Genomic DNA, 144,179 nt, shown 5'->3' with positions numbered 1-144,179 from the left:
ACCAGTTAAGGACGAATATTACAAAATCACTGTTTGGGAATTATGACGGCCTGCTAGGTCTCGTAGGTTCACAAACTGACACAGCCGTTCATACCCCGAATAATAAAAACCAATTAAGGCCACAAAAAATTAAAATAGGAAAATAGGAATTAATTAAAACAGGACTCCATAATAACATACAAACAACCATAAAACAAGTTTTCATTCCAAACCAATAAGATAGGGAATCAAAATAAATAAGGAATTCATGAATAAAAAAAAAAAGAAAACGAAAAAAAAAAAAAAAAAAAAAAAAAAAAAAAAATACTCCTAACCGTCTCCTTGTCTCTTAAACAACATCTGGCTGAACTTTTAAATCAAGCTTCCACAGCTATTTCTACTAACATACTCAGCCAAATCCAGGCAATGTTGGCAGACGACACTGAAGAATTTGAAACTTCCACGCTGGCAGCGGCCCTGGAAGTATCATCATCCAGCGGCGATGAAGCTGATGAACCTGCACCACCTAAACAGAGTGGAAAAAAGGAAGGCTCTGTCTACCGGAATATCGGACTGGGAAAGGCAATTGATGATATCAAAAAAGCGGGCCACTTCGTCAATGCCACAAGACCGGGTGTCCCAATGTGACCTCATCGCTGCCGACCAATCGTGGCGGGAGTCACATACTGCTTGGTTTGACACCTGGGGCATTTCAATCCAACTAAGAAACACGAGTGTGTGGTGTGACTATTCCCACTCATGTCTATTAGCCTTTCAGTCAGGTTGTTAAGGACTAGTTAGTCCTACACCTGAGTGGCTAAATTAAAAAGTACTCTTTGAGTACATAAAAGCCTGGGGGATGAGGCTCCTTTTCCTTCCCCCAGGAGTAATTAAAAATCACGCAGTGCGTGAATAAAAAAGTGGTACATGTTCAAAAGAACGAAAACCACTATAATCCAACTAACTAACTAACTAACACAAACACATACCCTCACATTTTTAAAAAAGAGTTAGTGTTTATATTCACACTACTCTACTTACACACATTGGCAAATGGATCGTTATTTCTTTTCTAGAGTATTGGGGTAGCCCTGAAAAGGGCTGTTTTTTTGTTTTTTGTTTGCTATGGCAATCTTTTTTTAGTTTCTAAGAATGCGATGTCCTCTGAGGATAGACTTTCTGGCGATAGGTCTGCTTCTTCGGAAAGAGAAGAAGAACTCTTTGGTGTCGATACGACAATCGACAAAGCCTCTGTCAGCTTCAGGTTGCTGCTGCTCTTGTTGTTGTTGCTGCTGTTGCTGCTGCTGCTGTCTCTGAAGTCTGTACTTCTCTGTCCATTCTTCTTTCTCCCTGTTCACTTCTTCTCTGAAGAGCTCTTCTATCAGGTCTTCAGTGACTTTTAACATTCTCACATTCTCGATTTCTTCTGGCTTCGGTATCAGACTGTGTCTGACCCTATGCAAATTCACGTAGGCTTCGTTGAGCTTAGCTAGTTTGGAGCACATCTTCGTAGGAGGATGAGTCGACAATGGATGGTTAGACTGGAAACAAGCCCCGGTTCTTAAAGTCAAAGCGCGGACGTGAAGGAAAACATCCCCACGCGGATTTTGAGTCGCAACGTTCAGTGAGTGTCATGAGAGGGATAGTAAGAAATGAAAGAGCATGAATCCAACATTCTTATAGCTAAACAAACCACAAAGGCATTTTTTTCAAAACACAACATTGTTTATTCAAAAATCACTTAACACTAACCAACAACAACTCTAACATATTTTAAACAATAATCCAACATGATAACATCAAACATTTTTTTCAAATACCAAACATTTTTTTCTCAATTGACAGTCTACTTTAAACAGGGCTGACAACGTTGTGAATGAAATTGTGATTTCCACTGTTGGAAATCATTAGGCCATTGATGGACACTACGTTTCCTAGCTTGAGACAAAAGATAAGCATAATGGTCACAAAACCATCGATCTACTTTCACATCGTTTCTAGAAGAAGAACGAGGATCAAAATGAGTCACTAAATGTTCTAAGGAATAACCTAGGCTGCGATGATGCAGAAAATACACACAGTACTGTCCACACACCAAGGAATCTGTGCCTTGTAATTTCACATTATTGAATCGGGTGGTCTGAGCATTTCTTCTCATAAAGTCAATGATATCGTCTTCCAAAGGAGGCAATCCGTACGAATCGAAATATTCCACACATCCTTCTTGAGGAAAGTAAACGACTACCCAGTGGGTTCCTGGGAGATGACTGTCGTCCGTGTTGATCACGTAAGCTAGATGGTCTTGAGGTTTGCGATGAGGGAGTTCATCTTTAGCACAGACAACAGGATTCCAAGAAGACGTATACGTACTGTTGTTCAAAAGGTAATAAAGTTCCCAGGTATCCATTTGTGTTGTTTTTTCTTCTTCACAGGTAATAATACGTTGTCAATTCGATCCTGACTTTTTGCTTGAAAATGTCTGACAAATAACCGTTTCTTCGTTTCGTCTCCTCACTCTGATTCAGGAGAGCTTCGATACGATGGATCTCTTGAGTGGTTAATGGTGGACAAGAATGTTCACGCAAGTCTTTATACCACTGGTGTAACACGTCTTCGTCCGAGATGAGACTCCAAGCCTCGTCCAGATACTCGTCCAATTTTTCTTCTTGACTCAACATCAGGCATTTATCGTGTTGAATTTGACTGGGATGAGCGTTTTGACATCCATAACAATTTTTCTTGATCAATTCTGTCATTTTTTCGACCAAGTGTTTGGCAAAACAGGAGACTAAATGGGCTTCTTGTTCTGGCCATCTTGACTTCATCATGATCACTTCTTCTTTTTCCATGGTCTCCTCACATTCCATCTCCAAAGTTTCTCCACTAGGTAAAGAGGGAGAACAGTCTTCCATGGCTTTTAGTAATCTAGAATGAATTCTCTCAAACTGTTGATTTCTATGTTATTATCGAATTCTGCATACAGGATGACGTTCAACGTTGGATTAGCATCAGTGGGTTTTTGGATTGCAAACTGAATTTCCACACGAATCTGGCCGGATTTTATAGGGTGGAAATGTCCCTCGTCGCTGCCTTGGTCTGGAGTGAAATCGAAAGCCCACAAAGCATAGCCTCCGTCATAATCGTCGTACGTAATACCGTGACTGGTGTTGGTTCCTAACTGGCCCGTGGCTTCGTACAAGGACAAGTACGATCTCAAGTAATTCTTCTTCTCAAAGTCGGGTTCGAAAGGTCTGGTACACAAGGTCTTGCCATCGCGACTGACTTCGATTTTCTTCACTTTGAAGTGTTCAGAGTTGAAAGGATTTTCAGCGAAGGCTCCGTTGAAGGCTGAATTCTTGACGATACCAAGGATTAAACGTTTGGGTAACTGTCCTTGGAACAGATGATCTTCGATCATGGAATGCTGTCCAGCAGGAATAGTGAACGTTTTCACTTCTACGCGTCGTGTGGGATACTTGGCGGTCGTTTTGCTCAAAGTGTTACTGATGTCGTTTCCCACTTTAGGTAACACTTCCACACGGCGTACGTAGAGTCTGGCCTCCTCGATTTTGGTTTTAGGATTGCCACCACTAGTAGCATCATCATTAGCCATTAAATGGAAAGCGGCACTGCTGCGATTCAGTCTCAGGCGGACATTGACTCCGTTCAGCAAATATTTCTCTTGCAACCACATGTCCAAATGCAAACGATCCATCAGTTCTAAACTTTTGTCGGGTCCTTTGATTTTGTTTCTTCGTTCTACAAATCCCTCATTGGTGGTTGTTTTTAATTTGGGGTCAGCTTCAAGACCTGTTTTATCGAATTCGTTCGCTTCGTCAGGTTCCCACAGCACGCAAGCATTGAGATGAGTGTTCTTGGCATCTATTCCGTACGTCAAGAGATTTTCCAGGTAGGCACGGTAAGGGTAAGTATCCATGCTGCTACTGACCAGTTTGTTATTCAAGTACAAGTCCAATCCTCTAAACAAGGTATGCATGAAATTGTTGACGGGAGCTACTGCATCATCATCGCCTATAGGACCTCCAGTCTTATCTAGAACTTTGACTTTCAGGTACAAGTAACTGCTATTCAGATCGATGTAATCTTCGGGCTGTCCCTTGATTTCAAACTCGATGGGAGCGGAATCGGTCAATGAGGAGACGGGATGAAATTCCACCCACTGGGATTCTTGCATGGTCATCATAGTGGGGGGCATGGTAAACAGATCCAGTTCCGTCTTGGAACAGGCGCAAGACTCTCGGTGCATCATTTTTTTTTGTTGCTGTGTCTCAATAATCGAAAACGTCTAAGTCTCGAACGGTTCTTCTTCTTTTCTTGATCTTTCTCGCTTGAAGTCTGGTGAAAGGGTGTCTTCTTCGTCGTCGTCTCTTTCTGCCTTGTCCTTGCTGAATGCTTGACTCGGTAGCGTGCAGGGCATTTATAGGTGTGTCTCGTCGGCCCAAAAGGTCTTTACCTGTTTGCAGCAAGACATTTTTGCCAGCCCTCATGAAGGCTTCTTTAGGGTTTTGTTTGTCGATGATGACATTTTGGAGAAATTCTTTGCCTTGCGTCAGTGCCGCATCTTTCAAAGCGTGCAATCCGCGTGTCACCATCGGTTTCAACACCGGGGCCACCGAACGAAAGGCCTATTTTAACATATCTCCTAAACCGTGTCCTCGCTGTCGAGCAACACCTCGGTACACTGGATACATTACTTACGAGTCGTGAGAAAACCGTTCTCGAAAATGGAGTTTCACCGTGACTTTTCCTTTGGTGAATGGAATATTTTGTCCCAGATCTCCTTTTATAACAATGTTGACCGTGTCCAAATACGACTTGCTGACGGGTAAATAATGAGGATGGACAAATTCGCGGTGGACGTGGTAAGTGTTCCCACCTTCCTCGTCAGTGGCCGTGGCAGAATTTACTTTGAAAGGAATGACACGCAGTAATGTTACGGAGGTGTGTCCCACCACGTTGTACTCCACCACATCGGAGTACACGAAGATCAAGTTCAGTCCTTGGTTCAGTTCTACCGGGTAACGAAAATACCTTGCAAAATGCATGTCGTTCTCAATGTCTGCCATTTTAATTTTTTTGGTGTCCCTATCCGTGACCATTTTGAGGTCTCCACCCAAAATGTCATACAATTCAGGGCAAAATTTAATACGTATACTTCTTTCCTCACTTTGAAATTTGATGAGTAGACGGTGAGACAGTTTGTGGTACTCGATGGTGACACGTTTACCTTCTTTGGTCAGAACTTTGTCAAAGGTTGCATAGAATTTGTCAGCGATGGCTTCCACCAGATGTTGACCACTAAAATAATGGCCTGGGTTAATTTTAAAGCGATAAACGAAAAGAGGAGGAGAAGAAGAGTCACTGCTGCGGGGTAATAGGTCCTTTGCAAGATGTGAGTTATGTTGAGGACTGCCCGTCATCTTTTGCTGCAGTGCTGGGTCCAGAATTTCGACGTCAAAATTGTTTTGAGTATCAGTGATGTTTTTGATTTGTGTTGGGTGAATCATTTCTACTAAAGCCACTTCCCAATGGGCTTCGTGATCTAATGGGATGGCCTGAGGTAATTTGGCCGTGTAACAGCACAACGTGTTGTTGGGAAACACCTCCATGGAACTGTCACTGGGTAAGGTTAAGTAAAATTGGTTTTGGTGACTCATAATTCCAGAGTTCTGTGGCTGTCCGAGGGTTACAGGACGTCAGAGGCGTGTCTCCGCCCAAAATGGGGTTCGGGTTGTTATTGGACTGGTGACTGGCACTGGCACTGGACACAAGATTCCCGTGGTTCCCGTTCGAGGAGAATTTCAGGGAGGGATTGGGAAGTAGGTAACCGATGCAACTGCTCAATAAAATGGTCCACAATTGTTTGTCTCCTTGTTGCAAACTCAAATTGGCAATGGCTGCCCCGATGACACAATACACCACGAAGATTTGGCAGAAAAAGACAATTTGCGTTTTAGGCACACGTTCTCCTCACCACACACACAAGGGTTGCTTTTGTAAATCTTGCACAGAAAAACTAGGTGAAGGAGGAGTGGTCGACGTAGCTGCGTCTGTGTGAAAGGGCATGATGGTCACTTCTTTTTATAGTCAATGACTTGCGAAGCGTCGATCCAAGAATCAAAACTGGGTGGATATCCTTTCCAACGTACTTTGACTTCTTTGACACGTCGTTTGCCCACTTTACGGGTTCTGCGTTCGAGAATGCTTTCGATGTCGTACACGTCGTCTTCTTTTTTGGTGACACGTTGTAACTCGGGCAAATAAAACGTTCCTTTGAGCACTTCTCCGTTCATGTCTTCCAATTTATAGACGGGAGGATGACGGCCATGCACTCGTCCAGTGACACGAAACAATTCGGTCGTCCAGTTAGGTAAGTAACCTTTGTCGAAAGTGCGTTTGGTTTTACCAATGCGCACCCAATCTCCTACGGTCAACTCTCCACTTTTCTTGGGGACAGCCCTCGTCGGGGACGTACCAAACAGGCGCACAAACACCAACACTTCGTTCTCGGGAGTCACGTCTTGCGGGGCACGTCCTATGCTTCGATAGTAAGATTGGTTGTTCGCTTGCACCAGGTGCGGTAAGATGTCGATGTACTTCAGAGTGTGGTGATGTGTAAAATATTTCCACATGCGTTCTTTCAAAGTGCGTTGAAAACGTTCCACGATGCTGGCTTTGGTTTCGGAATTCTCGGTGGTAAAAAAATGAATGTCACGTTTCTTTAATTCTTTTTGGAAAGCTTGGTTCAGAAATTCGGTGCCTTTGTCCGTTTGCCATCGAAGAGGGTGACGACCGCTTTGTTGCAACACTCGTTGCAAGTCTCGCACTAACTCGCTGCTGGATTTGGAAGTCAAGGGCACGACCCAGGCAAATTTGGAAAAGACGTCGATGACACAAAACAAATATTTGTAGCCACGATTGTAGCTGGCCAAATGAGAGACATCGGCTAAATCGGCTTGCCATTGATGATCGATGCCTTCCACTCGGGTGCGACTTCTGGCAAACTTGCGTCGAATGGGTTTGTGTAAAGTGTAGGCAGCTTGTTCTTGTAACCATCGTTGCACTTGAGGTAAACGGAGACTTTTCAGTCGAGTTTTGGCAGCACGATACAATTTTTGAACTCCTGCGTAACCTGCAGGATGCGAGGGATCGTAGTAAATGCTGGCTAAGACTTTTTCCATTTTTTATTTTTTTTGTGTTGGTTGGTGTGTTAATAAGGCACCCACTCTTGGAAGAGGCTACTCTTTTTCTCTTGGGGTATTTTCTTGGATTGCAATGCTTTGCGTGTGCGACCGGGAATAGGTGTTGAAGAGGAGGATGTCTGAGCGGGGGATATCGGTTTTTGTTTCACTTCTGTCTTCACTTCTGTCTTCACTTTCTTTTTCTCTTGTGATGAAGAAGGGGTGGCCATCATCTTTTTAATCCATCCAATTCTGGAGGTAGGTGGTGTTGTTAACTTGCGTACTTTTTCTGGTGGAGTTTGAAACCCTTCTTCTTCTTCTTCTTTTCCTTTTTCTGTCTTGGTCACTGGTAGTGGTGGGACTGGTACTGGTACTGGTGATGGTGCTGGACTTTTCATCAAGGTCTTAAAATCTTTCAGAGTGTCTAGAGCTGTTTCGTCTAAAGCTTTCTGGTGAAAGAGTTGCAGTCGTTGCAAGAGTTGACCGTACTTTTGCGATTTTTCTGTTTCGGACAAATCTTGGCGATACATCAAGGACTGCAATTTGTGTTGTAACTGGGACATCTCGCTCAAATTGGGATTGGGAGGTAAATGCGGGGTGTGTTGTTCTTGCCACCGATGGTATTCCATCCATCGTTTGTAAGGCACTAAAGCTAGTTTTCGTCCTTCCATGGGGTTGTCAGGGGTCGATTCTGAGATCTTGTGACTTCCGAGGACCTTTTATCTTGCTCCCACCAGTCCTCCCAACATGGTTCCCAAGACTCCTTTCAGTATGGGGCCTAACAAGAGAGGCAAAATGCCTCCACGTTGGACTAACATCTTCTTCTTTTGACGAATGGGAATTTTCTTTCGAACCATTTGGCGAAGAACATGACGATGTTTGCTTAAGCATTGTTTCTGGTGTTTGGACAAAGGGATCGTGCCTTTCAAAACTTTCAAACAACATTCGCACACGGTATTGATGACCTCTTTGGAGGCTGATTGAATGAGTTTTTTTCGTAGAGGTGAAGAAGCTTTGGACAGGACAGATAACATGTCCCCATGTTTGACTAAACGTGGTGGTAGTCCTTTTCTTTTCTTTCCTTGGGGATTTCTGGAGGGTGACATCTTTGAGTCTTCAGGAGCACCAAAAAACACTGATACCCCGGACTTGGTCACACACCTTTTTTATACTGGAACGCGTCGCCATTGATTGTCTTTACGTCGTATCAGTTTGAGGACAGGCATGACACATCGTGCGCAACGGACTAAATCGAGCCAGTTCTTGCTTGGACAAATCCAGTAAACTTTGTAACATGCCCGATCTTTCATGGACTTTGATTTTGGGAGAAGGTACTTTGTGAGCAGCAGCCACTGCCGCTAAATTAGAGGGTCCTGCCACTGGGGAAGTTCTTTTTGGGGTCATCAACAGAGATGTTCTTGGTGTAATCAACGTCTCCAAGTACTCTTCAGTTCTTGGTGTCATTAATGGAGAAGTGGATGAACGTGAGGCTGCCGGTGACCGTGTCACTGCCGTGGCAGGTCGTGGTTTGCGAGTGTAAAGTTGCGTCCTGGCCGCAGTGCCTCTCTTGCGACTAGTTTTCTTCTGTGGTCTTTTCTTTTTCTTGGGGCTTCTTTTCTTTTTCCGGGGTGGTGTCTGGTCAGAGGAGGGTCCCGCCACTGGAGAAGTTCTTCTCTTTGGGGACCTGGTCTTTTTCTTTTTCTTCTTGGGGCTTCGTTGGATTTTTTTCTTGGGGATAACTTTGGGGGCATTAGGATCCCATCTTAAGAGTGAGCGAATGATGACCCCTCCTAGAGTACCGCTCCCTCCAGGTTTCAAAATGATTTGTTTTTTGGTTTGAGTGTCGATGCGGGGATCGGCCAGTTGGACCAAAGCGACTTTGTTTCGATCGAAAAAGCGTTTGGTTTGATGAGGAATCTGAATGATTCCTTGGAGTATTTGACGTGCCGTCACCGTGAACCATCGTAAGACTTCTTTGAGACTAGCTTCTAAAACACGAGCTCGTGTTTGTGGATTTTTTTCTCGACTGATGCCATACAAGGCACGAATCAATTTGACGGGAAGATGCGACTGAAGGGACGTCATGTTCACACTGTGTGTGAGACAGACAAAAATTGTCTGAGGTTTTTATAGATTTTTTATGGGGAGTGAAATGAAGTCGAGGACGGAGACGTGTACAGGACAGGACCTGCGTCTTGGCCCCAGTGGTGAAACAAGTGGGTACGAAATCGCAAATCCTCGGGGGTCGTAGGTTTCAAATCGAGTAAATAGGCGTGTGGCGTTTGAGTGGCATCGTCGTACGCCTGAGTCAGCCAAGGCGTTCCTAACTGTTTGGCTAAGACTTGCACTTGCGATTTATCTCGAGGGCTTTTAAACAAGACCACGTAATGCGCATTGAGACTGATGGTGCGATGGGCTTTACTTTGTTGAAACAAATTTTGGGTGATGTAAACGACACTGGCATTACGGTGATGCCCTTTGCGCGTAAACCACAGTTTAATTTCTTCTTCGTCTTCTCCTAACATGTCGTCGAAAATGACCAAATGGGTTTGACGGGAGTCAGAGACGATGCCGTCGTCTTCTTTAGGAATGCCTTCCACAAACACGATGGAATCGCCTTGACTTTCTCGCAAGAGGCTGTACGCCGATTGCCACTCTTTGTAACACCACACGATCCGCTGAGGTGGCCGATCGATCAAATGATGTTTATGTTCGATCAAACGTTTGACGAATTCGGTTTTGCCTGAACCGCTAGGTCCAGCAATGAGCATGTTAAAGGGATGGCGAAGATACAAAGCCTCCCAACTGGCACGATCTAAGTGTTCGTCGATGACTTTGACAGTAGAGGAAGAGGGAGCAGAGACAGCAGAGGTAGCCATTGTGTGAGAAATGTCACTTGTGACACGAAAACAAACAAGACAAGAGTTTATATACTTTTTCAGAACACGTTTATTGAATGTTTTTTTTTCAAACATGAATACGAAAGACAAAAATACATAAAAGCCAAAGGCTTAAGTACAAGGATAAAAGGCACATGATAACCATTAACGTGGAATAAACACAAGTGTCTGTACAACAACATGTTTTGGGTAATGTTCTAACCAGTTCTATAGTAGGGGGTAAGGTCACACAAGTGTCCTCCCGAAAGGGTCTTTCAGGCCTGTCCACGACAGTCCTGTCCTGGGTGACGGGTTCTTCTGGCACCGTCACTAACACAGGTTGAAAAGTAACTTTTTTCCTTGAACAACTCTCGTGCATGCTGGGCCACTTCTTGGGTCCAAGCCTCAAAATCCCATTCTTTCCAGGCACGGACATCTGTCCAATGGGGTTGTAAGTCACAAGCTACACACACATCGTCATACATGTCTTGGGTAGCTAAAAGTTGACGAATCTTTTTTTCCCGTAGATGTCGAGAAGTATCCAGATGAAACCGCAAGGCTTTGAGCAAAAGGAGTTTTTCGTGACCATTTAAGGCCATTGAGGTGGTAAGTACTGATCGTAAAGAGTCCACAAAGAATCGGCTGGTAAACGAAATCCCAGAAAACAAGTCACTAAGACACACACCACTTGTCGTCCCAAATTGAATGGATACAGTTCTTGTAATAATCGATGGTAATGATCCACGGTTTGAATATGGTCATTGAGTTCCTTCCACGGAATCTATTCAATCACTTGTGACATAATCCGTGGCATGGCAGCCTAATTTTATAGTCTCTTTGTTTCGGAAGCAGTACAGCTCTCGGTAAATCCTTTCTCTCAACTCCTCAGGCAAGCCCAAAATGTTCTCTTGTAAAGTATCCATAAGTATATACACTGTTTTTGGAATCGTTGGGTGGTGGCCAATAGCCTCGTTTAACTTTGTGCCTAATGTAATATCCACTCATAATCAGTCTTCTTGTACTTTGGAACAAAGCATAATTTAAAAACGGATGAATCACTTTGCGTTTGCGTTTCACTTGTATTTTGATCAGTTCTCGGTAAATGCGTTCTCTCAACTCCACAGGCAAAGCACGAATGTTCTCTAGCAAAGTATCCATGAATAGGTCATACTAAATCCTCTTTGGTCTGACACAACAAATGTACTCTTTGCATAGACATAGTTTTACTTCAGTGTCGAATTTAAATCGTTTAGTCACTAATCTACACATTACAATTCGTTCAGAAGTTTCCTCTTTCACCAAGTTGACATTGTGTTCAAGATGTTGGTAATTCGTTAACTCTTCCTCTGGAATTCGATGCAGTAAGTTTACAATGATGTAGTAGATAGAATCGTCCATAACAAACCAATCCTTTTTAAAACCAGGGGATAGTTGATCAATGTCTGTCCAATGGAACACATTCAATTGAATCAGTCCTTGTATAGCCTTCAGGTACCAGTGGTTCAAACACCGGTGACGTAACGGATGCAATTGGTCTTTACGTTTCACTTGTATTTTGACCAGCTCTCGGTAAATGCGTTCTCTCAACTCCGCAGGCACGAATGTTCTCTTGTAAAGTATCCATGAACAGATTATGGTAAGTTACTTCAATGTCTCGGTCCCACTAAGGGTAAGTAATGACAATTCGGTGACCATCGAGCATGTTCTACGTAGGCCGAATCTTGCGGTTCCCAGTGGTGAAGTGACACACCGCAACTGAAACACTTGACTTTATCTCCTTCGCCCAAGTAGAAAAATCCGGCTCTGGCTAATTCTTCGGGGGTCGGTCCTCCCAGATACTTAGGCCATTTTCCTTTGAACGATTGAAGACGATTTTCAAAGTCGCAGTATTCCGACAAACGCACAGGAAACGAATATTCGTCTTTCACAGGTTCGTTTCGATGAGGGTTGAGTGACATGGGCAGGAGTTTGCTCAGGGCTGGATGACATCCGTAGGGGGGTAGACGTGAAGGTGAACATTCCCCTTTAAACCCAGTAAAATGTCCAAGAGGACGAGCGGCATCACTTTCGCATCCCTCAGGTTTGACACGCACAGCATCCCTTTCCATGATAAGGGTAGTGACACTAAAGTTCCCATGATGCTTTACGGCATCGCTCAGGTCACAACGTACAGCATCGTACCCATCGCAAGGCTCACAATCGCATTCCACTTCCGTTGCCTCACACTTGAATTGTGCCTTTCTAAACAACTTGTTCTGTGTTTCTCTGAAAGTATTCATCTTGTTCGCTCGGTCTTGGTAGTCACAATGAACTATCGATCTTGACCCCTTTTTATACTAGTCGCAGTGCAGTCTCCAGCTTGTACATCTTTCCTTTTTTATGTTTTTTATGTCTTGTTTTGGAAGGTACCGTCTCTAAGGTACCGTCAACATTGTACCGTAGTGTGATGGGCGGAAAGGCCATAGAAAGGTAAGGGCAGTGCGGAGACCATCGAGTATTTCCAGAATAGCTGAATCTTTATAGATACATAGATCCATTCGTAACTTCAGTCCACAAGCGAAACACTGTACCTCGTATCCCAATCCTGACTCAGGTACCAAATAGACAAATCCTGTTCTAGCTAAAACATGCGAAGAAGGTAATCCTTCCCTATCCGTAGGCCATTGCTGAAACGTGTCCAATCGACGGGCACAATCACAATAGTCAGGTAAGAAGAATGGAAAATGGTAGGGTTTGAACTTGGAGTTCTCATCGGGTTTCTCACTCGATTCTTGCTGTGGCGAAGTCATCTTTCTGGTGAGTGACTATCTTCTTACAACCAATGTTTTATACCAACGTGTCCATACGGTAAGGTGAAATGATTGGGAAGTCGAACTCGCTTCTGGTACACGATTTGATAGACTTTTTCCAAGGGCCGACTGACGATGTGGTGAGTGGGTAAACGTACAATCTTGTTCGGTTGATAGGTGGTCACTTTAAAGTTTCCATCCTCTCCCGATTGCAAGGCTTCTTTCAATACCCCAAAGTTGACCACTCGACTGGTACGATAATTCAGAGTCAGTCCTTTCACTTTGCACGTCGTGTGCACTTCTCCTTGTTTGTCCCGGTATTGGTAGCCATAATTTTTGGGACCGCCACTGACGAAACTTAGAATCTTGTAGTCGGGATGCTCGTCTGTCCAGGCTCCTAAACGGTCTCCTTCGATGTTAGGGTGCTGTTCACTCGGGTGATGGATGTAAATGCAACTGTCCGTGTCAAAGTACAGGACACGTTCCCCTAACAGTTCTAAAGCTTCGTACAATTTTAAGCGAGCATGAGCTGTCACGTAAGCCGCAATGATGACATTTCCAAAAGGGTCGTCTTGTACAAAGTCCAGATCTTCTTCGTAATTGACCAAGATCAAATTCTCTCGAACGACGTCCACGTGTTTCATGTATTTGGTTTTGTCGTGAATCATCTGGAAGAAGCGGAAAGGTTCTGTTAAATATTCCGTCTTGGGTAAACACGGTCGTTGTGCCATTTTACCCCACAAGCAATTTAACATCACTTTGGCAAACGATCGCCTGCCTTCGTTTTTCTCGATGTGGTCTAAAAGTGATGCCTTCTTGTTCATAGTATTTCTCTTTGAATTGTATTTGATGTTCGGGAGTGTGACACCAGGACGGATAGCCGCTGGCTTCTTGTTTCAGTTTCAAAAAGGCATCCACGTAGTCGGCGAAAATGCCCTTTTGACTGGGGTCACCCTTGTGGTATTGTTGTGTCTTGGGAAAGTGGCAAATTTCGTACACTTCTAACAGTTGGTATCCCATGTCCAGAGCTTTGAACAATTCTACGCAGACCCAGGTTCCCGTCAAGGCACGTTCTTCCTGGCTGTGATGGCAAGGCTGGTCTTGGTTGCAGGTTTCGGCACAAGTACGGCACAAGGGAAACATCAGTTTGCCTTGACAATGGTGATGTAAGACGGGATGGTATAGGTTCGTGGGAGGCAAAACTTTGCACTTGATCAAGCCTTCGTATTGTCGAATGTTTTTCAGGTCGATGTGTTCCTTTAACAATTGCGGGTGCCCTACAGGAAAGCGACAATATTTGCACACGTAGGGATACAGCGAACACACGTCCAAGTACTTGATTTCTTCTCCTTTCTCTTCGTCGGCTTGGTACAGCAAACAGGTGGCATTGGTCCTTCCTCCGTACAAACTATCCCTCGGGTTCAGCGGGTCCATGAACTGTTAACTTTCCACGAGGCGTTTAAACTCGGGATCGGTTTTCATACGGTGATCGTACTCGTGTTCCCACATTTCCACCACTTGGTATCCTTCCTGTTCCAACTTTAGGCGCCGCTGACATGTGTCCTGGTACAGGTCTTCCATGGTTCGTTGTAAAAACTGATTTTTAGTGCTACGGTCAGGGTAACAGACGGGACATCCGTGAAATAAGCAACCGTTAAACTCGTACACGATCTTGGGGTTTTCTAAGTCCCAGCCATCGACCGAATACGTTCCGATGGTCTTTTCACCCCCTCCGTTGCGGGCATGCTGAATCCACTTGTCTTCCTTGTCGCACAAGTAATGTAACCAACGTAGGGCTTTGACCGAGTATTGACGTTTGACATAGTGGGTCGTTTGAGGGCTGATGACAGCCACGGTGTTTTCAGGCATGAATCGTTGTCGATACACTAAGGAACACGCTTTGGCAATGGTGCAAGCTTCTTTCAAAGGATCGACCCCTCCGTGTTCCATGAACAGTTCTCGAAATTTTCCACAGCAACGCCGTAAAATGTCCACGTCGGAACGACAATACTTTAGCATTTCTTCCTGAAAGTCGAAAGGGTCGGAGGCGTGAGCCTGGTACCAAGCGTAGAAAGCTTCTCGTTGTTCGGTACGCATGTTGTCGGGGTCGTAATAGTGAGCCTCAGGTAAATGGGGTAGAGCGGCGTGTTGAATGGCTTCTGTATTGAAAAAGTGTGGAAAGTACCCTTTAGCCATATCTGTCATTCCAAACGTTTTAGGCATTCGACTCAAAGGCATGGCCAAATAGCTCATCGGATCTTTAAACTGTACTTGTCCCACTTGCATGAAAATGATTTTGGCTCCGTTCAAAGTCACTTTAGGACGCTCGGTGCCTTGTTCCGTATAGTATCTCAAAAGAAACTGTCCATCGTATCCGGAGAAATTGTGAGCCATCACCGTGGCATGACGATGACAATCTTCGTAACGTTCGATGTCCTCTTGGCTCCACGTCTTGTCGATGGGGTCTAAGACCCATTGGGCAAAATCGGCTAACGTGTTCGGTCCCCGAAAGATTTTTTCACGTCCTCCGGGAATCTTGCTGCAGTGAGGGCAATGACTGAAGATAGGTTCTTGAATGCACTTCTCGCACGCTCGATGAGCCACGCAGAAATTAGGAATGTGAATGCCAGTCTCTTGCATGCATTCGAAATCGAAAAAGATGAAATTGCCTTTCTTCTTGTGACCGTCCTCTTTCTCTGGTGGGGGATGGTATTTTTGCACGTAGCATTGGTGTTCCAAGTCCACGATGTGGTGACAAATGTGACATTTTTTCTTTCCTCGACATACGTGTGCCTTGGCATTATTTATAAGTATGCCTTGTCCACAGGTAGGGCACAATCTCAGCAGTTGACAATCACATTTCTTCTGTGAACCTTGCGTCTTCAAATGTTGTTGGTAACAGGTAGGGCTGGCAAACGTGCGCAGACAAGTTAAACAAGGCACTGGTCTTTCGCTCAGACAGGGTGGAGAGGCCAAACATCCTGGGCATTTCATTCCACAATGTTTGTGTTGCTCTCGATTGTTATAACCATAATCACATTTCTCACAATAATAAATATATCCCAGGAATCCGGTGATAGTGGTAATGGTATCGAAATGGTCATCGTGATAATAAACATGAATGTATTTTCCGTCCTTAAAATCTTGGCCTCGAAACAACAGAGGCCCTCGCACTTCTTGAGGGTGCACTTTCAAGGTGTAGCGTGGAGCTAGGACATCTTGCAATTTTTGCATTTCAGGAATGCCACAGGGTGTGTCTTTGGACAGACCAGCTTGTTGCAACAGGAGTTCTGCTTCGTTTCGTTGTTTGGCTCGGTCCGATTGTCGAATAGTTTTCCAGGCTCTTTTCCATTCTACAGTGTCGTTTTTGTTGGCATAGGTTCGTCCCACCACGATGGCTCGAGCTAAACACATCTGGTCTTGAGGGTTGTTAATTCGGACGAGACTCTTTTAGGTGCTGCGAAGGTCGTCCACCAATAAGACCTTTTTGCGTCTAGTCCCTTGAGGAGGAGAGACGTGGGTCATGTCCAGTGTGGCTTTTCCATCGGTGATGTCAAACTGGTCATTAGATTGTTGTACGTGTTGAATCTTGTCCATGACTTTGGAAGCGGTCAATTCTGCAGGGGTGCTAAACTCGATCCAAACAGGGGATTTCAAACCGTCGTGTTGTATGGAAAGTCTCAAGCGATCGTCTTCTTTGGGTTGACATTGTCGCTTGAGTGCAGTGAGCAAAGAATCCCACACCCCAGTGATAAACACTTCTGCTTTCTCTAACGGCACTTCAGCCTTGAAATCTTTAAACTTCACTGTGTATTTGTAAGCCGTGGTTCTAAATTTTCTAGAGGAGCGCTTTTCCGTCTCTCGAATGGAATAGTATTTTTCAAGGTTGACTAGGAGTGGTGAACTTGGTTTAGAGGGTTCGGATTCTGGTTCACTCATGTCCTCTTCAAAATCACTGGCATGAATTTGTGCCAAGACTTCAGCTCTGGTACGAGGCGATAGATCACGTTTCTGCCTCTTACTTTCTTCTTCTTCTTTGTTCTCGAATGAATAGGATCGTTTCATCTTGAGTGCAAAACGTCAAATGACTCAAGTTTAAACACCATAGACTAATTTATAGTCATGGCAGACCAGCGTATATAAAAAGGGTGTGTGTCTTGTCCTTTCACTATTCATTTCACTCTCAAGCCGAGCACAAAGATGGAAGAGACTAACCAAATCGAACGTTTCGTCAGAGCTTTGCGAGAGGTTATTAGAAAATTCTCTTCAGACCAGCCCACGGACTGCTCTCCTTCCTTTCGAGATAAAAGTCAAGATACTTGCTATATCTGTCAGAAGAAAGGGCATTGGTCTTCAGAGTGTCCAGACCGTCAAAAAAAAAAAAAAAAAACAGGGGCTAAAAAGGACAAAAGTAAAGATACCTGTTATTATTGTAAAGAAAAAGGACATTGGTCTCCAGATTGCCCAAAAAAGAAACAAGAGGAATCAGAAAAAAAGAGGAATTCTTCAGAAGAAGAGAGGGATTCTTCAGAGGAAGAGAGGGATTCTTCAGAGGAAGAGAGGGATTCTTCAGAGGAAGAAGAGGAAGAAAGAAGACAATTCTATTTAAAGGAGGCAAAGAAACAGGAGAAGAAAAGAAGAAGGGAAGAAAATGAGGAGAAAGAAGAGGAAAAGACGGTGAAGAAATTCAAAAAACAGAGAGACTAAACAAGGAGAAAGAAGAAGTCAATGAACTTTTAATTAAAGTGTTCTGTTGTGAATTGTGAATTGGATTGTAAAAATGGAGAAAAGAATAAATTAATGATACAAGGTAAGTGTCTTTGAGTTTTGATTTGAAAATAAGAAGCTACACTCACGCACTCATACAATGACACGTACTATAAGGGTAAAATGGGTGGGGTTTTTTTTGAGTTGTTGGCAAATTGAAATTGTATTTCTTTTCGAGAAATGTGGGTGGCTCTGAAAAGGGCCTTTTTATTTTGGTGTAGGGGTGAGTTTAAGCAATCAACTTTAACTGCCTTAAGCCTTTCCCACGGCCAAGGCCTACTTCTGGACTGCGTAATGTTGATGATGATGATGATGATTGGGTTGAAATCACTAAGGGTGGTACGGTAGGCTTAGTCACAGGGTTGACGTGTTTAGCTCGGGAAGGTCGTATTCTCTTCGGTCGTAATAAAGAAGTCTGATACATTTGTTTCAGACTTCTTAACTCCGCTAAAATGTCCAACAGTACCGTGACCGTTTGATTTTCACCCTCTTGTTTCTTTGCTGCTACTTCTTGCTGTTGTTGCTGTTGTTTTTTTCTTACCTCCTCTTCTTGCTGCTGTTGCTGTAGGAGAAAAGCTTGTTCTGCTGCTTCCTTTTGTCGTTGTATAAATTTCTCCAATTCTTCTTTCTGTCTCTGTCTAAAATTCTCCACTTGCGGTAATGAAGAAGGTAACGAAGGTTCCGGAACAAATTCTTGCGAGGAGAGAAAATCCACAAAATCCCAATTCACCTCTTCTGAAAGTAAGTCCGGGTTCCCTTGGGCAGTCTCCCCTGCTGGTGCACCCCAATGGATCGTTTTCTGAGTTTCCGTCATGTTGAATCACTGTCGCATAGATTGACTGCACACAAGCGCTAACGAATCTATATAGACCACGTGACGTCACAGACTGTTCTCTTCGGATTGGATGCGAGCTGACTGAATTTTGTAACGCGTGTTTGGATTGGTGAATGAACTCAATCCGTTTCAATCCTACCTCTACCTATAAATAAGCGCAGTTCACTGCATTGATTCACCTGTTCTCGTCGCTTCAAGATGTGGATCACAGTTGAGTCATCCACCCTTGTGTCTTCCATGATGATCAGGACGGACATGCTCATGTATGTCCGATCCAAGTGGACCGTTGTCCACAGGACAAACACCAGCCTGTGGATACGTAGGATCTACGTTGAAAGACAAGGATGCCTGAAAAGAGTGCTGATTTACGGGCCGACAGTGAGACGCAGCCTAAGGACAAGAAGAAGACCAATGCGGTGCCATTTATGTTAATGAATACATTAACATAAACCCAAAGGCCCTTTTCAGGGCCACTCATAGGTCTCGAAAAGAGAATGACTTTCGATTGCCTACCCCTTTTTTTTAAAAAAGAATTAAAAAAAAAATCCCATGTTTAATTCATTCTTGTCCCTAAATAAACCCACACTTTATTCCCCCATGTTGAATTCCCCTTGAGGCTAAAACGACCCACAATTTTTCTCCATGTTAAATTTCCATTGAGGCTAAAACGACCCAGGGGTCTCTGTAATGCTAATTTCCATTGAGGCTAAAGTGACCCACTTCACTACTATTGTTGTAAAATATTTAGTAACATCTAAAATGGAGGGTTTTGTATTGTTCAATAGTGTTTACTACCATCTAAAATGACAGGGACTGAATAGGTCTAAGCATGTTGTGCTTGATCAATACTAAATGTATCACACGTCATAATGTTGTTGCAAAATTAACTAAATTTGATTTATTGTCGTTAGCAACACGTGTTTTATATAAATGAACGTTCATCTGTACGTACGAACCTTTGCATCGATACATTGATGGGTGAAGAGCATGATAATTATCGACGAATTGCTTATTTCCATCAATAAGAGATCATCCGTTGTCGGTCAATTGTTGCTTATTTAAATTTCCAGACTATAATTACTGACAAATTGCTTATTTCCATCGATCTACGATCATCAGTTATCGTTCAATTGTTGCCTATTTAAATTTCCAGACTATCGCTGAGCAACTAGCGCCGGGATATGTGGGAATGAATCTTATTCATATCTGTGTTGTGCTAGGAATGTCTGGGCGTTCGTCTTGTCTGGAACAAACTTTAATTGTTTTACGTGTACACATTTTAGTTGTCATTTTTGCCACCAGTCAGAGTCTAATAATAGCTAATGACGTAGAGAGTGAAGTCCAATCTTGTTTCTAATTTCAAATCAAATCACAGTGTAATAAACCAAATGCAAAAATGCGCCGAATGAACATTCTTTAAGGTCGTTAATACTTTTTATATGCGGGAAACTAAAGGCAGCAGATAGCTATGACAAAGGTTCTTAAACCTAATTACACCACAAATATTTGACATCCGATAAAACTAATTACCACTCGTTCACTTTACCGTACTATTACACTTGTGTGATTTGTCTTCATATTGGTATTATTTATCAGTACAAAACAAGTGGATGGTATTTCAAGCCAAGTGTAACAAAACATGCCCAAATTGCCTAATAAACAAATTTATTCCAATCTCTAATTATTCAACACGTGCTTGTGAGGATGAATATCCCTGTGCATCTTTATATTCAGAATTTTGATAGTAATTGATTAACTGAATTTGCCAGTGATGTACAAAATAACATGTAAACACATTTTAATATGACTATATTTCCGTAAAATTGATTAATGTGTTTCCAATAATAATTCCCTCAAATCAAACAAATAATCGCTAAAATCTAAACAAACTTCATATAAATATTAATTCGAATATATATGGCCCTTTCTACTTATAGCTGTAAATTTGCTTATTAAGGAAATAAGGGGTTGTAAAAGTATACATAAAAAGCATGAGCTAATACGTACAAGCCAACCTTAATATTGAAACGGAATAAAAAGTATAAGTCTATACATGAGAGTTATTGGAATGAATACTTCTTCGTGCTTTTTTTAATTGAATAAGTGTCATGAACTGAGCAGTTTCCAAGGTAAAATAATGAATAGAAATTTACCAACAAATACAATTTTAAACAAAACTGGAAAACCCTTACAAGCATGTGTTCTTCATATAATTACTCCTTAGAGATTTTATCTCTTCATGTAATTACTCCTTAGAGATTTTATCTCTTCATGTAATTACTCCTTAGAGATTTTATCTCATCACTTTTGGAACTATACCAGACTGAGTCATTAATTTAATCGGGGACCGCTCCGGTGCCCTAGCGTTTAGAGTGTCCGTCTCCGATGCGGAATGTCGCGTGTTCGAACACGGCCGAGTCATACCAAAGACTTATAAAAATGATACTAAGAGCTGCCTAGCTAGGCACTCAGCGTTAAGAGGTTAGTGGTAGGACTGGTCGGCTTGCTGCCAGGATACTATGGCTGGGTGGGACATCATGCTACATATTCATCTGGTAGCATCAATATAAATTGCGTTTGGTTTGTTCTGAATAAAATTACTCTTGAGCCATCATTTCTCCATTGTCCTGGAAAACGAACGTCTTCTAAACGCTATTTAATTATAGGCTCGACGGGCACTAAGATTTAAGCCATCTTTATCACTCTCGAAGCCCTGTTCATCTTCTGTATATATACTTCCTGTCATCACTGTTTATCGTCAATGTCCTGTTTACGGTCCTTATATACATTTCCTGTCATCACTGTCAATGCCCTGCTTGCGGTCCGTATATACATTTCCTGTCATCACTGTTAATGCCCTGTTTATCGTCAATGTCCTGCTTCCGGTCCGTATATACATTTCCTGTCATCACTGTTAATGCCCTGTTTACGGTCTGTATATACATTCCCCGGAACTACCTGTAGACATGAGGAGGTATTTTTATTCACATATTTATTGTTTGTTAAAGGTTTTGTTCCAACCTAAATTTAGATAAGCTTTCGGCTTCCAAACTTCAATATTTAAGATCAAGATTTTCCTCATGCCCGTAACAGAAAGAAGATTTTTGCAAACCTTTGAAATTACATTTATCCAAGTTTTTTAGTTTTTTTTTTATACCATAGAACTTGTTCAGTATTCATGCAATGTTTTAACTCCATTTTAGTCATGTTTCATAGGTTCATGTGCCTGACTCACCTAAAACCAGTTGGGCGTTGATGATTAACTAAAAGTATAATATTTTTCCAACTAAAAAGACTAAAGTAATGTGTGATGGCGTAATTTATTTAAAACTGACGCGTAATTTCAAATCTATCATTTTTAAAATTCATGCTCAATTCTTCCTGATTTCACTGATACTTTATGTAGACGTAATGTCCATATAACCGCATAATGACTTATATTGATTGTGTGAATAAATTACCATAATAAGAAAACCTTTTAGGCACTTTAAACGATGTACGCAAATTCAATATTATAAAACAACGCTCCCGTTTTTACAACTCACCCCACCCCACCCATTATATGTAGTTTCCTATCATAATTTCACAATTCTATAGCGATCGTTTTCTTTTGCGTTTTAACGGGAAACGTTTTACTAAATAACAATAAATTATCCATGATGCATTCTGTTGTGATTGATATTAGATTCATGGATGTCAGATACTGACTCATTATGGTGCTAAAGTATTTAATACTTTATTGTAATCTTACACCTGGTGATATGCTAATTTAAGCGTTGAATATGAATGCATTTGGGCTCTAAACAAATATTTTCTTAGGTAGATATCCTATTTTGCTTTATTTACGTGTGTTTATCCATAAATGAGGAGTATCATATTCATGCAGTCTGGTTTTAGATATTTCCGTATGGAACTAAAATCATGTAGTCTGGTTTTAGACATTTCCGTTTGGAACTAAAATCGCGTATTTTATATCAGTTCTGTTTAAGTAAATTCGTCAGAAACAACAGACAATACATGGCAAAGTATGTTTACACACTGATGGAAGAACGTTGAAGTAAATCTCAAAATGTTTTTACGACATGAGCTAAATAGGCCCAATAAGACCAAATGATTTTAAGACTTACAAACATGATTTCTCGCCGAGTGCGTTTTAGAGAACGAGACTAGTATTTATATCAGTAATTATATATTTGATTTATTGATTTAAGAATTTATTTATTCATTTTATTTTGTTTAGAAACAACAACAATGCACAGGGCAAATATTTAAAAACGGAACATACTACGGAGAAGTTATCTTAATGTAAAAAATCAAAGAACTTCCAGTCAGCTTTAGATGGTCGAAAACTGAGAGTTCAATAAATGAAAGATACGCTTGGTGTTCTTGTTTTTCTTTATTTAATGTAGATGCTTGAATTAAAAGGTTTGTCATGATTTGATGGGAGATGGAGAACGTGAGAGGAATTACTTGAGCAAATGATTGACAGGCATAAGTATACATGGTCTTAGATTTAAATGTTATTTTCAGCCAAACGTCTCGTTAAACTAAGGGGAACTGTTTATATTTTATCTTTTTTGTCATGCGCTTTTAAAAAGAAAAAGATTAAAGGGTTGCAAGTTGATTTAACATGGCAGACACAGAAAACAATTTGCATTAAACAAAAGATGACACAAAATCTATATATGAAAACACATTACGAATTAACATAATAATGTTTGCATTAGTGATATTGCAAATTTGATAACAGGTGAAAAAAAAGGTTTTGTAAAAGTGTAAGTCGTGTTTAGATTATTGTGCTTTTCGAAATTTGATCAAACCAATATGAAATATTTGGACTTCAGCTATAAATATTTATGAATTTTTATCCGGAATGTCATGTGGTTTGACATTTTCATTTATTTCTCAGCACTTCAGTTCCACGGGCAGGCCCAGCTAATGACAGCATCGCAGACACCAGTTCCAGTGCGGTAATCGGGGCTATCGATGATTCTGTTAAGACCAATGAATATATCCTCGTTTACTGTACCTTCTTGCTCAGGTTGCCCGTTCAGAGCGAAGAGACAATTTGAACAGAGCTCGTACGTGTAATCAATGTTGTTTGTGACCCTAATAAACTCGTTGCCTACGTAGACAGTTATCCAGTTGACACATGTGCCCAGGAGACCGGTAAGGATCTGACTGAAAGTGGGGCATTTATCACTGGCGTAGAGCAGGTGTTGATATCCCGAAAAATGAAACTCTGCGTCATTCGTTTGTGTTGCGGCATCACCTCCTGTCGAAAACGTAAATATGCTCTTTGTAAAGTTATGATTCTTTTAAAATCTTTTTCAAATTAATGTTTGGGCAAGTACGTGTTTTATTCATACAAGCAATTGTTGCTTTCCTTGTAACCAAAAACAATACTCGTACCAGTTCTCGTCACGTGAAGACATCAATATAACCTCAATATTATATGAAATGACAGTAAGATGGTTGAGTGTATTTTTGGGTGGGTGGGTGTAATAAAACTTGATATCTCAAAAACAATTTGTGACGCAATGTTGGAATACGAGATGAATGTTTACATAAAATATAAGTATCAAACTTCATCGATTTGTGAAAGGATTCTTCCGTCTTAAGTCTGCCTGAATGAGAAAGAACAATAATTATTACCAGCAGCAATTAAATACACTCCAATACAGCCAATAGTTTTTAAATAATCCCAAATATGATGCAACTATGACTGTGTCAATTTTAAGGGATTGAACTTTTGTGTGAATTTTTTTTTATTGTAATCGCTGGCAATGACTTACCATATCTAGTACAGAAATGCTTTTGATTTAGTATTTGCAATATAAATTACCATCTGTATATCGGAAACTAAACTGTTTTCCCATTAGTTAATGTCTAACGGCATACTTTAGTTAACGCGATGAAACACTTATGAAATTGGTGGAAAACAATTATCGGCATATTTATGATTGTGTGATTTCCTATTTTGAAATGCTTGATATACTATGAAAATTAACGGAGATTGTTTAAAGACCACTACATGGTTTCAAATGTGGTTATTAATTTAGGTCCAAGGACAAAATATCTTTAAGTCAAATATCTAGGTTGGGGAAAGCAATGAATGGAGAACTTTAAATTAATTCTTGTCATGTAAGTGTGGCGCTCATCCCATTCGATAAAAATACCAGACAAGGTTAGATCCAAACATATTTTGACCAAAAGTGCCATTGAATAAACGAGACCAACTATACAATTTGAAATATAGCTTATAGGTGAGAAATCATAGGTCTGATCTATTTCATTTTTCATCGATTGCGTTCAAAAAACTAAACCATCTACATTATTTGTTTCTATTGGGCAATGTTGTGTGAGAGAATATACATTTGTTTACAGTTACGTTTGAAGATTAGAAAAAAATTACTCGTCAAGTTTGTATAGTCCAGCCCTCGTTACATCTTTGCACTCATATATGATGAGTGTACTGTATACTCACTGAAGCCATTGTTGGTACTACTGTCTCCAACGTGGAAGGAGAATCCAGTTTTATTAGCGGACATCTTCAGGTCGATTCTCAGCAATCTGTTCCCACACTTAGGCACATTAGTACAGCCCTGGTAAACGTCTGTGTTGTTGTACTTTTGAAATGTGGCCTTCAATAGTACCTTTGAGTCGCAAGCAAGGCCGCTGATGCTATTGGTTTTTTCAAGAACGGAGACATAAGGAAGATTTCCATTTGTCACTGGTACATTGTTCTGAGTGGAAATGCTGATCTGCTGACGGACACAGCATGTGTCAGATTCCATCGAAAACGGGATTTCTGCTCAAAACAAAACACAGTGCAATAAGATATCTAAATAAATGTATCACTTGCGAAACGTTCCTATCTGATGAGAGGTGTCAATTATTCAGACAAACGTTTAAATAGTTCTATTAGGATCGGGATGGCACGAAAACTGCTTGTATTATCTTAGGTGGAAAAAATGCGTATAGTCTCGTACTTAAATATGTATGTATGTATGTATGTATGTATGTATGTATGTATGTATGTATGTATGTATGTATGTATGTATTTAATTTGGAAATTAAAGATTCTTTAAGTACTATTGAGTAATGTTTAGTAACCTATTCCAAATTAGTATCCTATTTTAAATTTAGCACGATAGATTTCTTCAAAATGTTTGTTGCATTATTCGCAACTATTGAATTTTATACTCGTTGGATATCATGAAGTTAATCGAAATTTAACAAGCTGTATTACATTTTAAAAGGCACAAATTATGCAATGAAGTTGGTAAGCACGATGGGAAAGTGTAAGTTTATATGTATTTCTTGCATTTTAAATATAAAGGCTTTATAAATGTATCTTTAGAATTTAGCATTATATATATATATATATATATATATATATATATATATATATATATATATATATATATATATATATATATATATATAAGCTCGTTGCTCGAGTCAGAACAGTTCGGTATTTTCCTTACAGCGATTCCCTACCTCGTTCCCCAAGATGTAGTCGAATGTCCACGGATATTGGTGACACCCTTGTTAGAGAGCCTAAATTCCTTCTTCTTCTTCTCTCTCTCTCTCTCTCTCTCTCTCTCTCTAACCATGGGCAAAGACATTTCTTAATTTATGAGTAATCCATTCTCATAGCAAGAGATGATAAGAAGATTATGACACTAACCATATCATAACATATGTATGTATGTATGTTGGTATGTATGTATGTATGTATGTTTGTATTTATGTATGTATGTATGTATGTATGTATGTATGTATGTATGTATGTATGTATGTATGTATGTGTGTATATGTATGTATAACATATCGATCTTGGGGCCCCGAGTGGCCGAGTGGTCTAAAGCGCTCTCCGTTACGGATCACTGCCATCTCACCTCTGTCTGCATGGGTTCGAGTCTCGGATTCGGCCAATGTGGATATGTGAGAAAGATTGCCAGTAGCTTCTCGAGGGTCGGTGGTTCTTTCCGGGGATTTCCCGGGTTCTTCCTCCACCATTAATACTGGCCGCCATGTATAGCCTATCGTGTGCTGAAAAATGGCGTTAAACCTCACAACAACAACAACATATCGATCTTTGTAGCTACTTATTGTATATATTCCTCCCGCTATCTCATGTATCGCTTACAGCGCAGCCAAGACCAAACCATAACTAGGTACTTCGTTTCTAAAAAATTCAATTAGGACTGGCAAGAAGCATTCTTGAATATACTTTGTAACGAGTGTCCTTTATAATGCGTCTATTGATGTCCACATAGTTTTGGCACATCAGTTTTCGATGACTTTCTGCATACTTTGGCAAGCATTAAGATACAAAATTCAAAGTTAGGCCTCTTCCTAAAAAAGGTTTATAATGTATTCTGTCACAAATGTCCCAGCTAAGTCTTGAAAACAAACCGAAGCATGTAGTGTTTGATATTAATAATATTTAGAAATGGCAGTCTTAGAATAAAGCCTAAACATGACAACCCTAAATCAACCATATCATTTTATAAGCAGGTTTTGTTAATGTGTGCGTGTGTGTGTGTGTGTGTGTGTTTGTCTAAAGGCATGGTTAAATATTAAAGGTTATATTGTGCCGAGACAGGTAAAGAAAAGTGTTATGTTGAAATGGACTGATCGACTGTTGAAATCGAACTCGCACCCTTCTGGTGATGAATCCAACACCTTAACCGCTGAGCAAAAATGTATTTCTTTTACAAGCAGAGTGATGATGGTAACTGTTTATTACTTTATATGGCTCAATACAAAATATTCTTAATTTATTTCTAGGAAACATTATTGGTTTCTTTGACAAGCTGCATTTGCTTGTTTGTGAAACAAAGCTTAAAAATGTTCTTAACGTCTCAAAAATGTAAACCATATTCCAGAAAAGTGGCAAACATTCGCAATGAAAATTCCATCCAAGCAGCCGTCAGTCGAATGAGATCGAAAATATTGATTATAATGATGTTTAATTTCGATAATTTAACGAAAACGGCAGACTCCGTTATCAGACAGTGAAACAATGGTACGCTGACGCCGTTTTTAAAAAGAAACTTGGGTGGCACCGTCCGGAGAAAACGTTTCAATGGTAATTCCGTTTAAACAGATTATAACAGAATCAAGTCAGAACTTGCATCTGTATGGTTTACTTTTGGTAGTCTAGTCGATCAAATTGTTGTGCAAACGGAGCTGGAGTTTAACAACAACCTGGACATTTATAAGCCCTTAAATTACAGTATAGCAGGACGCAAAGTCTTTATTTATCCACTGGAAACGACAGAATTGTAAGAGTAGTCTTCAGCGCGTACAAACATCCGAAGAGTGGAATGTCTAGCAATGATAATAACGGACTAAAGTAAGAACTATCGTCTGCAATGTCAAGATCGAATTTAATAGGCTGTCTCCTTTGTCTAACAAACAATTGTCTTAAAGTGCAATCCGAGTTAAACATGTAATGTTCACATGAATCCGTTTCGAAAACGTATTTTCTGTTGTACACCAAACGGTATTTTCACCTGTCACCTTACTGAAGTGTCGTCATCTTATATACGAAACTTTTACAACGTGTCAGCTTGGGTTGTAAAAGGTATCTTCGATATATTTTGGCTGAACAATGCAATTTTACCGCAATTATCAAATACGGGTTAAATCAGTACCATTGCGAAAAAAATTGGCTTGGATGACCTTCTTCATACAATCTGCACCTCATGATGTTTTTAAAATACTAACTGCATTTTAGAATGCTGATACAAAATAAAATGATAAACTAAAGGAAAAGAGAGACAAATATGGAGACTTACGAACTGACGTTGCGACCTTGAATGTGTACAAAGTGGAAATTAGTAGAAAACTACTGGTTCTAGAAATCGCCATCTGTATGCAATGGAGACACTCCTTGATAGGTCCAGTTATTAGTTTTAGTCAAAGTAACAAAACTTGTCGCCAAACGGCTTTATATATAGATATCCCAGTTAACCTAAGAGCAAACGATTGGACTCTTCCTGACATGACGTCATATTGTTGAAATGGTTGATATTCACAATACATACTTTCGTCATGAAAAATTCTCCATCTTTTACATATTTCTCATTGTTTTGTATCATATTACCCCAACAATAGATAACAGAGACGAAAATGGATGTTATCGTCCATTGCAACGACATACTTGGTATACGGAACAGATCAAAGATTAATGCGAAGAATTTGCAAACAATATCTTTTTCAATTCTCCAAAAAGATCTGCAAATATTTTATCATTGAAAGAATGATGAAAATGATTAAGCCAAATATTCCAACAAATGTAACTCGATCAGCAATTGATAAAATCAAAGCTCTGCATGCATAATGAAAGACTAAAACAAACGATAAATTGAGAGAAAATCTAAAAATGTACTGTTCATTATTTCAAATGAATGTTACTTATTTTCACAATAAACAGCTAGAGAGATTTTTGTCTATGTAGAAATAACTAGAAAGATCGCGGTCTATGTAGGAACAGCATACTGATCCAATGGTACATTGTTTTATTTTAAATCGCCATCTAAATGTGACGAAAACAGTTGCTGGATTGGTCCATTGTTCTCATTTCAGTTCGCGCGTTCGAACCACGGCCGAGTCATAACAAAGACTTAAAAAATGGTACTAGCATCTGCCTGGCTTGTGTTAGGCACTGGTCGATCTCATGTCAGGATAATATCACCGGGTGTGACATGATGCTACATGTCTGCGGCGTGATGCCAGTTTGACAGACATCACTAGAAAATGTCGCACTGCAGGCATCGTAGCGATATGACTAAAATTGTTAAGCCTAAATGAAAATTCAAAATCACACACAAAAACACACACGCGAGCGCGTTTTAAGTAATTTAACAGTAAAAATACCTGTCATCAAGGGGCTCTAAATGTCTTTTTTTAAGCTAATGTAAGAGGAAATGATTGGATTCTTCCTGTCATGACGCCATATAGTTGAAATGGCTGATCTTCATAATACATACTTTCGTCATGAAAAATTCTCCATCTTTTACATATTTCTCATTGTTTTGTATCAGGTTACCCCAACAATAGATGACATAGACGAAAATGGATGCTATCGTCTACTTCAACGACATACTTGATATGCGGAAGAGATCAAAAGATTAATGCGAAGAATTTGTAAACAATATCTTTTTCAATTCTCCAAAAAGATCTGCAAATATTTTATCATTGAAAGAACGATTAAGCCAAACATTCCAACAAATGTAACTCAATCAGCAATTGATAAAATCAAAGCTTTGCATACATAATGAAAGAATAATACAACCGATAAATTGAGAGAAAATCAAAAAATGTACTGTTTCAGTATTTCAAATGAATGTTACTTATTTTCACAGTAAACAGCTAGAGAGATTTTTGTCTATGTAGAAATAACTAGAAAGATCACGGTCTATGTAGAAACAGTAAGAAAGATCAGGGTTTATGTTAAAATAGCTAAAAATGTGTGTGTGCGTGTGTATGTGTGTGCGATTTGGATTTTTAAAGTAACATTACAAATGTTTCAGTTTATCGCTGCGATGTCTGCAGCGTGAGAGTTTATAGTGATATCTAGCGCTGGGGCATCATGCCGCAGACATGTAGCACGATGTCCAACCCAGTCATATTATCCTGACACCAGGTCGACCAGTACTAACACTAACCACTTAATGCTGAGCGCCAAGCGAGACCGCTGCTAGTGCAATTTTTGTCTTTGGTATGACTCGGTTATGTTTCGAACCTGCAACCTGCCGCATCCCAGACGGACGCTTTAACCATTTAGGCCACTGGAGTGGTTTGAATCTAGGCAGAAATAACTTGAAAAAAAACCACTGGGTCTATGTTGAAATAGCTAGAAACATATGGGTCTATATTTCAACAGCTAGAAACAGAAAAAAGATAAGGTCTATGTTGCAACAGCTAGAAAGATCTGGGTCTGTGTTGAAACAGCTAGTAAGATCTGGGTCTGTATAAAACTCGCAAATAACATTTGGTTGTATGTTGAAATAGCAAGAAAGATTTGGGTCTAGGTAGAAATAGCTAGAAAGAGCTGGGTCTATGTTGAAATAGCTAGAAATATCTGGTTCTATGTTGAAATATCTTAAAATATCTTTTCTATTTAGAAATAGCTATAATGAACTTGGTCTATGTCGAAATATGAAGAAAAATCTGTTTCTATGTTGACATAGCTAAAACGATCTGGTTCTATGTAGGAATAGCTAGAAAGATATGGGTCTGTGTGAAAAATTAAGCGACTTCCATAACATGTTAAAAAAGTGATCGAGTCAATGAGTATAAGTGTTAAGACAACATTATGCGTATAAGTGCTAAGACAACGGTATGAGTATAATTGTTAAGAAAATGCCATGAGTATAAGTGTTAAGACAACGCCATAAGTGTTAAGACAACGTCAGGAGTATAAGTGTTAAGACAACGCCTTGAGTATAAGTATTAAGACAATGGCATGAGTATAATTGTTAAGACGACGTCATGAGTATAAGTGTGAAGAAAACGCCACGAGTATAAGTGTTAAGAAAACGCCATGAATATAAGTGTTAAGACAACGCCACGAGTATAAGTGTTATGACAACGCCACGAGTATAAGTGTTATGACAACGCCTTGAGTATAAGTGTTAAGACAACGCCACGAGTATAAGTGTTAAGACAGCGCCACGAGTATAAGTGTTAAGACAACGCCACGAGTATAAGTGTTAAGACAACACCACGAGTATAAGTGTAAAGAAAATGCTATGAGTATAAGCGTTAAGACATCCCATGAATATAAGTGTTAAGACAACGCCTTGAGTATAAGTGTTAAGGAGACGCCATGAGTACAAGTGTTAAGACAACGCCTTGAGTATAAGTGTTAAGACAACGCCACGAGTATAAGTGTTAAGACAACGCCTTGAGTATAAGTGTTAAAAAAACGCCGTGAGTATAAGTGTTAAGACAACGCCTTGAGTATAAGTGTTAAGAAGACGCCATGAGTACAAGTGTTAAGACAACGCCTTGAGTATAAGTGTTAAGACAACGCCACGAGTATAAGTGTTAAGACAACGCCTTGAGTATAAGTGTCAAAAAAACGCCATGAGTATAAGTGTTAAGACAACGCCATGAGTATAAGTGTTAAGACAACGCCTTGAGTATAAGTGTTAAGACAACGCCTTGAGTATAAGTGTTACGACGACGCCATGAGTATAAGTGTTAAGACAACGCCTTGAGTATAAGTGTTAAGACAACGCCTTGAGTATAAGTGTTACGACAACGCCATGAGTATAAGTGTTAAGACAACGCCTTGAGTATAAGTGTTAAGACAACGCCATGAGTATAAGTGTTAAGACAACGCCTTGAGTATAAGTGTTAAGAAAACGCCATGAATATAAGTGTCAAGACAACGCCACGAGTATAAGTGTTAAGACAACGCCACGAGTATAAGTGTAAAGAAAATGCCATGAGTATAAGCGTTAAGACATCTCATGAATATAAGTGTTAAGACAACGCCTTGAGTATAAGTGTTAAGAAAACGCCATGAGTATAAGTGTTAAGACAACGCCTTGAGTATAAGTGTTAAGACAACGCCTTGAGTATAAGTGTTAAGAAAACGCCATGAATATAAGTGTGAAGACAACGCCATAAGTGTTAAGACAACGTCAGGAGTATAAGTGTTAAGACAACGCCTTGAGTATAAGTGTTAAGACAATGGCATGAGTATAATTGTTAAGACAACGTCATGAGTATAAGTGTGAAGAAAACGCCATGAGTATAAGTGTTAAGAAAACGCCATGAATATAAGTGTTAAGACAACGCCACGAGTATAAGTGTTAAGACAACGCCACGAGTATAAGTGTTAAGACAACACCACGAGTATAAGTGTAAAGAAAATGCCATGAGTATAAGCGTTAAGACATCCCATGAATATAAGTGTTAAGACAACGCCTTGAGTATAAGTGTTAAGAAGACGCCATGAGTACAAGTGTTAAGACAACGCCTTGACTATAAGTGTTAAGACAACGCCACGAGTATAAGTGTTAAGACAACGCCTTGAGTATAACTGTTAAGACAACGCCTTGAGTATAAGTGTTAAGACAACGCCACGAGTATAAGTGTTAAGACAACGCCATGAGTATAAGTGTTAAGACAACGCCTTGAGTATAAGTGTTAAGACAACGTCTTGAGTATAAGTGTTAAGAAAACGCCATGAATGTAAGTGTTAAGACAACGCCACGAGTATAAGTGTTAAGACAACGCCACGAGTATAAGTGTAAAGAACATGCCATGAGTATAAGCGTTAAGACATCCCATGAATATAAGTGTTAAGACAACGCCTTGAGTATAAGTGTTAAGAAAACGCCATGAGTACAAGTGTTAAGACAACGCCATGAGTATAAGTGTTAAGAAAACGCCATGAATATAAGTGTTAAGACAACGCCTTGAGTATAAGTGTTAAAAAAACGCCATGAGTATAAGTGTTAAGACAACGCCATGAGTATAAGTGTTAAAAAAACGCCATGAGTATAAGTGTTAAGACAACGCCTTGAGTATAAGTGTTAAGACAACGCCATGAGTAATAGTATTAAGACAACGCCATGAGCATAAGTATTAAGCCAACGCCTTGAGTATAAGTGTTAAGACAACGCCATGAGTATAAGTGTTAAGACAATGCCATGAGTATAAGTGTTAAGACAGCGATATGAGTATAAGTGTGAAAACAACGCCTTGAGTATAAGTGTTAAGACAACTCCATGAGTATAAGTGTGAAGACAACGCCTTGAGTATAAGTGTTAAGACAACTTCATGAGTATAAGTGATAAGACAACGCCTTGAGTGTAAGTGTTAAGATAACGCCATGAGTATAAGTGTTAGGACAACGCCATCTAAGCAATAATGTGATATAGAAACATCAACATACATATCGGTTTTTATTTTTGTTATTTTATCTAATAAAGTTATACTTTCTATTTTATCAGGTTTTTTATATTAAAAAATTTTAACGATCCCTCCTGCCTCGTGTTTCATTTTAGCTCAGTTTCCCGTATATCCGAGTAAACGTATAAATGAAAAAGAGATGCTACTAAAGTGTCTGCCTGCACAGTGCTGGGTCAGACATGACCAGTTAAACACGTTGATGTTTTAAGATACAAAGTAACGTCAATGTTGATTGTACACATTGTTAATCCGCTAATTATACATTTAACTTAATAGTTGACTTGTATCAAATCTGGCATACGTTTCGGTAAACAATCTTAACGTAAATCATGCACTTTTTAAGTGAAAAATATCAAATGCTAAATTCTTACTGATCCATTGGCAGATTGTTTTGTTTTAAATCGCCATCTATATGTGACGAAAATAGTCGCTGGATTGGTCCACTGTTTTCATTTCAGTTGGCGGGTTTGAACCACTACCGAGTCATAAGAAAGACTTTAAAAATGGTACTAGCATCTGCCTGGCTTGTATCTCAGTAATGAGGTTTGTGTTAGGCACTGGTCGATCTCATGTCAGGATAATATGACTGGGTGTGAAATGAGGCTACATGTCAGCGGCTTGATGCCCCTTTGCTAGACATCACCATAAAATGTCTCACTGGAGGCATCGTAGCGATATGACTAGAAGTGTAAAGTCTAAATAAAATTTCAAAATCACACACATAAACACAAACGCGCGTGCTTTTTTGGTAATTTGACAGTGAAAATAACTGTCACCAAGAGGCTCTAAATATGTCTTTTTTTCAAGCTAATATAAGAGGAAATGATTGGACTCTTGCTGACATTACCTTACATGTTTAAAAGGCTGATGTTGATAATACACACTATACTCATGAACAATAACTGCAGCTTTACATTATTTCCCTTTGTTGTGCATCAGATTACACCGGAAATAGATCACCGAAACAAAAATGGCGTCCATCGCAATGATATGCTTGTTACAAGGATTCGATCAAAAGATAAACGAAGAGAATTGTAAAAAGTATGTTTGTTTCAACTTCGAAGAATAATCTGAACATATGTTATCATTTATAGAATGAATTAACGAAAAATTCCAATAAATGGAACTCGAACAACAATTGATATAATCAATACTTGTCAAGACCAATACGATCGATTGGTAGAAAATCAATCTAAGCTGTACTGTTTCAGCATAGTAAATTGATGTTACAAAGATCTGGACATATGTAGAAACAACTAGAATTATCTTGGTTTATGTATAAAATAGTTCGAAAGATCTAGGTCTATGTAGAAACAGCTGGATGGGCCCGTATCTATGTAGAAACAGTTAGAAAGATATGGGTCTTTGTAGAAACAGCCACAAAGATCTGGTCTGTCATGAAATAGAAAGAGCTGGGCCTATGCAAAATATATACTACGTCCATAACATTTAACAAAACTAGTCGACTCTATTTTGATTATTTGTATCTTCTGAAATAACATTGTGTAATATTATTGTTATTAATTATTATTATCAATATTATTATTATTATTATTTTCAATTTATGTCAGCAAATATTAAATGCTCTCAGCTTTTTCTTGCAATTATTTGGTTTTGCCTGCTATGTTTTGCCATCACATCGATTTAAATGTTGTACTTCTTCCAATTTGAGCCTTAGGGCAATGCTTATTTTGAATGATTTGTTTGAAACGCTATAAATACAAGTTAGCGCTAAGACAAAAACATCTATAATATGACATAGTTAATTGTGTTATAAAAACATCTACACATATTGTTTACTAAACTATTTTTACTGTTTCATCTTTTAAAGATATTCATTCTATTTTAAAACATTTTTTATATTAACAAAATGTTAACGATCTCTCCTGTCTCGTGTTTAATTGTAACTCAATTCCCGTACATCTGATTATATTTATAAAAGAAAAAGAGATACTGTCCTACTAACGTGTATCAGTACGTGCTGGTGTTGATAGTGCTGGTTTCAACACGAGCTGTTTACGACCATGACGTAGCAAGATGCAAAGAAACACCGTTGCTATTTACATACAATCTTCAATTCACTAATTATTAAACGCATCAGTTGAATAGTATCAAAGCTTACATAAGCTTCGGTAAACAGTCTTAATGTAATTCATGAATGATTCCTTGAGCAAATCAAACGGTAAGTACTTATTGATCTATCTGAATAATGTGTGTTCTTTATAGAAACAGGGTGGACTGCTGTGAGCTTACTTATTAATTGGAAACAATTTCCGAACAACTGCCAAAACTATGTTGCATACTTCTGATATTATGACTCCCATTACTCAGTGTCAGATTCCCAATCCTGTTATACCTGGAAAATGTGTCGTGCACAAATGTCTCCTACAAATGGAATATAATGCATGACGAATAAAGATTGATCACTGACGTTGCGAAATTGATTGTGTAAAACACGGAAGTTAGGCAACAGACGACTTGAGCTGAAATTAATCACCTGTTTGAAATGAAGACGGTCTTTGGGCCTTCTGCCAAGCCGATTAATATGCGTGTTTTTAGATGCCCCACTGTGAGAATTACGACTAAGGTTATTCAGCCTTTACTGACATTTTGTAGAGATAATTTTCCAACAATTGATTTATCACTTGCATTTATCATCTCTTTCTTTTAAATATTACCCATCCAATATAAACATGAACCCTAAAGGGAAGTAAGTCCATTTTTTCTGCCTATACCGCCCTCCTCCTAGTAGCAAAAAAAAAAAAAAAAAAAAACCAACAAGCTGGCTGAATCTCTCTTTCTGGAGCAGTTTCCTAATCTCCTGGAGTATCGAAATTGGGTAGGTGGCAACCTGATTATTCCTGGATATTTCAAATTTCACTTTCTAAGAAACCCAAACACATCAAAACTCATAGTTTCCGTTAATGTTTTCAACCTCAAACAGTCAGTTAACCAACCCACCCATAAACATGATCAAATTTTAGACTGGATTCTTTATGATAACATTCTACGGTCCTCCCTGGTATCCCATGACCTTGCATCAGATCACCTCTGCATTATATGCCATCTTGACGTATCAGTCCCTAACCTTTTCATATAATTTTCATGACACAGATTCACGCAAAGTTATATGACTCTACAGGTAACTGTGTCTGAGAAAAACATATGTAAACACAAATTACTACATAAGTGTTGACAGCAGACGACTGATGGTCATCAGACAAGAAATGCTTGGCTTTATGAACTAGTTGCTACTTCTGACAGAATTTTAACTAAGTTTAGGGCAACAACGATCTTATTATATTTAGTGTCAGATTAATTTTCAACTGTTCATTATGCAAACAAATCCGCGTCTTTTTCTCAAAAAGTTAAAATACTAGACATTTCTTGACCTTTATCTGCTACCAAAAGAAACCTCCGTATGATAAATAGAACCAAACTAATGCGCTACATCCAAGCAAACCTAACAACTTGCCTGCGTTCATTGCTCAGCAAACATGCCCCAGCTACCAAGTGCAGAGTATCAATTCAAAAGTATTCTTCATGGTATAGCTGTGTTAGGGACCAGCTTCGCACTGCTAAAAGAGACCGCCGTAAAGCTGGGAGACTTTTTTCTTTCCACCAGACTCACTATTCACAAGCAAATCTATGAAGCCGCTAAGAGGAATGTCACAGATATAGTCCATGCAGCGAAATCAGTCCACTACACTACTAAGATCATGGAAAATTCCAGCTGCAAAGAACTCTTCGAGATTACTAACAAGCTATTGTCAAGGAACAAATCTACACTTCCAACTACCTTCTCTCCAGTCAACCTTCAGGACATGTTTGCAAATTTCTTCCCTGACAAAGTACAAACCATTAGAGATAAGCTTGACACCACAATTTCAATTAACTCGTCGTCACCATACAGTTGGGATACAGAATTTGAGCGGCAACCATTATCAGCATTTGAAGCTGTCTCTATAGATTTCGAACGTACAATCCTGATGAAGAGTGCACCATAGTCAAGTAAATTTAATCCAATTTCAACATCACTGCTGCTTGAGTGCTTAGATCCGGTATTGCCTTCAATAACTGATGTTATTAATACCTCTCTCTCATCCGGGGAATTCCCATCATTTTTCAAAACTGCCATTGTAAAGCCTCTACTGAAGAAACCAACACTAGACCATAACGATTTAAGCAACTACCGCCCAGATTCTAATCTCCCATTCATATAACGAATCTTAGAAAAGGTTGTTCTATCCGAGCTTGTATCTCATATGAATTCAAACACTCTTTTTAGCAATGTACACTCTGCATATCGCCCTTGCATACAGTGCTTAAACTAATAGTTAATGACATTCTCTCTGCGTTGGATAGCGGAAAGATTACAGTCCTCACCCTCCTTGATTGGTCTGCAGCATTTGACACAACAGACCATGATATATAACTTCATCGTCTCCAGCATGTGTTTGACATTCATGATACAGCCTTATTGTGGTTCAAATCCTACTTGGTAAACAGGACACAAATTGTATCTGCAAATGGAATACACTCCAGCCCATTTGATCTATGTTGTGGTGTTCCACAACGGTCTGTTCTTGGACCTGTTCTCTTCATTCTATACACTCAGTCGCTCTCAAGTGTCATAGATCATTATCCAGTTCCTCACCAATTGTGGGCTGATGACACCCAAATATACAAACCTAGCACCCAACTGAAGTTGATGCTACCATCCAAGGTGTAGAGAGGTGCATGTCTGATGTGAAATCATGGATGACATGTAACAAGCTACAGATGAATGATGATAAAACTGAGGCCATTCTGACCACAACACAAAGACTCTCTCATTCAGAATCTGTACATCAAACAATAAATATCAGCAACGCCAACATTAAATTCACACAATCAGTATAAAACCTAGGTGTTACTCTGGACAGTATTCTCACATTGCACCAACATGTCATGAACATATGCAAGGCTGCATATCTTGAGCTGAGACGCATCAGCTCAATTCGCAAATATCTTTCAGTTGATGCCACTAAAACACCTGCGTGTTCATTAGTACTTTCAAGACTGGACCATTGTAACTCAATTCTGTCTGGTTCATCTCAATATCTGCTCCAGAAACTTCAAAAAGTTCATAACACAGCTGCTCAGATCATACTTAGAGTACCATTATTAGAGCACACCTCCCCGCTGCTCTGTACCCTACACTGGCCATCCATTCAATCCAGAATCAAACACAAAATGTTTTCTCTGTGCTACGTTTCAATTGTGGACTCTAGTCCAACATACCTATCCGACCTCACCGATGTGTACACACCAGCAAGATACTTACGCTCCTCTTCTGACAATCGTATACTCATTATTCCCACTATAAAAACAAAGTCATATGGACAACGTTCTTTTGCATACCAGGGCCCAGCAACGTGGAATGAATTGCCCACTGAACTTAGACACAAAGACACAGTGATCCATTCAAGAGTGCTCTCAAAACGCTCTTATTTCGACTGAAAGAACAAACTGAAAGAGCTAATAGTGTTTCCTACTTTGAATATTCTCAGCATGCTTTTTATGTTTTCTAATTTCATGTTGTTTGTTTTTGAAATCATATCATTATATGTTTTTTATGTTGTCTAATGTTGTAAAGCGTTTAGAGCTTCTAAAGATTAGGCGCTACACAAAGTCCTCATTATTATTATTATATACCATTGACATGCTCGATGATCTAATTTGATTAGCAGATCATAGGGGTGGGGGGCTGACTGCAAGACTATAACACAAATAAGGATTACGTCCCTTTGTAAGTTAGGCTAGAGGCCCAGAAATGAAAATAGGTTAAAATGGCCAACAATGCCAAAATGACGGATACTAATATAGCAAAACAATTTCTAATTGTGCTTCAAAGCCTAACCTACTGATGAAGTGATGAAAAGATACAATTTTTTTGTTTCAAGACGCGAAAATAGTATTACTACTTTCAGAAAAAAGATTGTGTCTAAGCGATAATGTAAAGGATTTTAATGACATTGCGCATAATATGACCTCCATAACAAAATCCATATAAATACATCCATAACAAAATCCATAATAAAATCCATATAAATAAATGCATATAAAAAATCCATATAAATAAATCCATATAAAAGGTCCATATAAAAAATCATATAAATAAATCCATATAAAAATTCCATATAAATAAATTCATATAAATAAATCCAAATAAAAAATCTATATAAATAAATCCATATAAAAGATCCATATAAATAAAACCATATAAATAAATCCATATAAAAAAGCCATATAAATAAATCCATATAAAAAATCCATATAAATAAATCCATAGAAATTAATCCATATAAAAAATACATATAAATAAATCCAAAAAAATAATTCCATATAAATAAATCTACATAGATACATTTTGAAATAGTATTGTGTATGGTTTTTCCTTTTTGATACACTGGTCTATCAGACAGTTTCATATTGTGTTTCATTATCATAAATGTTTTGTTACAACTTTTCTGTTTCCTTGGAGTTGGTTATACATTTTATTCCGATCGATAGACAAAATAACTTCCTTAAAACTGAATTAGTAACATGGTAGAATAATCTCTTTGAAACAAATATAACACTGACGCTACAATTAAAATGTTGACAAGAGAGATTAGAAAAATGAGTGCATATGAATGTATGTATGCAGGAATAACCATGGAGCAGTTATTTAAGTTGATGTTAAGGGTGAAACCTAATGCTGTGGATATTTACACACAATTTTTCTACTTTAAAAAAGAAAGAAATTAAAGGTACTTTTTCATCCAACACATGGTAATTGATTACTTATACGTCAATCAATTGTTTAGGTGAAGAGACATAGTATCACTATATACATGTTTCATCTCGATAATGCAAATGCCAACAACGTCACAATTAAGTTTAAATCCATTATTCAAGTTTATATGTGACTGATTCTATAATATCCTGAACGATAACTACAACTGGAATTGTCAGGTTACGAAATCAATGTCAAAATCTCAGTATTTATTCCGTCTCCGTAAAATGGTCAAAACTGCTTCCTTCATAAACAGATCATTTAACGTTTGAAACCTTGGATAATGATATAACGGTGGCTGTTTTTTGTTTTGTGTTTGAGGATTAATATTAGTTAATGCCAAAAACACAGTTGATATAAATGGTGAATGTTTACGTTAAAGCTCAAACACTCGACTACGAGTACCTGATAGCTTTACGATCTATAAAATTGGTTAGGAATAACTTTAGTTCCGTGAGGCTTTCAATAGTAATGTCGATGGACATTTAAATAATGTCCGATATGCTTCTAATAATATTTTTCTATCGCCAGACATGATAGCGTCAGACCTTATACACGATAAGTAAAAAAAGCCCCCACCCCCGTTTTCTTTCATTAATAAAAACAACAGTAATAGAACGCAGTGCAAATAAGCACTTTACGCTGAATCGGCTGTGGGCTACAAACTAAAAGTAAACGATAGAACTATGTATCTTCAGTACAATGACTGCCTATATTTTGCACTGAAGTGGGTTGTCGAATTTAAACAAATGTGTATCTCTGGATCACTTAAAGGTATTGTGAGAATAAAGAGGCATACAAATGTACATCGCAATCAATCTCCGATGAGATAATCTTTCCAACACAAGGCGGTTTAAATAATTTACTTCTGTTTACAGGGAATACTAAAATATCAATAGTGACCAATTCAACATGTTTAACAATTATGCTAATTGAGACTGAACTGGAAACATACGCTAAGCCGTGGAATATGACCGTGAATTCCATAGCCCCATAGAAAGCTAAGACGGTTTATGTTCCTTTAATCTATTGCTAAAATAGTATAACTGGCTTCTTTTCAGAATTTAAATATACGAATGTTATGTACACCATTAATGAAGCAAACTTACTTTTTCATGCCAATGAAACTTAGAAAAATACGCATAGATTGCAAAACTAGTATATTGGTACAAAAACTGATCACTTACAAATACAAAGAATCAATTTTCGTCTACACTGCCAAGCCAAATCGTGCTACCTGCTGAGATAAACCTTTCCTTAATCCATGCCATCAGCTCAAATGTAAACAATAGGAAACCAAAAGGCCACATTTATCTCAATATCTAGGTTGTAATTATGTTTTCATAATTTAAATAAATTTTGAAAAATAATATTGAAAGTAACCTGTAGCACAGTATTTAGGACAGGGTGAATTATAAAATTTAGGACAGGGTAAATTATAAAATGAATATTAAACTGAACAACTAACACCGTCATTAATAACGGGTTATAGTGTCTAAAACTGAGAAGGCAAAGAAGATAAAGCTAATTTCGTAACACTTTCGTTGTTATCCATAAACGATTGCATTACATTCATATGACTATCCCGGTTCCACAAACACCATTTCCCTAGCGAATGTGTATACTTTAAGCATCTCGGTTGAAATCTGCGTAGCAAGATTAGCTCCCTTTGGCCTGTCAAGCAGTGTACGAGTTTTAAGCGAAGGCATAACGTACGTAGAGCTCATGTATGTTAATAACGTAGCGTAAGAACAGAAACTCATTGCCAACACAAACAGATGACTCACTTATGATGGCTCGTTGAGAGATAAGAATCAAGGAGTAACAGATTTATCAATAGTTTTAGTCAAATTCATTTTCCAGAATAAAAATAGGTTAATATCTGAAAAGCCGCAACGTCTTGTTTTTCATCATATATAGTATCTGATTGAGTTGATGGCAAATCGCATCTGAAGTTATTGATAATAACGATATTTCCAAAAACGAAATGAGAAAAGTATGTTTCTTTGGTCAGTCGTTTGGCTGCTAAATAGGTCTGGACAAGCAGAGTGATACTAACCGCTGGAAATACTATTTTCAAATTCGGCAATTTTTTTTGCGTGGATTTATTAGTGTTTGGTTGATCATGGTTGTGTTGTTACTACCAAGTAAATGAAGTTTACTGACGTTAATATTCTTTCAAGCACATGTCATTATTATGATATGTAAAACTGATCCAGTAAAGGCTATTGTAGGTCTTATTTAGAACGTGATCCTTTCGAATGTTTGTGACCCACTATATGCTTCATTTGTTTGTGTATAAAATCTGCTTCTTCGGATGTTATTGACTCCGTGTAGGCTAGTGTTGTTCTTATATAGAATGTATTATTCTCGGATGTTTCTGACCCATTATGGGCTGGAACGTTTCTTATATAAAATGTGTTCCTCTCGGACGTTTCTGACCCATTATGGGTTGGAACGTTTCTTATATAAAATGTGTTCTTCTCGGATGTTTCTGACCCATTATGTGTTGGAACGTTTCTTATATAAACTGTGTTCCTCTCGGACGTTTCTGACCCATTATGGGCTGGAACGTTTCTTATATAAAATGTGTTCCTCTCGGATGTTTCTGACCCATTATGGGCTGGAACGTTTCTTTTATAAAATGTGTTCCTCTGGGACGTTTCTGACCCATTATGGGCTGGAGTTGTTCTTATATAAAATGTGTTCCTCTTAGATGTTTCTCACCCATTATGGGTTGGAGTGTTTCTTATATAAAATGTGTTTCTCTCGTACGTTTCTGACTCTTTATGGGCTTGCGTTTTTCTTATATAACCTGTGCTCGTCTCAGATATTTAAGACCTTGTATGGACTACTGTTGGTCTTATGTAGAATGTGTCGCTCTCAGATGTTACTTTCTCAATATGGACTAGTGTTAGTTTCATTTAGAATTTGTTCCTCTTTATTAGTTTAAGAAATGCAGTGGATAAATGCCATGTTACGAGGTGTACGTTTGGCCTCATCCGCTGCCCGACAGTATTAATAATGGTAATGTTCACTTATGCCTTGGGACCTTTATAAGGTGCTTTTGGTCTTGTTTGCAGCGAGTAATTATATAAGTTAAGAAACTTAAATCCTCATTTTAGAATAATTATTTTTCTAATGATTTGTTTTCATTACTTGCGAACATTTACTTGCTACTAAGAATGTTAAAAGAAATCATAATCCCAGTCAACGTAAATTTGTTTATATTAGTTCTTCAATACCAAATGTAAATTTTCAATACAGCAAAAACCTTGTAACGTATAAATTTTACCCTTCCAGTAACGAGATATATCAATATATCTTTGCTTGCTGACATTTGTATTACGCACGAGGGTAAATATCAATGACAAAATATTGTGTGGCTGTTCTCTTTCAATATGGACCGTGGTACTCATTTCCTTCTTGTATAAGTCTTTGTTTATCATTCATCCGGTTGCTGAGAAAAATTGAAGGATTGCTATCACAGCCAGTATTAAATAGACATTAAATAGTACGGGTATGCAAATCTGTACAGCATTGAGCTATCTGTTAGAAGAGCGTGCTTGTCAAGTTCAACTGGATTTTTTAAATATATAAATAACGTCTCGTTACATGTCACTCAAACTCGAACATGTGTGGATACCCGTGGAATGTCTAGCCGATGCTATCACTAGCAAAGGTATGAACACCACCTGATTTATATGCTCACTGACAACTTGTTTTCTTTCAGACCTAATGTTTGTCATTCATTGGACTGCCACCATATATCCTTTATAATTCAAAAACGTCGAAATTGAAATGTTTGTCAACCATTTTCATGACCATTTTAGTATGTACTACATTATTAACCCAATTCATATTGTGTAACGTATAAAAAGAAGATATTCCGATTTATATTATGCACTAACGGGAAAACCTTAATAAACGAAACGAAAGCTAATCGTGTTTATCAGGTCCTACTGCATCACATGTAAAGGATATCCGAACGCATTTCTTCTCATTATCATCCCAGAGTTTGTCGTAGGAGCAAGGAATGATGTACATGTTCCCGTGAACGCACGAAACGTACTGGCGACAGTCGGGGCAGTACTGGTATTGTCCATCTCTTACATCATCACAGGATTTCACACAACCTGTAAATTCATTTAACATGATGTAATGTTTCTCTATAAAGAAACTAGTTCATACGAATTTCGAAATGTTATTTGAACATAAGAATGCATGCGTTAAGCTATCACATATCTCCATAGTGATAGCAATGTGACAGTATTATCTGATTCTAGAGATTACTTAGATGCAATGTCAGTGCAGTGATGTTCTTAAATGCAAAAATCTGCCTATCGCATGATCATACAAAGCTTGTTAGACTATGTACTATAAACTAATTTATATAGGAATTGTTATCACTTAACATAAATGATCTTATAAGTTTACAGAATATATCCCGTGACAAAGTAACGTCATTGCAAGGTATAAATAATCACTGAAAACAACATAGCTTTCGATTTAATTTCCAATAGCGGACAATAAAAATTACCTCCGATTCATAGTGAATTGAGTTCGTAGTTTTCTATGTACAGATAACATCAGTCGTAATTCCATAGTACATTCATAGCCCACTCTCCTTTCCATTCTCACTATTTCAACTTTCTTAGACAGCCATTTGAAGTTGGAGTTGTATTTGTTTTTTTGTTTTCATACTAGACATGATCTAAATACATATTCAGTAGAAAATGAAAGTACCTTTTCGGGATTCTATGTCTGATGTAAATATTCGTGACTTTGGCTCACAGGTCGATGATACCCAGTGGCATTTCTTCAAGACATCATCCCAGACAAGGTTATCAGGGCATGGCATTATGAATTCGAATCCGAAAGCACAGGACACATACTGGTGACAATTATGGCAGTATTGATAGTCTCCATTCAGTACTCCAAAGCAGGAGTTAACGCAACCTTTGAAAGAGGATATAAGAAAATACATTGTTTTCACGTATAATGAACGTTGCTATCCGCACTGTCTGATGTGGTAAATACTTAGGAAATAACAATCTTCCATTGTGCGTGTGATTAAGGAATACAAATCTTGTTTTGCTAACCATTGAAAATGACTGCCATAGCTCGACATATACGTGAACTTTAGTATTAGCAAGTCCGATTGTTTTCTTACTACATGGGAGCAAACAGAGATATTGTAAATTTGTATTAAAGGTTTAGTCAAGGTCTAAGTGGACTTTTCAACAGCGTACTTGCTTACAAATGTGAAAAAGCATTTAATATAGCAAGACGGATATTGCTGCAAACATCTCGATACCTTTGTTCGAATTAATTAAGTTGGCAAACAGTAACATATGCAGCTTCACATTGAATTATCCTTGCACAATATAACTTGCCCAACTTTTACTGTTACTGTGTAACCTAAAAGTCCCATATACATTTTATATACATTATTAAATTAAACTAATTCTCGCAGATAATCGCGCGTTTGTAAAGTTGTTTTGTCACATTTTAATGTATGTACGTGCATTGTATTGAAATAAGAAACACGAGGGAAATAAGAAATAAAAGAATACGTATTGCTGATTTATATTAACAGTTTGGATTTTGTACACATTGCTGGTGATGCATACACGAAGGATATCCACTCAAATTTCATAGCAACGTCATAACAACGTCATAACAACGTCATTGCATACATGGTTGGATAGCCTGAGCAAGATCAACGTACATCAAGAAACGTATTTAAGTTCTCTGAAGAAGAAATAAACCGAGTAAATAAAACTTCATTTTGGGGCTACTACTTCTAGAAGAAATCGTCTCGACTTGGACTTTGCATCACATATTGTTGATGTCCACACATATTTCTTGGCTTCGTCATCCCACAAAAAGTCATTGGGGCATGGCCTAATGTACATGATCCCATAAAGCAGGTCACGTACTGATGACAATTTAGGCAATACTGATAGTACCCGTTCTTTACTCCAAAACAGGAGTCTACACAACCTAGGAATGAACATAAGACGATGCCACTTTTCCATAGGCCAAACCCATTTATTACACATCTAAAAATGTGATTTCTTTGTTTTTTACGACACCGTAACTTGTATATTTATTTTAAAATTTATATTAATTATATTAATTGCTGTATTAATGCCAATATCATATCCATGAGACGTTACGTAACAAAAGAGGCAGTTTGTGTCCATATTCCTGTCAATAACAGAGGCAATATTTTCTTTTCAGATGACAGTAATCCAGTACATGACAGGTGGCTGGTCGGCCCTAGTACATATGTGACACAGTACCTGGCAGGTAAAGCTCAAAGCCTTATTGATCAAAATAGTATATTCAATCTGCTGTAGAAGAGGTCAAGGTAGAGTACGACCCGTATCACAAGATCATCCATTAACTGCCCATTGCCCACATGATGAAGGAAATTTCACTTGACCAGTCACAGGTTGTGTGAAACGTATGCTATGCAACATTTCTAACTCAACAGGTCGGTTCGAAATTTCTGTTTTAGGTCATGTTGAAATGCACAATTTGCCTCATTTACAAACACGTTCAGGTAGTTCAAAAAAAAAAATGTGGAGGCCAAACATAAAAAGCCAGCATAATTCAATTAGCCAATTTCCCCACACGTTCCGTTTTTAGTTCGTACCATTGTAAATTTCACTTGTACTTTGCGGAATGTGTAATTTTTGCTCAAGACAAAGAGACCAATGTAGTGTATGGCAGAAACCTGAAGTATTCAAATTCAATCAATGTATAAAAATTCCTTAGAATTATGAAAGGGTATGCAATTTATGCAGCAACGGTATCTGACATGAAATACGTTCTAAAATCCTCATACACTTTTCAATTTTAATAGGATTCACTAGAAATCGAAGATTTCATTTACTCTGAGAATGTCAATAGGAAATGAGAGAGAGAGAGAGAGAGAGAGAGAGAGAGAGAGAGAGACTTACTGGGTAACGCTGCGGTCTCCGTTGTGTACAACATTGCAAGTATGAAGTTAATGATAACCGTGAAAAGCTCCATTTTCTAAACCACAACTTCTTTGGTCTCAAGTTAATAGAAGACTTACAAAAGCTTTTTCCAGCTGCTTTATATATATATAGTTTTTTTTTCTCTCTCTGTGTAAGGAACAGCCGATTAATCAGCGAGATACATATTTACATGATTTATGTATAAGTATTCATAGGAAGGGAATTTCAAAGTTGCAAAAATTTGAACAGAATTTTAATGTGTAATTGTGGGCAGCACGCAATATTTCCTTATTTGTCATCGTGTCTAATTTCCACCTTATGCCTCCGAAATGCAGTTATACAACCTATTTAAAGTCATAACTACTATTAACTTTCCTCACGAGATAAGATGGTAATTTTGATAGATATATATATTTCATTTACATTAATTTTCTGATACAAGGTTAACGATGGTTTGGTAAACTGTCACTAGCCGAATCATACCGCATTCAAAACGCTTCGTGAATGGCATGGCGTAGGCTGTGTAAATAGACATGGCAGTCTTTACCATTATTAACACGTATATTGTTTGGGACATTCTAGAGTCAATCGGAATCGAAGCAAGAGGCATAATAGTCATGCTGCCTAATTATTTTAATTAGGGATTTTCATCTGTGAAAATATAAACACAAGTCTAAATGAGAGAGAGAGAGAGAGTTTTGAGAACTCCTTTCACATTCTTTATGTGTCACTTAACTTATCCACGGTCAAAATACATCTAAACAATATAAGCGGGCATCTATTAAATATGGGACCGCTATATGGTATTATTGTAATTAATGCTTTAAGAAATGGACGAAAATTAGTTTTACGGTTGTTTTCCTCGGCAGACCTATCAGTAATGTTAAAAAGTTCTGGCACACTTCATGTATAATATCGTCCTATCCATCCGCTTATTACAGTGGATTAGAAATTAAAGGGCAGTAACGTTACAATTAATATATGCATCTAACTGCATTATTAAAATGTTCGAGAAAACAGGTTATTCGGAAATGAAGAAAAATCTTTTCAAGTCCCATTTAAACCGAGCGTCAGGTACACATCTTCGAATCTTCGTAGAGCACGAATTAAAAATTATCTAACCTGTATGATAGTATTATTTGTATTAAAATATTAATTCTGCTTACTATTATCAAGCATTCTGCTATAGGAATCCGGGGATGGCACTTTTCGTTATGTCTGGTGCATAATTAGGACTCTCTCTCTCTCTCTCTCTCTCTCTCTCTCTACGCATGCAAGTTGCGTACGAACTTCAGCTGAAGACAATCTGTTTGTATACGTGGTAAAGTTGAAAGATTTCCATGTTTGCATTGAATGCATATCATTCTGCACACAAACTGTCCCCAATGCCTCAGTGCAGTCATAAAGACATATCTGCACTCTCATGTCTGCATTGGATAATCGACATGATACTTAATGGACATAGCATGTAAATATTGCAAATTTAAAATATGTTCAAATAATAAGAATTTAGTCGCACGATTCGCAACCTACGATATACACGACTTTCTTAATGTTACCTGCCGTTGATTCTTGGCACGACTCTATTTGCAGTTCTTAGAGGAAGTTTATGAATATTTATTCTGAAATATTAACAGCTGATCTTGTTCACACGATGGAGTGTTCACCAAAGAAATTACTCGTTACGTTACATAGTCGTGTTGTCTGAGATTTGAAAATGTCAGTCTAAATTATAGGGTTGTAATGCTTTCGCTGTTTTGTTCTTCAGAGATCACGGTTTGTTGTACCCTTTTATGGCATGCCAACACTTAATATTGTGTCAACAAAACAATCGATGAGGTTTTCCCCATAAGATAACGTAATTTTGGAGATACGGCTAAGGGGAAGATGGTCCATAACAGACCTTGGGATTATCTATCATACTGAAGTATATTACATGGACGAGGAACGGGTGTTGGTATATTATCACCCGAGACTATATATATATATATATATATATATATATATATATATATATATATATATATATATATATATATATATACATATATATCTATCTATCTATCTATCTATCTATCTATATATATATATATATATATATATATATATATATATATATATATATATATAAAGAGAGAGAGAGAGAGAGACATCCTGTTGCAAACCTGGAGGCACCATAATCATTTATTTCATAATGTGTTTGAAATATGCAATTTTATATTATCTTTCCGCTTCGTTTTTTATTTTACATTTTTTGTTCACGAGTAAAAGAAGATACGCATTGTTTCATATCACCTTTCCGACACTTTGTCATATACACCATTTTATGATTCATGACTAGTTTTGATATTCGTCGCACGGACTGTATTATTTACATATATTTCTGGTCGTTAGATATCGCGTTATTTTTGAAATCTCTGATATCATATTGTTTAATAATATTTTACTTGTATGGACATTATCCTTTACATATTAAATGACGCAATGAGCAATATATATATATATATATATATATATATATATATATATATATATATATATATATATACTGACAATATATCTCAGGTTATTCTGTGAAAATGCTCTTAAACTTACGACTTTAAAAATTTTTCAAGATGATATATTATTAAGATCCATACCAATGATGTTTACAACTTTCCATCTTTTCCATCATTGTTTCTAAATCGGTTTGTCTTGTGTTTAGTTATCCGTAATAGTTGGGTTATTATCTTTTTCACTACTGCGTTTAAAGTACGAATTTCATCTTAATTTTTTGTTGTTAGTGTCATTTCTCCTGTTTATCCTTGGCATGTTGATTTATTGTGATCTTGTGGTCATCGTTAGGATTTCAATAAAGAATTGAGCATTACATGTTAGTTTCGTTTGAAGTGTGTTTTATCATCACCTTCACGATAGTACCCGTCCTCTCTATTGGCTATATATACGTTTACCAAATGAATGCATTCATTATGCTTAATTAACATGGAATTGAGTCTCGAATCCCAATAACAGCAGGAATTATAAAACGAGATAATACAATGGAATATTCAATACATTCTTGATCACGTGATTCTGAATATCCATTAGATTCACTTGATGCACACCGTTCATATCCCGTAGTAGAGTTCTTATGGATTTGTAAAATGATTCAAAAAATGAAGAAAAACAAATGAGTTATGATAAGATTTAAAATTCAGCTCTGTAAATTGTGAAAAGAATAATACCAGCTTTCGTGAATATAAACACGCAAGTAGAATTAAAAATTATATGACATCTTCAGATTAAAGTTTAAAAAAATATTTAAATTAGAATTTAATCAGGCCGCATCGATGATACCTAATAGTGAATATAATACTCTTTGAGAAAAGTTGTTAAAACAGATAGTCATAAAGACTCGTGTAACGGAATTGATCAAAAATCAAGTTTAGAAACAATATATTATCACGTACATATTATGACACTGAGCCAAACAATGAGGGTGTGATTATCGTTTCCTGTTGATATATATATATACATTCAGTCATTAAGTGGTTTTGTGAAACAGATGTTGTACGGAGAGCAAGATGACATATAAACCGGATGCTAACCATTCACATGACTTGGCAGGAAGTCGCCTCTAGCAGTATGAAAGATTAAAGCATTCCTATTCTAAATATATGCACATATAAAGATGTCTATAATATAAGAAGAATGTGTTTACTTTTTTGTGTATCAATAATTATGTAAAGAAAGGAAAGCAAATACATATTATTAATTCCTGAAATTAAATTACTACCGTTTTCACTTCTCTATCAGCCAAACCGAAAGCCAGCAAAGACCATGTAATAGTTAGTTGAAACCAAATTTATTTGAGAAACTTTGTCAAATACAATCACAAACATGTGATTTGGTAAACTGAGTAGAAAGCTTAAGCTTTTTGGCACTGTCTCCCCAGCTGTAACAAGAAAGAACATTATTACATCTTCGACCTCGATGCCAGTTCCAATGGTTTTACAGAAAATATGCATACACTTTCATACGAGGCATAACAATGAATAAGAAATATTTAACTGCGATTCAAATGGTTGAATGCTCACTCAATTATGCAAATCTCCTAGTCATCCTAATTTAATGTTGCACAGCTGCAAATCTGAGGGATTTAGATTCAATTTTTCTTTAATCAGATAGCGCGAATGAAACACGCTTTGAGATAATGTTCTGTGAATGTCTTCAGTTAAAAAAGATTCTACTGGAAGATGACATAATTAGACCTCTTAGACAAACCATTACACCCCTCGTTGCAGGATGAGGATATACTTCGCTTAATTCTTTCTTCCTCTTATAAATGAGAAAGACAAGAGCATATTATAAAACACAAGACTCTCTGACTAATAGAGTCGTAAAGGCTATGCTTAAAAGATTTAGAATATTATTAATCAGCAAACTCGATAAAATGAACACTCTTTTCAAGCATTCAAGGTCTCAGAAAGGCAAATACAGTACCCATAATAGATCAGATTCCCGTCTTGTGAGTGCTAAGATTAAAACACAATTACAACAAAACGTGATTTTGCTCGCAAAAGATTTCTGGGTTGATGTCAATAAGTATAGTGCATATATCAATGGTGTTGAAAATTATGTTTCATTATAAGGCCTAAAAATATAGATTTCATATTTATTATTTGAAAGTATATGATTACAAAATATAGTCATAAGCATAAACTCAAATAACACATTGATTGACTATAAGATGACCTGATATGAACTGACTGATAGCCTGCAAGTTTGACTTAATAGATCCATGCGAAAACAAAGAGGAAGAAAGAGCGTCCGCCTCGGATGCGGGAGGTCGTGGATTCTATCCCAGGCCGACTCATAACAAATAATTTCAAAAATGGTGCAAACAGCTTCCTCGCTTGACGCTCAGCATTAGGAGGTTAGTGTTAGGATTGGTGATCCAGGTGTCAGGATAATGTGACTAGGTGGGACATCGTGCCACATGTCTGCAGCATGATGCACCAGTGCTAGACATCACCATAAAACTGCCACACTTCAGACATCGTAGCGATATGACTGAAAAATTATTAAAGCTGCGTTAAAAATCCAAATAACACACACACACACACACACAATTATTTACGGCCAACACTTAAACCTAAATTAGAGAAAAGATAAACGTGACAGTGCACACATTCTGAGAGTTTGATAGGGTGGCAATTGAGGCTGCTTATTAATAAAACTAGTTTTTTTGTCGCCCTTCCTTTAGCTTAAATATAACTTCTTGAGGAAAATATATAATTGTGATAGAGATAATTGTAAGACAAACTGTGGCAAAACCGGGTAATATGCATTTTTATATTGAATCACAATTCTCTTGCTACATATTTTTACAAACGCCATTTTGCACCTATACTTTCCAAAAGTCATATTCAGTTAACTATGTTCTATACAATTTATTCTCTCCCCCTAAGAATAGATCCGAGCTCTACTCACATTCGTTGGTTGTATGCTAGTTGGTGCCGGCTTTCTATTATTAATCAACACACATGGTTGAAGTTAATTAGCTTTTATTGCAATATTAGTCATTCTGAATATATGCCCCAACCTTAGAGTTCTAACGGTTTCCATAATAATTGTCAACTTAGTGATTTTTATTGCCACGTTGAGGTGAGTTATGTTATGTTGCCATCTTACCTTGATAATGGAATGAAGATACATCTTTGCGACTAATTTGTTGATGACGCTTTTGTAGTGTTCTCATTCCAAAAACATGTAAAGTATTGCCATTAAAAATCTTATAGCTGCTCTTCTGCGTACTTTGGATGACTTCAAGTCTGCATACTTTGGATGACTTCTAGTCTGCGTACTGGATGACTTCTAGTCTGCGTGCTGGATGACTTCTAGTCTGCGTACTTTGGATGACTTCTAGTCTGCGTACTCAATGACTTCTAGTCTGCGTACTCAATGACTTCTAGTCTGCGTACTCAATGACTTCTAGTCTGCGTGCTGGATGACTTCTAGTCTGCGTACTTTGGATGGCCTCTAGTCTGCGTAATTTGGATGACTTCTAGTCTGCGTATTTTGGATGACTTCTAGTCTGCATACTTTGGATGACTTCTAGTCTGCATACGTTGGATGACTTCTGGTCTGCATACTTTGGATGACTTTGGATGACTTCTATTCTGCATACTTTGGATGACTTCTAGTCTGCGTACTCAATGACTTCTAGTCTGCGTACTCAATGACTTCTTGTCTGCGTGCTGGATGACTTCTAGTCTGCGTACTTTGGATGGCCTCTAGTCTGCGTAATTTGGATGACTTCTAGTCTGCGTACTTTGGATGACTTCTAGTCTGCATACTTTGGATGACTTCTAGTCTGCATACGTTGGATGACTTCTGGTCTGCATACTTTGGATGACTTCTATTCTACATACTTTGGATGACTTCTAGTCTGCGTACGTTGGACGACTTCTAATGTGCACCTAAGATTCTGCAAAGTTTTGCTTTCCTCTTGTGAGTCTGAACAAGATATCTGCACTTATTTCTCAGTGACAATGATCCTTGGGATTGGGTTGTTGTGCTATTAATGTACATACATGCAATATAATGGTGTTATAATTGGGTTTACCGTGTAATAAATGAAATGCATCTAATGAAGGAGCTTTCACGTTAACCCATACTATTTGCTACCGTTTGTCTTTACTTTCGGCTATCTTTGGCTCCATACATACATGTATTTATATAAATCCTGCTATTGACACTTTTTAGCATTTATTTATTGATGTACTGTTTACAGTATTCGGATGTCTTAAGAACAATATAGGTAATTAGGTTTAGGTTACTGAGTACACTGTATTCCCTTCTTGCAGCTTTTGTTTGCCTGACACGAGATCTAATTTTATCTAACGATTGTAGTAAATGTGATGCTATAAATCGAAATATAATATAGCCTAATATAATCTTGTCTTTGACTTGATACTAGTGATGGTATAAATCCAAATATAATACAGCCTAATATAATCTTTTCCTTGACTTGATACTACTGGTGGTATAAATCCAAATATAATACAGCCTAGTATAATCTATTCCTTGACTTGATACTAGTGGTGGTATAAATCCAAACATAATACAGCCTAATATAATCTTTTCATTGACTTGACGCCAGTGGTGGTATGAATCCAAATATAATACAGCCAAATATAATCTTTTCCTTGGCTTGATAATATTGATGGTATAAATCCAAATATAATACAGCCTAATATAATCTTTTCTTTGGCTTGATAATATTGATGGTATAAATCGAAATATAATACAGCCTAATATAATCTTATCCTTGACTTGATACTGGTGATGGTATAAATCCAAATATAATACAGCCTAATATAATCCTTTTCTTGACTTGATCCTAGTGATGGTATAGATCCAAATATAATACAGCCTAATATAATCCTTTCCTTGACTTGATACTGGTGGTGGTATAAATCCAAATATAATACAGCCTAATATAATCCTTTCCTTGACTTGATACTGGTGTATCAGCATGAATGAAAAATAATGTTGCTTTCTAATACTTTAACCATATTTATTATTGTTATTTACAGTTGAATCGTTCCTTAATTTTCCACATGCTTTGTCAATAAAAGCTATTGAAAACATTTTGAGATATTCGTTCGCTGAACCACTGTTTATATAGCGTCTAAACTCACCACTATGATATTTCGTAATAGTGGCAATAAGGGTCTTACAAAGCGTTTCATAATTTATCCTCTTCTCTTGTTCGTTTTTTTTTTTACATCAACATCGGTTGTATTCTTCAGGTATTAATCTCTTAAGCCCTACATTATGCATTAAGTAAAAAAAAATTCAAACAGTCAGGTGTGGTGTTTTTTTTATTATAGACCCCACTTCTTTTTATTTAGGAGGTTTTTAGCTTCATTAGCATTTCTTGTGTTGCTTTCGATTGAAATGTATTTCGAACGTTTATTGTTGCAGTTTGGGTAATTTCTATCGCGGCACCTGTCAATAAAGATCTTTTACGTCATCGTTTGGTTATAGTGGACGCTAAGCAATGTAACTCAGTCAAACACTGAAGTGACGAAGGTCTCATACTAACACCTTAATATTACAATTATGTATTTATTGAGTTTCTACTTAGAGTCATTATAACAGAAGACGCACGTTATGAGGAGAATATATATTTATCTGTGTGTGTGTGTTTGTGTGTGTGTGTGTTTCTAGACTGAATAAATTATAAGATGCATAATTCTTATTTCTGCCATATTTCAATGTATTTTGTATCGTTGCAGATGGTTGGCTTAGAGACTTGCCATATTTCAGTGTATTGTGCATCGTTGCAGATGGTTGGCTTAGTGACTTGCCATAACTTATAGTCTTTTGTATCGTTCCAGATATTTCGCTCATTGACTTGCGTTCAGGGAATATGCTGCTTGATGTTGGCGTTAGTGATATTTTTTTTTTTTTTTTTTTTTTTAACAGTAACTACCGTCAGGAATTATTGTTTCACTAATCCTGAGGAACAGAACGTATCCACAGTAATTGCAACGCATGCAGTGAATAGAGAGTTAAGGATGATACGACCATGACAAATATTTCTACTTTGATACAGTCCAGAGGCCGTTTGATTTTCTGGTCTATTCGTCTATGATGTGCAATTGTGGAAATGAAGTATCGTGTGAACAGAAGCAATTATTTAATGTTGTCAAATAAACGTTTGCTAAATACATACTATTCCATTCTTGCTAGTTTGTACCTTGAGGGTTTGGTAGGCGTCATCCGCGTCATTCGCAATCAGAATAATGTATACACCGACCCACGAGAAGCTACTGGCAAGCTTTCTCAGATACCCACATTGGCCGAATCCTAGACTCGAACCCACGCAGACAGAGGTGATATGGCAGTGATCTGTAACGGAGAGCGCTTTAGACCAATCGGCCACTCTGGGCCCAGGGCGATATTTGTATGGATAGATTGACAAGAGGGTTGCCTTTGGATTGTTGTATGGATGGATTGATTTGAGGATAGATGTAGGTATGGATTGATGATAGCGGGGAAGGGATAGGAGCATATATGAATTTATTAATGGATAGAATAAATTTAAAAAAAACTTTCTAAATAAATGAAGATATTAAAGAAAACTCAGTAATGACATCCTGATAAACAAAAAATTAAACTTCTCAGATAAGATTGTCTCCTGCTGCCTCCAGGCTATATGGTCACTGAGGAATGCTTTCACCTAAAATTGTCAACACTTTTAATTAATAATTATTACATGATATGTTTATTTCCCTTGATGTTTGTGCATACGTGTGTGTGCGCTGTTTTGATTGTGTGCTTTTTATATTTTGGGGAGCATTACATGTATTGTATTATATGAGATTAAACAAACAACAACAAGATAAGGTTGGATAATAACTGCCATGCATAAATTGCCCTGATTTTCAAGAAACCATTGTGTCAGTCATCTAGTCTTTGCATTTTCCATTTCACCAAGAACTGACATTTTGCATAAGCATCTGACACATTCTAAGATCTTACTCTGAGTATATTCAAATCATATTATGAAAGGAGATATATAAAACAGAAGGATATATGAACATACGGAACGTTAGAAAGAAAGGTCAGATACACAGGCACACATATAAACAGACACCCGGATAGACACAGATTAATAGATTATATACTATTTAAGAACAAAATACACACAATAACGTCTTTGTAGTTTGGCCATCTATCGCAGAACACTCGCGCACAGACACACACACACATACACACACACACACATGGATTTAAAAAAAGGTATGTATACACTGGTAAATCATGCACATAAATCCTAATATTAAAGCATACTATAGATTTGTGGCAGTTGCGAAAACTGATCTATTTAGTCTAATGGCCCACATCATTAAAATTGGGTCTGTATAGCCTTCTTGACAACGGCATAACAATAAATAACGGCATAATAATACATAACGGCATACAATAAATGATTTGAAAATCCTACTAGTCTGCGGCATAAAAATAACTTACCCGTCTATCCCACTGGCACATCGATATAAGCATCCCATCGCCCCTAAAAATACAAAAACAAAAATCTGAACTACATATCTTACTAACCCATGGCATAAAAATATTAACTGACCTGTATATCCTTCTGGTCAACGGGATAAAAAAAACTGAGCTGTCTATTCTTCTGGTTCAGGATATTAAAATGGTCTGTATTATCGTACTGGCCCAGGGCATTCAAAATGAGCTGTCTATCCTTCTCTCCCAGGGTATTAAAATGGTCCGTATTATCGTATTGGCCCAGGGCATTAAAACTGAGCTGCCTATCCTTCTGGCCAAGGGTATTAAAATGGTCTGGATATTGTACTGGCCCAGGGCATTAAGACTGAGCTGTCTGTCCTACTGGTCAGGGTATTAAAATGGTCTGGATATCGTACTGGCCCAGGGCATTAAAACTGAGCTGTCTGTCCTACTGGTCAGGGTATTAAAATGGTCTGGATATCGTACTGGCCCAGGGATTTAAAACTGAGCTGTCTGTCCTACTGGCCCTGGGTATTAAAATGGTCTGGATATCGTACCGGCCAAGGGCATTCAAACTGAGCTGTCTATCCTACTGGCTCAGGGTATTAAAATGGTCTGTGTTATCGTACTGGCCCAGGGTATTAAAACTGAGCTCTCTATTCTTCTGGCCAAGGGTATTAAAATGGTCTGGATATTGTACTGGCCAAGGGCATTCAAACTGAGCTGTCTATCCTACTGTCCCAGGGTATTAAAATGGTCTGGATATCGTACTGGCCCAGGGATTTAAAACTGAGCTGTCTATCCCACTAGCTCATAGATATAAGCATCCCATCCCTCCAAAAATGCAAAAACCAAAATCTGAACAATATATACTTCTTGCCCACGGCATAAAAAATTAATTGACCTGTATATCCTTTCTAATCAGCGGTATTAAAAAAGTGAGCTGTCTATCCTACTGGATCAGGGTATGAAAATGGTCTGTATATCGTTCTGGCCCAGGGCATTAAAACTGAGCTGTCCATCCTTCTGGTCCACGACATAAAAAACTGACTTGCATATCCCATTGGTCCACAACATAAAAATCGGGAGTGTATATCCTACTGGTCCAAGGCATAACAACCAGTGCCGAATTAAACCACGTGGAGGCCCTTAGACTCTTAGGCAGTCGAAATCTTGGTGCCCCCCTCGCAAATTATCTTCTAATACGTTTTATCAATATTATTTTGATCCGTTGTTGCGAGGCCCCTAATCCGGTACCTACTTTGCCTACGGCATAACAACTGACCTGTATATCCTACTGGACCACGGCATTAAAAACTGACCTGTATATCCTACTGGCCCACGGTATAAAACTGAGCTGTTTATAATACTGGTCCACGGCAAAAAAAACTGACCTGTATTTCCTATTGGCCCATGGCATAAAAAACTGACCTGTATTTCCTACTGGCCCACGGCATTAGAAATTGACCTGTATATCCAACTGACCCACGGCATAAAAACTGACCTGTTTATAATACTGGCCCACGGCATAAAAAAACTGACCTGTATATCCTACTGGCCCACTCCATAAAAAACTGACCTGTATATCCTACTGGCCCACGGCATAAAAACTGAGCTGTCTATACTACTGGCGCACTCCATAAAAACTGACTTGTATATCCTACTGGCCCACTGCATAAAAACTGACTTGTATGTTATATTGGCCCACGGCTTTAAAATATAACTGATCTGTAACTCCTACTGGTGAACGGGATAAAAAAAATTCAGTTGTGTATCCTTCAGGCCCTTTGCATAAACAACTGACTTGTATATCCTACTGACCCACGGCATTAAAAAACTGACCTGTATATCCTACTGGCCCACGGAATAATAAACTGACCTGTATATTCTACTGGCCCACGGAATAATAAACTGAACTGTATATCCTACTAGCCCACGGCATAAAAAAAAAAAAAAAAAAAAAAAAAAAAAAAACTGAGCCGTGTATCCAACTGGCCACGGCGCAAAAAAACTGACCTGTATTTCCTACTGGCCCACAGAATAATAAACTGATCTGTATATCCTACTGGATCAAGGGCATAACAAACTGACCTGTATATCCTACTGGCCCACTGCAAAAAAAAACCGAGCTGTGTATCCAAATGGCCCACGGCATTAAAAGACTGATCTGTATATCCTACTGGCCCACTGAAAAAGAAAAACTGAGCTGTGTATCCAAATGGCCCACGGCATTAAAAGACTGACCTGTATATCCTACTGGATCACGGCATAAAAAACTGACGGGTATATCCTACTGGCCCAAGGCATTAAAAAACTGACCTGTATATCCTAGTGGCCCACGGCATAAAACACTGAGCTGTGTATCCTAATGGCCCACGGCATAAAAAACTGACCTGTATATCCTACTGGCCCACGGCATGAAAAACTGACCTGTATATTATATTGACCCATGGCTTTAAAAGACTGACCTGTATATCCTACTGACCCACGGCATAAAAAAAACTGACCTGTATATCCTAGTGACCCACTGCACAAAAAGCTTACCTGTATATTATATTGACCCATGGCTTTAAAAGACTGACCTGTATATCCTACTGGCCCACGGCGTAAAAAACTGACCTGTTTATCCTACTGGATCACGGAATAAAAAACTGACCTGTATATCCTACTGACCTACTGCATAAAAACTGACCTGTATATTATATTGGCTCACGGCATTTACAAATAACTGAGCTGCCTGTCTCTCCTAATGGTGAAGGGAATTTAAAGAAAACTGAGCTGTCTATCCCACTGGCTCACGGCATTTAATGAAAGGTCTGTACATCCTACTGGCCTTCGGAAAATATTTGATTTATACAGTTTTATTATGGCTGTACTAATATCGTTTGCTGATCAAATGAAGTCAAGAATGAAATTATAACAATGGAAACAAGTTTGTTACTTCTAACATGTACACCTCTTTTGGCAGTTTGAAGGTTTATATATTGTGGCGAGAATATTTTATCCATAAAATATTGAGAAGACAATGTATCCAGGGTGTAAACTAATATTTACGTCTTATTATATAACGTGATGCTATTTTATAATTATCACATTTTAAATGCATTCACATTTCTAATAATATGTGACCATGCAATTTCTACAAAAGCAATACGTCGTTTAAAGGTACGTTATTATTTTAATTCTTAACTCTTCCACAGCTTTGTAATATTTTTTTCTGTAAGACATCTATAGCCTTAACTGTATTATTACGTATATCTATATTTTGAATAAAAATAATACAATTTACAACTATTTTTAAAGTTGATAATCTGTTAGTAATTTAATGCATAACTCTTCCCGAACGTTCAAATATTTTGCTGTAAGATTTCTTTCCCTTTAGCTGTATTATGACTTACAAAACGTTTTCAATAGAAATAACAGAATTAAACTTTTCGGGAAGCTTTATAAGATTTAGAAAGTACAGTGGACGAGTCCACGCCACACTCACGTACTTTCGGAAAGTAAATTTACAACTGTATTGTTGTTGTTTTCTTCTGTGTATTCATAGAATTACGTGTATTCTCTGTCTATAGAGAATCTCATCGACGGCATTGTTTTGACGTTTTGCTACAGTAAAGAAGTGTTCCGTATGTACTTTCTCAAAACAGTAAGTTGTTTCCCGATAAGAGAAAAATATTGTTCCTAGTTCAGCTAGGAAGGGACGGAGATTTTGCATTTGCTTCTTTTGGAGTGTGGTCTTATTTAAAACCATTATATTCATGACCATCGTATGTCATTTGATCATTTTTTAAAATAGTGAAATAACATTAAGTTGAAACTATGTTAATAATTTTAACGCTGATATCGTATTAGTCTTACTGTGTTGATTATCACGATGAGTGGTACCGCATTTGCATGATACAGCTTATCGATTTGTTTCAAACATATTATATTGGTGTATACTAGATTAATTAGAAACAATTATACTCTAATGATTTCTCGGTGTTGGACGTCTAACTCTCCTTCATAGATCCTAGAATATAAAGTGACTGATTCACTTATTGCAGTGAACTTATTCACCACCGTGTAATTACAGTACTGCACTGTTGTGTGTGTGTGTGTGTGTGTGTGTGTGTGTGTTGAGAGAAGGTAATGTAAACATGATCACGTGATTCTCAAGAGGGCATTTGTTTTGCACATTATTCAGGTTTCAAACCATTGATTTAGAGAAAAAATTTCAGTCTGGGCTTAAAACACTTTATGTTAATGTGTTATTTTGTTGTGTAAGTTTGGAGTCATTTTAATGTTTATTCGAATTATTTGGATTTAAAAGGATTAATTCTTTCTTCCTGGAGACTTCTACTCAACAGTCTTCAAGCAGAAAGGTATTTCAGCCTAATACAAGCCCTATTAAAACTCAAACTGGCACAACTTTCAAAAATAAAGCTTCTGATAAGCTTGATTCAAGATCCTTGTCTCTTCCTACGTCTACTTATTGAATGAGAAAAGGACACGTTATTTTTGGTTGCTACAAATGGAAAAATTGGCATCAGAATCAAGACAGACCTATTCCAAATGCTCTTATTTCTAAAAGGACAAGGTCACAGTCATGTATTGAAAGCAATACATTTGTTGGGTCTAGTAAACCCCAGTCTGATTTTATTATGGAGAATTATGAACCATTTATATCGGAGGATTCTATTACACTCTTGGGTGATTCGGCCAATCCTATTCCTATTAAAATTTTAAGTGACACAGTAGCGTCTCAGAGTCTTTTTTTATTGTCAGGTACTTTGCCTTTTTCTGAGAAGTCTTCTTCTAATGAGAGTGTTCTTATTCAAGGAGTAGAGTGCGGCTTTTTAATGTTCCTCTCCATTGTCATCAGACTTAGTCTCAGGACCCGTGACAGTCGGCAAAGTGCCTGTTTTACACACTGAGGGCATTCATTTATTACTAGGCAACGATCTAGCTGGAGACAAGGTTGTGGTTGATCCACTTGTAACTGACAAGTCTTGTTTGGATCAGCACGTAGATCCAATTAAAAAGAATTCCCTGATTTATTCCCAGCTTGTGTAGTTACCAGATACAACCATGATTATACTGTATATACAAGTTGCATAGGACTTTCTGCAAATTATTACGACTCAATGAACTTAAACTAAGTAACAGATAAGAGAGAGAAAACTACCAAGTTTTCTAAAATGCGACAATGATCTGTTTCCATAGAATAAAAATTGAACATTTAAAAAAAGAAGTTACATAATCGTGAATTAAATCTCAATTAGTCTAGAAAGTTCCATCACCAGTCCTAATGAATAAATTTCTAATTACATTACAGTAATATTCCAAAAAGGCTCCACCTCTGACTGTGTTAGGACGTCTGTAGTGGGCTGTGAAGAGGAGATGTGCCAACAGTATAATCGAAGATGTTTTTGTTTGAAATCATAATAATTCCAAATTAATGTTTCTGTCCAAGAATATCATTAAAGTGCGCTTACTATCTCCAGCGAAAAATAATTTGAATAAATAATGCCACCCAAATCAAATACTGAACACAAGATTAGGAATGATTCTGCTAAAGATGTTAAAGAAAGAATGAGCAATTTCTCAAGTAGACAAGATTATAAACCCCTCTACTTGACATAGGTCGCAATTACCATTTTCTGGAAATACTAAATGGACTTTTCCATTGTAGAACTTTCAGGATTGTGAAGAAGACAACAAATGTTACTATAATTATAATAAAGAATGTGATAAACTTCATGTAGACCAGGTTATTCTATGGGGGAATTCCAATGTCTAAGACTCCGACTAAGCTAAACATGTTTACATTAGTAATAATCTGGATACTTAATCCACAATCATAGGAAAATATTAGCTTTGGTCCACAAAACAGACGTTACTGGTCTTACATAACATGTACTTGATTTTGGACAAGGTCAAGTCCAAAATACAATTATACTAATCATAGAATCATGAGGGAATAAAACCCAAACTAACAAATAATACATATTGAAGATACATAACAAAACCATTGTATCCTTTCAGAGAGCACCTGCAAATTGTTAGTAATTACCCCACATTCATTTTTGTATACTGTCAAAAGTACTTTCGAAATACACAGAAGTAAATAACATTAAATGCACTTAGTTAGTCGGTAATCATTAAAGAATCGAAGCTTTTAAAAAAAGGTCACAAAACAAACCGAAACTGCGGTACATATGCAACTGTCCTCTATTACAAGTGCAAGCTCAGACGTTACTCTAAATATCCAAAAGAACAATGTTCTTATTTATTTCCAGCTTGTGGAAAAAAGACTTCAGTTAGAAAGAGAGCCTCGAAAATGCAAAAGCATCCTCTTCAAATCGGTAAAGCTACATATGGAGCAGGAATGAGGTCAGTGGTAGTTTTCATCAAGCTATTTATGGAGCAAGAATGAGTCCAGTGGTACCTGTCATCAAACTATTTATGGAGCAGGAATGAGGTCAGTCGTATTTTTCATCAAGCTATTTATGGAGCAAGAATGAGGTCAGTGGTACTTTTCATCAAGCTGTTTATGGAGCAAGAATGAGGCCAGTGGTACCTGTCATCAAGCTATTTATGGAGCAGGAATGAGGTCAGTGGTACTTTTCATCAAGCTATTTATGGAGCAAGAATGAAGTCGGTGGTTCTTGTCATCAAGCTACTTATGGAGCAGGAAATTACATTCAAGCAGCCTACAACACCTGCAATGACATTAAATTCTGCAATACGTCAATAGAGGCAGACTTATAAAACCAACTGACTAAATGCATAACTGAACCAACGACACAGTTTTATATACCAAACTACATTAACATAACGTATACGTTGGTCCACTCTATAATGGGAAATGCATACGAATATATTTCAGTGAATATAAATATGCATGGTGGCATGTATTGTCAGGTTCAATTCGGTAACAAAAACAAAACCAAGAAAGGTATAGTTGTACAATTTACAGAATTGCCGTCATTTCGCGAAACATAAAAAATCGTGTTTACCTCTAACCTTTAGAACCAGGTTTAAATGAAAAGAATGAGGCATCTCCGCCTAAATCGTCTCTAAAAATGGCGGAACACACCATAGCGTGAATTTGACTGATGCGGTCTTCAATGTTTTGAAATGATACATTTCTCCTCAAATGCCAATTTAAGACAGAGGAGGAATAGTTACACAGCTTCACATTACACTATTTATGAAGAGCTTTGCGTCTTATAAAAACCATATCATGCACACATTCCCTTTAAAACCAATATACACTGTACACCTTCCTTTAAAAATAATGAAAACTGTAAAAAAATTTGAAGAAAGTTTTCTTAAAATAATTGTCCATGTTCGTCTTAAATCAATCACACTTAGATATAATATAACGGCAATATTGATGAAGTTTACAGCTACATATTTTGAACATAACTAAATTAAACGCTTCTACTTCTGAAATCGTTGGCTAAAAACGTGAAGTACATATGATTTGACACAGGAATAGATTGAGAGAAACTTTGAATTAAGGCTGCTGTTGTTCAAGGTCAAGGTCATATGTCGAACAAGAGATCGCACTAAAAATGGGCATGAGTTTGCTTTTGAAAGATCGATATGCGTAGAAAGCAAGAGCAGCTTTAACATCCAAGAACTTCTCATACATTTTACCCACAAGTTTTGCTATCTAACACAATAATGAATGATGGAGTGTATTTACCATGTATATTGGTGTACGTGTGAAAATTGCAGCAGTAAAGAAATAGTCGAGAAGTGTAGAAGCTGTAAAGAGATCATGATTTTGGAAAAGACTGAGGAGGGCAGAGTGGATTGTATCATTGATCATCCAAGATTTCAGACAGTTTGCTTGGATGAATATGTCCTGGAAGCAGCATGCTGTGCCTACATTCAGCAATATGGAAATTGCAAGGAAATCCTGTCCAAGCACATGAACACTTGTAGGCAAAATATTCTTACAGTAGTTATGGTGCCACCATCAGGGTCAATTTTGTTACAGGTGATTGCTTTATACGCATGTGAAAATTATGCTTAAGATTCCATTTCATAAAATTCCTCCTTTGCTGACAAAATGTATTCGAACTATCACTTTACTTGAGTGTGGAAGTTTTACCGAAACCTTTCATTTCGATAATAGATCCTGCTAAAATTATTCGCCCATTATCTTGGAAATTCTCATGAAAAAATCTTTAATCCTCTATAATTTCATTTCTTCGACAGATTTTGTATTATGACATATTGCTGTCTGTTTATGCTCACTTTTGATTCCTTTAGCATCCTAAAACTTGTTGTAGTAAAATCTAATTTTATGTTAAAGGTCTTGACTCTGAAAGCTTGAAATAAGTAACAGAAAACCGGGTTACATGAAATAACATAACTTTATTCAAGTTTAAAAATGTTCTGTATATTCTATTTTCAGTCATAATATATACATGGCCAATAACTGTCTATCAAATGACTCTGGCTTCCTAACCACTTCCTCCAACACTGCCATCAATTCTTCAACCTAGTCTGGGAAAGAATTGTTACCCTAGTAATTCAAGAAACTGAAAATGTCATAAGCTGCCTATACTCATACTGACAATTCATGGCATTGGAAACAAGACTTAAATAGTGTTCATTTTAACATACATATAAATCACAGCTGGATGAATGAGAGAATGAATAATAATAATAATAATAATAATAATATTAATAATAATAATAATAATTCTTGCGATATATGATTTTGAATATGTGCTACAAAAAGGGCTCTGTGTTAGCTTTGTTTGATTAAAAAAGTTCAAGTTGCTTTGCTTTAGTTAGTTTCTCCTTTCTGTCTTACTTTAATATAACTTTAAACATAGAACTGTTATATTAATTTATCTACTTGTATACATGTTTTATCAAATGGCATCATTCAGTGTAGTAAAAATTGCATTATCTACATACCTTGGCTACATGTAACACATCATAATAGTGTGAGGCTCTCATATTCTCTCTGATTCATTTCTGTATTAGAACATGCCTGTCTGTAATAATGATATCCATCTCTACACTGTGGTTTTTCAGGTTTTTATGCTCTGGAAAGTCGCTCTTTCTCCATGACGTAACTACTCTCCACTTCACTGTTCTGAAGAAAAGAGAAAAAAATATGTTGAGCAAAATTAACAATACTCCTATTTCTTGAAATGTGACGTCATCTGTACATAGCTTAAATGTGTTTATCAACATTTTAAAAATGGACATATGCTTAAGTAACATTGAATAAGTAAGCTCATTTTCTTGAGTGAGTGTCATCTATGAATGCTGACAAATACACGAAAGTTTGTAATGCCTGCTCCTTCTTTTTACTTGCTGGACATTTACTTCTCAACCTATGTCGTAGGTGAAATTTTAGAAGTGTATACTGATCAAAGTGTTTTTCACACAGATGAGGATTTCTCATGAATATGTGTATCATTTAAAGCGTATCATTGCTAAATAATAACAAGTTGACAAGTGCGTGGTCTACCGAGTCAAATTCTTACATAATTATACTTAGCTTAGTTAATACAATGTTATATATTTTGTTTGCTTTTTTGTTTTTTCTTAAGTATCCTATCAGTCTGACATTGAACAGCAATACTGTATGATGGTGTATCTAGTCCTTGTAACAAGAGTATGGAAAATGTGTTTCATGCCTTTGCGGTATATATAGTAGTCACACATAAAGTCTTTTGCATGTCTGAACAATAATTGACAAATGCACCAAACCTTTTTGCTTACTTTTACAACTAAGAGTTGATCATAACGTTTGACATATTACCAATATATTGTAGTTTTTCCACAATAAAAAAATTAAATCACTTAATTATTGACTCATATGCTGATACAATGTGTGAGGCCTTAGGAATCCATATCAACTATGAAAATATACAAACCATGCAAACATATCCTTTGGGCGACATATTCAATACACGTTTTAAGTGTTGCTTTTCTCAACAATACCGACATTTATTAGCAAGCTAGAATTGAAAACATGTATCCATCTAGATAAATCTAAATTTTCGGTTTCTCGATGTATCATTCACAATTTACTTACATTAAACCTAGGCATAAAATAATGTATTGCTACACATAAGTATCTAAATAAACAAGGTAATATTTTTGTCAATTAAATATTCTCTTATGAAATAAAAAAGAAGCCCTTCTAACGGCTTTGATCAAATATATAGGATTACGTCAGGAGAGACCTTCAGAAACCTAAAACAGTAATGCCGATAAATGTAAGATGTCATACAAAACACGTCTAATGGATTATTTGGCTGAAACTATTTTTTATATGTAAGACTAGATATACAAATTTAGTACACTGTATGGTCCAGGGAAGGTAAATGTTGCGGTAACTCGCAGTTCAGGGCTTTCATCGCAATAGGGAATGTACTAAACGTTATGAAACCGGCATGATAATATTCTTTCGCATTATTTCCTATGCCTAAATACTATAAATTACTAGTCACTTCATAATATATCTTTAAATCCGAACACTTGCCGGAGCTGTGAACAAAAAAATTGCCAGAATGCAGATTAGAAAGTGACATGATCTGCTGCTAACACAAATAATTTTCTGTCGTCAGTAATGTCACGTTCCAGTTTTGCCATAGTTACACATGTCCTGTTAGAATAAACAACTGTGTGAGTCGGCTCATATAGTACTTCAGATAGAAAAATTAGCTTTTCCTTTTGTTGATAAATAGTATAGTCACGCTATATGTGTGAGTTTTGATGCTTGAGCCAGAGTAGTTTGTTACGACGGACACTTCGTAAGTAAAAATGTATGCTCTGTCCAAACAAACGGAAATATGTGCTAAGATGTATTATTTATATTTTAAACTCTTATTTTGTCTTAATTTATATGCAAAGAGATTGAAAATAGTTTAGTATTACTATCCGTTTATTTAATGTCTAGTTATGGGAGGCGGGGCATTCTAAAAAAAGATGGTGTTGTCCCGTCAGCCAATTTGATTCACTTCGTAAACTGCTATCATTCCTAATTTTATCTAAAGGTTCATCTGGTCAAAGATTTATGCACATAAAACCTAAAATGTAGAGATATGTGGATTAATTACTATACTACATATATTTATCTTTGCTTTAACCGTAAATGTCTACATGACAAATTCATTATGAAAAAAACAGCATATGAACTATTTTAAGAAATTTGATCGACTGTATCTCAAAAAGACATAAATAATGCATGCATTATATATCATAATGTCCCGGAATATCCTTACATTGCTAGTCATTTTTATGCATCCGTATGCATAATTTTGGGTGTAACAATACTGCACTGACGTAATGAACCGCGCATATCCTGTTCCGGCTTTCTGTATATTGTTGGGTTGAGAAAATTAAAATGAGACATTCCTAATATAGTCTGATCATTCATAAACATATCCGTGCAGAATGAGATAGATTAATATACTAATTTGGCACCATGACTCCTTTTTAAATATAGATGAGTCATTATTACGTAATAAAGCATGCTCACTGGCGGGGTCATCTAAACTTGAAAAGGCTGAATTTGGTCAATATGAATGTGTTTTGGTAACATTAGTTGTGTGTGTTTGTGTGTGTGTGCTACTCATTTGACGTATTTGTAAATATGAATTGTATTAGAAATGTTATTAGCTGAAAACAAGACAAAAAATGGGTTTGAATCGGGATAACGTAAGTAAAGCCTTGCTTTCTTATATATTCTTAATGACATAAATGCTACATGAAGTATTGGTACAATGATTTCTATGCTACATGAAGTATCGGTACAATGATTTCTATGCTACATGAAGTATCGGTGCAATGATTTATATGCTAAGAGAAGTATCGGTACAAAAATACAAAGAACGAATATGGTTCTGAAAAATATATATCGTATCAGGAGTTTATCTGCACAGGACATAATCAACCAATGAAAATGAATTGACACAATTGTTTCAATCAAAATCTTAACATTATTTAAAATGAAATTACCCTAATAAATGCAAAATTATTCTCAAGCATTGTAATCACCTTCATATATATATTATATTATACATATATATATATATATATATATATATATATATATATATATATATATATTCAACCAAGGTATAAGATTTTACGTTAAAACGTATAAATATCAAATTCTTAATGACAACTGATTTCTCAGGCAAAGTTATCCAAAGTCAGCTCACCTTTCTGCAGCTTGTAAATATACAGAAATATTAAACATGGAGCGAGTGTTTGCGTTTCATTCGTGGTTCTCGTGACATAAAATTAATGTAATTCGCTAGTACCGGTAGTGTGGAAAATAAATTAGTTATTGTTTCAGTGTCTTCTTTGATGAATACTATGTCTAAATTATGCATTGAAAATTTGCTAAGAATTGCAAACGTAAGTCTGGTAAAAACATATAAAATATTTGCTACCGTCTAAAATCGAGGGTTTTGAATTGTCCTAAAATGTTTACTACCATCTAAACTGGAGGGTTTTGTATTGTTCAAAAATGTTTACTACCATCTAAAATAGAGGCTTCTGTATTGTCCTAAAATGTTTACTACCATCTAAAATGGAGGGTTTGTATTATTCTAAAATATTTACTACCATCTAAAATGGAGGGTTCTGTATTGTCCTAAAATGTTTACTACCATCTAAAATGGAGGGTTTGTATTGTCCTAAAATGTTTACTACCAAATAAAATGGAGGGTTCTGCATTGTCCTAAAAGATTTACTACCATCTAAAGTGGAGGGTTCTGTATTGTCCTAAATAGTTACTACCATCTAAAGTGGACAGTTTTGTAATGTCCAAAAAATTTTGCTACCTTCTAAAATGGAGGGATTTGTATTGTCCTAAATATTTATTACCATCTAAAGTGGAGTGTTTTGTATTCTCCTAAAATATTTACTATCATCTAGATTGGAGGGTTTTGTGTTGTTCTAAAATGTTTACTACCATCTCAAATGGAGTGTTTGTATTGTCCTAAACTGTTTTCTACCATCTAAACTGGAAGGTTTTGTATTGTCCTAAAATGTTTTCTACCATCTAAATTGGAGGGTTTTGTGTTGTTCTAAAAGGTTTACTACCAGCTACAATGTACGGTTTTGTATAGTCCTAAAATGTTTACTGCCAACTAAAATGGAGGATTTTGGATTGTCCTAAAATATTTACTACCATCTAAAATGGAGGGTTTTGTATTGTCCTAAAATGTCTACTACCATCTAAAATGGAGGGTTTTGTATTGTTCTAAAATATTTAGTAACATCTTAAATGGAGGGTTTTGTATTGTTCAATGGTGTTTACTACCATCTAAAATGGAGGGTTTTGTATTGTTCAATAGTGTTTACTACCATCTAAAATGGAGGGTTTTGTATTGTTCAATGGTGTTTACTACCATCTAAAATGGAGGGTTTTGTATTGTTCAATAGTGTTTACTACCATCTAAAATGACAGGGACTGAATAGGTCTAAGCATGTTGTGCTTGAGCAATACTAAATAAATCACACGTCATAATGTTGTTGCAAAACTGACTAGATTTGATTTATTGTCGTTAGCAACACGTGTTTTATATAAATGAACGTTCATCTGTACGTACGAACCTTTGCATCGATACATTGACGGGTGAAAATCAGAATCATTATCAACGAATTGCTTATTTCAATCAATCTGCGATCATCCGTTGTCGGTCAATTGTTGCTTATTTCAATTTCCAAACTATAATTACTGACAAATTGCTAATTTCGATCGATCTACGATCATCAGTTATCGTTCAATTGTTGCCTATTTAAATTTCCAGACTATCGCTGAGCAACGAGCTCCGGGATATGTGGGAATGAATCTTATTGATATTTGTGTTGTGCTAGGAATGTCTGGGCGTTCGTCTTGTCTGGAACAAACTTTAATTGTTTTACGTGTACACATTTTAGTTGTCATTTTTGCCACCAGTCAGAGTCTAATAATTGCTAATGACGTAGATAGTGAAGTCCAATCTTGTTTCTAATTTCAAATCAAATCACTGTAATAAACCAAATGCAAAAATGCACCGAATGAACATTCTTTAAGGTCGTTAATACCTTTTATATGCGGGAAACTAAAGGCAGCAGATAGCTATGACAAAGGTTCTTAAACGTAATTACACCACAAATATTTGACATCCAAAAAAACTAATTACCACTCGTTCACTTTACAGTACTATTACACTTGTGTGATTTGTCTTCATATTGGTATTATTTATTAGTACAAAACAAATAGATGGTATTTCAAGCCAAGTGTAACAAAACATGCCCAAATTGCCTAATAAATAAATTTATTCCAATCTCTAATTATTCAACACGTGCTTCTGAGGATGGATATCCCTGTGCATCTTTATATTCAAAATTTTGATAGTAATTGATTAACTGAATTTGCCAGTGATGTACAAAATGACATGTAAACACATTTTAATATGACTACATTTCCGTAAAATTGATCAATGTGTTTCCAGTAATAATTCCCTCAAGTCAAACAAATAATCGCTAAAATCTAAACAAACTTCATATAAATATTAATTCGAATATATATGGCCCTTTCTACTTATAGCTGTAAATTTGCTTATTAAGGAAATAAGGGGTTGTAAAAGTATACATAAAAAAACATGAGTTAATACGTACAGGCCAACCTTAATATTGAAACGGAATAAAAAGTAAAAGTCTATACATGAGAGTTATTGGAATGAATACTTCTTCCTGCTTTTTTTAATTGAATAAGTGCCATGAACTGAGTAGTTTCCAAGGTAAAATAATGAATAGAAATTTACCAACAAATACAGTTTTAAACAAAACTGGAAAACCCCTACAAGTATGTGTTCTTCATGTAATTACTCCTTAGAGATTTTATCTGTTCATGTAATTACTCCTTAGAGATTTTATCTCTTCCTGTAATTACTCCTTAGAGATTTTATCTGTTCATGTAATTACTCCTTAGAGATTTTATCTCTTCATGTAATGACTCTTTAGAGATTTTATCTCTTCATGTAATTACTCCTTAGAGATTTTATCTCATCACTTTTGGAACTATACTAGACTGAGTCATTAATTTAATGGGGGATCGCTCCGGTGCCCTAGCGTTTAGAGCGTCCGTCTCCGATGCGGGATGTCGCGTGTTCGAACACGGCCGAGTCATACCAAAGACTTTTAAAAATGATACTAAGAGCTGCCTTGCTAGGCACTCAGCGTTAAGAGGTTAGTGGTAGGACTGGTCGGCCTGGTGCCAGGATACTATGGCTGGGTGGGACATCATGCTACATATTCATCTGGTATCATCAATATAAATTGCATTTGGTTTGTTCTGAATAAAATTACTCTTGAGCCATCATTTGTCCATTGTCCTGGAAAACGAACGTCTTCTAAACGCTATTTAATTATAGGCTTGACGGGCACTAAGATTTAAGCCATCTTTATCACTCTCAAAGCCCTGTTCATCTTCTGTATATATACTTCCTGTCATCACTGGTAACGCCCTGTTTATCGTCCGGATCTACATTTCCTGTCATCACTGGTAACGCCCTGTTTATCGTCAATGTCCTGCTTACGGTCCGTATATACATTTCCTGTCATCACTGTCAATGCCCTGTATACGGTCCGTATATACATTTCCTGTCATCACTGTCAATGCCCTGCTTTTGGTCCGTATATACATTTCCTGTCATCACTGTTAATGACCTGTTTACGGTCCGTATATACATTCCCAGGAACTATCTGTAGGCATGAGGAGGTATTTTTATGCACATATTTATTGTTTGTTAAAGGTTTTGTTCCAACCTAAATTTAGATAAGCTTTCGGCTTCCAAACTTCAATATTTAAGATCAAGATTTTCCTCATGCCCGTAACGGAAAGAAGACTTTTGCAAACCTTTGAAATTACATTTATCCAAGTTTCTTAGTTTTTTTTTAAACCAAATAACTTGTTCAGTATTCATTATACGGTTTAACTCCATTTTAGTCATGTTTCATAGGTTCATGTGCCTGACTCACCTAAAACCGGTTGGGCGTTGATGATTAACTAAAAGTATAATATTTTTCCAACTAAAAAGACTAAAGTAATGTGTAATGGCGTAATTTATATAAAACTGACGCGTAATTTCAAATCTATCATTTTTAAAATTCATGCTCAATTCTTCCTGATTTCACTGATACTTTATGTAGACGTAATGTCCATATAACCGCATAATGACTTATATTGATTGTGTGAATAAATTACCATAATACGAAAACCTTTTAGGCACTTTAAACGATGTACGCAAATTCAATATTATAAAACAACGCTTCCGTTTTTACAACTCACCCCACCCCACCCATTATATGTAGTTTCCTATCATAATTTCACAATTCTATAGCGATCGTTTTCTTTTGCGTTTTAACGGGAAACGTTTTACTAAATAACAATAAATTATCCAAGATGCATTCTGTTGTGATTGATATTAGATTCATGGATGTCAGATACTGGCTCATTATGGTGCTAAAGTATTTAATACTTTATTGTAATGTTACACCTGGTAATATGCTAATTTAAGCGCTGAATATGAATGCATTTTGGGCTCTAAACAAATATTTTCTCAGGTAGATATGCTATTTTGCTTTATTTATGTGTGTTTATCCATAAATGAGGAGTATCATATTCATGCAGTCTGGTTCTAGACATTTCGTATGGAACTAAAATCATGTAGTCTGGTTTTAGACATTTCCGTTTGGAATTAAAATCGCGTATTTTATATCAGTTCTGTTTAAGTAAATTCGTCAGAAACAACAGACAATACATGGCAAAGTATGTTTACACACTGATGGAAGAACGTTGAAGTAAATCTCAAAATGTTTATACGACATGAACTAAATAGGCCCATCAGAAAATAATAAGACCAAATGATTTTAAGACTTACAAACATGATTTCTCGCCGAGTGCGTTTTAGAGAACGAGACTAGTATTTATATCAGTAATTATATATTTGATTTATTAATTTAAGAATTTATTTATTCATTTTATTTTGCTTAGAAACAACAACAATGCACAGGGCAAATATTTAAAAACGGAACATACTACGGAGAAGTTATCTTAATGTAAAAAATCAAAGAACTTCCAGTCAGCTTTAGATGGTCGAAAACTGATAGTTCAATAAATGAAAGATACGCTTGGTGTTCTTGTTTTTCTTTATTTAATGTAGATGCTTGAATTAAAAGGTTTGTCATGATTTGATGGGAGATGGAGAACGTGAGAGGAATTACTTGAGCAAATGATTGACAGGCATAAGTACACATGGGTCTTAGATTTAAATGTTATTTTCAGCCAAACGTCTCATTAAACTAAGGGGAACTGTTTATATTTTATCTTTTTTTTGTCATGCGCTTTTAAAAAGAAAAAGATTAAAGGGTTGCAAGTTGATTTAATAGGGCAGACACAGAAAACAATTTGCATTAAACAAAAGATGACACAAAATCTATATATGAAAACACATTACGAATTAACATAATAATGTTTGCATTAGTGATATCGCAAATTTGAAAACAGGAGAAAAAAAAGGTTTTGTAAAAGTGCAAGTCGTGTTTAGATTATTGTGCTTTTCGAAATTTGTTCAAGCCAATATGAAATATTTGGACTTCAGCTATAAATATTTATGAATTTTTATCCGGAATGTCATGTGGTTTGACATTTTCATTTATTTCTCAGCACTTCAGTTCCACGGGCAGGCCCAGCTAATGACAGCATCGCAGACACCAGTTCCAGTGCGGTAATCGGGACTACTGATAATTCTGTTAAGGCCAATGAATATATCCTCGTTTATTCTACCTTCTTGCTCAGGTTGCCCATTCAGCGCGAAGAGACAATTTGAACAGAGCTCGTACGTGTAATCAATGTTGTTTGTGACCCTAATAAACTCGTTGCCTACGTAGACAGTTATCCAGTTGACACATGTGCCCAGGAGACCGGTAAGGATCTGACTGAAAGTGGGGCATCTATCACTGGCGTAGAGCAGGTGTTGATATCCCAAAAAATGAAACTCTGCGTCATTCGTTTGTGTTGCGGCATCACCTCCTGTCGAAAACGTAAATATGCTCTTTGTAAAGTTATGATTCTTTTAAAATCTCTTTCAAATTAATGTTTGGGCAAGTACGTGTTTTATTCATACAAGCAATTGTTGCTTTCCTTGTAAGCAAAAACAATACTCGTACTAGTTCTCGTCACGTGAAGACATCAATATGACCTCAATATTATATGAAATGACAGTAAGATGGTTGAGTGTATTTTTGGGTGGGTGGGTGTAATAAAACTTGATATCTCAAAAACAATTTGTGACGCAATGTTGGAATACGAGATGAATGTTTACATAAAATATAAGTATCAAACTTCATCGATTTGTGAAAGGATTCTTACGTCTTAAGTCTGCCTGAATGAGAAAGAACAATAATTATTATCAGCAGCAATTAAATACACTCCAATACAGCCAATAGTTTTTAAATAATCCCAAATATGATGCAACTATGACTGTGTCAATTTTAAGGGATTGAACTTTTGTGTGAATTTTTTTTTTATTGTAATCGCTGGCAATGACTTACCATATTTAGTACAGAAAGGCTGTTGATTTAGTATTTGCAATATAAATTACCATCTGTATATCGGAAACTAAACTGTTTTCCCATTAGTTAATGTGTAACGGCATACTTTAGTTAACGCGATGAAACACTTATGAAATTGGTGGAAAACAATTATCGGCATATTTATGATTGTGTGATTTCCTATTTTGAAATGCTTGATATACTATGAAAATTAACGGAGATTGTTTAAAGACCACTACATGGTTTCAAATGTGGTTATTAATTTAGGTCCAAGGACAAAATATCTTTAAGTCAAATATCTAGGTTGGGGAAAGCAATGAATGGAGAACTTTAAATTAATTCTTGTCATGTAAGTGTGGCGCTCATCCCATTCGATAAAAATACCAGACAAGGTTAGATCCAAACATATTTTGACCAAAAGTGCCATTGAATAAACGAGACCAACTATACAATTTGAAATATAGCTTATAGGTGAGAAATCATAGGTCTGATCTACTTCATTTTTCATCGATTGCGTTCAAAAAACTAAACCATCTACATTATTCGTTTCGATTGGGCAATGTTGTGTGAGAGAATATACATTTGTTTACAGTTACGTTTGAAGATTAGAAAAAAATTACTCATCAAGTTTGTATAGTCCAGCCCTCGTTACATCTTTGCACTCATATATGATGAGTGTACTGTATACTCACTGAAGCCATTGTTGGTACTACTGTCTCCAACGTGGAAGGAGAATCCAGTTTTATTAGCGGACATCTTTAGGTCGATTCTCAGCAATCTGTTCCCACACTTAGGCACATTAGTACAGCCCTGGTAAACGTCTGTGTTGTTGTACTTTTGAAATGTGGCCTTCAATAGTACCTTTGAGTCGCAAGCAAGGCCGCTGATGCTATTGGTTTTTTCAAGAACGGAGACATAAGGAAGATTTCCATTTGTCACTGGTACATTGTTCTGAGTGGAAATGCTGATCTGCTGACGGACACAGCATGTGTCAGATTCCATCGAAAACGGGATTTCTGCTCAAAACAAAACACAATGCAATAAGATATCTAAATAAATGTATCACTTGCGAAACGTACCTATCTGAAGAGAGGTGTCAATTATTCAGACAAAGGTTTAAATAGTTCTATTAGGATCGGGATGGCACGAAAACTGCTTGTATTATCTTAGGTGGAAAAAATGCGTATAGTCTCATACTTAAATATGTATGTATGTATGTATGTATGTATGTATGTATGTATGTATGTATGTATTTAATTTGGAAATTAAAGATTCTTTAAGTACTATTGAGTAATGTTTAGTAACCTATTCCAAATTAGTATCCTATTTTAAATTTAGCACGATAGATTTCTTCAAAATGTTTGTTGCGTTATTCGCAACTATTGAATTTTATACTCGTTGGATATCATGAAGTTAATCGAGATTTAACAATCTGTATTACATTTTAAAAGGCACAAATTATGCAATGAAGTTGGTAAGCACGATGGGAAAGTGTAAGTTTATATGTATTTCTTATATTTTAAATATAAAGGCTTTATAAATGTATCTTTAGAATTTAGCATTATATATATATATATATATATATATATATATATATATATATATATATATATATATATATATCAGCTCGTTGCTCGAGTCAGAACAGTTCGGTCTTTTCCTTACAGCGATTCCCTACCTTGTTCCCTAAGATGTAGTCGAATCTCCACGGATATTGGTGACACCTTTGTTAGAGAGCCTAAATTCCTTCTCTCTCTCTCTCTCTCTCTCTAACCATGGGCAAAGACATTTCTTAATTTATGAGTAATCCATTCTCATAGCAAGAGATGATAAGAAGATTATGACACTAACCATATCATAACATATGTATGTATGTTTGTATTTATGTATGTATGTATGTAAGTATGTATGTATGTATGTTGGTATGTATGTATGTATATATATATATATATGTATGTGTGTGTGTGTATGTGTGTGTGTATGTATGTATGTATGTATGTATGTATGTATGTATGTACGTATTTATGTATGTATGTATGTATGTATGTATGTATGTATGTATGTATATATATGTGTGTGTATGTATGTATATATGTATGTATGTATGTATGTATGTATGTATGTATGTATGTGTGTATGTATGTATGTATGTATGTATGTATATATATGTGTGTGTATGTATGTATATATGTATGTATGTATGTATGTATATATGTATGTATGTATGTATGTATGTATGTATGTATGTATGTATGTATGTATGTATGTATGTATGTGTGTGTGTGTGTATATGTATGTATAACATATCGATCTTGGGGCCCCGAGTGGCCGAGTGGTCTAAAGCGCTCTCCGTTACGGATCACTGCCATCTCACCTCTGTCTGCATGGGTTCGAGTCTCGGATTCGGCCAATGTGGATATGTGAGAAAGCTTGCCAGTAGCTTCTCGAGGCTCGGTGGTTCTTTCCGGGGATTTCCCGGGTTCTTCCTCCACCATTAATACTGGCCGCCATGTATAGCCTATCGTGTGTTGAAAAATGGCGTTAAACCTCACAACAACAACAACATCTCGATCTCTGTAGCTACTTATTTTATATATTCCCGCCGCTATCTCATGTTTCGCTTACAGCGCAGCCAAGACCAAAGCATAACTAGGTACTTCGGTTCTAAAAAATTCAATTAGGACTGGCAAGAAGCATTCTTGAATATACTTTGTAACGAGTGTCCTTTATAATGCGTCTATTGATGTCCACATAGTTTTGGCACATCAGTTTTCGATGACTTTCTGCATACTTTGGCAAGCATTAAGATAAAAAATTTAAAGTTAGGCCTCTTCCTAAAAAAGGTTTATAATGTATTCTGTCACAAATGTCCCAGCTAAGTCTTGAAAACAAACCGAAGCATCTAGTGTTTGATATTAATAATATTGAGAAGTGGCAGTCTTAAAATAAAGCCTATACATGACAACCCTAAGTCAACCATATCATTTTATAAGCAGGTTTTGTTAATGTGTGTGTGTGTGTGTGTGTGTGTGTGTGTGTGTGTGTGTGTGTGTTTGTCTAAAGGCATGGTTAAATATTAAAGGTTATATTGTGCCGAGACAGGTAAAGAAAAGTGTTATGTTGAAATGGACTGATCGACTGTTGAAATCGAACTCGCACCCTTCTGGTCATGAATCCAACACCTTAACCGCTGAGCAAAAATGTATTTCTTTTACAAGCAGAGTGATGATGGTAACTGTTTATTACTTTATACGGCTCAATACAAAATATTCTTAATTTATTTCTAGGAAACATTATTGGTTTCTTTGACAAGCTGCATTTGCTTGTTTGTGAAACAAAGCTTAAAAAATGTTCTTAACGTCTCAAAAATGTAAACCGTATTCCAGAAAAGTGGCAAACATTCGCAATGAAAATTCCATCCAAGCAGCCGTCAGTCGGATGAGATCGAAAATATTGATTATAATGATGTTTAATTTCGATAATTTAACGAAAACGGCAGACTCCGTTATCAGACAGTGAAACAATGGTACTCTGACGCCGTTTTTAAAAAGAAACTTGGGTGGCACCGTCCGGAGAAAACGTTTCAATGGTAATTCCGTTTAAACAGATTATAACAGAATCAAGTCAGAACTTGCATCTGTATGGTTTACTTTTGGTAGTCTAAATAAACTGAGTCGATCAAATTGTTGTGCAAACGGAGCTGGAGTTTAACAACGACCTGGACATTTATAAGCCCTTAAATTACAATATGGCAGGACGCAAAGTCTTTATTTATCCACTGGAAACGACAGAATTGTAAGAGTAGTTTTCAGCGCGTACAAACATCCCAAGATTGGAATGTCTAGCAATGATAATAACGGACTAAAGTAAGAAATATCGTCTGCAATGTCAAGATCGAATTTAATAGGCTGTCTCCTTTGTCTAAAAAACAATTGTCTTAAAGTGCAATCCGAGTTAAACATGTAATGTTCACATGAATCCGTTTCGAAAACGTATTTTCTGTTGTACACCAAACGGTATTTTCACCTGTCACCTTACTGAAGTGTCATCATCTTATATACGAAACTTTTACAACGTGTCAGCTTGGGTTGTAAAAGCTATCTTCGATATATTTTGGCAGAACAATGCAATTTTACCGCAAATATCAAACACGGGTTAAATCAGTACCATTGCGAAAAAATTGGCTTGGCTGATCTTCTTCATACAATCTGCACCTCATGATGTTTTTAAAATACTAACTGCATTTTAGAATGCTGATACAAAATAAAATGATAAACTAAAGGAAAAGAGAAACAAATATGGAGACTTACGAACTGACGTTGCGACCTTGAATGTGTACAAAGTGGAAATTAATAGAAAACTACTGGCTCTAGAAATCGCCATCTGTATGCAATGAAGACACTCGCTTGATAGGTCCAGTTACTAGTTTTAGTCAAAGTAACAAAACTTGTCGCCAAGCGGCTTTATATATAGTACTTAGATATCCAAGTTAACCTAAGAGCAAACGATTGGACTCTTCCTGACATTACGTCATATTGTTGAAATGGTTGATATTCATAATCCATACTTTCGTCATGAAAAATTCTCCATCTTTTACATATTTCTCACTGTTTTGTATCATATTACCCCAACAATAGATAACAGAGACGAAAATGGATGTTATCGTCCATTGCAACGACATACTTGGTATACGGAACAGATCAAAGATTAATGCGAAGAATTTGCAAACAATATCTTTTTCAATTCTCCAAAAAGATCTGCAAATATTTTATCATTGAAAGAATGATGAAAATGATTAAGCCAAACATTCCAACAAATGTAACTCGATCAGCAATTGATAAAATCAAAGCTCTGCATGCATAATGAAAGACTAAAACAAACGATAAATTGTGAGAAAATCTAAAAATGTACTGTTCATTATTTCAAATGAATGTTACTTATTTTCACAATAAACAGCTAGAGAGATTTTTGTCTATGTAGAAATAACTAGAAAGATCGCGGTCTATGTAGGAAGAGCATACTGATCCAATGGTACATTGTTTTATTTTAAATCGCCATCTATATGTGACGAAAACAGTCGCTGGATTGGTCCATTGTTCTCATTTCAGTTCGCGGGTTCGAACCACGGCCGAGTCATAACAAAGACCTAAAAAATAGAACTAGCATCTGCCTGGCTTGTGTTAGGCACTGGTCGATCTCATGTCAGGATAATATCACCGGGTGTGACATGATGCTACATGTCTGCGGCGTGATGCCCGTTTGACAGACATCACTAGAAAATGTCGCACTGCAGGCATCGTAGAGATATGACTAAAATTGTTAAGTCTAAATGAAAATTCAAAATCACACACAAAAACACACACGCGAGCGCGTTTTAAGTAATTTAACAGTAAAAATACCTGTCATCAAGGGGCTCTAAATGTCTTTTTTTAAGCTAATGTAAGAGCAAATGATTGGATTCTTCCTGACATGACGTCATATGGTTGAAATGGCTGATGTTCATAATACATACTTTCGTCATGAAAAATTCTCCATCTTTTACATATGTTCTCATTGTTTTGTATCAGGTTACCCCAAAAATAGATGGCATAGACGAAAATGGATGCTATCGTCTACTTCAACGACATACTTGATATGCGGAAGACATCAAAAGATTAATGCGAAGAATTTGTAAACAATATCTTTTTTCAATTCTCCAAAAAGATCTGCAAATATTTTATCATTGAAAGAACGATTAAGCCAAACATTCCAACAAATGTAACTCAATAAGCAACTGATAAAATCAAAGCTTTGCATACATAATGAAAGAATAATACAACCGATAAATTGAGAGAAAATCTAAAAATGTACTGTTTCAGTATTTCAAATGAATGTTACTTATTTTCACAATAAACAGCTAGAGAGATTTTTGTCTATGTAGAAATAACTAGAAAGATCACGGTCTATGTAGAAACAGTAAGAAAGATCAGGGTTTATGTTAAAATAGCTAAAAATGTGTGTGTGCGTGTATATGTGTGTGCGATTTGGATTTTTAAAGTAACATTACAAATGTTTCAGTTATATCGCTGCGATGTGTGCAGCGTGAGAGTTTATAGTGATGTCTAGCACTGGGGCATCATGCCGCAGACATGTAGCACGATGTCCAACCCAGTCATATTATCCCGACACCAGGTCGACCAGTACTAACACTAACCACTTAATGCTGAGCGCCAAGCGAGACCGCTGCTAGTGCCAATTTTTGTCTTTGGTATGACTCGGCTATGTTTCGAACCTGCAACCTCCCGCATCCCAGACGGACGCTTTAACCATTTAGGCCACTGGAGTGGTTTGAATCTAGGCAGAAATAACATGAAAAAAAACCCCACTGGGTCTATGTTGAAATAGCTAGAAACATATGGGTCTATATTTCAACAGCTAGAAACAGAAAAAAGATAAGGTCTATGTTGCAACAGGTAGAAAGATCTGGGTCTGTGTTGAAACAGCTAGTAAGATCTGGGTCTGTATAAAACTCGCAAATAACATTTGGCTGTATGTTGAAATAGCAAGAAAGATTTGGGTCTAGGTAGAAATAGCTAGAAAGAGCTGGGTCTATGTTGAAATAGCTAGAAATATCTGGTTCTATGTTGAAATAGCTTAAAAGATCCTTTCTATTTCGAAATAGCTATCATGAACTTGGTCTATGTTGAAATATGAAGAAAAATCTGTTTCTATGTTGACATAGCTAAAACGATCTGGTTCTATGTAGGAATAGCTAGAAAGATATGGGTCTGTGTGAAAAATTAAGCGACTTCCATAACATGTTAAAAACGTGATCGAGTCAATGAGTATAAGTGCTAAGACAACATTATGCGTATAAGTGCTAAGACAACGGTATGAGTATAATTGTTAAGAAAACGCCATGAGTATAAGTGTTAAGACAACGCCATAAGTGTAAGATACGTCAGGAGTATAAGTGTTAAGACAACGTCATGAGTATAAGCGTTAAGACAATGCCATGAGTATAATTGTTAAGACAATGTCATGAGTATAATTTTGAATAAAACGCCATGAATATAATTGTTAAGAAAACGCCATGAATATAAGTGTTAAGACAACGCCACGAGTATAAGTGTTAAGACAACGCCACGAGTATAAGTGTTAAGACAACGCCACGAGTATAAGTGTTAAGACAACGCCTTGAGTATAAGTGTAAAGAAAATGCCATGAGTATAAGTGTTAAGACATCCCATGAATATAAGTGTTAAGACAACGCCTTGAGTATAAGTGTTAAGACAACGCCTAGATTATAAGTGTTATGACAACGCCATGAGTATAAGTGTTAAGACAACGCCATGAGTATAAGTGTTGAGACAACGCCTTGAGTATAAATGTCATTACACCGCCATGAGTATAAGTTTTAAGACAACGCCATGAGTATGTGTTAAGAAGTCTCCATGAGTAAAAGTGTTAAGAAAACGCCTGAATATAGGAGCCAAGACAACGCTATCAGTATAAGTGTTAAGACAACGCCGTGAGTGTAAGTGTTTAGAGAAAGCCATGAGTATAAGTGTTAAGACAACGCAATGATTATATGTGTTAAGACAAAGCCATGAGTATAAGTTTTAAGACAAGACAACGCCATGAGAATAAGTGCTAAGAATACGCCTTGAGTATAAGTGTTATGACAACGCCATGAGTATAAGTGTTATGACACCGCCATGAGTATGAGTGTTAAGACAACGCCATGAGTATAAGTGTTATGACAACGCCATGAGTATAAGTGTTAAGACAAGGCCATGAGAATAAGTGTTAAGACAACGCCATGAGTAAGTGTTAAGAGAATACAACGCCATGAGTATAAATGTTAAGATTAGGCCTTGAGTATAAGTGTTATGACTACGCCATGAGTATAAGTGGTAAGACAACGCCATGAGTCTAAGTGTTACGAATACGCCTTGAGTATAAGTGTTATGACACCGCCATGAGTATAAGTGTTAAGAAAACGCCATGAGTATGTGTTAAGAAGACTAAATGAGTAAAAGTGTTAAGAAAACACCTGAATATATGAGCCAAGACAACGCTATGAGTATAAGTGTTAAGACAACGCCATGATTATAAGTATTAAGACAGCGCCATGAGTATAAGTGTTATGACAACGGCATGAGTTTAAGTGTTACGACAAGACAACGCCGTGAGGATAAGTGTTAAGCAAGGCCATGAGAATAAGTGTTAAGACAGCGCCATGAGTATAAGTGTTATGACAACGCCATGAGTTTAAGTGTTACGACAAGACAACGCCATGAGGATAAGTGTTAAGATTACGCCTTGAGTATAAGTGTTATGACTACGCCATGAGTATAAGTCTTAAGACAACGCCATGAGTGTAAGTGTTAAGAATACGCCTTGAGTATAAATGTTATGACGCCGCCATGAGTATAAGTGTTAAGAGAACGCCATGAGTATGTGTTAGGAAGACTCCATGAGTAAAAGTGTTAAGAAAACGCCTGAATATATGAGCCAAGACAACACTATGAGTATAAGTGTTAAGACAACGCCATGATTATAAGTATTAAGACAGCGCCATGAGTATAAGTGTTATGACAACGGCATGAGTATAAGTGTCACGACAAGACAAGGCCATAAATATAAGTGTTAAGACTACGCCTTGAGTATAAGTGTTATGACAACGCCATGAGTATAAGTGTTATGACAACGCTATGACTATAAGTGTTAAGACAACGCCATGAGTATAAGTGTTAAGACAACGCTATGAATATAAGTCTTAAGACAAGGCCATGAGTACAAGTGTTAAGACAACACCATGAGTATAAGTGTTATGACAACGCCATGAGTAAAAGTGTTAAGACAAGACAACACCATGAATATAAGTGTTAAGACAACGCCATGAGTATAAGTGTTAAGACAACGCCTTGAGCATAAGTTTTATGACACCGTCATGAGTATGTGTTAAGAAAACGCCATGAGTATGTGTTAAGAAGACTCCATGAGTAAAAGTGTTATGAAAACGCCTGAATATAGGAGCCAAGACAACGCTATCAGTATAAGTGTTAAGACGACGTCGTGAGTGTAAGTGTTTAGAAAAAGCCATGAGTATAAGTGTTAAGACAACGCAATGGTTATAAGTGTTAAGACAACGCCATGTGTATAAGTCTTAAGACAAGACAACGCCATGAGAATAAGTGCTAAGACTACGCCTTGAGTAAAAGTGTTATGACAACGCCATGAGTATAAGTGTTATGACACCGCCATGAATATAAGTGTTATGACACCGCCATGAGTATAAGTGTCAAGACAAGGCCATGGGTATAAGTGTTATGACACCGCCATGAGTATGAGTGTTAAGACAACGCCATGATTATGAGTGTTAAGACAACGCCATGAGTATAAGTGTTATGACAACGCTATGAGTATAAGTGTTAAGACAAGGCCATGAGAATAATTGTTATGACAACGCCATGAATATAAGTGTTAAGAGAATGCAATGCCATGAGTATAAGTGTTAAGATTACGCCTTGAGTATAAGTGTTGTGACCACGCCATGAGTATAAGTGTTAAGACAACGCCATGAGTCTAAGTGTTAAGAAAACGCCATGAGTATGTGTTAAGAAGACTCCATGAGTAAAAGTGTTAGGAAAACGCCTGAATATATGAGCCAAGACAACGCTATGAGTGTAAGTGTTAAGACAACGCCATGATTATAAGTATTAAGACAGCGCCATGAGTATAAGTGTTATGACAACGCCATGAGTATAAGTGTTACGACAAGACAACTCCGTGAATATAAGTGTCATGACAACGCCATGAGTATAAGTGTTATGTCATCGCCATGAGTTTAAGCGTTAAGACAAGGCAACGGAATGAGTATAAGTGTTAAGACAAGGCCATGAGAATAAGTGTTAAGACAACGCCATGAGTATAATTGTTATGACAACGCAATGAGTATAAGTGTTAAGATAATACTACGCCATGAGTATAAGTGTTAAGATTACGCCTTCAGTATAAGTGTTATGACTACGCCATGAGTATAAGTCTCAAGACAACGCCATGAGTGTAAGTGTTAAGATTACGCCTTGAGTATAAGTGTTATGACACCGCCATGAGTATAAGTGTTAAGAAAACGCCATGAGTATGTGTTAAGAAGACTCCATGAGTAAAAGTGTTAAGAAAACGCCTGAATAATTGAGCCAAGAGAACGCTGTGAGTATAAGTATTAAGACAGCGCCATGAGTATAAGTGTTAAGACTACGCCTTGAGTATAAGTGTTATGACAACGCCATGCATATAAGTGTTATGACAACTCCATGAGTATAAGTGTCAAGACAACGCCATGACTATAAGTGTTAAGACAAGACAACGCTATGAGTATAAGTCTTAAGACAAGGCCATGAGAACAAGCGTTAAGACAACACCATGAGTATAAATGTTATGACAACGCCATGAGTAAAAGTGTTAAGACAAGACAACGCCATGAGTATAAGTCTTAAGACAACGCCATGAGTATAAGTGTTAAGACTACGCCTTGAGTATAAGTTTTATGACACCGCCATGAGTATAAGCCTTAAGACAACGCCATGAGTATGTGTTAAGAAGACTACATGAGTAAAAGTGTTAAGAAAACGACTGAATATAGCAGCCAGGACAACGCTATGAGTATAAGTGTTAAGACAACGCCGTGAGTGTAAGTGTTTAGAAAAAGGCATGAGTATAAGTGTTAAGACAACGCTATGACTATAAGTGTTACGATAACGATATGAGTATAAGTGTTAGGATAACGCCTTGAGTATAAGTGTTAAGACAAAGCCGTAGATATAAGTGTTAAGAGAAAGCAATGAGTATGTGTTAAGACAACTCAACGAGTATAAGTGTTAAGAAAATGCTATGAGTTAAGTGTGATGTAAACGCTTCGAGTATAAGTGCTAAGATAAAACCATAGGTATATACGTTAAGACAACGCTTTGAGCATTGTGTTAAGATACAGCTATGAGAATAAGTGTTAAGAAAACGCCATGAGTATAAGTGTTAAGACAACGCCGTAAGTATAAATGTTAAGAAAACGCCATGATCATGTGTCAAGACAACGCCATGAGTATAAGTGTGAAGAAAACGCCATGAGTATAAATGTTAAGAAAACGCCTGAATATAAGTGTTCAGACTACGCCATCAGTATAAGCATTTAGTCAAGGCCATGAGTATAAGTGCTAAGACAACGCCATGAGTATAAATCTTATGACAACTCCATGAGTATAAGTGTTGAGACACCGCCTTGAGTATAAGTGTTAAGACAACGCAATGAGTGTGCGTTAAGACAACTCAATGAGCATAAGTGTTATGTCAACGCCTCGAGTATAAGTGTTAAGCTAACGCTATGAGTATAAGTGTGAATAAAACGCCATGAGCATGACATCGCTATGAGAATGTGTTAAGACAACTCCATGAGTATCAGTGTTAAGAAAACGCCAGGAGTATAAGTGTTAAGAAAACTCCATGAGTATAAGTGTCAAGACAAAGCAATGAGTATGTGTTAAGGCAACTCAATGAGTATGTGTTAAGGCAACTCAATGAGTAAAAGTGTTAAGAAAACGCTATGAGTATAAGTGCTATGTCAACGCTTCGGGTATAAGTGCTAAGATAAAGCCATAAGTATATATGTTAAGACAACGCCTTGAGTATAGTGTTAAGATATAGCTATGAGGATAAGTATTAAGGAAACGCCATGAGTATAAGTGTTAAGACAACGCCGTAAGTATAAACGTTAAGAAAACGCCATGAGTATGTGTTAAGATAACGCCATGAGTATAAGTGTTAAGAAAACGCTATGAGTATAAGTGCTATGTCAACGCTTCGGGTATAAGTGCTAAGATAAAGCCATAAGTATATATGTTAAGACAACGCCTTGAGTATAGTGTTAAGATACAGCTATGAGAATAAGTATTAAGGAAACGCCATGAGTATAAGTGTTAAGACAACGCCGTAAGTATAAACGTTAAGAAAACGCCATGAGTATGTGTTAAGACAACGCCATGAGTATAAGTGTTAAGAAAACGCCATGAGTATAAGTTTTAAGACAACGCCATGAGTATGTGTAAAGCCAACGCCATGAGTAAAAATGTTAAGAAAACGCCTGAATATAGGAGCCAAGACTACGCTATGAGTATAAGTGTTAAGACAACGCCGTGAGTGTAAGTGTTTAGAAAAAGCCATGAGTATAAGTGTTAAGACAACGCCATGAGTATAAGTTTTATGACAACGCCATGAGTATACGAGTTAAGACAAGACAACGCCATGAGTGTAAGTGTTAAGACTACGCCTTGAGTATAAGTGTTAAGACAAATCCATGAGAATAAGTGTTAAGACAACGCCATGAGTGTAAGTGTTAAGACAAGACAACGCCATGAGTATAAGTGTTAATACCAGGCCTTGAGTATAAGTGTTAAGACAAGACAACGCGATGAGTATGTGTTAAGTCAAGCAACGCCATGAGTATAAGTGTTAAGACTACGCCTTGAGTATAAGTGTTATGATAACGGCATGAGTATAAGTGTTAAGACAACGCCATGAGTGTAAGTGTTAAGACTACGCCTTGAGTATAAGTGTTATGACACCGCCATAGGTATAAGTGTTAAGACAACGCCATGAGTATGTGTTAAGAAGTCTCCATGAGTAAAAGTGTTAGGAAAACGCCTTAATATAGGAGCCAAGACAACGCTTTGAGTATAAGTGTTTAGACAATGCCGTGAGTGTAAGTGTTTAGAAAAAGCCATGAGTATAAGTGTTAAGACAACGCCATGATTATAAGTGTTAAGACAACGCCATGAGTATAAGTGTTATGACAAGACAATGTCATGGGTATAAGTGTTAGGACTACACCTTCAGTATAAGTGTTAAGACAACGCTATGAGTAGAAGTGTTAAGACAAGGCCATGATAATAAGTGTTATGACAACGCTATGGGTATAAGTGTTATGACAACGTCATGAGTATAAGAGTTTAGAGAAGACAACGCCATGAGTGTAAGTGTTAAGACGCCGCCATCAGTATAAGTGTTAAATATTCGCCTTGAGTATAAATGTTATGACACCGCCATGAGTATAAGTGTTAAGACAACGCCATGAGTATGTGTTAAGAAGACTCCATGTGTAAAAGTGTTAAGAAAACGCCTGAATATAGTAGCGAAGACAATGCTATGAGTATAAGTGTTAAGACAACGCCGTGAGTCTAAGTGCTTTAAAAAAGCCATGAGTATAAGTGTTATGAAAACGCCATGAGTATGTGTTAAGACAACGCCGTAAGCATAAGTGTAAAGAGAAAGCAATGAGTATGTGTTAAGACAACTCAACGAGTATAAGTGTTAAGAAAACGCTATGAGTATAATTGTTATGTCGAAGCTTCGAGTATAAGTGTTAATAAAACGCCATGAGTATAAGTGTTAAGAAAACGCCATGAGTGTAAGTGTTAAGAGAACGCCTGAATATAAATGTTCAGACTACGTCATGAGTATAAGTGTTTAGTCAAGGCCATGAGTATAAGTGTTAAGACAACGCCATGAGTATAAGTGTTAAGACAACGCCATGAGTATAAGTGTTAAGAAAACGACATGAGTGTAAGTGTTAAGAGAACGCCTGAATATAAATGTTCAGACTACGTCATGAGTATAAGTGTTTAGTCAAGGCCATGAGTATAAGTGTTAAGACAACGCCATGATTATAAATGTTAAGACAACTCCATGAGTATAAGTGTTAAGACAACGCCTTGAGTATAAGTGTTAAGACAACTCAATGAGCATAAGCGTTATGTCAACGCTTCGAGTACAAGTGCTAAGACAACACTATGAGTATAAGTGTTAAGACAACGCCATGAGTATAAGTGTTAAGACAACGCCATGAGTATAAGTGTTAAGACAACGCTTTGAGTATAGTGTTAAGATATAGCTATGAGTATAAGTGTTAAGAAAACGCCATGGGTATAATTGTTAAGACAACGTCGTAAGTATACCTGTTAAGACAAAGCCATGAGTATGTGTTAAGACAACGCCATGATTATAAGTGTTCAGAAAACGCCATGAGTATAAGTGTTAATACAACGCCGGAAGCATAAGTGTTAAGACAACGCCATGAGCATAATAGTTAGGACAACGCCGTAAGTATAGGTGTTAAGACAACCCCATGAGTATAAGTCTTATGTCAACGCCTTGAGTATAAGTGTTAAGAAAAACGCCATGAGTATCTGTTAAGAAAACGTCATGAGTATAAGTGTTAAGAAAACGCCTGAATATAAGTGTTCAGACTAGGCCATGAGTATAAATGTTAAGTTAAGTCCATGTGTATAAGTGTTAAGACAGCGCTATGAGTATACCTGTTAAGACAACTCCATGAGTATAAATGTTAAGACAACTCCATGAGTATTAGTGTTAAGACAACTCCATGAGTATAAGTGTTAAGAGAACTCCATGAGTATAAGTGTTAAGAAAACGCCATGGGTATAATTGTTAAGAAAACGTCGTAAGTATACCTGTTAAGACAAAGCCATGAGTATGTGTTAAGACAACGCCATGATTATAAGTGTTCAGAAAACGCCATGAGTATAAGTGTTAATACAACGCCGGAAGCATAAGTGTTAAGACAACGCCATGAGCATAATAGTTAGGACAACGCCGTAAGTATAGGTGTTAAGACATCCCCATGAGTATAAGTCTTATGTCAACGCCTTGAGTATAAGTGTTAAGAAAAACGCCATGAGTATCTGTTAAGAAAACGTCATGAGTATAAGTGTTAAGAAAACGCCTGAATATAAGTGTTCAGACTAGGCCATGAGTATAAATGTTAAGTTAAGTCCATGTGTATAAGTGTTAAAACAACGCTATGAGTATACCTGTTAAGACAACTCCATGAGTATTAATGTTAAGACAACTCCATGAGTATTAGTGTTAAGACAACTCCATGAGTATAAGTGTTAAGAGAACTCCATGAGTATAAGTGTTAAGACAACGCCATGAGTATAAGTGTTAAGACAACGCTATGAGTATAATTGTTAAGGAAACGCCATGAGTATATTTGTTAAGACAACGTCGTAAGTATAATTGTTAAGACAACGCCATGAGTGTAAGTGTTAATCGAACGCATGAGTATAAGTGTTAAGACAACACCATGAGTATAAGTGTTAAGACAACACCATGAGTATAAGTGTTAATCGAACGCATGAGTATAAGTGTTATGACAAGGCCATGAGTATAAGTTTTAAGACAACGCCATGTTTGTAATTTTAAGACAACGCCATTTAAGTAATAATGTGATATAGAAACATCAACAAACATATCGTGTTTTATTTTTATTATTTCATCTAATTTAAAGTTATTCTTTCTATTTTATCTTGTTTTTTATATTAAAAAAATGTTAACGATCCTTCCTGTCTCGTGTTTCATTTTATCTCCATTTCCATATATCTGAGTAAACATATAAAGGAAAAAGAAATGCTGGTAAAGCGAACAGGTATGCCTGCATAGTGCTGCGTCAAACATGACCAGCTAAACGCGTTGTTGTTTTAAGGTAGAAAGTAACGACTTCGCTGCTTGTAAATATTTTCAATCCTTTAATTATACATTTAACTCAACAGTTAATTTGTATCAAATCTTGCATACGTTTCAGTAAACAGTCTCAAGTTAAACCATGCACTTTTTAAGTAAAAAATATCAAATGTTAAATTCTTACTCATCCATTGGTATATTGTTTTGTTTTAAATAGCCATCTATATGCGACGAAAATAGTCGCTGGATTGGTCCACTGTCCTCATTTCAGTTCGCGGGTTCGAACCATGGCCGAGTCATTACAAGTCTTAAAAATGGTACTTGCATCTGCCTGGCTTGTGTCTCAGTATTGAGGTTTGTGTTAGGCACTGGTCGACCTCATGTCTGGATAATATTACTGGGTGTGACATGATACTATATGGCAGCGGCGTGATGCCCCTTTGCTAGACATCACCATAAGATGTCGCACTGCAGCCATCGTAGTGATATGACTAAAATTGTTAAGTCTAAATAAAAATTCAAAAACACACACAAAAGCACAAAGGTAATTTATTAATAAAAATATATGTCCCCAAGGAGCTCTAAATATGTCTTTTTTCAAGCTAATATAAGATAAATGATTGGACTCTTGCTGACATTACCTTACATGTTTGAAAGGCTGATGTTGATAATACACACTATACTCATGAACAATAACTGCAGCTTTAATTATTTCCCTTTGTTGTGTATCAGATTACACCGGAAATAGATCACCGAAACAAAAATGGACGTTATCGTCCATTGCAATGATATGCTTGTTACAAGGATTCGATCAAAAGATGAATGAAGAGAACTGAAAATAGTATGTTTCAACTTCGAAGAATAATCTGAACATATGTTATCATAGATGGAATTAATTAACCAAACATTCCAATAAATGCAACTCGATCGACAATTGATATAATCAATACTTGTCAAGGCTAATTTGATCGATTGGTAGAAAGAAAAGTTCGAAAGATCTAGGTCTATGTAGAAACAGCTGGGTGGGCCTGGATCTATTCTGAAACAGCAACAAAGATCTGTAATGAAATATATAAAATGAGCTGGGTCTATGCAAAAATATAGGCATCGTCCATAACATTTAACAACACTGGTCGACTATATTTTGATTATTTGTATTTTCTGAAATAATGTTGTGTGTTATTAATTATTAATCATTATTATTATTATTATTATTATTATTATTATTATTATTATTTTCAAGCTTTGTCTTGCAATTATTTTGTGTTGCCTGGTATGTTTTGCATCACATTACTTTCTACTGATCCCAATTTGAGCCTTAGAACAATGCATAATATGCATGACTCTTTTGAAACGCTATATATGGAAGTTAGCGTTAAGACAAAAACATCTATAACATTACATACTAACGTGAGTTATTAAAACATCTACACACATATTGCTTTCTCTTCTTTTCTATTTTTATTTTTTCATCTTTTAAAGATATTCATTCGATTTTAACACATTTTTTTATTAACAAAATGTCTCCTGCCTCGTATTTAATTGTAACTCAATTCTCATACATCCGATTATATTTATAAAAGAAAACGAGATACTATCCTACTAATGTGCATCATCAGTACGTTGTTGTTGTTGTTGTAGGGTTTAACGCCATTTTCAGCACAAGATAGGCTATACAGGGCGGCCAGTATAATTGGTCGAGGAAGAACCCTGGAAAACCCAGGGAAGAACCAACGACCCACGAGAAGCTACTGACAGGCTTTCTCACGTACCAACGTTAGCCGAGGCTGGACTCGAACTCACGAAGACAGAGGTGAGATGGCAGTGATCCGTAACGGCGAGCGCTTTAGACCACTCGGCCACTCGGGGCCCCTCATCAGTACGTACTGGTGTTGATAATGCTGGTTTGAACACGAGCAGTTTACGACGATGACGTAGCGAGATGCAAAGAAACGCCACTGCTATTTACTTAATCAATTCGCTAACTATTAAACTCATCAATTGAATAGTATCAAAGCTTAGATAATCTTCTGAAAACATTCTTAATGTAACTCATGAATTATTCCTTGAGCAAATCAAACGGTAAGTACTTATCGATCTATCTGAATAATGTTTGTTCTTTATAGAAACAGGGTGGACTGCTGTGAGCTTACTTATTATTTTGAAACCATTTCCGAACATCTGCCAAAATTTGTTGCATACTTATGATTTTATGTCTCCCATTAGTCAGTGTCAGGTTCCCAATCCTGTTATACCTGGAAAATGTGTCGTGCTCAAATATCTCCTACAAATGGAACATAATGCATGACCACTAAAGATTGATCACTCACGTTGCGAAATTGATTGTGTAAAACACGGAAGTTAGGCAACAGACGACTTGAGCTGAAATTAATCACCTGTTTAAAATGATGACGGTCATTGGGCCTTCTGCCAAGCCGATTAATATGCGTGTTTTTAGATGCCCCACTGTGAGAATTACGACTAAGGTTATTCAGCCTTTACTGACATTTTGTAGAGTTAATTTTCCAACAACTGATTTATTACTTGCATTTGTCATGTCTTTCTTTTAAATATTACACAACCAATATAAAAATGAACCCTAAAGGGAAGTATGTCCATTTTGTCTGCCTATATCGCCCTCCTCCTAGTAGAAAAAAAAAGCTGGCTGAATCTCTCTTTTTGGAGCAGTTTCCGAATCTCCTGGACTATAAAAATTCAATAGATGGCAACTGATTATTCTTGGAGATTGAAAAGTTCACTTTCTCGGAAACCCAAACACATCAAAACTCATACATTCCATTAATGTTTTCAACCTGAAACAGTCAGTTCACCATCCCACCCATAAACATGGTCACAGTTTAGACTGGATTCTTCATCGACCTGATGATAAAATTCTACCTCCCTGGTATCCAATGACCTTGCATCAAATCACCTCTGCATTATATGCCATCTTGACGTATCAGTCCCTAACCCGCCACCTTTATTTGCTACCAAGAGAAACCTCCGTACGATAAATAGAACCAAACTAATGCACGACATCCAAGCAAACCTAAAAATTTGCTTACCTCCTACAGCAGAACAACTCGATAACTGCTTGCGTTCATTGCTCAACAAACATGCCTCAGCAACCAAGTGCAGAGTATCAATTCAAAAGTGTTTTCCGTGGTATAGCTGTATTAGTGACCAGCTTCGCACTGCTAAAAGAGACCGCCGTAAAGCTGAAAGGCTTTGGCTTTCCACCAGACTCACTATTCATAAGCAAATCTATGAAGCCGCTAAGAAGAATGTCACAAATGTAGTCCACGCAGCGAAATCAGCCAACTACACTACTAAGATCATGGAAAGTTCCAGCTGCAAAGAGCTCTTCGAGATCACTAAGAAGCTAATGCCAAGGAACAAATATACACTTCCAACTACTTCTCTCCAGTCGACCTTCCGGACATGTTTGCAAATTTCTTCCGTGACAAAGTACAAACCATTAGAGACAAGCTTGACACCACAATTTCAATTGACTCGTCGTCACCATACAGTTGGGATACAGAATTGGAGCGGCAGCCATTTGCAGCATTTCGTAAGTAAAATTCTGATGAAGAGTTCACCAAAGTCACGTGAACTTCATCCAATTTCAATATCACTGCTGCATGAGTGCTTAAATCCAGTAATGCCTTCACTAAATGATGTTATTAATACCTCTCTCTCATCCGGGGAATTAGAAAAGATTGTTCTATTCCAGATTGTATCTCATTTGAATTCAAACAATTTTTTTAACAATGTACAATCTGCATATCGCTCTTGCCACAGTAATGAAACTACTCTTCTAAACATAGTTAATGACATTCTCTCTCCGTTGGATAGCGAACAGATTACAGTCGTCACCCTCCTTGATTTGTCTGCAGCATTTGACACAATAGACCATGATATATTACTTCACCGTCTCCAGCATGTATTTGGCATTCATGATACAGCCTTACTGTGGTTCAAGTCCTACTTGGTCAACAGGACACAAATTGTATCTGCAAATGGAATACACTCCAGCCCAGTTGATCTATGTTGTGTGTTCCACAGGGTTATGCTCTTGGACCTGTTCTCTTAATTCTATACACTCAGTCGCTCTCAAGTGTCATAGATCATCATCCAGTGTCTCACCAATTGTACGCTGATGACACCCAAATATACAAATCTAGCACCCAACTGAAATTGATGCCATCATCCAAGGTGTAGAGAGGTGCATGTCTGAGGTGAAATCATCGATGACATGTAACAAGCTGCAGATGAATGATAACAAAACTGAGGCCATTCTGATCACAACAAAAACACTTTCTCATTCACAATCTTTACCTCAAAAAATAAATATCAGCAACACCAACATTAAATTCACACAATCAGTACGAAACCTAGGTGTTACTCTGGACAGTACTCTCACATTGCACCAACATGTCATGAACATGCTAATGTTGAGCTGAGACGCATCAGCTCAGTTCGAAAATATCTTTCAGTTGATGACACTAAAACACTTGTGTGTTCATTAGTACTTTCAAGACTGGACTATTGTAACTCAGTTATGTCTGGTTCATCTCAATATCTGCTCCAGAAACTTCAAAAAGTTCATAACACAGCTGCTCGGATCATACTTAGAGTACCATTGTCAGATAACATCTCCCCGCTGCTCTGTACCCTACACTGGCTATGCATTCGAGCCAGAATCAAACACAAAATTTGTTCTCTGTGCAACGTTTCACTGTCGGACTCTAGTCCTACATACCTATCCGACCTTATCCATGTGTATACACCAGCAAGATACTTACGCTCCTCTTCTGACAATCGTATACTCATTATTCCCACTATGAAAACAAAGTCATGTAGACATCGTTCTTTTGCATACCAGGGCCCAGCAACGTGGAATGAATTGCCTACTGAACTTAGACAAAAAGACACATTGATCACATTCAAGTGGGCTCTCAAAACCTACTTATTTCGACTGTAAGAACAAACTTAAAGGCCTAATAACGTTTCCTACTTAAAATATTCTCAGCATGTATTTTATGTTTTCTAATTTCATGGTGTGTGTTTTTGTAATCATATCATTATATGTTTTGTATGTTATGGGTGTTGTCTAATTTTGTAAAACTCTTAGAGCTTCTAAAGATTAGGCGCTACACAAAGTTCTCATTATTATTATTATTATATACCACTGACATGCTCCATGATCTAATTTGATTAGCAGATCATGGGGGTGGGGGCTGACTGCAAGACTATAACACAAATAAAGATTAAGTCCCTTTGTAAGTTAGGCTATAGGCCCAGAAATGAAAGGTTAAAATGGCCAACAATGCCAAAATGACGGATACTAATATAGTAATTGTGCTTCAAAGCCTACCCTACTGATCAATAAGCTATAATATTTTTGTTTCAAGACGTGAAAAATATTATCACTACTTTCAGGAAAAAGATTGTGTCTGAGCGATAATGTAAAGGATTTTGATGACGTTGTGCATAATATGACATCTATAACAAAATCCATAACAAACTCCATATAAATAAATCATATAAATAAATCCATATAAATCCATAAAGATACATCCATATATATAAATCCTAAATCCATATAAATAAATCCACATAGAAACATTCTGAAATGGTATTGTGTATGGTGTTTCCTTTTCGATAAGCTGGTCTATCAGACAGTTTTATATTGTTTCATTATCCTAAATATTTTGTTACAACTTTTCTGTTTCTTTGGAGTTGACTATGCATTTTATTCCGATCGATAGACGAAAAACTTCCTTAACCTGAATTAGTAACATGGGAGAACGATCTCTTCGAAATAAGTATACAATGGCGATACAATTAAAATGTTGACAAGAGAGATTAGAAAAGTAAGTGCATATGAATGTATGTATGCAGGAATAACCATGGAGTTGCTATTTAAGTTGATGTTAAGGGTGAAACCTATTGTCATGGATATTTATACACAATTTTCTACGTAAAATAGGTAATTATAGGTACTTTTTCATCCAACACATGGTAATTACTTATACGTCAATCAATTGTTTAGGTGAAGAGCCATAGTATTACTATATACATGTTTCATCTCGATAATGCAAATTCCAACAACGTCACAATTAAGTTTAAATCCATTAATCAAGTTTATATGTGACTGATTCTATAATATCCTGAACGATAACTACGACTGGAATTGTCAGGTTAAGGAATCAGTGTCAAAATCTCAGTATTTATTCTGTCTCAGTAAAATGGTCAAAATTGCTTCCTTCATAAACAGGTCATTTCACGTTTGAATCCTTGGATAATGATATAACGGTGGATGTTTTTTTCTTTTTTTTCGAGGATTAGTTTTAGTTAATGCCAAAAACACAGTCGATATAAATGGTGAATGTTTACGTTAAAGCTCAAACACTCGTCTACGAGTACCTGATAGCTTTACGATCTATGAAATTGGTTAGGAATAACTTTAGTTCCGTCAGGCTTTCAATAGTAATATCGATGGACATTTAAATAATGTCCGATATGCTTCTACTAATCTTTTTCTATCGCCAGACATGATAGCGTCAGACCTTATACACGATAAGTAAAATAAGCCACCACCCCCCGTTTTCTTTCATTAATAAAAACAGCAGTAATAGAACGCAGTGCAAATAAGCACTTTACGCTGAATCGGCTGTGGGCTACAAACTAAAAGTAAACGATAAAACTATGTATCTTCAGTACAATGACTGCCTATATCTTGCACTGAAGTGTGTTGTCGAATTTAAACAAATGTGGATCTCGGGATCACTTAAAGATATTGTGAGAATAAAGAGGCATACACATGTACATCGCAATCACTCCCAGATCAGATAATCTTTCCAACACAAGTCGGTTTAAATAATTTACTTCTGTTTACAGGGAATACTAAATATCAATAGTGACCAACTCAACACGTTTAACAGTTAGGCTAATTGAGACTGAATTAGAAACATACGCTAAGCTGTGGAATTTGACTGTGAATTCCATAGCCCCAGAGAAAGATAAGAGGGTTTATTGTTAATTTAATCTATTGCTAAAATATTAAAACTGGCTTCTCTTCAGAATTTAAATATACGAATATTATGTACACCATTAATGAAGCAAACTTACTTTTTCATGCCAATGAAACTTAAAAAAATACGCATAGATTGCAAAACTAGTATATTGAAATAAAAACTGATCACTTATAAATGCAAGAATCAATTTTCGTCTACACTGCCAGGCGAAATCGTGCTACCTGCTGAGATAAACCTTTCCTCAATCCATGCCATCAGCTCAAATGTAAACAATAGGAAATCAATCGACCACATTTATCGCAATATCTAGGTTGTAATTTTGTTTTCATAATTAAATACATTTTGAAAAATAATATTGAACGTAACCTTTAGCACGGTATTTAGGACAGGGCAAATTATAAAATTTACGACAGGGTAAATTATAAAATTTAGGACAGGGTAAATTATAAAAGGAATATTAAACTGAACAACTAACAGCGTCATTAATAACGGGCTATAGTGTTTAAAGCTGGGAAGGCAAAGAAGATAAAGCTAATTTCGTAACACTTTCGTTGTTATCCATAAACGATTGCATTACATTCATACGACTATCCCGTTTTATCGTAGAATATAATGGTTCCACAGATACCATTTCCCTAGCGGATGTGTATACCTTAAGCGTCTCGGTTGAAATCTGCGTAGCAAGATTATCTCTCTTTGGCCTGTCAAGCAGTGTTTGAGTTTTAAGCGAAGGCATAACGTACGTAGAGCTCGTAATAGCATTGCATAAGAACAGAAACTCATTGCCAACACAAACAGATGACTCACTTATGATGGCTAGTTGAGAGATAAGAATCAAGGAGTAACGGATTTATCAACACTTTTAGTCAAATTCATTTTTTTACAATAATAAAGGTTAATATCTAAAAAGCCGCAACGTCTTGTTCTTCATCATATATAGTAAGTTGATGGCAAATCGCATGAGACGTTACTGATAATAACGATATTTCCAAAAAAGAAATGAGAAAAGTATGTTTCTTTGGTCAGTCGTTTCGCTGGTAAATAGGTCTGGACAAGCAGAGTGATACTAACCGCTGGAAATACTATTTGCAAATTCAGCAATTTCTTTTTGCGTGGATTTATTAGTGTTTGGTTGATCATTTTTGTGTTGTTACTATCAAGTAAATGAATTTTACTGACGTTAATATTCTTTCAAGCACATGTCATTATTATGATATGTAAAACTGATCCAGTAAAGGCTGTTGTAGATTTTATTTAGAATGTAATCCTTTCGAATGTTTGTGACCCTCTATAGGCTTCATTTATTTGTGTATAAAATCTGCTTCGTTCGGATATTATTGACTTGGTGTAGGCTAGTGTTGTTCTTATATAGAATGTATTCCTCTCGGATGTTTCTCACCCATTAGGGGCTGGAACGTTTCTTATATAAAATGTGTTCCTCTCGGACGTTTCTGACCCATTATGGGCTAGAACGTTTCTTACATAAAATATGTTCCTCTCGGACGTTTGTGACCCATTATAGGCTGGAATGTTTCTTATATAAAATGTGTTCTTCTCGGATGTTTCTGACCCATAATGGGCTGGAGTTGTTCTTATATAAAATGTGTTCCTCTTGGATGTTTCTCACCAATTATGGGCTGAAGTGTTTCCTATATAAAATGTGTTCCTCTCGTACGTTTCTGACCCTTTATGGGCTTGAGTTTTTCTTATATAAAATGTGTTTCTCTCGTACGTTTCTAACCCTTTGTGGGCTTGCGTTTTTCTTATATATACTGCGCTCGTCTCAGATGTTTAAGACCTTGTATGGACTACTGTTGGTCTTTTGTAGAATGTGTCGCACTCAAAATGTTACTTACTCAATATGGACTAGTGTTAGTTTCATTTAGAATTTGTTCCTCTCGGATTTTATTAGTTTCAGAAACGCAGTGGATAAATGCCATGTTACGAGGTGTACATTTGGCCTCAGTAGCTGCCCAACAGTATTAATAATGGTAATGTTCACTTTTGCCTTGGGACCTTTATAAGGTGCTTTTGATATTGTATGCAGTGAGTAATTATATAAGTTAAGAAACTTTAGTCCTCATTTTAGAATAATTATATCGTTATTTTTCTAATGATTTGCTTTCCTTGCTTGCGAACATTTACTTGCTACTAATAAATTCAAAGAAATCATAATCCCAGTAAACGTAAATTTGTTTACATTATTTGTTCAATACCAAATGTAAATTTTAGATACAGCAAAAGCCTCGTAACGTATAAATTTTCCTCTTCCAGTAACGAGATATATCGATATATCTTTGCGTGCTGGCATTTGAATTACGCACGAGAGTAAATATCAATGACAAAATATTGAGTGGCTGTTCTCTTTCAATATGGACCGTGGTACTCATTTCCTTCTTGTATAAGTCTTTCTTTGTTTAACCTTCATCCGGTTGCTGAGAAAAATTGAAGGATTGCTATCACAGCCAGTATTAAATGGACATTAAATATTACGGTTATGGAAAACGTATACCGTTGCCAAACACTATAGTCTTTACGAGTATGGAAAAAGAGTACAGTAACCAAACATTATAGTTTTTACGAGTATGGTAAACGTGAACAATTACCTTCAATCGCATATTTGTATATACAATAACTTACGTAAGCAATTGCCATAACACAAACTTTATTCTTCATTTTCAGAAATGAGTAAACAGCATAGTGTAAGAACTTCATATATTTTGCAAACTACAGGCTCAAAGAGCTGTACATTGGTTGAATGATTCGTATGTTCACTCATCCATTCATTCATTTGTACGTATACAGCCCTCCACCAATATGTTTGTATATGTTAATCTATTTTAATGTAAGTCACCGTTATCACAAAACTTTAAAGTAATTTAATAATTTGACATTGACAGGAAAATTGCATATAAGACGCACTGCAGATCTTAACAGCATTGATCTATCTGTTAGAAGAGCGTGCTTGTCAAGTTCAACTAGATTTGTTTAATATATAAATAACGTCTCGCTACATGTCACTCAAACTCAAACATGTGCGGATACCTGTGGAATGTCTAACCAATGCTATCACTGGCAAAGGTATGAACACCACCTGATTTATATGCTCACTGACAACTTGTTTTCTTTCAGACCTAATGTTTGTCATTCATAGGACTGCCACCATATATCCTAGACAATTCAAAATCGTCGTAATTGAAATGTTTGTCAACCATTTTAATAAACATTTTATTATGTACTACATTATTAATCCTTATTAATTTTGTGTAACGTATAAATAGAAGATATTCCGATTTATTTGATGCACTATTTTTAATGAGTATGCGCATTTACCTCTGTTATGGAGATAGTACATTTCTTCATATATGAAATAAATCAGAAGTATATTTTATTCTACAATAGTTTAAAAATTGTCAAAGTATTGAATGACTATTGTGTACTTTTTGATAATACGTTTATGCTTACAGACAATGATACGCAGATTTGTCTCGAATACAAAAGGTTCATGCCATCCGAAAATAACGTCAAAACCTTTAGAAACGAAACGAAAGCTAATCGTGTTTATCATGTCCTAGTGCCGCACATGTAAAGGATATCCGAACGCATTTCTTCTCATTATCATCCCAGAGTTTGTCGTAGGAGCAAGGAATGATGTACATGTTCCCGTGAACGCACGAAACGTACTGGCGACAGTCTGGGCAGTACTGGTATTTTCCATCTCTTACATCATCACATGATTTCACACAACCTGTAAATTCATTTAGCATGATGTAATGTTTCTCTATAAAGAAGCTAGTTCATACGAATTTCGAGATGTTATTTGAACATAAGAACGCATGCGTTAAGCTATCACATATCTCGATAGTGATAACAATGTGACAGTATTATCTGATTCTAGAGATTACCCAGATGCAATGTCAGTGCAGTGATGTTCTTAAATGCAAAAATCTGCCAATCGCATGATGATACAAACCTTGTCAGACTATGTACTATAAACTAATTTATATAGGAATTGTTATCCCTTAACATAAATGATCTTACAAGTTTACAGAATATATCCCGTGACACAGCAACGTCATTGCAAGATATAAATAATCATTGAAAACAACAGAACTTTCGATTTAATTTCCAATTGCTGACAATAATAACATTACCTCCGATTTATAGTGAATTGAGTACAGATAACATCAGTTGTAGTTCCATAGTACATTCATATCCTACTCTCCTTTCCGTTCTCACTATTTCAACTTTCTTAGCCATTTGAGGTTGGAGTTGTATTTGTTTTTGTTTTCATACTAGAAATGATCTAAATACATATTCAGTAGAAAATGAAAGTACCTTTTCGGGATTCTATGTCTGATGTATATATTTGTGACTTTGGCTCACAGGTCGATGATACCCAGTGGCATTTCTTCAAGACGTCATCCCAGACAAGGTTATCAGGGCATGGCATTATGAATTCGAATCCGAAAGCACAGGACACATACTGGTGACAATTATGGCAGTATTGATAGTCTCCATTCAGTACTCCAAAGCATGAGTTAACACAACCTGTGAAAGAGGATATAAGAAAATAAATTGTTTTCGTGTATAATAAACGTTATCCGCACTGTCTGATGTGGTAAACAATTAGGAAATACAATCTTCCAATGTGCATGTGATTAAGGAATACAAATCGTGTTTTCCTAACCATTGAAAATGACTGCCATCGCTCGACATATACGTGAACTTTAGTATTAGCAAGTCCGATTGTTTTCTTACTACATGGGAGAAAACAAAGATACTGTAAATTTGTATTAAAGGTTTAGTCAAGGTCTAAGTGGACTTTTCAACATCGTACTTGCTTACACATGGGAAAAAGCATTTAATATAGCAAGACGGATATTGCTGAAAACATCTCGATAACTTTGTTCGAATTAATTAAGTATGCAAACAGTAACATATGCTACTTCATATTGAATTATCCTTGCACAATATAACTTGCCCAACTTTTACTGTTACTGTGTAACCTAACCGTCCCATACACAAATTTAAATACATTATTAAATTAAACTAATTCTCGCAGTTAATCGAGCGTTTCTAAAGTTGTTTTGTCACATTTTAATGTAAGTATAGGTGCATTGTATTGAAATAAGAAACACGAGGGAAATCAGAAATAAAAGGATACGTATTGCTGATTTATATTACAGTTTGGACTTTGTACACATTGCTGGTGATGCATACACGAAGGATATCCAATCAAATTTCATAACAACGTCATAACAACGTCATAACAACGTCATTCCATACATGGTTGGATAGGCTGAGCAAGATCAACATATAGGAATACACGTATTTAAGTTCTCTGAAGAAGAAAAAAAAAAACGAGTAAAGAAAACTTCCTTTTGGAGCTACAACCTCTAGCGGAAATCGTCTCGACATGGACTTTGCAACACACGTTGTTGATGTCCACACACATTTCTTGGCCTCGTCATCCCACAAAAGGTCATTGGGGAATGGCGTAATGTACATGATCCCATAAACGCAGGTCACGTACTGATGTCAGTTTAGGCAATACTGATAGTAGCCGTTCTTTACTCTAAAACAGGAGTCTACACATCCTAGGAATGAACATAAGACGATGCCACTTTTCCATAGGCCAAACCCATTTATTACAGATCTAAAAATGTGATTGCTTTGCTTTTTACGACACCCTAAGTTGTATATTTATATTAAGCTTTATATTAGTATATTAATTGCTGTATTAATGCCAATATCATATCCATGAGATGTTACGTAACAAAAGAGGCAGTTTGTGTCCATATTCCTGTCAATAACAGAGGTAATATTTTCTTTTCAGATGATGGTAATCCAATACATGACAGGTGGCTGGTCGGCCCTAGTACATGTGTGACACAGTACCTGGCAGGTAAATCTAAAAGCCTTATTGACCAAAATAGTATTTTGAATCTACTGTAGAAGAGGTCAAGGTAGAGAACGACCCGTATCACAAGATCATCCATTAACTGCCCATTGCCAAAATGGGGAAGGAAATTTCACTTGACCAGTCACAGTATGCAACATTTCTAACTCAAGAGGTCGGTTCGAAATTTCTGTTTTAGGTCATGCTGAAATGCATAATTTACCTCATTTACAAACAACTTTCCGATAGTTTAAAAAACGTAATTGGGGAGGCCAAACATAAAAACCAGCGCAATTCAATTAGCCAATTTTCCCACACGTTCCGTTTTTAGTTCGCACCATTGTAAATTTCACTTGTACTTTGCGGAATGTGTAATTTGTGCTCAAGACAAAGAGATTAATGTAGTGTATGGTAGAAACCTGAAGTATTCAAATTCAATCAATGTACAAAAATTCCTTAGAATTATGAAAGGGTATGCAATTTATGCAGCAACGGTATCTGAACATGAAATACGTTCTAAAATCCTCATACGCTTTTCAATTTTAATAGGATTCACTAGAAATCGAAGATTTCATTTACTCTGAGAATGTCAATAGGAAATGAGAGAGAGAGAGAGACTTACTGGGTAACGCTGCGGTCTCTGTTGTGTACAACATTGCAAGTATGAAGTTAATGAGAACCGTGAAACTCTCCATCTTCTAAACCACAACTTCTTTGGTCTCAAGTTAATAGAAGACTTATAAAAGCTTTTTCCAACTGCTTTATATATAGATAGGTTTTTTCTCTCTCTCTAAGGAACAGCCGATTAATCAGCGAGATAAATATTTACATGATTTATGTACAAGTATTCATAGGAAGGGAATTTCAAAGTTGCAAAAATTTGAACAGAATTTTGATGTGTAATTGTGGGCAGCACGCAATATTTTCTTATTTGTCATCGTGTCTAATTTCCACCTTATGCTTCTGAAATGCAGTTATACAACCTATTTAAAGTCATAACTACTATTAACTTTCCTTGCGGTTTAAAGGTTTTAATCACAAGATAAGATGGTAATTTTGATATATATTTTTTTACGTTAATTTTCTGCTACAAGGTTAACGATGGTTTGGTAAACTGTCACTAGCTGAATCACACCGCATTCAAAACGCTTCGTGAATGGCATGGCGTAAGCTGTGTAAATAGACATGGCAGACTGTACCATAATTAACACGTGTATTGTTTGGGATATTCTAGAACCAATCCGAATCGAAGGGAAGAGGCATAATAGTCATGCTGCCTAATTATTTTAATTAGGGATTTTCAGCCATGACAATATAAACATAAGTCTAAATGAGAGAGAGAGAGAGAGAGAGAGTTATGAGAACTCCTTTCCCATTCTTTATGTATCCATAAACTTATCCACGGTCAAAATGCATCTAAATAATAAAAATGGGGCATCTATTAAATCTGGGACCGCCATATGGTATTGTTCTAATTAATGCTTTAAGAAATGGACAATAATTAGTTTTACGTTTGTTTTCCTCAGCAGACCTATCAGTAATGTTAGAAAGTTCTGGCACACTTCATGTATAATATCGACCTATCCATCCGTTTATTACAGTGGATTAGAAATGAAAGGGTAGTAACGTTACAATTAATATATGTATCTAACTGAAAGCGCCTTTAACTGCATTATTAAAATGTTCGAGAAAACAGGTTATTCGGAAATGAATAAAAATCTTTTCAAGTCCTATTTAAACCGAGCGTCAGGTACACATCATCAAAAATGTTTTTGTTTTAACCCCCTCCCTTCCCTCTCTCTCTCTCTATGTATGTATGTATATATATATATATATATATATATATATATATATATATATATATATATATATATATATATATATGCGAGTGTATCTGCTACACACGAGTGCATATAACGCCGATTGAGTAACATTTTCTGGCCATGATTACTTGTTCGTGATGGAGTATGGGCTCGTGTGTGCAGGCAAGGCGATGGCTGCCGTTTATCCGCGGACCTGGGTTCGAATCTTCGTAGAGTACGAATTAAAAATTATCTAAACTGTATGATAGTAATATTTGTATTAAAATGTTAATTCTGCTTACTATTATCAAGCATTCTTCCATAGGAATCCAAGGATAGCACTTTCCGTTATATCTGATGTATATTTCTCTCTCTCTCTCTCTCTCTCTCTCTCTCTCTCTCTCTCTATATATATATATATATATATATATATATATATATATATATATATAACAGAGAAACGCATGCAAGTTGCATACGAACTTCATATATAATGTTGGGTAAAAAAAACAATCGATGAGGTTTACCCCATAAGATAACGTAATTTGTGAGATATGGCTAAGAGGAAGATGGTAGATAACAGACCTTGGTATTATCTATCATACTGAAGTATATTACATGGCCGAGGGACGGGTGTTCGTATATTATCACCTGAGTCTAATTATATATATATATATATATATATATATATATATATATATATATAGAGAGAGAGAGAGAGAGAGAGAGAGAGAGAGAGAGAGAGAGAGAGAGAGATCCTATTGCAAACCGGGAGGCACCATGATCATTTATTTCATAATGTGTTTGAAATGTGCAATTTTACATTACCTTTTCGTTTCGCTTTTTATTTTAGGTCTTTTTTTCACGAGTAAAAGAAGATACGCATTGTTTCATGTCACCTTTCCGACACTTTGTCATCTACACCATTTTATGATTCATGATTAGTTTATACATATATATCAGGTTATTCTGTGAAAATGCTCTTGAATTCCGACTTTAAAAAATTTTCAAGATGATGTATTATTAAGATTCATACAAATGAGGTTTACAACTTTCCATCTTTTCCATCATTGGTTCTAAATCGGCTTGTCTTGTGTTTAGTTCTCCGCAATAGCTGGGTTATTATCTTTTTCACTACTGCGTTTAAAGTACGTATTTCATCTTAAATTTTTGTTGTTAGTGTCATTTCTCCTGTTTATCCTTGGCATGTTGATACTTGATTTATTATGATCTTGTGATCATCGTTCGGATTTCAATAAAGAATTGAAGTATTTTATCACCACCTTCACGATAGTACCCTTCCTCTCTATTGGCTATATATACGTTTACCAAATGAACGTATTCATTATGCTTAAATAACATGGAATTGAGTCTCGAATCCCAATAACAGCAGGAATTATAAAACGAGATAATACAATTTAATATTCAATACATTCCTGATCACGTCATTTTGATGCACACAGTTCATATCCCGTAGTAGCGTTCTTATGGATTTGTAAATTGATTAAAGAAATGAACTAAAAAAAAGAGTTGTGATAAGCTTACAAAATGCAGCTCTATAGATTGTGGAAAGAACAGTACCTGCTTTATGACATCTTCAGATTAAATTAACAAAAAAAATTATATTAGAATTTACTCAGGCTGCATCGATGATACCTAATAGTGAATTAAATACTGTTTTGAGAAAAGTTGTTAAAAGAGATAGACATAAAGACTCGTGTAACGGAATTGAGCAAAAATCAAAGTGATTTCTTTGTAAACGCAAGTGTCGAGAATATGCAGAAAAGAATCGATGCTGAATTTGTTAGAACTTTCGAAAAATAATATAAAATTTAATTCACGATCTAATTAGAGAAAAATGCTCAGTAAAGCATGTAGCAGCTGTTCACAATGTTAAAACACAATTATACGTACATGGACCAATTTACACTGCAATTTTAAATTATTGCACGCATAGATCAAAATATAATATTATTAATCAAAATAAAAGATGTTTATTAAAATCACGAGCACCATATTGTTACATCAGATTATCATAAAAAGTATCAAGTTCCGGGAAAATTTAAACAGGAGATGAATGAAAATCATATGAAAGAAATTGCCAGATTGTGCCCCAGAACTGATTATTGCACGCATAGATCAAAATATAATATTATTAATCAAAACTGATTCTAGCAATATAATATACTATAAAGAAAACGAATAAAATAAGTAAGAAATGAAATGGAAAAAATAAAAATGCATAAAGATATTTCTAAATCAATGCATATGGTATCATTAACCCATAAATTATGTACAGTTGGTAATACTAATGGAAATTATTCACCGAGTTCAATAAATTCAATAGTAAATCACTACTCATTTGAGACTATGTTTATCGAATAGTTTTTATTTAGAGTGGGGGTAAGAAAGAGCAATACGTTTACTGGGGCAAGTGATGTGATTTGTGATGTGATGTGATTTTGATTTTTAACGTAGCTTTCACAATTTTTCAGTCATATAGCTACGATATCTGCAATGTGCCAGTTTGTAGTGATGTCTAGCACTGGGGCATCATGCCGCAGACATGTAGCATGATGTCCCACCCAGTCACATTATCCTGACACCAGTCCTAACACTAACCTCTTAATGCTAAACGCTAAGGGAGGCAGCTGTTAGTACCATTTTTGTAAGTCTCTGGTATGACTCGGTTCGGGATTGAACCCACGAACTCCCGCATCCGAGGCGGATGCTCTAAGCACTAGGCACCGGAGCGGTTACTGGGGCAAGTAAGTCCGGCTCAGATGCTGCACATTTCATTTTTTTTTTTTTGCTCGTGGAAAATAGTCCAGAACTTAAGAAGTACTGAACGGTTTGATAGTAAAGAACATTTAGAATTATAATCTTTCATAAATAACACAAATTCCAGCAAAAATCAATATACAAGTTGTCATAAACAGGACAAAGTTTAAAATTGGGCTGACAATGCTAATGTCAAAGTGTTGTTACATAGTTTACTTGGTTAGGTCAGACGTAAGGAGTAGCTGAAACGCCATATAATTGAATTTCTATGTGGCTGTTTAGAACGTTTTCGCAGAATGGTTCACTCCCTGGATGTTCACCAATGTTGGGTTTGGCAAAACAAAAACAACAAATACCATTCTAGATGCTGGATATTTATCTGAAGGGAGTATTACTTGATACAGAAACTGCGCTAGATGCGGAAGTCATGGCCATCAATGAGGAAATTTTCCGGTACTAATTTGTATTCATCTGTATATAGTTATTAACCAGTCTGTGCTTCTGTTACCGGATATTTACATTATTTGATCTGGAAGAACGCTCTTGTTCGATAACCATTTTGTCAGTTGGGAGACCAGCATTCGCCGATTACTTTTCAAACGAGAGATGAGTTTATTTACTTATATACTTTGATATTTAAACAATGCTAGTTATGGAGGTGGGGAGCGCGTAATAGGTTTTGACACCGGAAGAATGCTTTAGCTTCCACATCACTAATGTACTCTGTAAAAGTGCAAAATTGTTTTAAGTAATTTTATTCAGTCTAAACTTTGTTTTACAGCCTCTGCATATAATAGGCATACCTCACTATAGGGATAGAAGATAATAGGCATACCTCACTATAGGGATAGCAGATAATAGGCATACCTCACTATAGGGTTAGCAGGTAATAGGCATACCTCACTATAGGGATGGCAGATGATAGGCATATTTCACTATAGGGATAGCAGAACTAAATTTGTTACAGAGATTATTTGCAGTCATCGAAAATATGTTTAGAAACAGATGGAATAACGTGTGTCGTTTTGTCGACAAATGAAGATACTAAAAAGAACAGAACAATATTTTGCTAATTTAAATTGTCGGACATTCATCCATGATGAAGCTCATTTTATAATTTAAGAATTTCGTACATTTCAGGGATAGAATACCAATTGTACTAAAAACTGATTTGCCATCTATTTCAATTACTTTATGCATTATTTTAAATTAATTTTAAAGAGCAAATATCATCAATTATGAAAGTCCTATAAAACTTTGTAATTTTTGAAATATCGACCACGAACATATGTAGATATGGAAAGGTCTGCCTTCCTCATGCTCGTATTTAACTTAGATAAAAACGTTCATGTTAAAAATGTATGCGTGATATATTTTGAATAAAGTATTGTTACTTATGATGTTGAGTATATTTGCAAATTGACAGAGTGATGCAGACACAGATAATAGAATACAATAGTTACCATTTTTGAGGAAGTTGTATAGAGCATTAATTACCAGTAGGTTTTCAGCAACGCTACCAATCTCTTTTTTAAAGCTCGAGACAACAATTGCTGACATGCTAAAGGAAACACCCCCACCCAACCCACTTTTGATTGATTTGAATAGTTGGAAAGGTGTAAGAAGGGGGATATAAAACAATGCATATACAGAAATAAAGCATATACATTTCAGACAAATTATATTAGAAGCCATTTTAAATAGTATTTTGCAAAATATTCTGATCTCGTTTTCAAAAGGTTATAATCATCACATTAAAATAGGACAATTGTAAAGGGAAATAGCAGCAGGGAAGTTCTACAGACCAGGTGGCTCAGATAAAATTAAGCCTCCCACATAAACTTTCTCCGTAGAAGCCTCAGATTGCAGAAATAAGCCCTCCTACGCAAATTAATCCGCGAAAATTCGACCCAGGATGCAATTTCAGGCATAAAAAAAAACAATAAAATTTAGGGGGGGGGGGGTAGGAAAATTTATGTGCGATTGCAAGATTGGGCTGCAAATTTATGAGTAAATCTGATCAAGACCGATTCGATACCTACTACGAGGATCATGAAGATTAATCGTGACAAAACCGTGTGGTGTTGCCTGAGCGTGACTGAAGAAATTTTTAAATTTATTTATGTCCATGTCGCCATTGCACCAAGTCTGATGAATATTCCTCAGCGTGTGAGTATCAACGCCATTGAAAACTGATAAAATATTACAATTATCTCTAATCACCTTTGGAATTTGCGTATATCGCTGTGTCACGTAAATCACATCGGTGTTCTTGTGTCGGCCACGCGAGAATATCCTAGCTGGGTTAGTTTGCTTATCCAGCATCACATCATCGAAAACAACAAGATTATTAACATCGCCGTTTAAATTTTCTACTGATGGAGCTTCATTGATATCCGTTATAAATTCTATCGTGCCATCCTCAGTATTATCACTAAATTCCTTAAGTACTTGATAACATCTCTGATCATCAACAGATGGCGCAACCAAATATAATTTATCCCATTTCAACCATCTCATTATCAAATTCAACAACAACTGCGTCTTTCCAGAACCAGATGGTCCAATGATTATCATTCTTATCGAATTTGGTAATGCCGCGGTGTGTTTTACTTGCTCGCGTTTCTTTGTGGCTGAAAAATCAATTACATTCATGTTATTAGAATATTATGGATTTATATTGTGTTAAGTGTCGCACTCGAACTGCTACGATAAATCCAATCGAAGTCGTTACACGCAATAACAGAAATGCAATCAAAGGTGAATGTGAAGTTTGCAAGACAGTCAAGTTTAGATTTGTAAAAAAAAAAGTAGAACCGGAGGAGACATCGCTGCCTCCTTAACAAATCTACCTGGAGCTCCCTGGGCGAAATATCCCGGAGAGAAACATTTACCAGGATATAACTACTGCGGACCTGGTACAAGGCTCGATATAAGACTTAACGATAATAATCAACCAAATCCTGGTGAAGATCCAGTAAACGCTATCGATAACGCATGCTACTATCACGATCTTGCATATCGCAGCGGAGATTTACAACAAAGACACCTCGCTGATATTAAATTAATTCACGCAATAGATGCTGTTCCTGATAAAAATTTCAAAGAGAAATTGGCAACTTGGTTGATAAAAGGAGCAATGAAAGGTAAATTAGTTCTCGGTGCTGGTAAATTATAATGGAGCAGATATATTATTCTCCGCGAGGTTTTTGGCGAGGAAAATCAGCAATTGCCAAACTTGCCAAGGCAGCAAAAGTAAAGCAATCTGTCGCTGAATCGTGGCTATCGAGACAAGCAGTTTGGCAAATTTATCTTCCTCCGCCTAAGAAAATATCATATGCGAGTTTCTCTGTCAGCGTCCCTAATGAAGTCCATCAGGCTGATCTTATGTTTCTTCCTTACGATACCGTTGACGGAGTCACATACAAATACGTGCTAACTATTGTTGATATTGCCAGTAGGTATAAAGAAGCAGAACCATTATCGAATAAAACAGCAACGGAAATAGCAAAAGCATTTGAGAAAATTTATTCACGATCTCCATTAACATGGCCGAAGCTTCTCCAGGTTGATCCAGGTCGAGAATTTCTTGGCGCGGTTACTTCACTGATGAAAAAGAATAATGTTAAAATCCGTCGCGGTATTGTAGGTGTTCATCACAATCAAGCTATCGTTGAAAGATTCAACAAAACACTAGCAGAAAGATTATTCGGATATCAATACGCGAGAGAATTTATCCAAGATAAACGATCTCACGATTGGGTAACAAGATTACCTCACGTGATTAACGCACTAAATAACGAAGTAACACGAACAATATCAATGAAGCCCGCAACTGCAATTACAAAACCAAATATACCACTAAAGCGAGATTCTACTATTCCACCTGTGCTAGGTAGAGTCACGGTCAGATATTTATATAAGGAGGGGGAAGCCGAGGGAGGAAGAAAAAGAGCAACTGATCCAACTTGGAGTGTTACGACACATAAAATATCAGCCGTAACAAGATCATCAGGAAGACCAGCAATTTATTTCTTAGATTCATTAGCGCCACAACGAGGATTTACCAAAGAGGAATTACAAATAATACCGAAGGATACTCAATTACCGCCATCGTCGTTAATGTGAAATCTAATTCTACCCAACTGAGATAATTTTCTTACTCGAGACACTGCTAGATAAACTAAATTTGACCAGGAAATTCTATCATCGACGATCCAAACTTGGCCATCTACTGTTAATCCCTGCGATGAATGTATCGTTGCTGCGTATCCAAGTTTCCATGGTGATCTTTCCGCGTTTATTGCATCATTGACAAGATTAATATCAACGAAAATAATATCATTCAAAACTAATATTTTTTCTTCTCCGCATGGCAAAGTAACATTAATATTTTGTTTCCTGGTATCAGCGGGCCTATAACACAACGGTACCTGCAATGTTGGAAATTTCTCACAATGAAGCTTGAATAACATTTCCTGAATAACATCGCGAACAATTTTTCTGCTAGCAACAATCAGATGATCTGGACGCCACAAATTTAGAAAATTATCCATCGGAGTCTCGTCGATTATTTTTCTCATCACATCGCATTGAAACTTATTCGGTTGCAATCGAATTATTTTTTTGAATTCGGTCAGTAAATTATCATTGGATCTATAATCAGCGTCGATTTCTTCATAATAGTCAACGAAGTTTCTAAGCCATTCATGAGGAGATTCGCCATCAATAGGATCGGGCTGACCATGATCTCCGCACATTATCACAGCGGTATTTTTTCCTTCCAGCCAACCCAGGAATGATTTTAACACAACTAAATTTACCGTGCAAATTTCATCAAATATTATAATCTTGTTGATATATTTGTTTCCCATGCGAGCCGAATCCCACAATCCACCGCTGTATTTGAAATAACTGTGATACGTGCCAGAATTAACGCCGCGTTGTCTTATTTCTCGCGCTAATCTGTGAGTTGGAGTCAACACAACCATATCAGAGTTTGAAAATAAATTTATCGCTCTTGTTGTTTTACCACTACCGCCAGGACCGTTTATGTATACAAATTTATTTCGTGAAATCGGATCAAATACGGATGCAGCTGTTGATACTTCATCGCATTTATCTTTATGAAATTTATCGCAATCTTCAACATCGGCGTCTTCACAATAATCTAGAATATCCTCGTTTTTTATTCTCCAAGTTCCCCATGAACCATCAGCGATTAAATTTTCTAATCTACACTGGAATTTCTTATCGATATAAAACGAATCCGTTGCAACCCTTACCGCGATATCAGAAAATTTATTTATCATCGACAGCAAATTAATACTCACATAGGCGAGCATCGATGATCTTAAATGAGTATACTGTGCTGACTCTCCATCAAGATAAGTGATCACTGTACCTAACTTCGCTCCATCAATAATAATATTTTCTCTGTTACAAAATATTCCACGCGATACTGTATCGGCAATAATAAAATCCATCTCGGCATCATTAATAAATAACCTAGCGTGTCGGTGTTTATGATCAACTGATCCTCCTTGAGTAAATTTACCAATTATTTTTCTTCCGATATCTTTCGCATTTTCACAATCCGTCGGCAACCACACCTTGGTCTGCTTTCTATACGATATAATCGCCTCGCTCACCGTCAACGATATTAACATCGACGAATCCAGCATATATCTCAACAATACCGTAGGGACCCATCTTCGCTGAGATAAATGCCGACCAAACCAAATATAACAAATTTTATGTAAATTTTCAGCAAACTCGAATGAAGTAACATAAGCGAATCCTGTCATGACAAAATCAGGTAACGGTCCGTTAATTGCAACTCTCGTCATCTCGCTGGTAGGATGGCCGAATTTAGCAAAGTAATCCGCACAATCACCATATCCAAGGAAACTTCCAGGATAGCATGCGCTCATATCAACAGAGATCATATCTTCGAAATAATACTTGGTATTCCATAATCCTCCATGGCCGTATTCGATACAACTAAGTTGAATATCATTGAGAAATTCATTCCTTGTAGGTTTCCACGAGTTTCTTTCTCTAGCAGCGTGAGCAGCAACAGACGGAACGGTAAAACAATTCGTTAATAACTGATCTGGATTTGACGAATACTTCACCGCGATATTTTTCATTGATTCGTGTAATATTTCATCACGGTAAATATCTCCTCGTGGCAAGATAAATTGATCATATTTTTCTTCGCTCGAGAATAACCAAACTGATATTGGATCGGACGCGGCTAATAGTTTGATAAACCTAAACATGGCATCGGAATTGTCTTTCCCAGATTCCACAGGATAAAATTTAATGGAGCGATCTCGTGGAAATATCATTACCGACTGTGTCCACGCATGCGAATTATGATCAACAATTTCGATTGGTGTTCCTCGAGAACTATACGGCGATGAATATAGTATTTCTCCCGATAATGTTTTAACCGTGATAGGAAATTTAAGTTTCTTACTTAACGCAGCAACATCATCAATCGATGCGCCATCAACAACTGTCTTTGCCCATGAATTAATTTTATCCAATCTCAATTGAGTCAGACCAGATCCACGTCGTGCATTTTTCATGTGTTCGATAACTCGCTCGGCAACGCAATTTATTTTCGGAGATTCTTTCATCGTAGGTAGGTTTTTCACATCAGGATTATTATTCAGCCGATAAATTCCATAAACAACAGCGCTAGAAGGATACGCCTTAGCATAATAAGGACCGTCTATACCCAATAACAATCCTGGTTTCGAATTCTTATCAAGAATAACATTTTTCTTACCGCCGCGTACTGGATCTCGTTTATCGCGAATAATCCAAATGTCATCAGGCATTTGTGCAATAAATTTTATTCCGAAAATAAATCGTTCTTCCTTGTGTTCAGATTTTATATGTTCGATTATCTTTTTCGCCCGTTCCAAATTCATCGTAGCATCAACGAAGTTAGTTTTCCATGTCGACCAAACATGAATAGCTCCATCATCGAAAAATTCTTTCTTTGCACGATCAACTTCAGGAATGATAAATTCTGCCTCATCAAGATCAAATGCATCCATTATTATATTTTAGACAAATGTTTAAATTATAATATGCAATGCAAATGGATAACAGTCGGATCAACAAAAACATGTGACAAATCCTGCAGAGGTGAATATTGCGGAGCTCACATATACGCAATTCGACGAGGCAGTAAAGGACCACAGCGATGTTTAGTTTGCCAAGTTGGTATTCGAGGAAAGACTCGATTATGTTTCTCCTGTGGAGGGAAAAATTATCGTGAGTTACGAAGATATTATGAAAAAAGATCTTCCTCAGTAATAAAATGCGAAGAAGATTACATTAATCGATTCAAAGCAAATTATGATTTAAACAAAGAAAATATAGTATATGAATCACAAAACAACGATTCCTGCAATGAAAATCTCACACGAGTATAGATCGCATCCAACCATCGAGGGATACGAGGCATCTACCGATGGTACCGTTAGACATATCAGAACAAAGAAACGTGTTGGTCGTATTTGTAATACAGGATATTTCAAATTTACCGCCTACAAAACAAATTATTACAATCACAGATTTGTGTTCGAATGTCACAAAGGACATATCAGGAAAGGACTTGTCATTGATCATATCGACGGAGATAAACTTAACAACAAACTTTCTAATCTTCGAGCAGTAACTCCGAGTGAAAATTCAAGGGTTGGCAATACTGGTGGTATATGGCTACCAGTTAAGGCCGTCAAATCGATAAATTTAGAAACAGGTGAGGAACTTGCATTCGAATCGATGACTGCAGCAGCAAAACATTTCAGTATTAATTCAGCATCGGTGTATCGTGCGGCAGAAAAAATAACTAGCGCAGCATTTTCTTATCGATTTGGCGAGTGGATCGAGTTTTCCTATACTCGAATAATATTTGATTCGGAAATCGAGGACGAAGAATAATTGAATATTACAAAATTAATATAATGAATGAGGAAACCATAAACGACATCATTGGAGCGATTGATGATCTGAAGAAAAAAATAAATCTTCCATCGGATCTAGATACAAATAAAATTCGATCTGAATTTGAAACAATTGTTCAAGGAAAACTTGAATATAAATATACGCTACCGTCAGAATATAAATTAATAAAGAAGATCCAAATCGCGATGTATCAATCACTTGCTACAGTCAGCGATGATCGCATCGAGGATTTTGTTAAATTATCGATGTTGGTAGAAAACGCTAGATTGATTTTATCAGACGCGTATGAATCACGAAAAATTACAAGTTCGCGTGTCAGGCAGTTGAAAAGACTTGTAGACGAGAGTAAAGTTAGGGAATCTTCCGATTCCTAATTCCGCAAACAAAAAAAAAACAAAAATTAAAAAAATATATTAATTTTGAAAATTTCCCTGGATTTTATTTATTTTTTTCGCCCATTTTTCTCTGGGATATAGATTTACGATTTCACTAGTAAATTGATACTTACAGTTTCTCCTCGTATATCAAGTAAATTTCCTTTCTGATCCGTAAGTTTGAAATTTATTCTCGTCAATAACCGATTATGACATCGCAGGTAAAACGGATTAACGGGCTCCTTTATTATCAAATAACCAGGAGAGGCGCTAGGTGAAAACGAATACAAAATAAATCCCTGATGGGCTTGATTTGACACTGACGCATCAACATTATAACTACCTTCAACAACATCCGCGTGAAGATAAATCGCGATAACTTCCGTTATATTAACGATACCTGGCGAGATATGCCGTCCACCCCCAGTCGGATCGTTATTGTGTTTAAGAATCAATTCTGAATGTACTTTTTTAGTCCATGCGGCATGTAATTTCGGAAATAAATCATCAATGGTATCAGTGACGGATTTTCTCATCGCATCAAAATCAGAATTGGGAAATTTGAAATTTGGTAGCGTTTCCTCGGTTAATTCAAATACTCTCATGAATTTTTGTTTTTCTCCTGAGTTTTTGATCAACTCGAATTTGCTAATAGGAAGAACATATTCGGCAATTGATATATCGTCGACTATCGCCTGAATAAACATATCATGATAATATTCAATATCATTCGCAAGTTGATTTAAAATCTTCACGTGCTTTATAATTTCGCTGCATGAACCAGATTTATTTAGGATGCATTCATGAAATGATCCTCGCAATAAATTTAATTGTGATTCGTGTTCTTGAATAAACTCGTCTAGTGTTCTTCTTACCAAGATACCGTCTATGGGGGCTATTATCCTGTTAATGTGGGTAGCGTCGAAGATTTTCACATCTGGGGGGATTTTAGGAAGAGGCAGCCATGAGAGAATTCTTTCGTTAATAAAAGTGAAAGCGAACATTACTAGGTTAAATTTGTGGTTATTCATGAGATTGATGGCGCTGTGGATCAAGGGTTTGTGTTTGATATCTCCGTACCATCCTTCGTTGGTTGTAAAATCTTCCTTTTTTGGTTCCGGTAGTTCTGGAAGAGCTTCCTCGTACCAACCTGGAATAATAACATCCGATTTTTTTGGTTCTACCAGAGGTGTGACCTCGGGCCAACCTAATATATTTCTAATCGATGATTGGTAAATATCAACAATATACGGTGATTTCACTTCTATCATCGATGACAACGTCGGTTCATGCGCAGATATTTTTATTCCCGGAGTAGCATCTAGTGATAAACTCATTATTCAGCTGATCAATTTCATAACTGCCCGTTGGTATACCAACGACGATCCAATCAGGTGTTCCATCGGGTTTATTTTTATTTGCAAAAACAAGTGAATTATTTGACATCAAATTACCGAATGATTTCGATCTAACATTAGGCCAGCTGTTGTAGACGCGCAATTGTGTTAATGCAATTTCGTTGACGCTGATTGGTGTTGAGAAATTAATGCTAAACTCTGGTTTCGTTGAACTTAACGATATTAACGTTGTTGTCGGCGGTGTCGTGTTTGTCACGATCTGGGCTAGCTCGGACATTATTAATATTCATTTGTTCAATCTCCGAGTAGATACTGATAATCGAAGAAAATTCTAGATCGGATATAATACCGTCATTAAGACTCTCCGAAAGTAACGATGATAATTTTGAGTACGCGTCACTGATCTTAGTTAGTTTACTTTTGTACGAAGATAACTTTTCACTTGTGCACGAGGATATCTTTTTCGCGATGATATTTAAAACACCGGCAATTGTTGTTGTTGACGAGATTATTATTGTTGCTACAATTGGCGCTATCATTGTTACCGCGGATAGAATTATTCCTGCACCAGCGACCACAGCAGATACCGCGTACACAGCAACATCAATGGTAACTAATCTGCGCTGATATTTCTTTATTTTTATCTGATAATCGTCGAGGAGTTTTTTTAACGAATCCTGCCATGATCGCGCCTGATTGTAGCGGTAATCAGATGCGGTCATTTATTAATCTACGATAACAATTACGGGATTACCATGTTTATCCTGGAATACCAACTGTTCCCAATCCCGATAAATATTCGAAAATTACAAAATAATCCACCGGTCCTGTGGTGGTTCTATCTGGCGGTTCTAGATGGCATGATGTACCGACATCTTTTTCTAGCGAAATAATAAAAAATCCAGGATGGAATTCATGAATTCTACTGCCACGTTCCATTATCACGCTGAATTTTATCTTGGAAATAACATATACTCGATATATGCCGGTAATTGGCACGGTGAAATAAAATCCGATACTACCGTTTTCAGGGTCCCAATCATAATTGTATGTCTTAAACACAAATGGCACATTGCAGACAATATTTTTTGTTTCTACCTCCGTTGGTATCGAAATTCGCGATAATCTTTCAAGGTTCATTGACGATATTTTTGTGTTGATATTGTTAATTTTTGTGGTTGTTTCGATAATTTCCCTACCTAATTGTTTTACGTCAGTGGCGTGACCAGTTTTATCGATGGATTGGTCAATCTTTGCTGTTGCAGCAAGAAGTTTCGTGTTTAAATCTCGAATTTCTCCGTCGTACGTTGATATATCTAACTTTTGACGCGCCAATTCACGTACCACGTTAATTTCATCGTTGATGGATTTTATTTTCTCATATATTTGTCCTTGCATCACGTTAATCCCCTTGGTAAATTCAGGAACAACAACATCGCCGAGTTTAATAATTTCCTCGTTGATTTTTTTGCTGAGATCGTCGATTGATGGTTTCTGACCCATCGAGGTATTTACTTTGTTAATTTCGGCAAGAATATTAGTAATTTCCTCGTTGATTTTTTTTATTTTCTCGCTGAGATCGTCGATTGATGTTTTATCGATTTTCTGACCCATCGCGGTATTTATTTTGGTAATATCGGCGAGAATTTCAGTGATATCCTCGTTGATTTTTCTTATTCTCTCGCTGAGATCGTCATGCGATGCTTGATCGGCTTTTTTCTTTGTTAGTTCGTTTGCGGCGGAGGAAGTATCGCTGGATGTTTTTATGTTCTCGTCAAATTTTTTGCTAAATTTAGCTAAGGCATCGTCAAGTTTTTTAAGGTCGTTATTTAGCTTGTTAAGTCTTTTTGTCATTCTGTCCTGAAGATCGTCGTGTAATGCTTTATCGGCCTTCAGAAGCAACGTTGCTGATAACTCTTTGTCGGATTTTTCCACATCCGCGATATTGGCCTTCAGGGGTAACTTCGCTATAATATCGGCGATAGATTTTAATACCATCTCCGATTGGCGAGTAAACTGACTAATGTGATCGCGGTATTCGTCTCGCTTAATTATATCAGCTATTTTGATATTGCTAGTTTGTAATCGCCCTTCGGTATTTTGAAAAACAGCAACTTCGCCAGGATCCACCTCTGACAGCGATAAAAGATTGTTAATATCACTCTTGGTTGCAAACTTTGATGTATCGATGTCGACTGCTCCCTTTTTTTCTTTTCTGAAGAGAGATCTACCGTAAATGTCAACCATGATATTTATCTACGGTATATTCAAATAAAATTTTGCGATAAGGATTGGATGATTTTGAAATTGCATCAAGGACATTAATTGACTCCGGGCCGCATATTGGTGGATCTGCTAATGTTTGTGTTGGAAGCGTTGAATACCAAACTGGAAGTTTTAGTTTTGACACGTATTTGATAAATTCATTTGGCGGTGCTAATCCATATGAGTCGAAGTAAATAACTTCGCGAGGATTAATCGCGTAAGCAACCCAGTGAGTGCCAGGGCCGGAATTTTTATCGAGATTTATTATTCCTGTCTCGGTAGGATTTGGTTTGTCTGGTAGTTGATCTCGCATAAATACGCCTCTGAAAAATTTTATTTTCTTTTTTTTTGCTTCACTTATTAAATCTAAATTTGAGGCTGGTAACCTCGACTTAACCCGGATCCGTACGGGGGTCGTCTTAGGTAAAGACCGGATCCTTGTCGTTGCTGCATCGCTTTTGCAAGAAGAAGAGGAGCAAGAAGGGGGAATATCCCTCCCTTTTTTTTACGATATCTTCCTCCGACGATCTTTTTTCCTAATACGGTACCCATCCCACCAAGTGCACCTAATCCTACTGCCTTCGCAATCGCGGGAGCCGCCGCAGCTATCAATCCCGGAATAGCGGCAAATAAAGGAAAAATACCACCTACTTTGATCATATCTCTGATTGCTCCTATTGAGAGATTCAGGCGAATACCAGTATTTGCTGATCTGGCTCTGGTGAAATGTCCATGTTGACTTTTAGTTAACGATAGTTTGTTAGGTCCACCGTGAAGTTGATTGCTTTTTAAGGTTAAACTTAAACCTCGTCGCGCTGTTGTTGCCGATTGAAGTTTTTTCACCTGACCGGGAGTCAGAGTTACGCTGACGTGATCGTATGGCATATTAATAATCACTTAATCTAAATTTGGAATTTATTACATGTTCTCTACGGGTGCATCGATGACTCTCATTCTACCACTGATGCCTTCCAGGATCATTGTTCTATCGCTGAGAATTACTGCAATTGCTCTTGCATTTCCTCCTCCTGTGTTAATTCTGGCTTTGAAATGAATATCGACGACCGACTGCTTTACCAAATCGAGATGTTCCAAAGAAAAATAATAGATGGGATAGAGTGTATTAAAATCTAGTTGTGATATTTGCAATCCAGTATCAATATTTTGATCGCGGCCCATGAAACTTAACAATCGATGATACGCGCGTGCCGTGGAATTGGTGACATAATCGATGGCTATTTCCTCGGATGGTTCCTGTTGGCCGTTTATTCTCAATGATACGTTTGTCGCCTCGAATCGATCGAATATCATATGGCTATGCAGTTGATCATTTCTATCTACAGATTGAAGGGCAACAAAGATATGTCTAGGTGCGGAAGAACCTTGTTGTGAAGCAATTCGCCAGGTAAATATTCCGTTAATATTAACATCATAGGAGTCGGTCATAGTTGTCAGCCAGGACATAACGGATTTTCCACCTTGATTCATAAATGATAATAATTTTTCTTCAATGATCATCGATGGGACTATCGCTGGCATCCACAAGGTAATTCTTTCAAGGACAACTTTACCGATATCAAGGGGATCCACACTTGCATCTCGCCAGATGGCTCTGTCATCATTGGCATCTCGAACGAAAGATATCGTATGTTTTGCTCCGTAAATAACTTTTCTAAAATGTCTGCAAAATCCAAAAATGTGAGATAACGGAATTGCGCAGGAAAATCTTAAACTCGGACCAACCAACATAAGTTTTCGTGTGGCAAATCCGAGATTGTAATCGTCATTGACGCCAGTTATTAAAGCCATCTGAGTGGCTGGATTAACACCACCTGGAGTAGTTGGTATAGCGATGTTATACCGATTGTGTTCAGCTTCATTAGAATTATCCTTCGCGAACATCATACTAGGACCGGCTGATCTGGTAAAATCATCCGAGTATCTTGCTAGTCCTATGATCGTCGTTGCTATATCAACATTATTCGTGATTGATTCAATCTCTTTTCCATCGATCATGTAAGTGGCATTCTTGAATAATGCCATAATACCATTATTGACAAATCCAACTTTAAAATTTGCTCCAAAGTTGGTATCATTGGTTCTAACAATTTTACCAACAAATTCGATATACGCCTCAGATGGAAGAAAATATCTTGTTGTATCGTGGACTTGAATTTCCTTCCGATTTCTTGAATCTGGCTCAACTACATCGTACGAGAAATACTGAAAATCTCGCACTGATGTATCCCTACCTACTGGTTCATCCATGTCAAATACTTCATTTGACACTTGTGCGAACATTTATTATTAATAATATCGTCTAAAACGAAGACCATCACCTGAAACAAAACTTGTATTTGCTAAATTTGTATTAGCAACATTCTGCGCTAGATTTGTATTAGCAACTTCCTGCGCTAGATTTGTTATAGCAGCTTCCTGTGCTAGATCATTTATTTTTTTATTTGCCGCATCATTTATGGCCTTACTGACTTCAGGTGGCATTTCGCTGGTAATGGGTAATTTGACGGGTTGTTTTTTACGTACTAAACTTAATATTTTATTTTTGATAGCGTTGAAGCCTTTACTGGCCAAATTACCGATACCAGAAACAGCAGTCTCACCTATCTTTCCTATCGCTTTCAATCCTAGTTGTTTTACCATTGGTCCAATTTTAGGTATTACTCGCGTGACAAGACTTCCAATGATATCGCCGAATCCATTACCGTGAATATATTTGTATACTGGCAATCGAGAGTTTACTATGCGGACCTGATTAGGTCTGCGTTGATGTTTATGAACAATCATATTATTTCAATTGTGTTGTTTTAATCGATGAGTTCATCGACAAACTCTTTATAAATGTGAGAATTAATGATACCGCCGCGAAATAATCGCTGACAAATATCTGATGCTTCGTTGACTATCTCACGGGAGTTATTTCCGGCTCGCTTTCCTCCGATTAATACTTCGAGGCGAGATACATCATTGACAACACTATCGGGACAAACTGAATATCCACTTCCTGTTTTTTTTGTTTCTGGAGATTCCAATGGCGTTACGTAGAATACTTCATCTGACGGCGTTGAAGATGTCCCTGATGACGATAACCCTGATGACGATGACTTCGGTGGCGAATCCCCTATAGGACTATCTTGTTTAGGATATTTATCCTTTATAGTAAGATATGAGCTCATAACAGCCTTTTCAGGAGTACCACTCCTCTCAGGTGGCGAATATGGTTCTCGTGGACGAAGTGATGGAAGTGGTATTGGTCTGCCTGAATGCAACGCTGAATAATATTCAGATATACCTCTCGAAATTTCCGGATCAAGTAAATGGCTTACCCTCTCTCTCTTAGGTGGCGAACTTTCCTTACCTGTAGGTAATGAAAGGGGAGTGGGACGAGGAGGAAGAGGTTGTAATAAAGTAGAAACATCTGTAGGTAATGGATCGAGGTAGGAGTATGCTGATGCAGGAATATCCTTTTTAGGACTATCTTTTTTAGGACTAACCTTTTTAGGTGTTGTTAAATTTGATGCTCTCGCTTCCCCTTTTAATAACGCTATTCTGTAATTACCAAAATCCGATGAAAATTTCCCAAAACCTTCATCAGAATATCTTATTGGTTTTCCTAAACTACCAAAATAAATCATCGCATACCAATCAAGTAATTTAACTTTATCAACATCAATATTTTTTCGCAAAAAGAATCTTTTATTTTCCAGAGAATCATCCGCAGCCATTTGAATTCGTTTTTCATTGGTATTGATTAAATACAACAAGTTTGTATCCAAATAATTATCCGCTGTTATATTAGAATCAATTTTAAACACACTACTAGCCGGTGATGATTTATATTCGGGTACAATTATCGGTTCATCACTTTGATCTTTTTTCTTTTTCGATTTTCTTTCCTTTTTCTGAGGTGAAGTTCTCTCTTTTGGTCTAGCTCCTAATTCCTCTGGTTGAATTATTGGTTCCTGCGGTTGAATATCTTCCTGTGGTATTATTTTTCTTCCTCGTGGTTTAGGTTTTGGTCTAGTTTCTAATTCCTCTGGTTGAATTATTGTTTCCTGCGGTTGAATATCTTCCTGTGGTATTATTTTTCTTCCTCGTGTTTTAGTTTTTTCTTTCTTCTCCTGTTGTTTTCTTTCTTTCTCTTGCTGTTTTCTTTCTTTCTCTTGCTGTTTTCTTTCTTCCGCCATTTGTTTATTATGATCATATCTATCGTCTGCTGCTGCCATAAATCTTCTAAAAGATGGATCCCTTTCACTCGCTTGCGTTTTTCCATCATAAATTCTAAATAACATACTAAACCAACTTTTACGAGTTGGATATCTTCCTCTTCCTATATCAGACAAATAGTCATTTCGAATACTGAACATATCTTCAGCAAGTTGACCAAATTGATCTAAACTATATATCGTAGATAGCGGTTGTGATATTATATTCCATCCCTCATCGGTGAAATTTTCTCTTAAATCATCGATATCAAATTTTCTTTTTTTTACTCCAGGTTTTCTCCCTCTAGGTCTTGCTTCAGTTTTTCCCTTACGACCTACTTTAAAGGCAATTGCAGGTTGTCCACCCTGTTGCGCTGCCGCTGCTGCTATTGCTAATCGATCGGGTAATGTTTGTGATTGCTCCTCAATACCTTTCAACGCACGAAAAATTCCACGTTTTCTGGCTTCCTCATCTTCCTTATATTTTTCGTCACCATATACAGTTTGTTCGATTGTTTTAGTAATTGGCTTCAACCATTTTGCCGAAGTTTCTGAAATTCCATGTTGTACATCTTCGTAACCACGAACATTTCTCTTAAATAATTGTTTTGTCGGAATGAGTTTCTTTAATGCAGCTAATTGTTCTCGCGCTAATCTAGCCGAATGAGGTTCTCCAACTGTACTAGTTTTCCGACTCATCTTATTTTCAACTATATTGTTTTATTGTGAGATAAAATTAGCATCTGCAATCCAAATCTTTCGTACACACATGATAAGATTATTTTCCTACCCCCCCCCCTAAATTTTATTGTTTTTTTTATGCCTGAAATTGCATCCTGGGTCGAATTTTCGCGGATTAATTTGCGTAGGAGGGCTTATTTCTGCAATCTGAGGCTTCTACGGAGAAAGTTTATGTGGGAGGCTTAATTTTATCTGAGCCACCTGGTCTGTAGAACTTCCCTGCTGCTGGGAAATATTTACCAACCATATACTTACCTGTTATATAATTATCCTCCCTTATCCACTACTTTTCCGGTTACCCTCAGAAGACAGATATATGTTTATCTATACTATCATAACAGAACTAGTTATATAAAAAACATTTTTTCAGCAATAGGCTTCTTATGATACCAACATATCCTAACAGACAATGTTCCCAGTCGTATATCCAAAATTACTGTCACAATGATGTGTTAAGTATCAAATGTCATTACTCGAAATGAATCGACGATCATTATGACATGGGTTTGCACCAAATACTGCTGGCTTTCTGGGACACAATGTGTGTATCACAACAACTAATTTGAAAATCTTTTTATCGCTGAAGAATCTCAGAGGCTTTCTGACATACAATGTGTGTATCACAACAACTAATTTGAAAATCTTTTTATGTTGAAGAATCTCAGAGATAGTTTCAACACTCCATAATCAAAAGAAAGAAATGGTCTTATCTCGAATTCCTGGAAATTCTTGGTACCCAACTGAACGTCAGTCCCTTTTACAGCATGGTACCCAAGCGGCATAAGAAGTTTATTTTTATCAGCGACTTAACACTACTTGAATCAGCACATGACAAGGTCCTGTGATCTGAGTGAATTTTAATATGCAGATAGTACGCGGAATGTTGAAAAGAGTGCAGAATAGCTGAGAAGACTGAGGATGACGATACGATTTTCAGATACAGCGCACTCGGCTTGGACCAATGCAAATAGACATGGCACTTTTGAATATAGTTTCATATGAGTCGGATACAAACACCACTATGAACTTTTCAGTATGCCCTCGTTTAACATCGATACAAGTACTCGTTCTAATATCAGGCATTGTATATATTGTAGCTATTCATAACTGGATATTGTCCTATTTTAATAATTGATTTTGGAAATAAACACTCCTCTCACCAAGACAATCTTCCAAACGGACATATATGTAAATACTTATAAAAGCTTAAAACAGATCTAGGAGAGCCATATAGTTATGTATGAAATAGAAATCTAGAGAAAGAGGTGGAATATACACAAATAGACAAACATAGATATAGGCGGTAGCGTGCAATAAAACAAAGAAATCGTATTATTGGAAATATGTATTTTCTTTTATATCCATGGTTTTCAAATGTAAATTATGTAAAGTAAACTAAAAATAACTTCTAGCATAAATAAATTCAGTTTATCTCCTTTCCGAATGAAATTTCACCTGTCCAATACTATTCATTTACAATCTAACAACCTCCAAACGCCACCGGCTCCAAGATTTTCTTTTAAATTTCATCGAAATATCTGACAAACTTTTTCCTCATGAAAATGAGTTCGTTAATTAACGTGCTGTTTTATACAATGACTGATGATCGATTTATTTAAACAACGCTCCAGCAACATCATTCTTTTATTTGAGATAATACAATGTACTATTCAGGTTTATTTATGTTCAGTCTTGATGTGTACTATACAAAGTTATTCTCCTTTGTTCACTTAAAATGTCTCAATGGCATCAGACCAATTAAAAAGTTATTTTAATATAAACAATTTACAAACTAAATCTATTGTGAAGTTGCAATTTATCCATTGAACAACATCTTGGATAAACTGCTTGGTTAAGCACTTATTTTCTATACTTGCTGCCCGTGAATGCATACCATTCGAGGGAGGCCAGGACTATACAAACAAATCGATCAAACAAAGACTGAGTATTAAGGTAAAACTCAAGGCCAAGATAAAGTTGTGATTCGGGCAAACTTGTATCAAAGTACAAAAGTAAAGCAATTTCGATAATACCGAGTGAAATGTGTGTAGCTAAATTATATTTGATATATTCATTTACTTTTGCTCTGACATTGCATTCTTGAGTAATCGTACTTTTGGTTATGCAGTATTGTCTCTATTTCTTGAAACTTTGAAATAGTGCATACTTGTTCGTCCCAACCATCGTTTGCTCTGATGGCCTACTGGTAAGAGCGACCGCCTAGGATGCGGGAAATCACGGTTTCGAACCCCTACCCAGTTATACCAGAGACTTTTAAAAATGGTACTAGCAGCTGCCTCGCTTGGCACCCAGGATTAAGAGGTTAGTGTTAGGACAGGTCAGCGTGGTGTCAGGATAATGTGACTGGGTGGGACATCAGTGCTAGACATAACTGTAACACTGCAGACACAGTAGCGATATGACCGAAAATTTGTTACAGTTACGTTAAAAGTCCACAACACACATACACACACATATTTGATTTTAAGTTACAAAATTAGAAAAAATATATTATCACGTACATATTATTACACTAAGCGAAAGAATGAGGATGTGATTATCGTTTAATGTTGATATATATATATATATATATATATATATATATATATATATATATATATATATATATATATATATACACATTCAGTCATTAAGTGGTTTTGTGAAAGAGATGTTGTACTGAGAGCAAGATGACATATAAACCGGATGCTAACCATTCACATGACTTGGCAGGAAGTCGACTCCAGTAGTATGAAACATTAAAGCATTCCTATTCTAAATATATGCACATATAAAGATGTCTATAATATAAGAAGAATGTGTTTACTTTTTTGTGTATCAATAATTATGTAAAGAAAGGAAAACAAATACATATTATTAATTCCTGAAATTAAATTACTACCGTTTTCACTTCTCTATCAGCCAAACCGAAAGCCAGCAGGGACCATGTGATACTTAGTTGAAACCAAATTTATTTGAGAAACTTTGTCAAATACAATCACAAACATGTGATTTGGTAAACTGAGTAGAAAGCTTAAGCTTTTTTGCACTGTCTCCCCAACTGTAACAAGAAAGAATATATTACATCTTCGACCTCGATGCCAGTTCCAATGGTTTTACAGAAAATATGCATACACTTTCATACGAGGCATAACAATGAATAAGAAATATTTAACTGCGATTCAAATGGTTGAAAGCTCACTCAATTATGCAAATCTCCTAGTCATCCTAATTTAATGTTGCACAGTTACAAATCTGAGATTTGTTCTTAGGGATTTAGATTCAATTTTTCTTTAATCAGATAGCGTCAATGAAATACGCTTTGAGATAATGTTCTGTGAATGTCTTCAGTTAAAAAGATTCTACTGGAAGATGACATAATTAGACCTCTTAGACAAACCATTACACCCCTCGTTGCAGGATGAGGCTTGTGATGTACTTCGCTTAATTCTTTCTTCCTCCTGTAAATGAGAAAGACAAGAGCATATTATAAAACATAAGGCTCTCTGACTAATAGAGTCGTAAAGGCTATGTTTAAAAGATTTAGAACATTATTAATCAGCAAACTCGATAAAATGAACACTCTTTTCAAGCATTCAAGGTCTCAGAAAGGCAAACGCATTACCCATAATAGATCAGATTCCTGTCTTGTGAGTGCTAAGATTAAAACACACAATTACAACAAAATATGATTTTCCTCGCAAAAGATTTCTGGTTTGATCTCAATAAATATAGTGCATATATTAATGGTGATGAAAATTATGTTTCATTATAAGACATAACTATATAGATTTCATATTTATTATTTGAAAGTATATGATTACAAAATAAAGTCATAAGCATAAACTCAGATAACACATTGATTGACTATAAGATGACCTGATATGAACTGACTGATAGCCTGCAAGTTTGACTTAATAGATCCATGCGAGAACAAAGAGGAACAAAGAGCATCCGCCTCGGATGCGGGAGGTCGTGGATTATATTCCAGGCCGAGTCATACCAAATAGTTACAAAAATGGTACTAACAGCTTCCTCGCTTGACGCTCAGCATTAGGAGGTTAGTGTTAGGACTGGTCAGCCTTGTGTCAGGATAATGTGACTGGGTGGGACATCGTGCCACATGTCTGCAGCATGATGCACCAGTGCTGGACATCACTATGAAACTGTCACACTTCAGACATCGTAGCGATATGACTGAAAAATTATTAAAGCTACGTTAAAAATCCAAATAACACACACACACACACACACACACACAATTATTTACGGCCAACACTTAAACCTAAGTTAGAGAAAAGATAAACGTGACAGAGTGCACACATTCTGAGAGTTTGACAGAATGACAATTGAGGCTGCTTATTAATAAAAACTAGTTTTTTTTGTCCCCCTTCCTTTAGCTTAAATATAACTTCTTGAGGAAAATATATAATTGTGATAGAGATAATTGTAAGACAAATTGTGGCAAAACCGGGTACTATGTATTTTTTTATTGAATCACAATTCTCTTCCTACATATTTTTATAAACGCCATTTTGCACCTATACTTTCCAAAAGTAATATTCAGTTAACTATGTTCTATACAATTTATTCTCTTCCCCTAAGAATAGATCCGAGCTCTACTCACATTCGTTGGTTGTATGCTAGTTGGTACCGGCTTTCTATTATTAATCAACACACATGGTTGAAGTTAATTAGCTTTTATCGCAATATTAGTCATTCTGAATATATGCCCCAACCTTAGAGTTCTAACGGTTTCCATAATAATTGTCAACTTAGTGATTTTTATTGCCACGTTGAGGTGAGTTATGTTATGTTGCCATCTTACTTTGATAATGGAATGAACATACATCTTTGCGGCTAATTTGTTGATGACGCTTTTGTAGTGTTCTCATTCCAAAAACATGTAAAATATTGCCATTAAAAATCTTATAGCTGCTCTTCTGCGTACTTTGGATGACTTCAAGTCTGCATACTTTGGATGACTTCTAGTCTGCGTACCCAATGACTTCTAGTCTGCGTACTGGATGTCTTCTAGTCTGCGTACTTTGGATGACTTCTAGTCTAGTCTGCATACTTTGGATGACTTCTAGTCTGCATACGTTGGATGACTTCTAGTCTGCATACTTTGGATGACTTCTATTCTGCATACTTTGGATGACTTCTAGACTGCGTACGGTGGACGACTTCTAATGTGCACCTAAGATTCTGCAAAGTTTTGCCTTCCTCTTGTGAGTCTGAACAAGATATCTGCACTTATTTCTCAGTGACAATGATCCTTGGGATTGGGTTGTTGTGCTATTAATGTACATACATGCAATATAATGGTGTTATAATTGGGTTTACCGTGTAATAAATGAAATGCATATAATGAAGGAGCTTTCACGTTAACCCATACTGTTTGCTACCGTTTGTCTTTACTTTCGGCTTCCTTTGGCTCCATACATACATGTATTTATATAATTCCTGCTATTGACACTTTTTAGCATTTATTAATTGATGTACTTTTTACAGTATTCGGATGTCTTAAGAACAATATAGGTAATTAGGTTTAGGTTACTGAGTACACTGTGCTCCCTTCTTGCAGCTTTTGTTTGCCTGACACGAGATCTAATATTTAGCTAACAATTGTAGTAAATATGATGCTATAAATCGAAATATAATACAGCCTAATATAATCTTGTCTTTGACTTGATACTAGTGATGGTATAAATCCAAATATAATACAGCCTAATATAATCTTTTCCTTGACTTGATACTACTGGTGGTATAAATCCAAATATAATACAACCTAATATAATCTATTCATTGACTTGATACTAGTGGGTGTATAAATCCAAACATAATACAGCCTAATATAATCCTTTCATTGACTTGATGCTAGTGGTGGTATAAATCCAAATATAATACAGCCAAATATAATCTTTACCTTGACTTGATACTAGTGATGGTGTAAATCTAAATAGAATACAGCCTAATATAATCTTTTCTTTGGCTTGATAATATTGATGGTATAAATCCAAATATAATACAGCCTAATATAATCCTTTCCTTGACTTGATGCTAGTGATGGTATAAATCCAAATATAATACAGCCTAATATAATCCTTTCCTTGACTTGATGCTAGTGGTTTTATAAATCTAAATATAATACAGCCTAATATAATCCTTTCCTTGACTTGATACTGGTGGTGGTATAAATCAAAATATAATGCAGCCTAATATAATCCTTTCCTTGACTTGATACTAGTGATGGTATAAATCCAAATATAATAAAGTTAATATAATCCTTTCCTTGACTTGATGCTAGTGATGGTATAAATCAAAATATAATACAGCCTAATATAATCCTTTCCTTGACTTGATACTAGTGGTGGTATAAATCCAAATATAATACAGCCTAATATAATCCTTTCCTTGACTTGATACTGGTGTATCAGCATGAATGAAAAATAATGTTGCTTTCTAATACTTTAACCATGTTTATTATTGTTATTTACAGTTGAATCGTTCCTTAATTTTCCACATGCTCTGTCAATAAAAACTATTGTAAACATTTTGAGATATTCGTTCGCTGAACCACTGTTTATATAGCATCTAAACTCACCACTATGATATTTCGTAATAATGACAATAAGGGTCTTACAAAGCGTTTCATAATTTATCCTATTCTTTTGTTCGTTTTTTTTACATCAGCATCGGTTGTTTTCTTCAGGTATTAATCTCTTAAGCCCTACATTATGCATTAAGTAAAAAAAAATCAAACAGTCAGGTGTGGTGTTTTTTTTAATAAACCCTAGTTCTTTTTATTTAAGAGGGTTTTAGCTTCATTAGCATTTCTTGTGTTGCTTTCGATTGAAATGTATTTCGAGCGTTTATTGTTGCAGTTAGGGTAATTTCTATCGTGGTAACCGTCAATAAAGATGTTTTACGTCATCGTTTGGTTATAGTGGACGCGAAGCAATGTAACTCATTCAAACATCGAAATGAAAAAGTCTCATACTAACACCCTTATGTATACAATTATGTATATATATATATATATATATGTATCTGTGTGTGTGTGTGTGTGTGTGTGTGTTTCTAGACTGAATAAATTATAAGATGCATAATGCTTATTTCTGCCATATTTCAATGTCTTTTGCATCATTGCAGATGGTTGGCTTAGTGACTTGCCATAACTTATAGTCTTTTGTATCGTTCCAGATATTTGCGCTCAGGGAAGATGCTGCTTAATGTTGGCGTTAGTGATATTTGTTTGTGTTGTTTTTTTTAACAGTAACTACCGTCAGGAATTATTGTTTCACTAATCCTGCGGAACAGAACGTATCAACAGTAATTGAAACGCATGCAGTGAATAGAGAGTTAAGGATGATACGACCATGACAAATATTATTTCTACTTTGATACAGTCCAGAGGCCGTTTGATTTTCAGGTCTATTCGTCCATGATGTGCAATTGTGGAAATGATGTATCGTGTGAACAGAAGCAATTATTTAATGTTGTCAAATAAACGTTTGCTAAATACATACTATTCCATTCTTGTTAGTTTGTACCTTAAGGGTTTGGTAGGCGTCATCGGCCTCATTCGCACTCAGAATAATGTATGTATACACCGACCCACGAGAAGCTACTGGTAAGCTTTCTCAGATACCCACATTGGCCGAATCCTAGACTCGAACCCACGCAGATAGAGGTGATATGGCAGTGATCTGAAAAGGAGAGCGCTTTAGACCACTCGGCCACTCTGGGCCCAGGGCGATATTTGTATGGATAGATTGACAAGATGGTTGCCTTTGGGTTGTTGTATAGATGGATTGATTTGAGGATAGATGTAGGGATGGATTGATGATAGCTTGGATGGTATAGGATCATATATGAATTTATTAATGGATAAAATAAATTTAAAAAAACCTTCTAAATAATGAAGATATTAAAGAAAACTCAATAATGACATCCTGATAAACAAAAAAAAAACGAAACTTCTCAGATAAAATTGTCTCCTGCTGTCTCCAGGCTATATGGTCACTGAGGAATGCTTTCACCTAACATTGTCAACACTTTTAATTAATAATTATTACATGGTATGTTTATTTACCTGGATGTTTGTGCATTGGTGTGAGTGCACTTTTTTGATTGTTTGCTTTTTATATTTTGGGGAGCATTACATATATTGTATTATATGAGATTAAACAAACAACAACAACATAAGGATGGATAAGAACTGCCATGCATAAATTGCCCTGATTTTCAGGAAACCATTGTGTCAGTCATCTAGTGCTTTGCATTTTCCATTTCACCCAGAACTGACATTTTGGTTAAGCATTTGACACATTTTAAGATCTTATAATACTCTGAGTATATTGAAATCAGATTATGAAAGGAGATATATAAAAGAAAAGGATATATGAAGATATGGAACGTTAGAAAGAAAGGGCAGATACACAGGCACACATATAAACAAACCTCTCAGGTTGACACAGATTAATAGATTAAAGACTATTTAAGAACGAAATACAGACAATAACGTCTTTTACGTTTGGCCATCTATCGCAAAACACTGGCACACACACACACACACACACACACACACACACACACATGGATTACAAAAAGGAATGTAAATCATGTACAAAAGTCCTAATATTAATAAAGCATACTATAGATTTGTGGCAGTTGCCGAAAACTGATCTGTTTAGTGTAATGGCCCACATCATTAAAATAGGGTCTGTATATCCTTCTCGGCAACGGCATAACAATAAATAACGGTATAACAATAAATAACGGCATAATATTAAATAACGGCATAACAGTAAATAACGGCATAACAATAAATAACGGCTTAATATTAAATAACGACATAACAATAAATAACGGCATAACAATAAATAATTTGAAATTCCTACTGTTTTAAGGCATAATAAAACTTACCCGACTATCCCACTGGCATATCGATATAAGCATCCCATCGCCCCCTAAAAATACAAAAACAAAAATCTGAACTACATATATCTTACTAACCCATGGCATAAAAATATTAACTGACCTGTATATCCTTCTGGTCAACGGGATAAAAAAAAACTGAGCTGTCTGTTCTTCTGGCTCAGGGTATTAAGAAGGTCTGTATTATCGTGCTGGCCCAGGACATTAAAACTGAGCTGTCTATCCTACTGGCCCACGGTATTAAAATGGTCTGTATTATCGTACTGGCCCAGGGCATTACAACTGAGCTGTCTATCCTTCTGGCCCAGTTTATTAAAATGGTCTGGATATCGTACTGGCCCACGGCATTCAAACTGAGCTGTCTATCCTACTGGCCCACGGTATTAAAATGACTGTATTATCGTACTGGCCAAGGGCGTTAAAACTGAGCTGTATATCCTTCTGGGCCAGGGTATTAAAATGGTCTGTATTATCCTACTGGCCCAGGGCATTAAAACTGAGCTGTCTATCCTACTGGCCCAGGGTATTAAAATGGTCTGGATATCGTACTGGCCAAGGGATTTAAAACTGAGCTGTATATCCCACTAGCTCATCGATATAAGCACCCCATCCCTCCAAAAATGCAAAAACCAAAATCTGAACAATATATACTACTTGCAAACGGCATAAAATAGAATTGATCTGTATATCCTTTCTAATCAGCGGTATTAGAAAAAGTTAGCTGTCTATCCTACTGGATCAGGGTATTAAAATGGTCTGTATATCATTCTGGCCCAGGTCATTAAAACTGAGCTGTCCATTCTTCTGGTCCACGACATAAAAAACTGACTTCCATATCCCATTGGTCCACAACATACAAATCTGGCCTGTATATCCTACTGGTCCAAGGCATAACAACCAGTGCCGAATTAAACCACGTGGAGGCCCTTAGGCCTTTAGGCAGTCGAAATCTTGGGGCCCCCCTTGCAAATTATCTTTTAATACGTTTTATCAATATTATTTTGAACCGTTGTCGCGGGGCCCCTGATCCGGTGCCTACTCTGCCTATTTAGTAATCCGGCACTGATAAAAACTTACTTGTATATCCTGCTGGCCCACGACATAAAAAACTGATTGTCTATACTACTGGTCCACGGCATAAAAAACTGACCTGTATATCCTACTGGCACACGACATTAAAACTGAGCTGTCTAAAATACTGGCCCACGGCATAAAAAACTGACCTGTATATCCTATTGGCCCACTCCATAAAAAACTGACCTGTATATCCTACTGGCCCATGGCATAATAAATTGACCTGTATATCCTATTGGCCCACGGCATATAAAACTGAGCTGTATATCCTACTGCCACACGGCATAAAAACTGAGCTGTCTATAATACTGGCCCACGGCATAAAAAAACTGACCTGTATATCCTACTGGAACACGGCATTAAAAACTGACATGTATGTCCTACTGGCCCACGGCATTAAAAAACTGACCTGTATATCCTACTGGCCCACGACATAAAAAACTGAGCTGCATATCCTATTGGAATACGGAATAATAAACTGACCTGTATATCCTACTGGCCCACGGCATAAAAAACTGAGCTGTATATCCTATTGGAACACGGAATAATAAACTGACCTGTATATCCTACTGGCCCACGGTATAAAAAACTGAGCTGTATATCCTATTGGAACACGGAATAATAAACTGACCTGTATATCCTACTGACCCACGGCATTAAAAACTGACCTGTATATCCTACTGGCCCACGGCATGAAAAAAGAGCTGTATATCCTACTGGCTCACAGAATAATAAACTGACCTGTATTTCCTACTGGCACACTCCATAAAAAAATGACCCGTATATCCTACTGGCCCACTCCATAAAAACTGATCTGTATATCCTACTGTCCCACGGAATAATAAACTGACCTTTATATCCTACTGGATCACGGCATAAAAAACTGACATGTATATCATACTGGCCCACGGCATAAAAAAACTGAGCTGTGTATCCAACTGGCCCACGGCGTAAAAAACTGACCTGTATTTCCTACTGGCCCACGGAATAATAAACTGACCAGTATATCCTACTGGATCAAGGCATAAAAACTGAACTGAATATCTTAATGGCCCACGGCATAAAAAACAGCTGTGTATCCAAATGACCCACGGCATTAAAAACTGACCTGTATATACTACTGGCCCACGAAATAATAAACTGACCTGTATATCCTACCGGCCCACGGCATTAAAAAAACTGACCTGTATATCCTACTGGCCCAGGGCATTAAGAAACTGACCTGTATTTCCTACTGGCCCACGGAATAATAAACTGAAATGTGTATCCTAGTGGATCAAGGCATAAAAACTGACCTGTATATCTTACTGACCCACGGCATTAAAAAACAGCTGTGTATCCAAATGGCCCACGGCATTAAAAACTGACCTGTATATCCTACTGGCCCACGGCAGAAAACACTGAGCTGTGCATCCGAATGGCCCACGGCATAAACAACTGACCTGTATATCCTACTGGCCCACGAAGTAATAAACTGACCTGTATATCCTACTGGCCTACGGCATTAAAAAAACTGACCTGTATATCCTACTGGCCCACTGCATAAAAAACTGACTTGTATATGATATTGACCCACGGCTTTAAAAGACTGACCTGTATATCCTAATGACGCACGTCATAGAAAACTGACCTGTATATCTAATGACCCACTGCAGGAAAAACTAACCTGTATATTATATTGGCTCACGGCATTAACAAATAACTGAGCTGTCTGTCTCTCCTTATGGCGAACGGAAGGGAAAGAAAACTGATTTGTCCATCCCACTGGCCTTCGGAAAATGTTTGATTTATACAGTTATATTATGGCTGTACTAATATCGTTTGCTGATCAAATGAATTCCAGAATGAAATTATAACAATGGAAACAAGTTTGTTACTTCTAACATGTACACCTCCTATAGCAGGTTAATGGTTTATATCTTGTGGCGAGAATATTTTATCCACAAAATAAACTAATATTACGTCTTATTATATAACGTGATGCTATTTTATAATTATCACATTTTAAATGCATTCACATTTCTAATAATATGTGACGATGCAATTTCTACAAAAGCAATACGTCGTTTAAAGGTACGTTATTATTTTAATTCTTAACTCTTCCACAGCTTTCTAATATTTTTTCTGTAAGACATCTATCGCCTTAGCTGTATTATTACGTATATCTATATTTTGAATAAAAATAATACAATTTACAACTATTTTTAAAGTTTATAATCTGTTATTAATTTAATGATTAACTCTTCTCAAACTTTCTAATATTTTTCTGTAAGATTTCTTTCCCTTCGGTAGCATTATGACGTACAAACATATTTTCAATAGAAATAACAGAATTACAACTTTTCGAGAAGCTTTATAAGATTTAGAACGTACAGTGGACGAGTCCACGCCATACTCATGTACTTTCTGAAAGTAAATTTAAAACTGTATTGTTTTTGTTTTCTTCTGTGTATTCATAGAATTACGGGTATTCTCTGTCGATGGAGAATCTCATCGACGGCATTGTTTTGACGTTTTGCTACAGTAAAGAAGTGTTCCGTATGTATTTTCTCAAAAGAGTAAGTTGTTTCCCGATAAGAGAAAAATATTTTACCTAGTTCAACTAGGAAGGGACGGAGATTTTGCATTTGCTTCTTTTAGGGTGTGGTCTTATTGAAAACCATTATATTCATGACCATAAAATGTCATTTGATCATTTTTTAAAATACTGAAATAACACTAAGTTGAAACTATGTTAATAATTTTAAAGCTGATATCGTATTAGTCTTATTGTGTTGATTATCACGATGAGTGGTACCACATTTGCATGATACAGTTTATCGATTTGTTTCAAACATATTATATTGGTGTATACTAGATTAATTAGAAACAATCATACTTTAATGATTTCTAGGTGTTGGACGTCTAACTCTCCTTCATAGATCCTAGAATATAAAGTCACTGATTCACTTATTGCAGTGAACTTATTCACCACTGTGTAACTACAGTACTGCACTTTTTAGTGTGTGTGTGTGTGTGTGTGTGTGTGTGTGATTTAGATTATTAACCTAGTTTCAAAGGTTTTTCAGTCATATCGCTATAATGTCTGCAGTGTGTCACTTTATAGTAATGTCTAACACCGGGGCGTCATGCCACATATATTTAGCACCATGTCCCACCTGGACATATTATATTGACACCAGGTCGACCAGTTCTGACAACAAGCTGCTTGTACCATTTTGATAAGTCTTTGATATGACTCGACAGAAGTTCGAACCCGCGAAATTCCGCATCCGAATCGGACGCTCTAACCACTAAGACCACCTGAGCGAAGTGTTTATTGTAATCTTAACCCTGGTAATAAGTTTAGTTCCCCACTTCAAAATCTTTGAACGTTTAACTAATTCATTCTCCTCCTTCTCCTTCTCCTCCGCATCATCATCATCAATTCCACTACCACCAGAATCATCATCATCGACATCAATATCACCACTCTCATCATCGTCATCACTACCACCATGAACACAATCATCATCGTCATAATTCATCATCATCATCATCGCCGTTGTTATCAACTTTGTCATCCTCATCCAAGTCTGTTCAGTATTAGTTGCACTAGCATTGTCAGCAGCAGTAGTAATATAATCGTAGTAATGGTAGTAGTAGTAATACCAGTAGTAGTAGAGCTAGAAGAAAGCAGATTAGTGGAGGATTAATGACGACAGAGGAAAGTATAACAAGTATATATCGAAATGATTGTCTCATTACAAGATTATATATTTCACTTTTCGATATCCATACACCCAGCCACAATCCATCCATCCATAATAATATGGGTGAGATCGAGGTTGTATTGGATACTTGACCCCGACTTGTAAATAGTTTTTAGTGAATTAAACAACTTCTTTTATATTATTCTTGGAGTAAAATGATTGGTTTTGGTCAGGACACGTTGAGAGTACGTGATGTAAAAATGATCACGTGAACCTCATCCGGGCATCTGTTTTGCGCAGTATTCAGGTCTTAAAACATTGATTTAGAAAAATAATTTCAGTCTGGGTTTAAAACACTTGATGTCAAGGTGTTCTTTTGTTGTGTCAGTTTGGAGTTATTTTAATGTTTATTCGAATTATTTGGATTCAAAAGGATTAATTCTTTCTTCCTGGAGACTTCTACTCATCAGTCTTCTGGCATAATAGTATTTTAGCCTAATACGAGCCCTTCTAAAACTCAAACTGGCCCAGCTTCTAAAAATCAAGCTTCGGATAAGCTTGACTCAAGATCCTTGTCTCTTCTACGTGTACCGATTGTAAAAAAAAAGAAATATTATTTTTGATTGCTACAAATTGAAAAATAGGCATCAGAATCAAGACAGACCTATTTGTTATGTCTAATAAACCCCAGTCTGATTTTATTATGGAGACTTATAAACCATTCATATCGAAGGGTTCTATTTTACTCTTGGGTGATTCCTATCCCTATACAATTTTTAAGGGACACAGGAGCTTCTGAGAGAAGTCTTCTTCTAATGAGAGTGCCCTTATTCACGGAGTAGAGAGCGGCTTTGTTGCTGTTCCTCTCCATTGTGTAAATTTGTCATCAGACTTAGTCTCAGGACCCGTGACAGTCGGCAAAGTGTCTGTTTTACCTGTTGAGGGCATTAATTTATTACTAGGCAACGACCTAACTGGAGATAAAGTTGTGGTTGACCCACTTGTAACTGACAAACCTTGCTTGGATCAGAAAGTAGATCCAATTGAAAAATAATTCTCTGTTTTATTTCCAGCTTGTGCAGTTACCAGATGTAGCCTTTGTTGCATTGTACATACAAGTTACATAGGACTTTCTGTAAAGTATTACGACTCTATGAACTTAAACTAAATAACAGAAGAGAGCGAAAACTACCACGTTTTCTAAAATTCGACAATGATCTTTTTCCATAGAATAAAATGTGAACATTTAAGAAAGAACTTACATAATTGTTAATTAAATCTCAAATAGTCCAGAAAGTTCCATCACCAGTCCTAAGGAATACATTTCTAGCTAAATTACAGTGATATTCAAAAAAGGCTTCAACTCTGAATGTGTTAGTACGCCTGTAGTGGACTGTGACGTGGAGATGTGCCAACAGTATAATCCAAGATGTTTTTGTTTGAAATCACAATCTTTCCAAATTAACGTTTCTGTCCAAGAATATCATGAAAGAGCGCTTACTATCTCCAGCAAAAAATAATTTCAATAAATAATAACCCAAATCAAATACTGAACACAAGATTAAGAATGATTCTGCTAAAGATGCTAAAGAAAGAATGAGCAGTTTCTCAAGTAGACAATATTATAAACCCCTCTACTAGACCTAGGTCACAATTACCATTTTCTTGAAATACTTAATGAACTTTTCCATTCTAGAACATTCAGGATTGTGAACAAGACAACAAATGTTACTATAATTATAATAAAGAATGTGATAAACTTCATGTAGACCAGGTTATTCTGGGGGGAATTCCAATGTCCAAGACTCAGACTAAGACTAAGATAAACATGTTTACATTAGTAATAATCTGAATGCTTAATCCACAATCATAGGAAAATATTAGCTTTGTATTCTGTTGTCCACAAAACAGACGTTACTGGTCTTACACAACATGTACTTGATTTTGGAAAAGGTCAATTCCAAAATACAATTATACTAATCATAGAATCATGAGGGGAAAAAACCAAACTAACAAATAATACATATTGAAGATACATAACAAAACCATTGTATCCTTTCAGAGAACACCTGTAAATTGTTAGTAATTACCCCAAACTCTATTTTGTATACTGTCAAAACTAATTTCCAAATACACATAAGTAAATAACATTAAATGCACCTAGTCGGTAATCATTAAAGAATCGTAGCTTTAAAAAAAAAACTCACAAAACAACTGTCCTGTATTACAAGTGCAAGCTCAGACCTTACTTTAAATATCCAAAAGAAAAATGTTCTTATTGATCTCCAGCTTGTGGAAAATAGACTTCAGCTAGAAAGAGATCATCGAAAATTCAAAAGCATCCTCTGCAAATTGGTAAAGCTACATATGGAGCAGGAGTGAGGTCTCTGGTACTTTTCATGAAGCTATTTATGGAGCAGGAATAAGGTTAGTGGTACTTTTCATCAAGCTATTTATGGAGCAGGAATGAGGTCAGTGGTACTTTTCATCAAGCTATTTATGTAGCAGGAATGAGGTCTGTGGTACTTTTCATCAAGCTATTTATGGAGCAGGAATGAGGGCAGTGGTACTTTTCATCAAGCTATTTACGGAGTAGGAATGAGGTCAGTGGTACCTTTCATAAAGCTATTTATGGAGCAAGGATGAGGCCATTGGTACTTGTCATCAAGCTATTTATGGAGCAAGAATGAGGCCAGTGGTACTTGACATCAAGCTATTTATGGAGCAAGAATGAGGTCAGTGGTACTTTTCATCAAGCTATTTATGGAGCAGGAATGAGGTCAGTGGTGCTTTTCATCAAGCTATTTATGGAGGAAGAATGAGGTCAGTGGTACTTGTCATCAAGCTACTTATGGAGCAGGAATGATGTCAGTGGTACTTTTGATCAAGCTATTTATGGAGCAAGAATGAGGCCAGTGGTACCTGTCATCAAGCTATTTATGGAGCAGGAATGAGGTCAGTAGTACTTTTCATCAAGCTATTTGTGAAGCAAGAATGAGGTTAGTGGTACTTGTCATAAATCTATTTATGGAGCAGGAATGAGGTCAGTGGTACTTTTCATCAAGCGATTTATGGACCAAGAATGAGGTCAGTGGTACTTGTCATGAAGCTACTTATGGAGCAGGAATGAGGTCAGTGGTACTTTTCATCAAGCTATTTATGGAGCAAGAATGAGGTCAGTGGTACTTGTCATCAAGCTACTTATGGAGCAGGAAATTCCATTCTAGCTTTTTGAGTTTTTATTTTTATTCACTTTGATTAAATGAATATAAGGCACACGTATGATTTAGACATGAAAAATTTGTTTCAATGAAAAAAGTAGAGCACTACAAACACATTAGCTTTTTGTACGCACTGAAAGCTCAGGCATTCACGTACTGGTATATGGAAATTAGTGTGGAATAGAAACAAACCCACATGACGAACCAGCAAGAGGTTATTAAAACATTGTAATATATTTACAGTTGATCTAAGTCATAATTCTGCTTTAAATAACATTATTGCCGACCATACCCATACCCCCACCACCCGTCTCTCTCTCTCTCTTATTTTCCTTTGAACGGTTTGACTAAAAGGTCTGCTAGAGTGTAATACACATTATATTTCAGAATGTTCATTTTTCGCTAAATAACTCACAAACGTGCAATAGAAATGCATATTTTAACTCACAAAGAAGAAAATGAAGACAATGTGTCTTTTATGAAAAACGCTCTGGAAATATTTGTATACTTCCGGTGATAATAGGATTTCCGGAAGGGACGTACTGTCGGGAAATCCCTCAAGCCTATCGTATGTGGTGATGATGCCTGAATCTAGTGATTATTCAAGCGAATTTACGGCAAATTTGTCATGCTCATTTTCGTCGTGTGAGGAGGATGAACTTCTAGAAGATGGCGAACGTAATGAATCTTAAGAAGACAGTACCAATTTAAGCCCGATCGAGACTTGAACGTGGACGAGGACCCTAAAGAGAACATAAGGCATAATGAGGATGAGCAGTGCTGGGGCTATTCATTCTGGTAATTACTATTATCATTATGGCAATTATTATTATTATTCTTTCGTTAATGTTATTTCAATTTCATAACGAAAAGAGAAGGGCACTAATTTGAAGAGAAACTAGGATGTCTTCAGAGCAGATTTTCATGTGGGCGTGGTTCATCAGCAACTAGTGGTGTTAAAAGTTAAAAACTTAAGACTCAGACTGTGAGATGTGCTGAAATAAATACTTTATTAACTTTATCACAAGTTTGTTCTTTTAAACCGTGATGAAATGCAGACCCCGAATGTACTTTGGGTGTGATTCTTTACTACCCTGCATAGATAGTAAAACTGAAGAATTGTATTGAAAAGAAAAAGTAATCATATACCTGGTGTATCCAGATGTTTAGCAAGCATGTATTTTCTCTGGGGGTTTAGGTGTATCATACTAGTGGCAGAGGAAGTATACAGATTTATGGAGAAACAAATGTTGAGAATAATACTTTGCTGATTATATGTTCATTATTGTGGTACAAAAAGTAAAACAAAAGTCTAACCATGCATCACATATACATATATATCGAGCTTTAACATGCAAGAACTTTTTATACATTTTTACCCACAAGTTTGCTATCTAACACAATAATGAATTATGGAGTGTATTTACCATGTATATTGGTG

General features: G+C 36.6%; 3 protein-coding genes across 5 annotated transcripts; all 3 read right to left on the bottom strand.

Annotated features, from left to right (window-relative positions):
- Positions 1-22,832: 22,832 nt before the first annotated feature.
- Positions 22,833-28,419, bottom strand: LOC149792867 (uncharacterized). Its single transcript, XM_089966652.1, has 3 exons — positions 28,264-28,419; positions 24,939-25,262; positions 22,833-23,726 (listed from the first exon to the last, which is right to left on the bottom strand). The coding sequence occupies exons 1-3, from the start codon at positions 28,334-28,336 to the stop codon at positions 23,365-23,367; spliced, it is 759 nt and encodes a 252-aa protein (XP_089822778.1). The 5' UTR covers positions 28,337-28,419; the 3' UTR covers positions 22,833-23,364.
- Positions 28,420-43,427: 15,008 nt separating this feature from the next.
- Positions 43,428-105,021, bottom strand: LOC149792865 (uncharacterized). Of its 3 annotated transcripts, none has more exons than XM_089966651.1 (3): positions 104,898-105,021; positions 44,964-45,176; positions 43,428-44,353 (listed from the first exon to the last, which is right to left on the bottom strand). In XM_089966651.1, the coding sequence occupies exons 1-3, from the start codon at positions 104,968-104,970 to the stop codon at positions 44,157-44,159; spliced, it is 483 nt and encodes a 160-aa protein (XP_089822777.1). In that variant the 5' UTR covers positions 104,971-105,021; the 3' UTR covers positions 43,428-44,156. The 3 variants fall into 3 exon arrangements, with proteins under 3 accessions (XP_089822777.1, XP_089822776.1, XP_089822775.1); XM_089966650.1 differs by lacking the exon at positions 104,898-105,021 and adding an exon at positions 47,189-47,310; XM_089966649.1 differs by lacking the exons at positions 43,428-44,353; positions 44,964-45,176 and adding exons at positions 101,022-102,121; positions 102,712-102,924 and having other exon boundaries at positions 104,898-104,998.
- LOC149792866 (uncharacterized) lies at positions 74,397-80,280 on the bottom strand. Its single transcript, XM_089966647.1, has 3 exons — positions 80,125-80,280; positions 76,507-76,830; positions 74,397-75,293 (listed from the first exon to the last, which is right to left on the bottom strand). The coding sequence occupies exons 1-3, from the start codon at positions 80,195-80,197 to the stop codon at positions 74,932-74,934; spliced, it is 759 nt and encodes a 252-aa protein (XP_089822773.1). The 5' UTR covers positions 80,198-80,280; the 3' UTR covers positions 74,397-74,931.
- Positions 105,022-144,179: the final 39,158 nt, after the last annotated feature.

Source organism: Sinohyriopsis cumingii, chromosome 8, assembly GCF_028554795.1.
Source record: "Sinohyriopsis cumingii isolate HCF-2022 chromosome 8, ASM2855479v2, whole genome shotgun sequence".
NCBI lineage: Eukaryota > Metazoa > Mollusca > Bivalvia > Unionida > Unionidae > Sinohyriopsis > Sinohyriopsis cumingii.
This window is presented reverse-complemented; position numbering and strand designations above follow the sequence as displayed.

Coding starts and splice junctions, on each gene's coding strand:
- LOC149792867 (XM_089966652.1), bottom strand. CDS start 28,336: ATGGCGATTTCTAGAACCAGTAGTTTTCTACTAATTTCCACTTTGTAC. Junction 25,263..28,263: donor CAAGGTCGCAACGTCAGTTC/GTAAGTCTCCAT, acceptor TGTTTTGAGCAG/AAATCCCGTTTTCGATGGAA. Junction 23,727..24,938: donor TAGTACCAACAATGGCTTCA/GTGAGTATACAG, acceptor CGTTTTCGACAG/GAGGTGATGCCGCAACACAA.
- LOC149792866 (XM_089966647.1), bottom strand. CDS start 80,197: ATGGCGATTTCTAGAGCCAGTAGTTTTCTATTAATTTCCACTTTGTAC. Junction 76,831..80,124: donor CAAGGTCGCAACGTCAGTTC/GTAAGTCTCCAT, acceptor TGTTTTGAGCAG/AAATCCCGTTTTCGATGGAA. Junction 75,294..76,506: donor TAGTACCAACAATGGCTTCA/GTGAGTATACAG, acceptor CGTTTTCGACAG/GAGGTGATGCCGCAACACAA.
- LOC149792865 (XM_089966651.1), bottom strand. CDS start 104,970: ATGGAGAGTTTCACGGTTCTCATTAACTTCATACTTGCAATGTTGTAC. Junction 45,177..104,897: donor AGAGACCGCAGCGTTACCCA/GTAAGTCTCTCT, acceptor CCTCTTTCAAAG/GTTGCGTTAACTCCTGCTTT. Junction 44,354..44,963: donor AGACATAGAATCCCGAAAAG/GTACTTTCATTT, acceptor ATGAATTTACAG/GTTGTGTGAAATCCTGTGAT.